General features: G+C 49.4%; 1 protein-coding gene across 8 annotated transcripts; it reads right to left on the bottom strand.

Annotated features, from left to right (window-relative positions):
• Window positions 1-43,546: 43,546 nt before the first annotated feature.
• On the bottom strand, window positions 43,547-119,385 carry LOC141982068 (uncharacterized). Of its 8 annotated transcripts, none has more exons than XM_074943777.1 (28): window positions 119,083-119,384; window positions 116,654-116,755; window positions 106,273-106,371; window positions 94,834-94,947; window positions 94,495-94,599; window positions 92,778-92,876; window positions 87,676-87,777; window positions 86,522-86,623; window positions 84,959-85,057; window positions 83,221-83,421; window positions 79,727-79,828; window positions 79,536-79,634; window positions 77,566-77,694; window positions 76,345-76,473; window positions 75,505-75,621; window positions 74,206-74,304; window positions 69,172-69,372; window positions 67,010-67,108; window positions 60,874-61,080; window positions 58,594-58,695; window positions 57,372-57,470; window positions 56,261-56,407; window positions 54,831-55,025; window positions 53,858-54,055; window positions 53,244-53,450; window positions 50,460-51,825; window positions 46,018-46,170; window positions 43,547-43,868 (listed from the first exon to the last, which is right to left on the bottom strand). In XM_074943777.1, the coding sequence occupies exons 1-28, from the start codon at window positions 119,233-119,235 to the stop codon at window positions 43,678-43,680; spliced, it is 5,016 nt and encodes a 1,671-aa protein (XP_074799878.1). In that variant the 5' UTR covers window positions 119,236-119,384; the 3' UTR covers window positions 43,547-43,677. The 8 variants fall into 8 exon arrangements, with proteins under 8 accessions (XP_074799878.1, XP_074799879.1, XP_074799880.1 ...); XM_074943778.1 differs by having other exon boundaries at window positions 54,831-54,998; XM_074943779.1 differs by having other exon boundaries at window positions 54,831-54,938.
• Window positions 119,386-132,335: the final 12,950 nt, after the last annotated feature.

Raw genomic sequence — 132,335 nt, 5'->3', positions numbered from 1 at the left:
GGCCCCAGGGAACGGGTGATGACTGGCAGTGGCCATAGTCTGAGGTGAGGTGGGGGTAGAAGGTTGGGGGTTCCCCAGGGAGGGGAGACCCAGATCTGTGTGGGGTACTGCAGGTGGCAGCACCCTGGTGTGAAAGGGGGCACTGGGGTCCAGGAGGGACTTGGGACCCAGTGGCAAGGGGGACAGCGGCCTGCAGAGGGCACTCCGGAGGCTGGAATGCTAATTCCCTGGACGACCAGCATGAGGCGCTGCAGGGGTGAGTCCCGCACCTCTACAGCCTCCTATTATCTGAGTACTATCTATCTAGATTATTCTGAGTATCTATCTAGCTTACTAACATACTATTAAGGCCCCCTGAAGTATCTGAGCACCTCAAAATCTTTAATGTATTTGTCCTCACAACACCCCTGTGAGGTAGGGAAGTGCTATTTTCCCCATCTTACAGATGGGTAATGAAGGCACTTAGTGATTTGCCCAAGGCACGTAGGAAATTGAACCCAGGTCGCCCAAGGCAGTGCCCTAGCCATTAGACCATCTTTCCTCTCTGATGGGAGATCAGCTCCTATTTCACGCCTTTAACTTTGTTAAAAATTTGAAAAGCAGCTTGTTTGTGTCACAGATGCTACAAGAGAGAAGGAGAGTTTGAGTACCTGGTGGTTACTGTGGTTCTTCAGCTACGGGGACCCCAAGATTCTCAGTGAAAAAGAACGAAACGCTTACAAGTGTGGAGGAATCCAACTGTGAGGAAATCTGCTTGTGAAGACATTTTGACACTATCCACCCAGCTGTACTAGGTGAAGAGCAGACGGACTCCCTGAACATACTCATGGTGTAATTACTACACATCCCTTTATTTCTTTGTTGTTTAATGTGTGTTTTCCCTTTACTTTTTAAAAGTAGTTTGTTAAATTAAGGACATATCAGATATTAAACTGATAAGAACAGATATAACTTAGAATGTTTGTACTTCATGGTCCAAGAGATACAGACAAGGTTTTCATTTTGGGGCCAAAAGACCAAAAACATCAAGACACTTGATCACATCCTTTGCTAGGCTGAGAGACTACTTACACTTGATCTTAGATCTCAGAGCCTGGACCTATCAGTAAGGTAAGCAGTTGATCTCATAATGGATGGAAATTATGTGTAATGCTGTTTTGGCCCCGATGAGTTGTCCTGGGATTATCCTTGCTTCCAGTTTATATGAACTTGAAAGTAATGTTATGTGTTGAGCATTTGTGTGGCTTTCCCTAGGTGGCCACATCTACCTTATGGATTTGATTCTCTGATGCTTTGCCCCTAATGGAACCAATCCTGTGCAAAGTCAGTGAGGGGTAGGCATAAAAGGCTACCAAGTCAGATATCGGCACTTAGGTACATCGACAGTAACCCTGTGCACCCATTTTCCATAGGTATAACTTGTGACAGACTGACAATATCCTGGACAAACCTTATGGAGTTAAAATAAATGTAAACCTTATTGAATGAGGTTGAATCCCTTTTGGGTCCATTGTTTTTAAAATGCAATTGGGTATGTGTCGCTGTGCAATTGTATGTAAATCTTCTGTGAGGAGGGGGATGCTTCCTCCATAATCAGCCTTTTGAGACCACACCCCTGGAGAGGTTCGCATATACTAGTTCAAGCTGCATTTTCCGGGGACCAACAGGCAAAGACAAGAGTTTTGGATAAATAGACTGGACCTACTGAGGCCCCACAAGACTGTGTACTTGTTCTGAGCTGAAGCCGTGATGCCCTTGAAACCACAAGGAAATCCTTGGCTGGGGTGTTGAAGGACTGTTCCTGCCAGAGCCCAAGGCAGGGTTGGGGTGATCTCAGGGATGCTTAGTAGCATGCCTGTAGGTTCTTGGGGTGGTTTTGATATGTTTTCTCTGTAGTGCTTTCACCTTCCGAATAAAATGGGCTTGAGTCAAGAGAGCCGTGTGGTAACTCTGTAACTGCTGGCGGTCACGTTGTTAACCGACTCTCACGAGAAAGCAAGCAGGCCGGTTGCGCAGCCTGTCTGGACTGGGAATAACACAGTGAAAGCAGGGAACGGTGGAGCCTGGAAATACCCCGGTCAGAAGTTGGCTGACCAGACAGCAAATGTGAAAAATCAGGACAGCGGGTGGAGGGTAATAGGAGCCTATATAAGCAAAATACCCAAAAATCAGGACATCTGGTCACCCTAGTCAGAAGTGAGTCAGATGCAAGGCTCCACCCAAGAAAGGCAATGGCCAGGGGAGATGAAAACCTGAGAGTGGGAGGCCCTTGCTGGACCACTGAGGGGGAAATATTGGTGCAATTCCCTGAACTGTGACTTATTTTCAGAGGTGTAAGTGATAACACAAGGTGCAGGGCAGTGGAGAATCGAGCCCTAACAGTCTGCCTACAAAATTAAGGGAAGTCAGCAGCCATCTTTAATTTCTTTACTGTGAATAAGCAACAGCCCTCTCTTGTCCAAACTTGGCAACTAATTCAAGACCAGATCCAAAGACCACTGAGCCTGTTTTAAGCCAGGCTTTTTATCCAGTGGGAGTCAATTATAGTCTATAAGTACCTACCTGGGGAACAAATATATGATAAATGGCTCTTCAGTCAAGCAGAGAAAAGTATAACACGATCTAATGGCTGGAAGTCAAAGCTAGACAAATTCAGACTGTAAATAAGGCATACATTTTTAACAGTGAGGGTAATTAACCACTGGAAGAACTCATGGCGGATTCTCCAACACTGGCAATTTTAAAATCAAGATTGGATGTTTTTCTAAAGGATCTGCCATAGGAATTGTTTTGGGGAAGTTCTACGGCCTCTGTGGTACAGGAGGTCAGACTAGATCATCCCACTGGTCCCTTCTGGCCTTGGAAATATGACTGGCCTTTAGACCTGTGCACCTTTAGTCATAGGTATGTAAGGTCAAGCAGTGACAGTACACTTCATGGATTGCTGGGCCAGGTCTGATCAAGCATCATGCATCTCTCCATATTTCCATCTCTAGTTCTCTCACACTTTCTCTTCTTTGCTTGTCTTGGCAAACAGAACCCTGCGACATCACCTTCATTACACCAATAAAGCACTTTTTTTTTTTAAAGGATCCCATTTTGGAGCTATTTCTGGGAGCTCTGTGCTATAAAACCTCAGGCCCATTTCCAGTATTATTGCTACATTTCCCCATCCCTTCACCTCTTTCATGCCAGCTACAATTTTTAAAAAAATTCCCCCATGTTTGTACTGCACCAAAGCCAAGCAGTTTTAAGGGCTCTCCATTAGTCCATGGGCCAGCTCCCATGGGCCCCAGTTCAACAAGGCACTTAAGCTCATGCTTAATTTAGGTATGTGAATAGCCCCTTCGAAGTCAATGGGATTTAATTACTTTGCTCAAGCTGGGGCTGTAAACAAGGACTGTTCAGATGAGTAAGGGCTGGAGAGGCCGCAAGCCTAAGGTTCACACTAGTGCTGTGTGTAAACATGAGCTTGTCTCTACTTTACTTCCATGACCTTTCTGCTCAGAGCTTCTTTGCCTTTTCTACCTTCTCCTCCTTTTCTCAACCCAAGGTGGGAATTCACGGTACTCTCAGCCTGGTACAGCAGAAAAGAAGTTCCCAGATGTTTCCATTAACTCAGGCCCAAGGCCTCTCCAAACGTTATACTCATAAAAAGGTATCTTGCTGTCACTCGCCTAACTAGGTATCTTGCAGGGTGACCTGAATGCCGATGCTTTGCAGCTGGAAGGAGATGCATTGTTTGAAAAGAAAAGAGCATGTTTGTTTCATGTGAAGTGATGGAGTCCTCAGAGGAGTAGGTGGGGCTTTATTCAGGCAAACCGAGTGAGGTAAGGGTCCATTGCTTTGTGGCAGAGCGCGGCCAGTATAAATCTCACCTTGCTGAGGAGCAGGAATGTAAACACTGTCAATGTGAATGATGTAACTGGAGAAGTAAATTTTTCAGGCCTAATCTTGTGCTCATTGATGTTGGTGGTAATTTTGCCATTGACTTCCATGGCTGTTAGACAGGGGCTTTAATGACATGCATAGAAAGCATTCTATATCATATTGAGACCTGGTTATGGGAGCCATCATGAGACTTTCCGTGGGTTTGCATAAGAGAGAATGGCTTTTCGTTGGCTAGCATAGTACAGCCTCCTTGGGTAAAATACAGCCTATGAAGCACCTTGTGTTATCAGACCTAAAAACCAGAACCAAAACTATTTCCATCACTCTTGTCTTCCAGTAGATCCCCATGAACTGTGAATTCACGCCCACCACACCTCCTCGGACTGCTTTTTTCTGACTCAGCCTGAGGTTGTCAAGGGAAAACTAGTAATTACAAGGAAGCGCGGACCTCCGACTAAACCAGACAGTCTCAATGAGAAAGACCAGCTCCATCATAGCAAGAATTATCGTCTTCAGCACCTGAGCAGATATGAGGGTGTATAAGAGGCTACATCATATAGGTCCCCTGAGTGATCAAAGTGGGGAAGAGGAGCAAATTCTGTAGCTCGCCACAGAACCAAAATAATGTGTGTAATTCTGACCTTTAAGGGTGCGCCCACACTTGGGGAATGAGATGGTGTCCCTCCTGGCCATCCCGCAACTAGGGTGGAAATGGTTTAGCATCTAGCATAGATAGACCCAAAGTGTTTTTGACACCTGTTACAGAAAGCATAATATACATCTTGGGTCAAAGCCACCACTGGGGCCTGATTCCACTGCATTTCCATTACTCTAAGTCCACTTTTCACTGCTCCGGGACCTCAAGGGAGGTGCAAATGTAATTTGTGTTCACCCTAAGGCCTCACAGTATGAAGTGGCCTGAGTGTAACTGGGAATTAGTGTTACTCCACTAAAGGTCAGTGCCCAATAAAAAAGTCACCCCTCCCTCTCCCCCTATATAGGGTTCTGGCCAATATGCTCTGGAAGACCATTCCTTTATGACTCCAGATCTGTCGACTACCTTAACCCTACCCAATGAGCAATGCCAACACCCAAAACAGCTAGTCAGAGTAAAAGAGCTGCCGCATGCACTGGATAGGGAAAGCCAAAGAGCAGGAGAGGGAGTTCAAATCATTCCACTAGCCTTGTTTAATTGGTAAAGGGGCAGGCCATCAATGGGACATGCTTTGCCAGTCTGTACCAAAGCCCTTGTAATTCCAGCAGCAGGGAAGAAGCCCTTTGAAAGGAAGATGCTGAGAATGCCTCATTGTACATCAGTGATTCCCAGCATCTATCTTCACCCCCAGCCTATAAAGCAGATCTATGAACTCACAGGGAGGCAGTAAATCACCTACAAAATAGCCGCTTTGTTGATATATTTTACAGCTTGTAAATTTACACTCTATAAGGCTTTTCTCTGTGCTTCAACCGCTTGGCCAGCACGTTCTCCAGGAGTTTACTAGAAACGGACACATATCGTTCCAGGAAGAGACTACAGACCTGCTGTTGGCACATTCCTATTGATCACTGGGAGAACTGTTTTGTAAATTACATTGGACGCAAAAAAACAACCACCAAACCCGTGGCACTTTGTTGCTTTGCTCCCACGTACACTGATATCTACACAAGCTGCTGCCTAACTGGAGCGTGATGTTGTAATTAATTATCTTCGGCTGGCAGCATCTCTCTAAGGCAAAGGCATATCGAGCCGTGATGGGCAAATGTCCAACCATTTGGTGGTTCGCTGCAGTGCTGATAAGGCTTATTCAAGGTCATTCCCAATTTCTTTGGTCTGGAAAAATATATAAGCATGGACCAGCTTCTCTCCTCTACTTCCTAGTTCAGACAAGGTTTTTCCCACTGTAAGAATAGCCTGATTGCATCCCATGTAGATTAATTTCCCCTGTGCTCATTTTTATGTCTCCCACAATCCAGTCAATCAGTTGTATCTTATAGCTAGAGTGGCACAGAACAGTGTCACCTTCCCCACCACCATGAGGTTAGTAGAACAAGGAGGACCATTATTTGCAAGAGACATTCAGCTCCGCATCATTCTTTGATGCAGACTTTAACTTCAAATTCCAAATGCAACTGCTTCCAACTCCTAAATTGGCATCCAGCGTGTTCCAGGTCTGAAAGGTGCAGTTGCAGGTTCTTAACGTTACAGAAGCCATACACAATCCCCACAAAAAAGTAAAGGAGTACTTGTGGCACCTTAGAGACTAACAAATTGATTTGAGCATAAGCTTTCGTGGGTTAAAACCCACTTCATCGTACGCATGCAGTGGAAAATACAGTAGGAAGATATATATACACACACAGAGAACATGAAACAATGGGTGTTATCATACACACTATAACGAGAGTGATCAGTTAAGGTGAGCTATTACCAGCAGGAGAGAAAAAAAAACCTTTTGTAGTGATAATCAAGATGGGCCATTTCCAGCAGTTGACAAGAACGTGTGAGGAACAGTGAGGGGGAAAAATAAACAAGGGGAAAGAGTTTTACTTTGTGTAATGACACATCCACTCCCAGTCTTTATTCAAGCCTAATTTAATGGTGTCCAGTTTGCAAATTAATTCCAATTCAGCAGTCTCTCGCTGGAGTCTGTGAAACAATCCCCACGGTTGTCTGTCTACAATATCGCTAATGCTTCTGTCAGGAAAACTTTCAAGTGCCATTCCCAGTTGGACAGAGTGGTACTTTGGTATGGTCGCTGTGAATGACTGATGTGAAATCAGATCACGTCTCTCTCCTTACCAACCATGCCAGCTTCAGAAACAGGCAGCTGGCCTTTGGGCTCCTAAAAGAAGTTTAGCTTCAGGTCCGGGAGCTCTGTGTGTGTGGAGGGAAAGGGAACAAGGATGCATGAGCGCCTGACAGAGTGAACCACTTCTCAGCGTGCTCCGCAGAGTGACAGCCCTCACTTGAGCTTCCCAAAGGGCAAGGCAGGTTTCCTTCTGGTTATGTCTCTGGCTGGAAAGAAATGCAGATGATGCTAAAATGCACCTGCTCAGCTCTTTGTTGTACATAGAAGCTACAAAGGCTATTTTTAAGTTGATTTTGCAGAAATCAGAGTAGCCTGTTTTCTACATACGTGAGAGTGAGGAAGATGGAGAGCAACGATGAGGGAGATGAAGCGAGTCGGGGCAGAGCGTGGGAAGAGAGACACACAGAAAACAAGAGATTGGACTCAGTCAGTTACACCAGTGTAAATCCGGAATAACTCCATAGGTTCCAATAGGGTCATTCCGTATGACTCAGCTGAGCGGTGATGGGTCAGTCAGCAGGACGCATGTGATGAATCTGCTTTGGGAGAATCAGCTGCTGACCCTTTCTGTCCAGCTCAGGAGGGATATTGCTCTCCAGCTGGCTGGGGACAGAGGGAGGGTGTCTGGGTTACTGTGGAAGGAGTGTGGTGGTGGTAGGCAGGGAGACTAATTGGGACCTACCAGGTGCTAGAGCCAGTGTGGATGGAATGCCTACAGTGCTTGCTTAGGAGTGGTGCCACTGGTACACTAGTGAGGATTGGTGCAACATGGTGCTCCAGGGCCCTAGATTCATAGGCTCATAGATCCCAAGGCCAGAAGGGACCATTCATAATCATCTGGCCTTGGAATCTTGGGTCCTGAGCTCTCAAACAATGGGACGGTCATTAAAGATGGACCTAAGCACACTTCATCATCCCATTCAGTACAAAGCCATGTAGATGCAGATGAGATGAATTAGAAAACATTCATCCCCCACAGAGTGGAAATTACCGTTCCCCTCCCCAGTGCTGGAGTGGGCTGGGGAGCTAGCAGAGGGCATCAGGTCTCTCCAGAGGATGCCAAAATGACAGCCCTAAACCCACGAAGAGTGCCAGGTCTTGGTAGCAACAGCAACGGCCTTCCCAGAGCAGCTGGGACAGAACCATGGGGAGCCAGCAACATGGCACAGCACATAGGCTCCCATGCAGATGACAGAGTGACCATGATGAAGAAGGGACCACAGATGGGCAGCAAAGGGGGGAGGGATAGCTCAGTGGTTTGAGCATTAGCCTGCTAAACCCAGGGTTGTGAGTTCAATCCTTGAGCGGGCCATTTAGAGATCTGGGGCAAAAATTGGGGATTGGTCCTGCTTTGAGCAGGGGGTTGGACTAGATGACCTCTTGAGGTCCCTTCCAACCTTGATATTCTATGATTCTATGAAAGCCAACCCAGCCCAGCCTCTTGGAACGTGGATTACAAACGGACGGGTGAAGCACACCCCTTGTGCGGAGAGGGGGTCCGGGGCAGGAAGCTGCATTGCTATGCCATGGCCAGGCCCCGTCAGCTCCTGTGGGCACTGCGCAGCGTACGGAGCTGTACACAGATTTCTGCATTCAGACTGTGCTGCTGCCATTTTCTGGGATTTCTCTCAGTGCCCCGTCCCAGCCGAGATGTGAAATGAAAACAAGATGATGCTTCTCAGCACTGTAGGCCCCCACAAGCATAATATTTTATAGGGTTCATGTAAATGGTTGGTATACTCTCGCTGATCGGCCCCGGAATACGTCGTCTTGGGGCTGGGCTGGAATGGTAACGACCAAGCACTTGATGGAGAACTGTTGAGAAAGCTGCTGGAACTATTTCAGAACAGTGGCAGCCGAGAAGAAAGGGAATGATTCAGACTTCTCCGGGCTCCAGGAGCTCAGGCAAGGGCTCAGCTAACAAGGTGAGCCCGATATGGCCAGTTTCCAGGGAGCAGTATCAGTGGAGTCTACAAGTTGCCAATAATCCACCGAGTTGCAACACGGTGGTGTGGGGGGTGGGGTGGGGGGGCAGGGAGACAGGTCACATTGGGTCACTGATTGTTGCATCAATGGATTGATTTCTTCCCTTCCTCATTTTAAGCAATCACACTCGGCCCCTACACATGTGCCAAGAGCTGGCCTGGCCACTGTGTTATTCCAGTTTTATGCCAATGTCCAAATGCCTTCATGTCATAGAATCATAGAAGATGAGGGCTGGAAGAGCTCTCAGGAGATCATCCAGTCCAACCCCCTGCTCAAAGCAGGACCAACCCCAACTAAATCATCCCAGCCAGGGCTTTGTCAAGCCGGGCCTTAAAAACCTCTAAAGATGGAGATTCCACCACCTCCCTAGGTAACCCATTCCAGTGCTTCACCACCCTCCTAGTGAAAGAGTGTTTCCTAATATCCAACCTAGACCTCCCCCACTGCAACTTGAAACCATTGCTCCTTTTTCTGTCATCTGCCACCACTGAGAGCAGCCGAGCTCCATCCTCTTTGGAACCCCCCTTCAGGTAACTGAAGGCTGCTGTCAAATCCCCCCTCACTCTTCTCATCTGCAGACTAAATAACCCCAGTTCCCTCAGCCTCTCCTCCTAAGTCATGTGCCCCAGCCTCCTGATCATTTTTGTTGCCCTCCGCTGGACTCTCTCCAATTTGTCCACATCCCTCCTGTAGTGGGGGGACCAAAACTGGACACAATATTCCAGGTGTGGCCTCACCAGTGCCGAATAGAGGGGAATAATCACTTCCCTCAATCTGCTGGCAATGCTCCTACTAGCATGTTACACTAGCTAAAACTGGAACAATGCACTAGTGGGCAGGGGGCTCGCTTACGACTCAGGAGAGCCAGGTTGATTCCCCGTTCTGCCACTGACTTTCTGTGTGAGACCTTAGGCGAATCACATAGCCTCACTGGGTATATCTACACAGCAACAAGACACCCTCCCACCCTGCAGGGTCCTAGAGCCCGGGCTGCAGCCTGGAAGTCTATACTACAATGAAACAGCTCCACAGCCAGAGCCCTAGTCAGCTGGCACGAGCCAGCCATGGGTTTTACTTTGTTGTGTAGCCTGTTACAGGGTTACCTGTGAAGTGGGGACAATAGCATGTCTCTATCTTACAAGGCTGTTGTGTGTACATTAAGACTGGGAGGTGGTTCAGATGCTGTGCCAATGGGAGCTATACCAGCTCTGAAGGCAGTGGTGAATCAGACCATAGGTAATTCATCTGCACGGCAGCCCTGTTCAGCACACGAATCAGCCGTGATCTCCATGTTATCAAAGGGGAAACCAAGGCAGAGGGAGGGGAGTTGACTTGCCCATGGTCACACAGCACATGAGGGGCAGGAACTGGGATTAGAGTGCAGGGATCTGCCGTCTCCCACCCTGAGCTCGTTCTCCCAGGCCGGGCTGCTTTTCAGCACTTTGTCATGGCTTTAAAATAGAGGTCGTGGCCTGTGAATTTGTTGTACGTGAAAACACATCTCAGGGCCGGCCCCTCTCTGCACCTGCGGCAACAGCTAATAGTGAAGGGATAATTCAGGTGATAGACTCCCAGGGTGGAGCTAGCAACATCCCAGGGCAGAGCCATTTTCCTGGAGGGCACAATTCACTCCCCATAATGGCCACCTGAGCCTGAACCTCACTTAGGTTGGAGGGGATCCCGCAAGGCCCACCTCAGCCAACAGGCTCTGACCTACTGGTATTTGCAGAGCACCCCAGCCATTTCCCCCCTGCTTGGCCACCATCTGGCCCCGTTCCCAGTGGCTCTGGCTGAAGAAAGGGAGAAGTGGATGTGGCTCTCTGTCTTGGAATTAGATTTATTTCTAATGTCTGGTTAAATGCTGGGTACCCAAGAAGTGTGTGTGAGCTCTCCCTCAGGCACCCAGCTGCCCAAGGCTCTGCTCAAGGCACTGCAGGAAGAGAAGATGGGGATTCAGTCCCTGCCATCTTCCCTCTGAATCGCTATTGAGCCAACGTCCCAGCCAGATGGTAGCGGGCAGTATGATGTTGAAGGTACAAGTTTTCAATGAGATGGAAAACTGAGCACTTACCCTGATCATGGACTCCAGGACACCTTTCACTAGAGTAGAAGTGTTAGCCTCAATGCCCCAGACAAATTCCAGGCTGGACAATTGCCTTCCACCTTGCTTAAATTCCCTCTGCAGTTTCAACTCGATGGTATTCTTCAAGTCTTATTGTGTAGTGTTGTGATGCGCTATTAAACAGCTGCCACATTCCACCTCAGAGGTGGCTGCATTTCTGTGTTATTAATTACTTTAATCCATTGTTATTTATACAGTACTGCTCATGTGCAGGATGCTTCATAGACAAGTATGATGACAATGTCTCTGCTGCTCCAAAGAGTTTATAGACTACACAGTAACGATCATTACCTAGCTTGTAAAGCTGTTTGGAAAGGTCCCGTGTGAAAGGAGCTATGTCAGCATAAAGATATTATTTTACCACGGAGGGAAAATATTCTGATCCCATTCCATGATCTGTTTGTGCTCTGAAGTGTGAGATCTGATCGCATACGAACTTAGAGTCAGTTTCCACACTGAAAGGAAAATCTGACTCGGTTGCTGTGAGTCAGGTTTGAATAAACTCCCTGCGCTGTGCCCCCAATTAATCTGAACCACCCTGTAAAAGCATTAAGCAGCTAGAGTCTCTCTCATGTAGCTGACGAAAAGCTCCCTCCTGAAAAGCTCATGTCTTCAAAGATGAGGACTTTTTAAACAGGAAATATTTAAGGGGTTTGACTGCAATCATCACGTAGCCAGCTGAATTTGTATGCGTCAGGCACTTTGATTAATAGATGGGGTTCTGGGTACTTGAGAAAGATTAAGTCCAAGAGTGGCTATGCCAAATGCTGCTCCTCTCTTGTGAGCTTGGAGTAAGCAACTCCAGTCATTTGTCTTAGGTGCTCGTGACATCAGTGTTGAGGTCTTTCACAATTGTAAATTGAAGTGACTGATGATGCTGACCAGAGGTGGCTTCTCTTGTCTGGGAAAGGGAAATAACTCAGAAAACACAGCTGGATTTATATTAATGCCGACTCCAAGCATTGGGAAGTAGCCCAGGAACCCTAGCTCACACCACCAGGACACACGCCCCATGGATGCAGCACTGGAACCAAGATGTCTCGCAGGAGCAGAAAGCCCTACATCGGAGTTCTAAGTACCAGGAGTCTGAGTTACAGCTTTCCTCTGATTTATTCTCCTTTTTCGTCTGTGATGCTGCATTTTCCCTTCTCATCAGCTACCCAGGTGTTTGGAAATTCTGAAGGGGGATCCTGGTGGCCCCATTCTGCTTCTGTTGAAGACAATGGGCCTTCTGCTGTTGCCTTCAGTGGGAGAAAGGTCAGGCCTTGTATGCTCATAGAATCATAGAATACGACGGTTGGAAGGGACCTCAGGAGGTCATCTAGTCCAACCCCCTGCTCAGAGCAGGACGAATCCCCAGTTTTTGCCCCAGTTCCCAAATGGCCCCCTCAAGGATTGAACTCACAATCCTGGGTTTAGCAGGCCAAAGCTCAAACCACTGAGCTATCCCCCCATGCTGGAGCTTATACAGTAGCTTCCACCTGACGTGGGCACCATGTGCGGTTGCTGCTGAATCGGCAACATGGCTAGATACAGAGATGTTCGACTGGGAAGCAATCTGAATGGACCATGGACACCATGAGCTGGGACGTAACCAAGTGTGCTACAGCTGCTTGACAGGCAGAAAGAGTCAGCGGAGGTGAGTGAAAGGACACAACTGGGGTTTCCTACACCACGCCAGGGAGCTCTGGTATTTTTCACGGCAAGCAGTTTTTGCACATGTCAAAGTGCAGGGCGTAGGAGCCCTGGTGGATGCTGCACGGATACAAAGGCCCATCTTCTCAAAGACCCTGTGTGCTGTGGCTGTCACCCCAATGGGCTGCAGCCATTGTGAACACTGAATGGTTGTGCCATCCTCACATGGGACCTTGGAGACCCTGCCTGAGACCCACAGTGGCAGCAATTCATGGCAGTGATGGGAGGAATCTTCAAGGCAGACACTGGAGTAGGCAGACTAGCAGGGCAGGGAAAGTTCCCTGGATGCTGCCCACAATTCCATCATCCGCTGAGGCTCCTATGCAAAAGCATGATTGTGATGGGGAACCCAAGTTAGCCCTCACTCACTCCTACCATCCTACAAGATGTATTCAGATCACACCTGGAGATCAGAGGCATACAGCTCTGCACAGAGCTCATAAGAACGGCCATACTGGGTCAGACCAAAGGTCCTTCTATCCCAGTATCCTGTCTTCCGACAGTGGCCAATGTCAGGTGCCCCAGAGGGAATGAACAGAACAGGGAATCATCAAGTGATCCATCCCCTGTCGCTCATTCCCAGCTTCTGGCAAACAGAGGCTAGGGACACCATCCCTGCCTATCCTGGCTAATAGCCATTGATGGATCTACCCTCCATGAATTTATCTAGTTCTTTTTTGAACCCTGTTATAGTCTTGGCCTTCACAACATCCTCTGGCAAGGAGTTCCACAGGTTGACTGTGCATTTTGTGAAGAAATACTTCCTTTTGTTTGTTTTAAACTGGCTGCCTATTAATTTCATTTGGTGACCCCTAGTTCTTGGTTATAAGAAGGAGCAAATAACACGTCCTCATTTACTTTCTCCACACCGGTCATGATTTTATAGACCTCAATCATATCCCACCTTATTCGTCTCTTTTCCAAACTGAAAAGTCCCAGTCTTATTAATCTCTCCTCATATGGAAGCTGTTCCATATCCCTAATAATTTTCTTTTTTTTTTGCCCTTTTCTGAAGCTTTTCCAGTTCCAATATATCTTTTTTGAGACGGGGTCACCAGAACTGCATGCAGTATTCAAGGTGGGGGCATACTATGGATTTATATAGTGGCACTATGATATTTTCTCTGTTATTATCTATTCATTTCCAAATGGTACCTAATATCATTAGCTTTTTTGACTGCTGCTGCTACACACTGAGCAGATGTTTTCAGAGAACTATCCACAATGACTCCAAAGTCTCTTTCTTGAGTGGTAACAGCTAATCTAGACTCCATCACTGTATAGGTATAGTTGGGATTATGGTTTCCAATGTGCATTACTTTACATTTATCAACACTGAATTTCATCTGCCATTTTGTTGCCCATTGACCCAGTTTTGAGAGATCCTTTTGTAGCTCTTCGCAGTCTTCCTGGGACTTAACTATCTTGAGTAGTTTGTATCATCTGCAAATTTTGCCACCTCGCTCTTTACCCCTCAGTAGAACTGTTCAACAATCAAACATTATTGAGACTCCTATACACAGCTCTGACACCAGCCAGTCAATGGAGATAATCTCTATGCCCTTTGCTCTGATTCCTGTGCCCTGTGGCTCGCTGCCGTACCATGGTGGCTTATTCCTTCACCTCAGAGAAGTGACCAAGCCCTTCACCACTAATTCACTCTCCCCCTTTTTTTCCAGGTGTTGCTCAACCAGGGTTCATATTGGTGGAGAATTTCTGTATCTATCGCAGACCAGACCATAGAATCTTCCAGGTGAGATGAGATCTGAATTTCAAAAGGTAAAAAAACAGGCAGAATAAATCCCTTTCCTGCCTCTGACATCCATCACGAAGAAGCAAGAACTTGGCACAACCCGAACATTTTTTCCCCCTTGGCAGGTTCTCTTTAGCCCTATCTGCTGTATATTCTTCAGCAGGGCTATGCAACCCTGTTCGAACCCACTAACATCTCCAAAGGCAGCATGGCAACAAGGGAGAGACGCAAGGCGCATTCCTAATAGGACCAAGATAGCTTTTTCCCATAACTCTCGGGCAGTGGGAACATAGCAGCTTTGCAGAGTGGTGCTGTGTCCAAAGTTAAAATAACCAGAGGGACAGAGAGGGGCGTTTCAATGGGATTATTGTAATTGGTGCTTTTACTCCAAATTAAGAGGGCGGGGGAGGGAGGGGAGAGAGAAACCTTTTGGCGAGTTTCCAAAATGCTTAAATGAGCCACTTTGATATTTCTTGGCTTCTTAGTGTTTGACAGGAATAAAGTCCAACTTGTAAATACAATGTGAACCGAAGCTTTGTTTTCATTAACAGAGTTTATCGAGGGCTGGGGCTTTATTGTTATTCCTGAAAGTCCAAACAGTGGATTCCTCCTGCTGTTGCGGTTGCAGAGTCTCCCCCACCCGATGGAAAAATAATATTGATTTAAAGTCCCCAATGTTCTTAACTCACATGGGCCGAGTCCTGTTTTACAACGTCGAACCCCCATGCTCTCTTTGTCCTTATGCTGCTAAACCATGGAAAATCTCAGCTGTTTTCAACCTATAAATCTCCATCGACTACATAAATGTCTCTCATGAGGAAATAAATGGAGTATACTCTCGGGTTGCAATGGTGTTGAAGGTGCCAGTGTCTGATGCTTTCCCAACAAAAGCCATGCTGACTAGAGGAGGGGTGGAAAGAACTCTTTATTTTCATGATCTATCTTGAAAAATGGGGATTTGTGCCAGCCCAGTTTATTTTGGTTAAAATAGAGATTTGCTGCTGGTCCCCTGAGCCTAGAGATTGAATTCTCATGCACAAAGAGGTAAAAAAGCTCACTGAGAAGAGATAGAGGGGATAACTGATGACTAGCGATGGGCAAATCTCCAAAGCATTAGCAGCACTGTCCAGTTTTATCCCAGTATCTCCAGATGGCTTTGAACTGTGAATCAGGCTGGGGAAGCCATCAAATTGCCCTCCATTGTGAGACTGCCACTTTGGCTCACTCTGGACTAGCTGAACCACACCAGTCAAATCTCCTGGTGTCTGAAACAAGGCAATGTTCTCCATGATAGCGCTCTGAGCATGAGCATGACAGAGAGTGGAAGGGATGAGGATTAGAAATGGGGGCTTGGAACATCCAGGGTTACAATAGCAAGAATAAAAAAGGCAACAACATTGTGGGGGAAAAAAAAAACCATGAGAGGTTTGCCAGGGATACAAAGTCTCAGGCTTCAGGGATAAGTCAACTCTTGGGGGTCAGGAGGAAATTTCCCCGTGGGCAGGTTATTCCTTATGTCTTCATCACCTTTCTTGGGTGCAAGTGGCACCAGGCATTGCTGGTGACAGGACAGTGGGCTGGCTTCTTCAAGGCCAGCTGGCTAAGCAGGACAGCGAACATTAGATAAAGTGGTCTAATCTCCACAGAGCCGATGGGGCAGTGTAAAGATGAGTTGGCCAACAATTGCTGAATGAGGAGCCTGGGGTCAGCTCAACTCCCCTGCCTCCACTGGAGTTTCATGACGGGATGACTCTGGCCCCAAATGTCATGCTTCAAATGCAGCCGCTGGTCCCTTGACAACTGCGACTCTTTCGGAGTTCCCCAAGGAGTGCAGGGTAAATCACTACCGTCTGCTTACAGTGTCGGGGAGCCTTGTCTGTGCCCACCATGGGGGAACTCGCCCAAAATTGTCAGCTGCTGGCAACACAAGCGCCCCACTCCAGGGTCCCCAGTCTCTGCTCTTCCCCTCTGCAGGCTAGCAATTTGCACACCCCAGCCCTTAGGCTCCCTAAGTAAGTCTTTGGGGCAGAGCAGAGAACTGTGGGTAAATCTATAGAGATTGCCAGCCCCCAGAGTTCTGTTCTGGCCCAGGGGTGCAGGTCCTGCCAACCTGTCTGTACACCCCACTTTATTATACTCAAATGCCCACTCCCTTGAACTCTGGACACCGCAATGCACATATGTTCTCTGCCTCTGTGGAAGCAATGCCCCCAGTTCACTAGCTTCACCTCAGTTCAACACTCTCCTTAGCACACGGCATGTAGTCGTGTCTATAGTAAAACCAAATAGATGCCTACCTGACAAAGCTCAAGATAAAGAGTCAAATAGAAGCCAGGATGAGGATCGGAAACATGGCTACAGATAAAAGAAAAATATAAAATGCCATTTGAGCCCTGGACTTATTAACAAAATCCTTTCCTGTCTAACAAGGTATTTCTCACCCAAAGGTCCGTCTGTCCAGCCCTTGGTCCAGCATGAGACGTTCACACTGGCAGTGTCGCCCCCATAATGGTTCTCATATTGTAACCTTCTTTCTCCTATTTTACAGTTCCAGACGTTTTGTCTCGTTTCATAACCAGAGCATTCCAGGAACTTCATTTCACCCATCACAGTCTGGTCTTTTTCTTGGGCTTCTTTGTAAAGCCTGCACCTTGTCTAGACTGTCAACACTTGGCTGGGCTGGGCCGAAAGATGTCAACTGTTCTCACTCTGGACCGCCTTAGCTCGGAGAACCACCCTGCCCCCAGTGACCAGTTTCACCCCCAGCAACTTTGCAACGCTCCATTCTACATGTTACACAACCCTTCAGATATTTTCCATACGTATCTCCTGCAATAACCATGACAACCAGTGAGTTCTTAGCTTTCGGCAGACACCACATGGCCCCCTTCGGGGAAATATTGTGAAGATGGTGATCACAGGGGAAATGTGCCCAGCTGGGTATGTCACACCAGAGCGGGAATGGAGACTTAGGTAGCTGTGATTATTTAATCAGAGTGATTGGTTTCCCCTTCATTCTTCCTGGTTGTTATTGGAGGAGGCTACTTTTGAATTTAAAAAAACCACGGTGTGAATTAATGTTAGTAAAAGGAGAAGGAATAACGGGCCTAGAGCATGGTGTTTGTCACGTATTCACCTTACACAGGTAGCATGGCTAGGGGCTGTGCGAGCTTCCCCGTGCTCTTACACAATGGCGTCTGGATCCTGCCCTGCCTCTCGGTGCTGGAGAGTTCAATTTCCGTAGGCATCGGCGCTGACTCCGTGGGTGCTCCGGGGCTGGAGCACCCACAGGAAAAAAATAGTGGGTGCTCAGCACCCACCAGTGGGCCCCACCGATCAGCTCCTTCCCCGCCCACCCCCCAGCACCTCCCAACCACCAGTGATCAGCTGTTCAGCGGTGTGCAGGAGGTGCTGGGGGGAGAGGGAGGAGGCGGAGCGAGGGTGGGGCGCACTTAAGGGAGGGGGCGGAACGGGGCAGGAAGAGGCAGGGTGGGGGTGGAGCAGGGGCGGGGCGGGATCTTGGGGGAAAGGGTGGGGCTGGGGTCGAGCACGCTTGGGGAAACTGGAAAGTTTGGCACCTCTGTATAACGCATTCAGTGCTTGCTCTCCCAGGTGTGTCTGCCCACAAGGCTTCCAGTTGTGGTGATCTTGAGATGTGACCACTGGGAACCAGAGTGAGGCTACCACACTTATGTCTCACAGGCCATTGAACAGCCGCGTGGTAACAACTTTCAATCCGTACCAGCCTAGGCTTCATTTGAGAGGTGAAAGGCTCTCTGACCCTTCAACAAGCCTCTGAGCAATCCAGGCTGCTTTTAACCCATGTTTTGAGGAATAATTCAGGATATTTGGCTCCATCCCATGTGGAAACAGCAGCACAGTTTGCTGCTTATGGAACCCTAGCTTTCTATACACAGAGGAGTGTGATTATTTTATGAAGTGATTACAGTCCCTTTCAAAAATCTGAAAAAACAGTCAAGAGGGACTATGTATCTGGTAAAATGTGAAAGGCAAAAAGATCCTTTCATCCTCAGGATTACTGGCATTACGTCCCACTGTCACACACATCTGCTGGCGACTTGGAATATAAAGAGCAGGAAAGCGTCATCAAATAGCCTGGGTCATGTTATGTTCATGGCAAACAAACAGAGGCTTTAGATCAAAACATAAAATACTCTTTCTGGAATGTTGCAACGTAACACGACTTCATTTCTTAAAATCCAGAACCTTAACACACAAGAACCAAAACCAGGGAGAGACAAAGCAGACTGCTCCCTAAGGTGGAGGGGCAATCCCCCTTTGCTGTAGGCTGGCTCTTTGCAGACTGACTGATGAATGACCCAGATCACGAGCTTCCCTACAGAGCCCCTTAGCCTGCAAGCAGGTCCAGGAACCCTCCGGAGAAAGTAAAGTGACCTCTCATCATTTTAACAGCTTTCAATACACCACCAGTCTCTGGGCTAACAAGCCCTTTCCCAAGTTTCAGAGACAACGGTAATGGACCAAATCCCAAGGGTTTTACGTGGGGCCCAGCCATGTGCCACAGATTCATGCTCAGAGGGGATTGTCCATGCATGGGTATCCCCCCATCTCATGCAGAAATGTGTGTGCTGGGGGAGAGGGGTGATCTGCCTCTGCAGCATCATCCCTCCCTTTCCAGGACCCCACCTGGGGAGTGAGTTCTTGACAGGTGGGATCCATGCAGAGGGAGGGGAGAGGACTGGGGATGCTGTGGGCATGGTATGGATGGGATGCCCAGAATGCAGAGTGCCTGGCTTATCCGCCTTGAAAGCATGCAGGGCTAACTGAGCTCAAACCTCCTAGCAGAGGCATGGAGGGACATGCCCGAGGCGGAAAGGGGAAGAAATCTCTCCGGCCGAGCAAAGAAGAAAAAGTTTTAAATTATATATTTTCATCTCGGCTTGTTTCACTCATTGGATCGGAAAACACCAGTGTCAATTTTGCTGTCAGCCTGGCCTGTTCTTTATCTTCCCATCTTTCCGCAGATTCTATTAACGGCTCATCAGGGGCCTGATCCTGCCACAAGCCGAGCACCTCTGTTGGCTTGAATGGAAGGCAAGGGTGCTCATCCCCTGCCAGAATCAGGCCCATATCTCCCTGACTTGTTACTCTGATGTACCTAATCCTGTTTCCTGCTTACATAGGTTGTCACACAGACACAGAACAGAAAGGAGAAGGCATTCGGGGTCAGACAAAACATGAGTTACTGACACGCCAGCCCCACCGAACGAGGCTTGGTGCTTAGCCCAAGAAGGGACGTTTTGGGTGGAACAGCTGGGTATGTTGCAGAAGCACATTTTCCTTTCCTACTTATCGCCCCCCGCTCCCCGCCTCGCAATCTGTCTTGAGCCCTTTGTGAGGTGTGGGGAACCTGCGCTGGGAACTGGGGGCGGAAAGTTACTCACTGAATTTAATATGGCGGGTTGGCCTCCTTTCCTGCAGGGGCTGGTTTGTTGGATCTTCATCACCCATCCAGTATGTTTGTAAAGGACGATTTTCCTGTTTCCTCTTCCTGAATCTTTTGCCAGGCCAGCTTTTTCCAACCCTTCTTTCTCCCTGCATTTTACTGAGTTATTCTGGGGAATGTAAATTGTTTTGGGCAAGCTGGAAAGTCTGACACCCGTCGAGATCCTTCCCATACACAGCAGGTGAGGAGAAACCTTGGCAAGTGTCTTGCAACCTGTCCAGCCAGAGAGTTATTGCATCCCCTCTTTCATTCTTCAGTCTCTTCTCCCTCTCGGGGTTCTTCTCTTTCACACTTTCCCCTCTGGGTGGAAAGATGGCCCGGTGGTTAAAACACAAGACTCAGAGGAAATCTGTGCTCCCTTCCCTCGAATCTCCCAGGCTCCCGGAGTGACCTTGGATTTATCACTTAATCGTGCCATGCCTCAATTTCTCCATCTGCAAAATGGGGATTCTACCAACCTCCCAACTCTTGTCCAGATGTTGGTGTTTGTAAAGCACTGAGCTCCTTGCACAGAAGGTGCTATAGGGAAGGCATGTTGCTATTATGTGCCATAGTCATTGAGTGCAAGACACGGGGGGCCTTAGGTAGTTCCTGCATAGGCCAGTTTGCGGGTGACTCTGCTGTTTCTCTCCTTTCTGTATTTTAAATTTTTTTTTAAATTTACTTTTTTAAAAATTTACTTTACTAAGCTTGAAACAAAACAACAACCCCAAACTCCATGTGCAAGAAGATGGTAAAAAAACCCTCCAAAGCCAGAAAGCACAGGGGAAAAAAATCCTGACTTCACTGCAATTTTACTGTGTATAGCATGTTTCCTAATCTGAATTAAACACCACAGCTGCAGGGGATGAATAATCCATAACAGTTTAGAGGGAGGGAATGTCAGAGTTAAAGACAAAGGAGCAAATGTTTATTTTCATGTGAGATTTTAAATCAGACTGGGGGTCAGTTAGCTGGACAGATCCAGGAAGGCCATTCCTAATAGCAGGAGCTGCAGAGGAGAAGGCTCTTGCTTCCATAGTTGACTGTGGGAAGAGACCACGAAGAGATCAGTGTGGTCACCCAGTATTATGTTCATGGCCTACACACAGTTAGAAACAAAATCTAAAAACTCTTCCTGGAAGGGGGTAACACTACTTTATGTCTTAGAATCCAGAACCCTAATACACACCAGCCAAAACCAGAGAAAAAAAAAGCAGGCTGCTCCCTAAGGCAGCAAGAGGCCCAACTCCCCCCACCTTGTATCAGACTGGCTCTTTTTACAGACTGACTGCTGAGGACCCAGTTTGCAGTCTTCCCTCAGAGCCCTCTACCCTGCAAGCAGACATAGGAAATCCCTTAGAATTTAAAACGATAGCTTGTAATTTTAACAGAGTTTTCAGTACACTGCACCCAGGAAATGGCTGTTAGTCCTAGCTAGGCAATATTGTGTATCACAGCGGAGTGAGGAGAAGATGTGTCTGCAACATACTCCAGTACCTTCAACAGCATGATGAGTAGCAGGCAAAATGTCCTCGGCCTGACATTCCCCATGATCGGTTTACTCTGTGAAGGACGAGGTTCCAGCTCAGGATTGGCTGAGAGCAATTCAAAATTTAAAAAAATGTAAAGGAAGAGCTCCCCCACAAAAACCCATCGAACCCCATCTCCAGTCCAACCCATCCTTCACACTCATTTCTGCCCCCAGGCCTACAAGACACTGGCAGCTGACAAGTGGTGAGCCATAACTAATGCTCACTGTGTAAGGTAGGCTTGTTTTACTGTGACCTTGTCCTCCACTACTTCTTAGTATTTATTTGTATTACTGTAGTGCCTAGGAGCCCTCGTCATGGACCAGGACCCCACGGCGCTAGGGGCTGTACAAACACAGAATAAAAAGGTAGTTCTTGCCCCAAAGTGCTTGCAATCTACATACAAATGACAACACATGGTGGAGTACAATGAGACAATATTGATCAGCATGATAGGCAATGGTCTCAGGACATCAGAAGTTTTCCCTCTGCCTCCCCCCACCCCAACATTATCTTGTCCTCCACCTTTCCCCTACTTCTGTTACCTTGTCCTTCAATTCTTCCCTCCCATTGGATTATTTCATCCACCTGTTGGGCACTGTTGTAATCTACATTGTAAAATCTGTGGGGCCTGGCCTGTCTTTTTAATAAGTGTCCATACAGTGCTTAGCACGGTGGAGCCCTGATTCTTGACTGGCCACCTTGGGCACTAAGTACTGGACTAACGTGTCTTTACATGTCATTTTCATGCCAGCTCAGCTGGAGGTGTAAGCCGCTGAGTGAGGCTTGCAGAAGCTGGAGTCCTGGAATCCCCATGCCAGCGGCTGGAGGGACAAAGCTGTAGATTGTCACAGACCCAGAAGAGGTTCATCACTTAGAGGAGGATGGAGAGAGACCCCGAGTGTTAATCCCACCTGTTGGTGGCCTGACATCCATTTCCAAGGAGGCTAGACATACTGGATGAGATTGTCCAAAGACTCAGCATTAGTCTAACTCCCGGAGTGGGAGCAGAGCTAGGCCAGAGCTTAGTGCGTTCCATTAGTGTGCACAGGTGCACACCATTGAATTTTAATGGGTTTCCTCTGCTTATCCGAGGGGGAGAACCATACAGTCCAAGGCCAGAGGGGACCTCTGGGATCATCTAGTCTGACTTTCTATTCAGCCCTATGCTTGATAAGATCACCAGCGTTACTGGGTGTTTGCCAAAAATAAAGAGCAGAAAGTAAGTTGAGTGCTATCTACTGTTGGAGGGGAAAGGAGGAGTTAGCCGGGTGTTTCTCATCATACAAAGGCGGCTTCCAGTGAAATTAAGGGAGACAAATGAAGAAATCGGCCACAAAGTCAAGAGGAAAAATATATAAGCCACTGAGCTCAGGGTGTCTGCTGGGCTTGGTGTGTCTGTTGCTGAGTGTGTGTTTTGCAACAACGTTTATCTATGTGCAAGTGTGTGTGTGTGTTGGACCATTTGTGTATTTGGAAATGAGAGCAGAGAGAAAGACAGGGCCTGGGGCACGTGACAACGTGCGTGAGCGTGCGCATGTATATATGCATGCATTCAATCACACGTCCTTGCACGAGTGTGTGCTTACGTAGGTATGAGTGTACGCATGGGAGCATGTGGGAGTGTGCAGGAGACCTATGGAGCTAACAAGCCACTGTTAAACTTTTGCTTTTCCCAGGACAGGAAATCGAAGGTTCCCATATATGGAAGAGCAGGGAGAGAGAAGCAGTGAATCATGGCAGAGAAAAAGCTGCAGGGAGCTGTTCCCAGAGACTCCGGGTACAGCAGGGAAGCTCTTCTAGGTTTGTAAGAAGTACGTGGGCTTCCATCTCTAAGTATCCACAAGGTGTATCTCTGGCTTCCTCTGCCCAAAGAAGGGGAGCAAGGAGGAGTTGAATGATGAGGTGCAGGGGGGAAGGAGAGTCCCCTGCATCTTTTCTGGGCTGAGTCCCTCCCGAGCAGTGATTCATGCTGGCTGCGGGGGGAGAGGTCATCACGGGAGCCTGCATGGCTGCTGCTGCCCACGTTCTCCCTGTTTCAGGTATGAATCAAAGAATCCCGGGGCTGCCACCCTGACACTGTATTTCAATGAAGAAACAGCAAAGGACAAGCCCTGAGAAGGACCAGTCCTTAGTCTTGGTATATTTGTGGTAATTGGCTGCATTCTGCACTGCCCTGCCCCTCCAGTGCCACTTACATCTGTACAAAGTAGGTGTCTGATGCTACCTGACCCGGTGACTGCTCTCAGGGTTCCCAGGACGCTGACTCATCTTATTACCCCCTGCCTTCAGTGTGAGGGAGTCTGGCTTGTGGCAACTGGATGTTAGGTCGCGAACACCACCAGTCCGTCTGCTACTCCAGCACTCTCCTCAGGGCTCTGTCAGTCCTGTCTTCACCTTGCTGGTTAACAAGAAGTGCACCCCAATCCCCAAATCCCCTTGCACAGCCCCCTGTGAGATCCAGCCGCTGACACTGGCTACTCACAGAAACCCCAGATCCTCTGCCCCCAGTTTTACCTCAGATCACTGCTCCTGGAAATCACACAGCACTTATAATAAAACAAAAGTAGGTTTATTTAGGAAAGAATGGAGAGGAAACTAGAAAGAAGAGAGAGCGGTGGAAACAACTGGTTACAATTCCAAACAATATCATCAGATTTGAACATGGGTCTACACTTGAGAACAATTTCCTTTCCTAGCTAATAAAGTAGGTTGTACCCCCAGAGTTCAATCTGATGCAGAGCTGGCTGGCTTCGCTGGAACCAAGCTCCAATCTTGAATGAGAACATCCCTGTTTCTTAAGATGTCTCCTCAGTGAAAGTATACTGAGTGCTTTTCCTCACCCTCTGTTATTATTCTGAAATAGTCCTTTGTAATCACTCATAGGCAGGGTGATTCCTTGTCTGTTGGAATATTCCTTTTTTATCTCCAAGCTGTTTCAGTGGTTTGCAGTTGTCTCTGATGGTTTTCCATCAAAAATCTTGGGATGGTACAAGGCTAGACAATCGAACCCTGCATTTCATCACCAACTGACCAGGGCAGGGTGACAACTCCCACCTGCTTGAATAGGCCATCATCGAGATATATTCCTCCTCTCCCCTGCAGCCCCATGACTAACTTTTACTCCAAATCCATAAAGCAGGGTTTCAGTACAATACATTATTCCTTATATTTTACCCATGTAACCCTTCTGCCAGGCCAAGTAGATAGCAGCAAGGGCCGGGTTCAGTACACAGGGGTTCCCTCTCATCAAAGCAAATGAAAACTGGCTCGAGCCCCTACCCAGTGACCTGGGAAAATCTTACGCACACCCCTGGGCGCCTCAAAGAGGCAATACTTCCCCTCTCGCAAGCACAGAGTCTCGGTGTAGCAGAGAATCTTTAATAACATGAGGTAAACGACATCAGCATTAAATTGGGAAAACACCACAACTAGGGTTCATCAACCAAACCATGAGCAAAGACCCACCCCAGCAAATTGGGCCATGTCCTTTCCCTCGGGTTCTTGAGTCCCACAACCCAAATGTCTCTTGAGTCCAGCAATCCAAAAATCACCCAAAGTCCAAAAAGTCCAAAAACCCAAAAGTCCAGCCCCAGAGTTCAAAAGGTCATCTGCAGAGTGTTACTCCCCAGTCTGGGGAAAAATGTGCATGTGTGAGGGGGAAGAGGTAAGGGGCACCTTACGTGACCTGCAGCTGACTGCCCCACAGGGCTTCACTCTGATCCACTCCACAAGCCGCTCCGCACCTGCAGCTAGACTCTTAATAGACCCAAAATTAGCTCTGACATTCCACAGCGGAGAGATACAGAGGTGCAATTGATGTTTCAGGCCCTCACAAGGGGGGCCCACACCCCCAGGTACTAATACCTGTCTCCAGCCTCTCTCAATTCACAGAGTTTTGGAACCCATGTCCCTTGCCTAGTGAGAGCTACTTAGTTGATGGCAAGTCCCTCCATCATAACAAAAGGCCAAGTACAGTTCCACTATCCTTGATTCCCATAATCAGGGTAATAACAATTTGTTCTTCCTGCCCCAATAACAGAAACACTGGGGATCCCACAGCAGCCAAAGTGACCATTTGGGCAGCTATGGCCTCATTCTAGGCGGGGTGGGTGTGCCTATGCACATGAGATCGGCTCCTGAAGTTCTTTTCCACAACTTGCCACACCTCACCACCAGATGTCAGGGTGGAGCTCATCCTGACTCTGTTTACACCCATACATGCCTCTCAGAATAATTATGCATCCTGACAAGTTACATGCCTTCGGTAGATACCTTATATGTTACTCTGTATAGATAAATATCCTGTAAGATGTATGTTAGGTGTAGTGAGTTTGTCAGGCCTGAGGTGAGAGTTGTTTGCAAAAGAACAGTGGACCCTTTGCCTAGGAGCCTCTGCATCATGGAGCCTTTGACACCCACTTTGCAGAAGTAAATGACTACCCAAAGTGCAAGGCAATGGAGAATCAGGCCACTGGGCTTTCTGACCCCCTTTCCCCCATAGAATTTTTTCCCCAAAGAGATCTGATTTGGCAGACTCAGCTTCTAAGTCTAAATGAAACCCTTCCCTCTCTCCTGGAGAATGCTGTTTCTCCATGCGGTCTCAGTTAAGCCCAATGGTGATTGTAGGTGGCACGCTGTACGTTCATAAATATGTATGCTAAATCTCACCTAGCACGCTGAGATGCTTGGGCAGGAGAGGTTCTCGCTGTAGGAATGTAAGCCATGGCCAGGAGCGGAGGATTTTAGAAACCAGCACTTTGCAGTTCACAGCGAGTGTCAGGGAAGGTTTGTAGTGAAGCTGTGAATGAAATGCCTGATCCAAAGCCCACTGAAGTCTGTAGGCAGCTTCCCAGGGAGTTCAATGGGCTTTAGAGTAGGCTCTTCATGGATATTTGGGGGTAGACTGTGGGTGCTGCTCAGCTGGGTAAGCCCGCATGTCACTGGTGGGGTAGTTCAAATGAGCCAGCAGGAATCAGCAGCCCAAGATGTGGGGTTTGCCATGGACGCGGCTTTAGTGCTCACCTGCCCCACAGCCAGGTCTTTTTCCACCCTGTTCTTTATGCAGGAAATGCCTTCTGCACTCTGCTCTGCCAACCCCGTCCTCTAGCCATTCAATCCCTCCCTAAACCAGCTATTCCAACAGCTGCAAGACACAAGGCAGTAATACTACTTACGACCAACGTTAGCCAAGGCACCACGGTGTACCCATCATTCCTAATGTGAGCGAGCACAGGGCCTGACCACTACAGCACGTCTCTCTCGCCCCAGGCCCTCTCTACTGTTTGCTCTCCCCTCAGCGGAGCCAGGGGTGAAATCCAGGCTCTGCTGAAGTCACTGACAAAACTCCCATTGACTTCCGTGCAGTCAGGATTTTGCCCACTTGCTCTGTAAAGCACTTTTGGAAGAATGCCATAAAGGGCTCACCACCAGTTAGCGACTCTGCATATATTCACAACGACATATATCTGAACAAGAGAAACGAGACATACAAGGAAGTAAACTTAAGAATCAGATGCAAGATCAGTAAAGAGAAGAAATCCACAGTTAAATTTCCCACAGTTTACAACCTCCCCCCCCCCCGCCCCTTTCTGGGCAGTAATTTCACGTGCTATTCACTTGACATTCTCATTGAAAGAGACACTGTATATAAATTTAACCTTCAGAAACGTGGCATGAGTTTGTCTCTATGGCACATATTAGCATTTCTTTCCCAAGCTTTTCTGCTCCACTGCACAGCTGTCTGGGAAGCCACATGCATTTTTGGGGGGGTGGAAAGAAACAGAGAGAAATGTGCATCAGCAGTGCCATTCGAGGGCAATGAAATGTGTGAGAGAACCTTTAGATGTGGAAATAGCATACCCGGCTGCACAGTGCTCTGGTCTACGTGAATGTACTGGAATCCTAGAACACCAGGGTTGGAAGGACCTCAGGAGGTCATCTAGTCCAACCCCCTGCTCAAAGCAGGGCCACTCCCCAACTAAATCATCCCAGCCAGGGCTTTGTCAAGCCTGACCTTAAAAACTTCTAAGTGTAACCCTTCTGCCAGGCCAAGTTGATAGCAGCAAGGGTCGGGTTCAGTACACAGGGGTTCCCTCTCATCAAAGCAAATGCAAAAGTGGCTCAAGCCCCCACCCAGTGACCTGGGAAAATCTTACACACCCCCTGGGCACCTCAAAGAGGCAATACTTTCCCTCTCACAAGCACAGAGTCTCGGTGTAGCAGAGAATCTTTAATAACATGAGGTAAACGACATCAGCATTAAATTGGGGAAACACCACAACTAGTGTTCATTAACCAAACCAGGAGCAAAGACCCACCCCAGCAAATTGGGCCACGTCCTTTCCCTCGGGTTCTTGAGTCCCACAACCCAAACGTCTCTTGAGTCCAGCAATCCACAAATCACGCAAAGTCCAAAAAGTCCAGCCCCAGAGTTCAAAAGTTCATCTGCATAGTGTTAGTCCCCAGTCTGGCTAAAATGTGCCTGTGTGTGGGGGAAAGAGGTAAGGGGCACTTTACGTGTCCTGAAGCTGACTGCCCCACAGGGCTCTGCTCTGCTCCGCTGTCTCACAATTGGCTCCGCTCTGCACAGCTCGCCGTCTCACAAACACTCCACTCCGCCGTCTCACGAACGGCTCCGCTCTGCACAGCTCGCCCCGCCGTCTCACGAACACTCCACCAGCCTATCCACGAACAGCACCACCGCACTCTAGATCTTCCAGCTCCCCACTACTTGACACAGTGCTCAGTGATTCCAGCTCATAGTAGTGGGACCCTTAGTGCTGGTGCACCATAAGGCCAAAGTGAATTCAGCACAGTACCTGTAGCAAGACTCTTAATAGACCCAAAATTAGCTCTGACATTCCACAGTGGAGAGAAACAGAGGTGCAATTGATGTTTCAGGCCCTCACAAAGGGGCCCACACCCCCAGGTACTAATACCTGTCTCCAGCCTCTCTCAATTCACAGAGTTTTGGAACCCATGTCCCTTGCCTAGCGAGAGCTACTTAGTTGATGGTGAGTCCCTCCATCATAACAAAAGGCCAAGTACAGTTCCAAGCACAGTTCCCATAATCAGGGTAATAACAATTTATTCTTCCCGCCCCAATAACAGAGACACTGGGGATCCCACAACAGCCAAAGTGACCATTTGGGCAGTTATGGCCTCATTCTAGGTGGGGTGGGTGTGCCTACGCAAATGAGATCAGCCCCTGAAGTTCTTTTCCACAACTTGCCACACCTCACCACCAGATGTCAGGGTGGAGCTCATCCTGACTCTGCTTACATAAGGAAGGAGATTCCACCACCTCCCTAGGTAATGCATTCCACTGCTTCACCACCCTCCTAGTGAAAAAGTTTTTCCTAATACCCAACCTAAACCTCCCCCACTGCAACTTGAGACCATTACTCCTGGTTCTGTCATCTGCTACCACTGAGAACAGTCTAGATCCATCCTCTTTGGAACCCCCTTTCAGGTAGTTGAAAGCAGCTATCAAATCCCCCCTCATTCTTCTCTTCCGCAGACTAAACAATCCCAGTTCCCTCAGCCTCTCCTCATAACTCATGTGTTCCATCAGCACAGGGCCCGAGCCTGGATGCTTAGCCAACTGGAATGCCTCATGCAAAAGGTCTATAGAGTGTACAGGATCGGTCCTGTACACTGTATATTTCCTATTGAGGTACCACGCCTGATCTGCACCTTGTGCTGTCATGTATACATATGCAAGATGAGTTTAAAAAAAACCAACACCACACAACTGTTCTGATGGGGTAGAATTGTACACACACCATGCACAAATGCCTAGGCAAGGCAGTGGAGAACCAGGTTGACAGAGAGAGAGTCTTCAGTGAAAGCGAGGGCACACTAAAACAGGACTTGGAGGAGTCATGTTAATGGACACCTCTTTGCAGCCGTGCAGATAAGGACAGGCTGAAATCAACATCAGTTCAGCTGGTCAGCATTACACCTGTGCTCGCAGTAGGGCATCCCCTTTCCCAGCTGACACCACGAGAAACATTAAAATTCAGGTCTTTACTGCCATGTTAGTTATTCTGACCCCGAGATGTTCAAACACAATCTCATTTTCAGTCGAGGGGGCTGTGACCATAGCAGGTGTATCTATCTCAGGTAGTCGGTGTTTGGTTTCATAGGTTCTGAAGAGGGTCAGATGATTTGCAGAAGCCGGATTCAGAGTAAATGCCCTTGGATTTAAGCCCCCTAATTATCTGTGGTTTCATAGCTCTCTTCATTGGAAGCTCGCAGAATGCTTTGCAGATACTGATGACCTAAGCCCGGGGGGCGGGTGGGGAGGTTGTTGTATTATTGTAACTGAAACACAAGGGGGGTAAGGACCCTGGCTGCTGAGAGTCAGCATCTGTATTTAGTCGGAGTGACCTGATGTTTAGAGGCACTGAGTGCTCACAACTCATGACACTGGTGGGTGCTCAGCACCTCTAAAAGACAGGGCACTTGTGTAGATACCTAAATATGGATTTTGTTGTCCTGCTCTGCCTCCAACACAGCAGACCCCACAGTAACTCCTCACCGGGCTTTTCCCCCACCCACACCGGGCTCAGTTCTGGGGCAGGAGAAACAGCCCTTTGAGTGTCTGTGGAGCAGGCTTTGCTGTTCCTTGGAATAGTACATCCCCAGCTTTGGATTTAAGCAGCCAATGGGTGGGACAAAGGAGAACAAGGGGCCCAATCACTCAGCAGAATCAGCCCCCTGCTCCCCACCCGTGCCCCACCTCTATTTGACCTGGCACCCACAAAATGGTGGAGAATTCATCCTGGGACCTAACCCCCTCCCCGCACCCCACTGTGAGATGGCTGGACATAGGAAGATCTCATCAGCCATTTTGTAGGTCATAGACCAAGACAGGTTCAGAATCCGTGCCCTGAATCACAAGGCATTGATCATACCTGAGACCTTGAAATCTGGGGCTTGCTTGGATTGAGACAGCTGTGCGTCTTCTCCCCAGGGTGTGGATGACTCTCCGTAACTGACCTTTTCCATCGGGGAGCTGGATGGGGAGACATTTACAAAGACAGTGAAACTTCACTCGGTTCTTCCCCCGCCCCTGGCTGCACTCATGTTCATCCGGTGCCAAACTCCCATTGTCTTTCCCTGTTATCTGACCTTTCTGCTGTGATGCAAACGCCTTTGTTCCTGATGTCGAGCTGAGCCCCATAACGTATTTTCATGTTTGAATCACAAAGTAACAGACGACTCAGGCACCAGGAAGGAATTTTTTATTTTGAAATCACAAAGGCTAATCACCACATACTGTCCATCTCATACCTACCTTAGGTACTTATATGGCCCCACTGACATAGTATCTAAGCACATCACAACGTATTGTTACCTCTTATGACACAAGTGCTTAGCCAAAATTGGGGCTGTTTCTGGCAGGAGGAGACGTTAATGCTGGCGTCAGGTATTTCTTTGATGCAGTCTTGTTTATTTACAGAGACTGTACGAAGTCCTGTTTCCTTGAACGCATGAGGAATCAAACAGCAGGAGACAGTTCCTTTGCTTACAGTTCCAAGCCACTTTTCCAGCCAGACCTTTTCCCCAAAATCTCACTCTCTTCACTTTTCCTCAGGCTCATGCTGCCAGTTCTTCTGTGGCTGTGCCTGGTGTTTCCTTCCTACTTCTCAGATGTTCCTGGCTCTGTCTTCACACACACACACACACAACTCCATCAGACAACACCCGGCAAAACCCCTCTGCCACATATACTCCTGGGGAAATTCTACACCACTGCATGTGTGCAGAATTCATGTCCCCTGCAGATTTCTTTGCTTCCCCGCAGAACAATGACTTTCTGACAGGGAAGCAAAGGGAAACTGCAAGAGCAGTCATGTACCACTTCCTAGATGCGCAGGTACGTCGTTTCAGGGCACTCGGAGCAGGTGGTGGAGAGGGAAATCACCACAGAGCTGGGGACACCCCAGTCAGTGGCTGCTACCCAGAGCCTGGATCAGCTGCTAGTTCCAGCTGGGCTGGAGGCAGGAGAGGATGGGACTTCCTCTTCCCCTGCATGGAGTGGCTGGGTCTGGGTCAGACCCACCCTCATAAACCTCCCCCCAGCAGCAGGAAGCTCAGCATCCTCCCCTGCTTCCTGCCCTCATTGCTCCTCAGCTGTGGGGGGAGGGGTCACTGTACTGGGAACTGCTCCCCCATCTGCCTAACCCCTGTGCATCTGGACTTCCCATACCCAGACACCCCCACCAAGCCTCACGCCGTGCACCCAGAACCCCCTAGCCCTAACCCCAACCCATTGACCCTCAACCCCTGCATCTGGAGTCTCCTGAACCCAGACTCCCTGCCTTCAGACCCCCACCCCTGCACCCAGACCACCTCCCACTGAGCTCCCTGTACTCAACCCCCCACCCTGATGAGCCCCCCTCTCCCCCCGCACCACCCTGAGATCGCTGAGTCCCAACCACCTTCACCTGGAAGCCCTTGCAGAATCCCATTGCCCCTTCACCTGGAACCCCCACAACAAGTCTCTCTGCACCCAGATCCCACCACACCTAGATCCCCCACTGAGCTGCCTGCACCCAGATTGTCTCACACAGAATCCTCTCACCCCACACCTGGATCCCCCCACACTGAGCCCATCCACACTTGGATCCTGCCTGGTTGAGCCTGCCTGCCCCACACCTGGTGCAGAGGGGCAGGGTCCCAGGGTGTTTCCGGGGCAGGCCCAGGCCTTGTGCTGTGTCAGGGTCGGGTGCAGCCTCATCACTGAGTCCATGTCCCAGGGGTGGAGAGGAGGGGAGGCTGCAGGGTGATTTCTCTCCTTCGTGCAGCCAGTGGCCTGTGTTCCCTACTGCTGGAGCCTGTGCATTTGTTTATTGACAAATAAAACTTGCAGAATTTTAAAATATTGTGCACAGAATTTTAATTTTTTGGCAGAGAATGCCCTCAGGAGTACACATAGCCCAGTTTCTGGCCAGCCCAGCACGATCTGCATTTTGGGTGGTGGCTCCTATTGTTTGAGCTATCTGGTTCCATAAAGGAGCTTGATTGTGGCTTACATTTATCCTGAATGAGGGGTGACTGTTACAACCCACCAGCTTCAACCCAACCCCAACCATAAGAGTATTTATCCTCACAACACCCCTGTGAGGTAAGGAACAGCTAACGCTCCCATTTCACAGCCCAGAGACTGAGGCCCAAGGTCACACAGGGAATCTTCTCTAGAGCAGGAAATTGAACCCACGTCTCCCAGGTCCTAGGTTAGTGCCTGTGATGGGGTGCTCCACTCACCGCAGGGATGGCGCCTCCTTCTGGTCACTCTGGGGAATAGCTCATGAGCTCAATGCCCCTTTCTGTGGTTGCATGCTCTCTCTCCGCCTTTTTCTCTCTGGGTCTGCGGCTCCATGAGCGGCTGCTGCCTCTTGGTGACTCAGCCCTCCGGCTAGGATATCAAATAGTTTTCCCTTCTGGGGCTGGAAAGCCTCTTCCCACAAACAGGCTCAAGCAGTCTTCCCATTCACTGCCTCATAGTGCTGATCCCTCAGCAGCTGGCAGGGGAACCCAGGACCACCTTCTGCTCTGGGTTCTGGCTCAGGGACCCTCTAGCCAGCAGTCCCTCTTAAAGCTCACTGCCTTTTCCTGAGCCCTGTCCCACCACCTGGCACTCCCTCCCTCTGGGTTTGTCACACCTGCTGCACCTCCCTTCTCCCAGGGAGTGACTGCAGACTTTCCCAGCAGCCCTTTCTGCTGCCAATTTCCTGCCTTTATAGTCCCATCTCAGCTTCTTCCTCCTCAGCTGGGCTCCCACCCTCAGTCAGGGGATTGCTTGGCCACCTGATTCCTCTCCCCTGCGGCCAGTCGGGTTAATTAGCCCCCTTAACAATCTGCACTAACCCTTTCAGGGCAAGTGTGGCACGAACACCTCGTCCCAGTGCCCTAACCACTGGACAACGCTTCCTCTCTACATCACGGAACCCCACCACATGTCTCTGCTCACAAGGGCTGGCAAAGCTGGGAGTGCTGCAGGTCAGGGTGCTGGAGCAGTGGCCCAGATGCTTGGGGAAAGTTGACGCAGTTCCTTCCTGCAATGTGGCTTGCCTCAGATTTCTGAGCACCATACTGGCTTTGGAGCAACTCCCCTGCCGACACAGCATCACCCGCAGTTGCACCAGCAGAGACTTTGAGCCTTTATATCATTTCTTCCCAGGTTGTTGTGAAAGATGAGCTGCCTTTGGGGTAAGTACAGGTTGGAGCCTGATCCATGTGGCAGTCGCTCTATCTTGTACCAAAAGACACATGGGGGGGACGGGACATGTACCCATTACTACGTCACCATTCTGACCCGATCCTTCTCCCACTGAAATCGACAGGCGTTATTCCACAGACACGAATGGGAGCAGGAACAGGCACTGTATTGAACGGTTGTCAGATCTCAACTGCATTTCTTTTTATTACTTGCCTGCAGCCAATTACAAGGGCCCGGTTCTGACCTCCCACGCGTTTTACTCTGGTGTTACTCCATTAATGTCAGCGAAGTTACTCCCACTTTACACTCGCGTCAATGAGAGCAGCGTCAGGCCCTTAGTCTGTCTTCGTGCTGGCTGAGAGGAATCTCACGTCACTGCTCTGATTCTGTAACGCCCTTTGGAGACCCTCTGGAAACCTTGGCGTAATTCAGGGCTCAGCACGATGGCTCTGCCACTGTAGTCAGCTTTTCTGGACCCCCGTGCCTAGACCGCAGTGTGCGCACAGTCAGGAGAGCTGACTACACAGGAGCTGGGGAGACGGGTGTCTGGCTTCCCCAAGGCCATCCAGGAGCCAGCCCATCATGAATTAGGAGGTGGGGTATGTTCGTGTATTTGTCTCTCTCTCTCTCACACACACACACGGGCGGTTGTAGATTCCTAGAACCCAGGACTTTGGGGTGTAAAGAGTGCTGGAGACGACATCATTTGGCTCCTATCTCAGGCTCTTGGGATCATCCTCACACAAGTTTCTGTTCTCCTGGATTCACCCTGCTGATTCCTGTCCACTCACCTGGCAACCTCAAGTATCTGGATCACTTTATAAATATGCCTTGTTAGTTGAGTCAGGGCCAGATTGCTGCTAAAAATCAGGGGCAGGACCCTGTTCCATGTTTTTTTGGCTCAGGGACAATCCTGGTTGTGCTATGTTAAGATCCTGTTTGCATTAGCACCCTTCATTAATCCTTTTTACTGCAGCCTTTACCCCCGGGAATTGCACTATGCATTTTTCTTCAGCAGCAGCAGCTGCCAGAAGGCAAGGTGGTGCCAAGGAATAAAAGAAATCACACAGATCGTTTTCTTAGGGCGATAGCTTTCTGCCCTTTACAGGGCAGTGGTAAACGGCCACCCCAGGGCAGTGCAGGAGATCTAGGGACCCGGCAAACGCCGCCTCCTTCCCGGCTTTGGAAGAACACATGGGTTGCATCTGGATAGTTTATACCACGCCCACTCCTGTCTAAACACTCCTGAGCCCCAGTCTGCGTCTTCAGCTGCGCCGGACTCACACTGCGAGGCTGCGAGGGCTCGTTTGAAAGTGAATTTGTAAAGACGTTAACTTGATTTAAACAGGGTAGCCACAGAACTAGCCAGTGGTGGAATCCAGCTGCCAGAACTGGCAGTGAGGCTGCTTTCCTTTTGGCATCAGACTCAACTCAGCCAAGGTCTACATCCTTTAGGGAATGCTAGGGCCACGGATGAGCCAGTGACATTACTAATGATTATTATTTGTGTATAATAGTGCCGAGAGGCCCCGAGTGAAACCAGAGCACCATTGCTCTAGGCATTGTGTAAACACAGCGAGAGGAGTCTTTGCCCTGGGAAGCCTCCAATCCAAATAGACAAGACAGGAGAAAGGGATACAAACAGAAGAGAAGGGTCTGAGGCTAGGAGAGGTTGTGTCTCTTGCCCAAAGGCACAAGGGAGTTTGCAGATGAGGCCAGACAGAGCCCAGTTCTCCAGAATCCCCGTCCAGTGCCTTAATCACAATGGGGGCTACCTAACTCCCATGTCACAGCTAGAAGAAAGTATAAAAGAGGGACAGTGACATCATCTCTAGGCCTCTCTCCTCCCCCATCTAGAAGTTCGTCTGGAAGACAAAGACTTTGAACTGGGGAGATGCGTCTCAGACTGAGAAGGAAATTCCGCCTGCGTAATAAGAACTGTAAACTGCCTGAAACATCCAGTGGGGGTGAGAAATTGCTTGATTCAAATCTTGCTTAGTCTTTAGAATTTAGACTGTGATTTTATTTTTATTTCTTATGTAACCAACTTTGATCTCTATGCCTGCCACTTAAAATCTCTCTCTCTCTGAGGTTAATAAATCTGTTTTATCGAACACAGTGTTTTTTTGGTTGAAGTGCTTGGAGAATCTCAGCTCCGGTTAACAAGAGCTATTGCATGTCCACTACCCTTTGTTGGAGTGGCGAACTAATTAATGAGCTTGCACTGTCCAAGGAAGTCTTGGGCCATGTAAGATGGTATATTTCTGGGGTGCAAGGCTATGGGCTGGTGGGATTTGCTGGTGTGTCTCTCTGTATAATTCATGAGTGGCTTAGAGCACCTTGGTGCAATGTAGCTGGGTGTGCATTTCCACATACTGATGGCTGAGTGATCACAGCGCCTGGAGGGGTTTGCGGCTTGTCACTGGCAAAGCATTGTGAGGGACAGCCCAGGCTGGAGAGTTAAGGGGGCATAACAGTCTCACAGTTTCAGAGTGTACCCCGGGGATCCTGTCACAATTACCCACATCAGGTCTGATTTCAGTGGCAGCTTTTCTTGCATACAGGATTGGGCCTTTAAAGCAATTCTGTTTTTAATTTAATCCTTCAGATCCCTTTTAAGTGCACATATGAGTCAACAGTGTAACATTGTTGCCAAAAAATGCAAACCTCATTCTGGCCTGTATTAGCAGGAGTCTTGTAAGCTGATATGGCCTCAACTGGAGTACTGTGTCCAGTTCTGCAGGCCACATTTCAGGAAAGATGTGGACAAATTGGAGAAAGTCCAGAGGAGAGCAACAATAATGATGAAAGGTCTAGAAAACATGACCTCTGAGGAACGACTGAAAAAATTGGGTTTGTTTAGTCTGGAGAAGAGAACACTGAGAGGGCACAAGAAGGAGGGTGAAAAATTGGTCTCGTTAACCTTTGACGATAGGACAAGAAGCAATGGGCTTAAATTTCAGCAAGGGAGGTTTAGGTTGGATATTAGGAAAAGCTTCCTGTCAGCGTGGTTAAGTGCTGGTATGAATTGCCTAGGGAGGTTGTAGAATCTCTGTCACTGGAAGGTTTTCAAGCACAGGTTAGACAAACACCCATCAGGGGTGGTTTGTTATTACGTTGTCCTGCCTTGAGTGCAGGGGACTGGACTAGATGACCGATGGAGGTCCCTTCCCGTCCTACACTTCTATGATTCCTTCCATGAAGGCTTTAAAAATGGTTCTTGCCAGAGCCCCACAAGCAAACTCATACTGGCCCTGTTGTACTCAGGCTCCGTCTACACTACGAGCTCGAGGTGCGAGTTCCCTGCTCAAGTACACGCACTCAGGCCAGCTCTCACCCAGCTAGTGCGTGTACGAATAGTAATATCACCATAGCAGCAGTAACAGCATGGCCGAGCCCTGCTGAATACAAACCCGCCTGAAACCTGTTGGTACGTCCTCACCGTGGCTCAGCTACCACTCCCCAGGCTACCATGGCTACACCGCTATTTAGACCCACGCCCCATATTCATGGTATAGCTGTGGCTTTAGATAACATGGTGACGGGTAACTTGTAAAAGAACTAGCTAGATCGATCTGCATTGTTGTGTGACCGTTTGTGCTAGACTGTGATCTAGGAAAGGCCCTAACACCTGCATTAGGTCAGGATAAAGCACATCATCACCTCCCGAACAACTACAGATGTTGTTATACCCCTGAAGTGAATTGCCTTAATTGGTGGCTTTATTATATGCCATTAAAGCCCAAGGACACGAGCAGCAGGGATGAGCAACTGGTGATTGGGAGTGTTACACATTTAACATGAATGTGAGACGCTGACAGATGCACAGAGACGTGTGTGCATGTTTGCTGTTGGCGGGATTCAACCTCGGAGCACCCTCTACTGACCCTCCAAAGGGGGAATATCTCTGCCAGCTTATTTGAGCCAGGAGAAATCATCAGGCTGCCCAGGAAAGGAGCTGGCAGATACCACCCAGCAGGGCTGAATTCGGGGCTGTTTGCAAATTGACGTGATTTACACAGTTTGAAATAAAATGAGCACAGAGGTTTAACTCTGCAGCAAGTGGGGGTCAGGGGAAAGGAAACTATTTTCATAAGTTAACTGTGTTCACCAAAAGGCTTGAGTGCACAGAAATACAGCCATGGCCAATGGTGCTGATGTCATACGTGGTGAGCGTCCGCAGGAACACAAGCACCGAGCACGAAACTCTGCAGAGAACGAGTTAAACGCAGAGGGTGGGACCCCATGCAGTGGCTGCACCCAGCCAGCTGTTCAGGGAACTGTGTGGGTCAAAATGCTCCCCTTGGTCTGGATGGGCAGTCAGACCTTTGAGAGGGTTCCTTGAGTGGTCCAGCAGCTACACAAAGGCAAGGTTAATGTTCACCGGGCAAGACCATGCAGCCCTGGGGGAGCAGTGCTGGACTAGAGGGAGCCTGGTGAAAAGCCCGAGGGCTTGAGGCAGGAAAAGCTCCGTGTGTGTTAAGCAGACAGAGGCCGAGAACAGCTCATGCATGGCAATCCACCTGGAGCACTCAGCTGGCTAGTTCGCGTCACCTCTGTTACTGCTTTGGGACCCAAGCGAGCTAGATTAAAGCTACCTCAGTGTGGCCACAAAGCTGCAGCCAAACCCTGTGACCGCAATGTAAACTTACCCGTCACAGTTTAGGGCACCTGCATCTGTATTTACCCTCCATGGTCCAGCGACTGAACTCACTCTCTGATCCCAGCTTGGACAGAGACTTGCATTTCTCACCCTGCTGATCAGGGTTTTTTCAAGCCTGCACCATTCCCTGCAAGTCAGATGACCAACATGGCCAGCCTCTGTGCTTTGCAGAGGCTATGAACAACATAATTGCCCACAGTTATAGGTTAGCGCACAGCACTTTCTGAGCAAGCACAGAGGGGTAGCTGGGTTAGTCTGGATCTGTGAAAGCGGCAAGCACATTTATTCTTAAGAGGAAAGCATTAGAGAGAAAACATTGAAAGCAATAAAAGAACCTACACACATGCTAACAAGCTTACTAGAGATCACCCCAACTCCAACAAGGGCTCCGGTAGGTGCCAGTCCTTCAAATCCCACCATGGGGATTTTCCCTGGTTACCAGTTCATAATAGCTTTTGCTCAGAACAAGCACCCTCATGAATAGTTCAGTCTTTCCTTTGTACTGCTTGGTCCTTTGACCTTGTCCTCATGAAACAGGTAATCAGCAGACAAAGGGCCCACTCCTAAGTGTATAACTTCAAAAGGCTGGGTTTTTGCATAGCTAGACAGGGATACCTTTGTGTTCATCTTCCCCTTGAGATTCCCACTTAACTTTGTTTGTCTCATTGTTCAATATAGTCCTTTGATGGTAAGAACAGTCCCCAAGGTTTACATTGGCCACGTCTCCCCGTAGAGATATTAATAGAATCCCACAATAATACATAACCTTTGCATTTTTAATACAATGGACTCAAAAGATACTGAAACTTAATTTAATAAGGTTTTTTCCAAGGATATTGCAGGAAATTGCCCTGTTACAATACCCTCATAGAACTTCTTGGTGACTGGGTAGTGGTGCCTTCACTGAGGTTACTGCTAAATGAAATCGCTCTCCCGTGGGCAGTTTGTGTCCACCTCTATTCCAGGTAAATAGGACTTGGGCACATGTTGTAAGCAAACATCACACTAAGAAATACCTTGACGGTGCATCACCAATTTCTTCTCCAATAGGAAACTGCCTGGCTACAAGGACCCAATGTCTGCTGCAGCTCAGCAAAAGGGGCAACAATACAAACCACATTAAAAAAACCAAACACATTAAAATGGCATAGATTCATAGATAGTAAGGTCAGAAGGGACCATTATGATCATCTAGTCTGACCTCCTGCACAACGCAGGCCACAGAATCTCACCCACCCACTCCTGCGAAAAACCTCTCACCTATGTCTGAGCTATTGAGGGTACCCGCTCCTTTTTGGTGAGCACAACAGGATCATCTGGCTACTTGTTAACAGACTCCTGCTGGCGATTAGACAGAGTAGGAGACGATGCATTTTACCACGTGGAGGCAGCTTTTGCAGCCTATTGTGGACTGACACAGACTGTCCCTCTGGCCCATTTGAGACCATGATTGTCACAGACTGAGTCATGGCAGTGAGTAGCAGAGAGCAAAAAAGGGACTGATGATAAGACCACTGACATTTCATCCCTAAGGATTTCAGGAAGGCAACATACAGTACAGTTATCAGGGGGCAGCGGTGTTAGTCTGCATCCACAGAAACAACAAGGAGTCTGGTGGCACCTTAAAGACTAACAGATGTTATTTCAGTACAATTGCCATCTGTCTTCCAATATTAAAAATAGGCTGGCTCCTTGGCCCCGACTAAGTGCCCTTTGTGCCACTCCAATGCCAACTGATCCCATTTCCACCCCAACCCCCCACAGGGAAGTGTTGTGGAAGGGAGAGGGCAGGCCCATTTCAACATCATTCAAGTTAATGGTGTTACACTGGGGTAAACGTGGCATGAGAGGGTAACAGGATTGTTACTAAAACACGTCCCCTTTCAGAACAGAAATCAGCATCAACGCATACGGCTCAACCTAAGTGTGGCAGGACCTGACCCTATATGGAATAATACCAAAAGAATTGCTTAGCTTATCTGCTCCTAGCGTTAGCAGGGATGCTGGCCTGAAATAAGACGTTAACACTGAGGCTAGGCTGCTCTTCAGAAACAATTTAGCCTCTGGTGGGGAAAAAAAAAGGGCAGTTTTCTTAACCTTTCAAACGTCTAGTTATTCAAGAGGCTTCTTGATTAATGCTAGAGATTTAACTGGGCACTAATGCTTCCGTCAACTGCCAGCAATCACAGGGGAATGGCTCTTCAAACTGATGGTGGATTTTCTATTGGTCAGCTTCTGCTGGCCATGAATACATTGTGGCTGGAAATTAAAAGACGGTTTCTAATCATCAGAGGTGGGAGGGTCTGTGACAGCCTCCCAACAGGAGTGGGGATGGGCGTGGGGGCAACAACCTAACCAGTTTGACGGTGGAGCTGGATATATTTATGAATGGGGTTATATGACGGGGTAGCCTGTGATAGCAGGGGATGGACTCGATGAGCCAGGAGGTCATTGCCCGTTCTACATCCCTAAGTTCTCCCTCTTTCAGCTCAGAAGATAACGTTTCTCCCCAGAAAGTTAAAGCACCCCAGAAAAATGGGCTTGGAACGAAAATGTCTCCTCATTGATCATAGTTGTGTGTGCCCCCATAATGGGGTGGGTGCTGCTGCTTTGTATTATAGCAACACTTAGGGAACCAGGTAGTGTTGCCGACTTTCCATTTTTTCATAACCAAACCCTACAGGCCCTCGTCACTTACTCCCCCCTCTCCCGGGACTCACCTGCCACCTGAAGACCTGGGTGGGAGGCGCTGACATGGAGCCTGCCTGCCTGTCCAACTGGGGCACGGGGAGGTGTGTCTGTCCCCTGGAGCGAGGGGCCGGAGAAAGCCAGGGACCTGGGAGGCTGAGAAGGTGGACAGCGCACCTGGCCTCACTCCTCAAGTGCACTGCACTGTCAGGATCCCTCCTCCTCCAGCAGCAGCTGCTCTTCCCGCCCTCCCGGTGGCAGAGGCCAATCAGGGTTACTTCGGTAACGGGACGTTTGGGGTCCAGTCAGCAGTGCTGACCGGACAGTGCACAGGTCCCCTTTCGAGTGAGCCTTCCAGTTGAAAACTGGACACCTGGCAACCCTAGAACCAGCTCAGCATGTTCGGCACGGTCTGGGTATATAGCAACAGGTCACCCCGCTTGATGGGTACGTCTACACTGCAAAAACTCCCCAAACAAAACCTGCAGCAGCAAGTCTCAGATCCCAGCTCAACTGACCTGGGCTTGCTCGATGGGGCTAAAAATAGCAGTGCCAACGTTCCCACTCAGGCTGGAGCCAGGCTCTGAGACCCTCCCCGCGGCTGGGTTTGAAAGACAGGGCTCCAGCCCAAGTGCGAACACTGACATTGCTATTTTTGGCATCGTAGCGTGAGCCCGAGTCCGCTGCCATAGGCGCTGAGACTCGCTGCCACAGGGCTGTTGTTTTTCTGCAGTGCACACATACCATATGCGGACAAGCCAGTTAAACGCAGCAGTATTATCCCCATGCTGCTGATGGGAAATGCAGGGAGTAAGTGAGTTGCCCAGGTTCACAGAGGAAGTCTGTTGCAGAGCCAGGAATTAAACCCAGGGCTCTTGAGTCCCCCTGCTGTGCCTCAACCACTCAACCATCCCAGCTACTGGGGCACTCCTGCAGTGCTGTATTACTGTGTTCCTGAAATCCCTGCGGGCTGTGAAGTGCAGACCCACAACACACCCAGATACTCACCAGGAGCACTGCGGGGAGGTGGCAGGCCTAAGCACACTTTCCTGCTTCTGCTCCAACTCCTGAATACTTCCAATACCTCGGTTCTGAGCAAGCCACGCGCTGCCCCCGCAGCGTTGCCTCAGCCCGGAGACTTCAGCACACTGGAACTCCTCCTTCTGCACAGCACGGCGATCTCGCACACCGAGTGTCTCCTCAGCATCCATTCTCGGTGGTATGCAGGCGCTGTCCCGACCACACACAGATAGGCAGCCTGGCTGCTTGTGGGGATGGGAGAGGAGGTTAGCTCACAAAAGAGCCTGTTCAGACAGACCACCAACGAAAGAACGCAGATTTATGGAAGCCAAAAACTCGCAACCTTTATTTGCCCTTATATAAGGCTTAGCCCTGCTGCCGCTGAAATCAACGGATTTTTGGCCATTGATTTCAGCGAGAGCACAGATCTGTCCCAAAGTGCCAGCTCTCTCAGGACATCAGCGCTCTGCAGCATTCCCATGCGGGAGGTGTGATTCTTATCTCTATTTACAGACAGGGAAACTGAAGCATAGAGCTATTAACTGACCAGCCTAAGAGCAGGGATTAAGTGTCAAGATTCTGGACCAGAGCACAGGAGTCCTGATTCCCTGCCCCCTTGTGCTAACCAGTAGTCCCTACTAGCCTCAGGGCCCCTATTTTACCAGCTAAATTCATGTCACTTCTCCCCGTGGTAGCTGCTCACACTGGTAAGCCCCAGTCACTGAATGGATTTTGATGAAATGCAGGTTCCAGGTGGCACAACCCCTGGGCAGCCGGTCTCCATCTCTGATTGGTGAGGGGGAGTCTTGAAGGACGTGGGTCTGCACCTTCCCTTTCTCTTCACTGTACTATTGTCTCTTCTCTTTGGGCTACACTGCAACCATGAAGCCAGAGCCCCGTGGCAGCAAGGCTGCAGAGAAGCACGGCTGCACAGGAAGCTGACTTGGGTCCCATGCCTTTGGGAGCACCAGGGGAGAGCAGGCCAGGGCTACACCCTTTCCAAGGCCGAGTTGTGTGGACCATCCTCCTAGATGGCCTAGCTCTTCTGTTGCCATTCGCCTCCAATTGTCCTTGCCCTCAGGAATGACCATGGCTTGCTGCTGTGCCTAACCCCTGAGCAAAGGTGTCGAGGGTGGAGGTGGGGATTTATAGCCCTCACACCTCTGCCCACCGGGGGTGTGTGTGAAAGCAGTTTAGCCCATTGCATCATGGGAGGACAATGCAATTCTTCACTATGCGGCAGCTGGCAGCGAAACTAGGACTGGTTTTACACAGGAGAGCGTTTCTCTAGCCTAAGCTGTCCTGCCAGTCCGACTGCTGTCTCCACAGCCCAGTGATTCCCTCCACCACCTGTGGAATAGGCACAGTAAAACTGACACAACCTCTGAGACAGGGAGAAACCAAAAGCCAAATCCGAACCTTCAGGGGAAACGCCCTTCTCGAGGGCATGTAGCATGACCAGCACCTCCTATGGGTGCTGGAGGAGGTCGTGCCTGACCAGCCAGAATTCCCATATTAGGTTCCAATCCTCTGAAGTGCTGAGTCCCTCGGTGCTGGGCTCCAGCCAGATGTATCTTGGTGGAGACGCTCAGCACCTCTCAGGAGCAGGCCCCAGAGGGAGGATCCATGAGTACAAAAAACCCAACGGACTTGGACACGGAGGGAACACAGAAAATTATCTTTATTGCATTCCGTTTGGCCATACAACACGTCGCCGTTCACGCCCTACTGCATTCAGGCAGCCCAAAGGGGACCCACGTCACGGCAATTGCTGGTACTGGGGAGCTGGGTGCAAACAGGCTAGACCCTGCACACATCCTAGCCGTTCATGAGCAGATGGATGGGCTGCACACCTCTCTTCTCCTCATGGTGCATGGACAATTCCCTCTCGAACAGTGCTCTGTCCATCCGCCCTTTCAAGGAGTAATAGCGGAGAGCCACACTGTGCCAGTCTATTGCCCCCTCAATGTGCAGCGGCCTTGCTGGCAGCGTGCTTCGAATGTGCCCACCTAAGGAGAGAACAAGAGATGGCTAAGAAGGCAAGAGGAGAAAGTCCCCATCCATGCACCAAGGCTCCTTTTTTTGGAGTCCCTCTAACAGGCAGAGTTGGTTCAGTGTAAGTGTCAGACCCCATTGCCCTCTCCTGGATGAAATCAGACCTGCTCAAGCGTTTGCGATTATATTGCCTCCTGGTGGTTGGAGGACTAAAAAGAGTCTATCTCACAATACTGCTGTAAAGGTAATGGGAATTCCCATTTTGTTCAGGTAGTGGAGGTCTGCTTTTGGAGCAAAGATGTGGAGTTCGAGCCTGGGGCTGTGCAGATTAGTTGGCAATTGTGGTGTCTGCATGTGTTTGTTTACGGACCCGCACAAACGCAGTGTCTTAAAATATATTGTCTGATATTATTTGGAGCTGCTGAGATTACTGAGTTCTTAAACTCTTAGTTTCTCCTGATTAAGGAAAGAAACTTATATAAATTACTAAATTACCCAATGAAATATGTTACTTAGGGTTAGTTGTGTGATGTGTTGTATTATAGATTTGATATTAATTTTCTGTAATTAATGCAATGATTGCATCTGATTTAATGGGATTGCTTACGGAAAAGATTCTGCCTTCAGACGTGCACTATTGAGGGAGCAGTGGCTTGGTAAAGGGAGACAGAGCCTTTCATCACTAGTTGATGGGTTCAAATCCAGCTTGTATCAGAATGAAAGCTTCTGTATGAAAGCTGTCAGTGGCTATGCAAATTAAGTTGGTCTCAGTCCAGTCTGGTGAGGCAGAGGCAGCAGCTCATAGGAAACAAATATGAATCAAGAATAAATGAGTTTCTAATCTTCCTCTGTGAAGCATGCTCTTGCTGCAATGCAGAATCCGTCCCATCCCACCTCTGGCTCGGTGACTGAGCAGGCTCAGAGTGGCCCTGCAGCTGAGGTAGGAGGCACTCGCTCATACTGAACCGATTCCTGGTGAGTGCACATTGAGAGAGGCAGGAGGGAGTGATGGAACCACCCCATCCTCTACTCTTCTACTGCTAAGGCAATGAAAGAGGAGGCGGCTCCCTTTCACCAACGATGCGCCCCTTCTGCCCCCCAGAATTCATTCTGACTGTGCCAGGGAATTCCACTGCGTTTATCCGATTTGCCAGTATCTGGTTTCCTCTCTTCAAACTCACAGGGCCGGCCTAACCTACCAAAAAGGAACCTCCCTTCCAGCTGCCTCCAACAGCACCGTAAGTTCCAAGCAAGCTAGATAACAGCGGAGCGGGAGGAGGAATCTTCGTGGAGAGTCGTGTTAGTGGAATGTTGTGTTACACTGATGTACAATTTGGCCTCTCCAGACAAAACATAACCAGCGCTGGCTGAAGCCCCCCTCCCTCCCACTGCTTTGAAAACTGACTCCTAAGTGTCTGAACCAACAGCATTAAAGCAAAGACAGGCAGAGTAATGACTCCATCCCTCGTGCGCTCTGTTGTGCCTAGATATGGTAGCACATGCAGAAGTTCATTCTGCAGAGCACCTTTCAGCCACAATATTTCCCAAAATGGATAATACTCTTAGGAAGTGGAACAACAAAGGACAGCAAAGGGGGACAAAAAAATTCAGATGTGTAGATAAGGGAGGAAGAAAGACTCTTCCAGCTACAAGAACCAATACCGAGAATCAGTGTGGTGGAGAGATATAGGAAGGCAATTGCAGGATACCAGAAGGCAAGAGCTGCAGAGGAAAAGGCTATTTGCACCGACAGTACTGACTCTGTACAGAAATAACAGAAGTGAGGCATATGGCAACAGCCCAACCACACAGTCTGAGGATCCCAGCAGTACAGAGAAAAAACAACAGCTACATTAAAGATCAACTCTTCACCTTTCCTAGGGAAAGATTTAGAATCAAGGAGATGGAAAAGACCCATTAGGGTGTCTAAATCACCCAGTGGAGGATTGTTCCCTGCATTGTACCCTCCAGCAATGGGGTCTTCGTTCCATTCCATTATCAAATAGCTCTCCTGATTAGGACTCCCCTTCCCCTGATATTCATCCTATGTTTTCCTTTGCTCAGTCTCAGAGGTGCACCCTACTGGGGCACCCTATGTAATTTGGTCCCCTTCTGACGGTCTATTGTGGATTTCCAGCGTATGGCTCAGCAAAGGGTCAGTACCTTCTGGTGATACTTGTGTCATCCTCTTGGCAGCAACCCTAATCCAACCCATGGACGTGTGAGCCAGCATATTAATGGATCGTGTGTCGGAAGTGCTGTCCAGGTCTTCCTCTTCGTTTATCAGGTCCCTCCGTTCAGTGGAGCACAGCTTACCTTGGAGGAGCACAGAAGCTCAGATGAGTAGGATTGTGTACAAACATGACCTTAACCTCTACAATGGGGATTTATCTTCACATTTTCCCATGCTTGTCTTATTATTCTGTTTTTGACACAATTGTGCTAGCTGGTGCATGAGATACAGATAGTTTATACCAATAAACCCCCCCTCCCATCTTCACACAGGAAATTAGTGACAGACAACCCTTGGACATATCAGAGGTTCAGGTAAGAGTCCGAAAGTTTGGATATTCATTCAAGGCTTACATGAGTTTTCTGAGTGTGGACATCTCCAAAGACTAGGGTCACCAATGAGATTTCTGTGCTGCTTGGTTTAGATGAGATTGGAAATATCTCAGCAATGGCAGGGCCTCAGGTCAATTTGGGCAGAGGGTTGTTCAAGTTATCTTGAGTAATATTAATTATTGGATCCAAATAGTTATTACTGATTATTTCCAACTTATTTTTTCACTGTATGTCCCCAGCTGCGGCGTTGGCATACTGGGGCATATTGGAAAGATCGCCAACACTCAGGAGTAGAATGATTGGTTTACCCCTCTCCTTGACCCCAGAACAGAAAATCATTATGCATCTTTAATTTTTGGCCCTGAAAAACAGTCAGATAACACCTGAGGATTACCGTAATCATTGGACAACATTTTCACGCCATAGTGCCAACAGTTCAGCTCATGAATACGCATTTAGGCTCCTAAAGAGAAGCTTATATTTGGGTCTCTAAATGTGGATTTTTAGGAGGCCATCTTTAGGGATCCAAGTTTGTAAATTTCACAGAGCTTTTTGGGAAATGCCCCCTCAGAAAAAAAAATTGTTTTGGATGAAATTTAAAGAAAAAACAATCTTTGTCAGTGTTTTGGGTTGGTTGGGCTTTTTTGTTTGTTAAAACTCCTCAACATTTACAGTTTTCAAAAACTGAAAAATTTCAGGGAGGCAGGGAAAAATAGTTGGTTTTACTGAAAATTTTCATCTGACTGACTTGAAATTTTTTTGGTTCTCAGTTACCAAATCCCTCGATTTTTTTAAATTTGGGGGATTTTGGCTTTTCGTTAAAAAAAAACCTGTCTTGTTTTGTTTTTTGTCAAAATTTTTTTTTTTTTGCTTTGAGCAGGGGCTTGGACTAGATGACCTCCTGAGGTCCCTTCCAACCCTGATACTCTAGGATTCTCTGATTTGTCATAGAAATTTCCAGATTGACAAAAAAGCCATTTTTAATGAAAAAATAAAAAAATTGTCCAACATCTTTCCCAATTTAGCAAGCCCTGTGCTAACACCCCGAAGTAAGAGCTGACAAATGCATAGCAAATAATACATTCACTGATTTTAGCCTCCTTTTCCATTTGCAAGTTGCCCACTAGCAGCTTACAATTTTCTTGAATTAAATCATTATTAGATATTATTTGTTAATTAGTTTTGGTGAATAATTCTTGGCCTGCAGCAGTTTGATATCTGGTTAGCTTAGATAGGTCACACAGCAATGCTTCTGATCTCTGGCAGGATGAGTGTAACACAGAATTGTGGTTGCAAAATTCACTCTCCAAAAATATTTTCTCATATTCACTTAACATTTGTTGTCACACCACCTTTCCCGCCATGAATACACTCTCTGGGTACACTCACTCAGTTTAAACATAGCGAGCGAGTGAACACAAAGAAGTTTGATTTTCATTTGAGCAGAATATTTTTTCAGATGTTTGCTCCTCTCTGTAGGACATTGCTCCTCCGCCAGCCCCGAAGTACTACGCATTGAGCCACATATCTGAACCAGACAACTGGGGAAACCATGGAAGGGAACGCAATCCATAATTCGCTGGAAAATCACAACTTCAAATGCCAAGAGGGTCTGAAATGACTCAGAACAGAGCCAATGCCAGTAAACGGCCCTGACACAAACCTATTTATAGTAGGTCTGCCTAGGGTGAAGTCTTGTCCATTGACTTCACTTCTCAGGATCAGGCCCTCAGTCTCCTGGGATTACATTTCTCATAGAACCACAGAAATTGGAGATGGGAAAGATTTATTAGCTCATTTTATTCACGTACCTCTGCAGGAGCAGTGCAGGATTGTCTCTAACTGTTCATTTTCAAGTGCCTAGTCCAGTTTTGATTAAATGTGTCAAGCAATATAACTTCTTACTGCAAAACAAATCCACAGCCTACATGTTCTTTTTCTAAGGCTTTTTTGTTTGTATTTACTATAGCTGTTAGTTTCTTAGTTCTGCCTTCTAGTGGCATCATGAGGAAAAAATGGGGAAGAGTCCAATGTAGCCTTAGAAATCAGTTTAATTTGTTCTATGACACTATTATGCACTAATCCTAATTGTAGGGTTATTCCACCGTGTCACTACAGGGCAGAGTTAACATTGTCTGGGTGCCTTAACTGTGCATTGGCATTCCTTAACATGACTGGATTTCTTTTAAATTTAACCTTAACTGAATTTCCTGGATCGGTAATGCTTGGTTTTTCCCCCTGTAATTACCCTTAAATTACTAACACGTGCTCAACCTTAACTCCAATTTGATATCCTTTTTATCTGGGATTACAGTTATATATCCTGTTTCCAGAGCAACTTGGGAAATAAAATACTATTATGTTTATTAGCTACTTGTTAAATGATGCATGCTTGGTTCTGGTTTGGGGATAAGGGGGAGTTGCAGCTGTCCGTGTAACATTCATGTAGGAAAGGGCTATGTATATGAAAAACCCACCACTGTAATTACGCCATGTTTTCTGAAACATTCCCAATGTAATGGGCGTCAGTGGAATAAAAACGTATAACCCCCCCCAAACCTTTATTTTAAAATAAATTAAAACTGATCTCTCTGGAGACGTAATATAGCAGCTTCAGGTCATGTGAGGGCACTTATACCCCATTCTCTTGTATGTCTGTGAGAAGGAATGGAGCTGTGTCTCTTTAAGAGGACATACTTCAGAAAACTCTTAGGCCCCAAGTTTCATCCTCCTTTCCTGGAAAGTAACAGTTTCCATTTGACTTGGAGACATTCTTCCTGCACTTACCCTACCACCCATCTAGCCCCGCTGATGTCCAGGGCAGGGGTGTCTTTTCAGAAAAATTTGGGGGCGGAGGGCAAAGTTGTGTCAGCATATAGAACATTATCTATGATAATATGGGCTGGGCGAGTGGAGCAGATAGACCTGTGAATTTGGGAGGAGAGGCGAACCAAGGTCTGAGGGACTAACTGCCCACCTTGCCACCTTGAAAATGATATGCCTGGACCAGGGGTTGCCTGGGTCTAACAGAGAGAGCCATCTGTCTTCATTGGCAAGATCTTTTTGTTGGAGGCGATCATTGCCTATGTACCCAAAACCTCTATATTGCACACTACTAGCCCACATTTAGGTGCAGATGAGTGGAAAGTGCTTTGATGCATTGCTTGGAATGTAGTACAATGGTGTAACATTACTATGCACTGTAGTAACATGCACAATACTGTGAGCTGGATCAGAAATATCGAGGTTCTGTGGCCTCCAGCCTAGATGTCCACTGTTGGTTCATATGGAGGGTATTTGGTCTGTAATAAACTGGTTGGAAATTTTCTGATGCAACCTTTTTCGGCTGGAAAATATCGATTTGTTGAAAGTGAAATATTTCGCCCTAAGCGTATCAATTTTGATGCAGTTTAGTTTTGGGGAAGAAAAAAAAAGGATTTGGATTTAGGTTGAAATATTCCATTCTGACACTGCTTAATGGAACATTTACATTTTTTGTTTTGAAATGACTTTTCATTTAGAAATTTATTTTATAGTGTAAGAAATGTCAAAATTGGAATGGAACGCTTTGATTCACCTGAAATGAATTTCTTTTTCCAGAATTTTGTTTTCCGGAAAATTTTGAATTATTTCGTTTTTGTTCCCATTTTGGAATGGAATTTTTTTTCAAACTCACAGAATTTCCCACATATTGAAAAATCGAGTTCCCTCCCAACTCTAGTCTGTAATGTAAGCAACAGAGAGAACCATGGGCTCATGTTCTACTTTCTGCCTCAATAGAGTTGCTTGACTGTAAGTGAGTGCAGAATGAAGCCATGAGTGTGGTGCCTGATGCAGCACATACTGCCCCCTGGTGAGGACCTTAAATAAATCCAGGCATCTGACAACCTCCCACTTTCCAAGGTCTCCCTAAAAACTCTTACAGCTGCCGACATTCAACCATTTCATTTCATTTCTTCAATCGGCTTTGGGAACATTTCCAGGACTGCAAAATAAAAACATTCTGACACACAAATCTACATATAAATTAGCAGTTGTACCTTTGTGTTTGCAAAGTATTTTGATGTAATAGAGAAGATTTGTGAAGAGGTTAAAGGGGGAAGGTGTTCCAGACTTCCTAGTCATGTCCCTAATGAGCATGGCCCTGCCAAACTTCCACTCTGTGTCAGACTGGGCTTGTATCCTCTGGTAGGTGTCACTCATCATGGCGATCAGCAGGTTGATCAGCACAATCAAGGTCACGATCAGGTAGACCCCAAACACAAAGCGGATGATGACGAAAGTGAACTGGGGAGTTCTGGTGAGTGAGGGCAGGGACTCGGGGTCAACGAGGCCAAACACGGAGAAGAATAATGTGACCATAATGACAACGGGGTCCTGGATAACGGTGCTCACAGTCGCGTTCCCACCAGCAGCTGACAGGTTGGTCTTTGGTTCAGGGTAGACTGGCTGGTAGACAGATGACAGCTGCATGGTGAAGGCTATGTGAAACAAGCCCAGGATGACCGCGAACCTGGTGAGATCCTTCATGAGGTTCCTGATTATGACGGCCCAAGGGCCAAAGAGGTGGTGGAAGGTGAGGAACTCCAGGAACTGCACAAAGGAGAGCGTCATGGCCACCCCTAGGAAGATGTTCCTGGCAAACAGGCAGTGCAAGCGATCGGTGCCAGCAAACATCAAGGCCAGCAAATGGCAAAGGAAAGCAATGGCAGAGAAGCCCAAGACGAACACTCTGATCCAAGCCAGGCCAGCCCTTTCTCCAGAATGGGTGAGCTCGGTGACCAGTGTCCCCAGCAGCCAAGCTAAGAGCAACCACTCGTTCCAGTATGGCACCATGTGACCTTCATAGATGGGGCTAATGGGGGGATACACTATGGTTAGGATGAACAGGATGAGCAGGAAGATATGAGATGCCAAGTGGCTCATGAACTTCATAATAGGAATTTTATTGAACCTATGTTTCAGGGGTAGGGAGAAAACCAGCCACATGGGGGGGCACGCTAGGAAGCAGACGAACAAGAGGGCAATCTTCCATGGAGCCCACTTCAGGCTGCCATACCAGACTTCTGTCAGGTATTTTTGCACTGCTGGATGCGCTACTACGTCCTTCTGTTCACACTCAATTAGCGAGTCCAGCATGGTAGTGCCTCTGTGATCCACTGCGCGGAGAAGGTGGCCAGCACTTCTACCTCCAGAAGCCAGCGTCAGGAGCTCAGTGGCCATGCTCTCAGTGTACTTGGCAGCAGTCAGCAAGTCTTTGGCACGTTCCTTCTCCTTCAGGGCAGCGATGTTGAAGGCCCGGGAAAGCTTGACAGCAGTGTCCAGGGGAGCAGAAGAGTGAAGGACAAATTCCTCAATTGCCTTGTTGTTGTTCAGCTTCCCACAGACCATAAGGTCAAAGATAAACTGGGAAAAACAAACACCCTTAGTTAATATCAGAAAGAGGAAGGATAGTCTTGTGCTTAAGGCATTGGACAGTACTCAGGAGATCGGGTTCAATTCTCACTTCTGCTACAAGCTTGCTGTACAACCTTGGTCAAATCATTGAATCTCTCTGGTGTCTCAAGCCTTCTGTAAAATGGGTATAACAATATGGTCTTTTCCCCACTCTTTGTTTTGTCTGTTTACAATGTAAGCTCTTCGGTGCAGGGACCATCTTTTCCTATATGTGTGTTCAGCACCTGGCATGAGGAACCTCTAGGTGCTACTGTAGTGCAAGTAATAACAACAATGCATAATGCTTTACAAACACTGACTGTCCACAACACATCCATGGGTAGGGCAGAATTATCACCACCGCTTTACATATGGTGAAACTGAGGCAGAGATCAGGTGACCTCCTAAGGTCACAAAAGGATTCATAATCTCAGCTGCGATTAGAACTCCAAATTCTGTGCTCAGAGGCCACACCTTTAAACTCTGGATTTAGTAAATAGCAACGTGGAAAAAAACAATCCAATTTGAGAGAAATATTTCCAAAATGCCAGGGACATTCACATATCTTCACTGGGGCTGGAGAAGGCTCATCATATAAATGCTAGATGTGTAGAACTAATGTTCAGTGATGTTTTTTTTAGCTTCTAGAAACAGAGGAGAGGTGTCTCTGACCAAATCAACCCCCTGGTCAAGCTCGTTCTATTACAGCTGGGTGAATAATAGATTTTTAGGTTTGTTGGCAATTTTGACAAAGTTAAAAAAACAAATAGTTTCAGGTCAGACCAAAAAAGACAATTTTTGCACATTGAGACGTCCACAACATTTTCATTTTGGGTTGAACAAAATGTTTCATTCCAACAAAATCAAAATGTTTCATTTCAATTTTGACTGGTTTTTTTTAACACTTCTGAATGTTTTAAAATAAAATGGAAGGAAATTTTGAAACAAAAAGTCATTTCCAACTGAAAAATTGAAATGTTTCATTTTGAACACGAAACATTTTGATATTTTCGGAATCCGCCCCCCTCCCCCCCAAAAACCAAACAATTAGGTGAAACAGTCACCAATTCATGAAACAGTTTGGTATTGCCAAATCTGCATTTTTCACCAAAAAAAAAAAATTTTGGCTGAAAATTTTTTTCTAGCTCTAGTCTCCAGCAACATATGGCTCTGAGCTCCAGGAACCCCATAGCCATTGCTACCACTGATGTGACCAATAACTATAACGACCAATGACCTAAATTACTGGGATCCTAGTCACGCTATTGCACCATAAGGGCATAATGTAGGTGCTGGGGGTAGGATTTTGCAAACAGGAGTAGGACATATGGCTCAGGGCTTGCCCACGTCACCTCCCCTACCTCACCTTGGCTCAGGGTCTCCCCTACCTTCCTGTCCTCAATCAGTTTCAAGGTGGTTGAGTTCCTTTTCATCAGGAAGCTCACTACTTCTTGGTGGTTCTCAGCAGCTGCATACTGGATAGGTATCCTCCCCTCTTTGGACTCGAGAGTGGGTGTGGCACCGCTTTCCACTAGCAGCCGGACACTATCCAGGAAACCCGATTTGGCAGCAAAGTGCAATGGACCCCAGCCTTGCTGTGGAATTAAAGGACGTACAGTGAAAACGCAGCATTCATTGACCGCAGGCATCAGGCAGTCACATAATAGGGAATGGTGCAGGAGGGGATGGAATCACCTTTAACCAGAATTGCATGAAACTTTGATAACTTTCAGGTGATGGGCAAACTGGAAATGCATGGGCAGCTGACTTGGCTGGCAGCTTTTGTCAAGAGACAGCCATGCTGCTGTTCGGAACCATGGAATTCAGGACGTAGGGTTTGGAGATATTGTGTAGCACCTTCTATGGCATCATATATTGTTCATGGCACAGGCCCACGATCAAGACTTGGTGAGAGACTCTCCATGAAGAGGTTGCACAGAAAGTGTGACCGCCCCTCACTGTTCCAGCAGGCTAACACCAACCGTGCGAGCTGCTGCTGTACCTTGTCGGTGACGTTGATCTCCGCTCCCTGGCCCAGCAATGCCCGCACCATCTCAACGTGGCCATTGGCTGCAGCCAGGTGGAGGCATGTCCGCCCTCTCTTGTCTCGAAGATGCAGCTGGGAGGTGGATTTGCTCAGAAGAAGCCCAACGACGGCGGTGTGACCATGCTGGGCCGCCAGGTGGAGAGGGGTGGAGCCCTAAGCACAAGTGGGCTGGTTAGCATTGTACAGCATTTGGCACAGGGACGGGATGGCTCCAAGGTCACTAATGGGACCTAAAAATGTCACCTAAAGACACTGTCAGACTTGGCACGAGAGGCATCACTCTTACAGCAAGGAGAGAGGCTGAGGACCGAGGGTCAGGGAGATTGAACTATCCTCCACAGCTAGAGATGACCCCTCCAGAAGAGGGCTGGGGTCCACTGTCCGAGGGCTACGTGGACGAAGCTTGCATTGCAGCAGCCTCTTCTGCAGAGGGAAGAGCTGTCTCTACGGTTGTCAGCCCGGCACTGGTCAGTAGTAGCACTAAATTCATGCAGAAACAACCAAGGTGGGCCATGACGTGGCCGGATGGTTTGGACTGGCCTGAGCTGGAGAGCAGCCCAAATGTTAGGTCGTGGAATTGGCCTTGGACAGTCCCAAGAGGCTGATGCTTCATGGTGGCCTTGCTGTGTTGTCATCATACACATCAGTGCAGAGTGGTGGTACAATGCTAGCCAGAACGGCCACTCGAGGCCCCCGGAGTGCTGGCCTCAGAGAAGCTAGGCCCTGAGAGTTGCCCAAAAGGGCTTGGCTAGTGTCAGTTTTGGGGGAGGTGGAAGCTTCCCAGAGAGCCTGTTACCCCAGATATGACGCTGCAAAATCAAAGCTGCCCGCCCCCATGACAGGCTGCAGCCTTCTCCTGGGCTGAGCCAGCTCAGAGCACGGTGGCCCCCATGTGAGTAGAACACGCAGAGCATGGCTGGCCTCTTACCTGCAGGCTGGTCTGACAATCCACCTGTACGCCGGGGTAGTTGAGCAGCAGCCGGACCAGGCTCTCGTGTCCCGACTGGGCAGCCAGGTGCAGTGGCGTGAATCCTGACTGCGATAAATCACACAGACGGCAGCAGGGCCCCTCTGATGCCTCAGACTCCTGGGCATACTGCGAGGGCAATACAGTTCCCAGACACTTCCCCCCACAGTGCGTACAAGTCAGAAGCCAGAGCAGCTGTTCCCCCATTTTCTGCGACTCATGCCTGTGGGCGGGCCATAATGATCTACCTTCCTCCCTCCCTGAGGCCCTGGAGAGTCAGCAACCTGGCTGAAGCCTCCCCAACATGCACCATCACGCTGGGTTACGCATTGGAACAACTCCAAAACCTTTCAAAGGTTTTCATGAGACTGTGAGTCACTCTATAGCCCGGTGGCTGGGACACTGCCGTGGGAGACCCAGGCACCACCCCTGCTGTGCCTGATTCCGAGCAGAGAATTTCATCCCAGGTAACACCGAATCAGACAGAGCGGGGTCTTGAATCTGGATCTCCCAAATTCCAGGCCCGTGATCTGGCCTCCAGCCCAAAACCCTCCTGGTGAAAATGGGTGGAAACCAAAATGTTTCAGTTTCCCCGAAACAGCATATTTCGGCAAGAACGTTCCAACCAGATCTACCCGCCCCCCCAGTTCTGGAACAAGTGGTGCCGTGGGACCGAGGGCTGCAGTGTCAGGGTCTCTACGCCGCGCAAGTTCCACGCACAGCCCATCCCTTTCAATCAGGGCCTCGGAGCCATTTGTCATCCAGGCCTCCCGTTTCTGACCCTTTGAAAAGCCTCCCTCTGGAGCCAAATCCTAACCAAGGAGAGCAGAGATGGGACGAGGCAAAGGCAGATTTCCCAGGGTGAATACAGGGGTAAAGCCTTCTCCCCGCTCCACAGGCCCAAGGGAGAGAAGAACCAGGGCAGCTGTGTTACACAGAGTGCAGTGACATGACGCAGGGAGTTGGGGGCAGGGAGGGGGGCTCTCCCCAGCCTGTCTGTCCCAGAGCTGGGGTCCATCCAGAGTAACATGGAAGAGAGGTGCATGGCCACCCAGGAGTGCATGCAGGGCGCAAGGATCTGCGACTAAGAAGGTTCACTGGCTAGAGCCACAGCACAGAAGGGAGTAAGAGTCCAGTTGATATGGAAACTACTCGGGCAGTTCTGAGATACAGCGGCAGCAGCCGGGAGGGGGACTCAGTCTGCAGCAGAGCACTCCTCTGCCAAGCTTGTTTACAGAGGAGAGGACTTGGGCCTACCACACAGTGAAATCAAATGGCTCAGTAACACGAGCCCCCATGTTATTTGGCTCCATGGAAATAGACAAGTGGGTTCGGGATGCCATGTGTCAGCTTGTCCCTTATCCCTCCCTGGGGCTGGCTGCTGGTATTACCTCACTGCCTTGCTCCTTGACCTGCTGTCCTTCGGAGGTGAATTTGGGAGGCTCGCTGTGCATGGTGGCCAATCCCCTGGCGAGCATGTCTCGGACGAAGTCCAGCTGGCCATAATGAGCTGCCACATGAAGGGCAGTAAATCCTGTCTTGGAAGGGAAAGAAAAACACATCCACAGTTCAGGGAAAACAAACGAGGTTTGCTCTTTTAAATGAACCAGAGCACTCTCATTTAGCATCCGATCAAAGCACAGTACATGCCTGACAGCTGGAAGGAAGAAGGTTAAAAGGGAGAGGTCACAGAAGACATGAGAATGACAGGAACGAAAACAAAGAAAGGGGTGAAAGAATGAGAGTTGGAAGAGGAGAAGGAGCTTTTGGGGATACATGTTTCAGGAAGCATCCTCTGCATTTGGCATCCACAGTTGACGCCGCAAGGCTCTGGGCAGCGTCAGGAAAAGACGACTCCTGACAAAGCAATAGAAGGCAGGGTCTGTGTTAAGGGATGTGACTGGGTGCCAGGAGCATGGGGTTCTAGTCCCTTCTCTGCCATTGGCCGAGGTTTCAAAAAGGACTAACAATTTTGGGTCACTCTATTAGTGGGTGCTCAACTTGAGAGCCCTAAAACAAGCCTGATTTTGTGGAAGTGCTGAGCACCCACCCTCTGAAAATTAGGCCCCTGTAAGGCATCCAAAAATGGAGGCCCTCAGAATCACTAGTCACCTTTGGAAACCTCGACTCGCACTCGCTGGGCCTCAGTTTCCCATCTGTACAATGGGGATACCAATTCTTCCTTTCTCCCACCTTCTGTCTGCCTGGGCTCTCTGCAAGATCGTTGGGGCAGGGACTGTCTCTCACTAGGTGTACACACAGTGCCCATCACAGTGGGGACTAACCATTACCAATAACTATGTGTCCCATGCACTTCCCTGCTTTGCTGTGTAGCCCTGTCTCCGCTGGACACGCAACTAGGTCCTGACCCTCACCTCTGACCCAGTTACAACAAACACCACCTGAGTTGTGTCCAAACAGCGGCTGTTTTCACAACATAGCCACACCCATGCCATAGGCAACAAGGCCCCTGTTGTGCAAAGCCAACAGCCATGCACTCACCTTGGTGCTGGTGATTCTCAAGGAGATGCTGCCCTTTAAGGCCTCCAGGACACTGATGTGCCCATGTTTGGCCGCCAGGTGAATTGCCGTCATTCCTTCCTAATAAGGAGCAGAGGAAAAGCATCAGAAGGCAAGGCCGGGTGCAAATCCCAGAGTGTTATCACAGCAATGGAGGAAGTCTGGGTGAGGGACAGAGCCTTTGAAAGGCCTCCTGGGGTCTACTCGTATTCTTTGAGGTTCTGACACTCCCAGCACGGCCTAGCTCCATGATATGATGGTATAATTCAGGGGTTCTCAAACTTCACAACCTGCTTCTGACAACAAAAATTACTTCACGATCCCAGGAAGGGGGACCAAAACCTGAGCCTGCCCACCACCCCACTGCCCCAACTTGATCCCCGCCACCCAGGGCTGAAGCCCTCAGGCTTTGGCTTCGGCACTGGGCAGTGGGACTCAGGCTTCAGCCCGGGGCCCAAGAAAGTCTAAGCCAGCCCTGCTGACCCCACTCAAAGGGGATCGCGACCCACAGTTTGAGAACCGCTGGTATAATTCAAGGTGTCACAGGCTGGCTGGGCATTCAGGACAACGGGCCACCGAATGGAGAGCTACCTTAGCCTGGAACTGTTCGAGGAGTCATGAAGAAAGAGGAGGCTGGTTCTTTATAAATGAAACATCACTGCCCTTTTGCTGCGAGGGGCAGAGAAATTTAACCCTTCATCCCTGAATTAAACAACTCACCACACTACAATCACAGCATGGCACCATCCTGGGACTAGTCTACAAGAGACAAACTGGGGGGCATGGGGGGAGATGGAAAGAACAATAGGGATGCTTTTACTTCAGCATCTCAGCGAAATGTTAGTGCCTTTCCCAAAGGGGAAAGGGCTCAGACTCCTGCCCCCATTCACAGAGGTGCACATCAAGGAGAGGCACAAGGATGTGAATGTAAATTTTGTAGATGCGCCTTTCCCTGCCAAAGAGAGATGCCCTTCTGAGCATGCAGCCTGAAATGAAGGAGGGGCATTTGCACTCGGGGGCAAGTGGGTGTTACCAGTCCCCTCTGTGCTGATTACGGAGGATGGGTTGTTACAGCCCCCAGCAGCTCATGCTTTTGACTCTAGAGGGCCCAAGCTGTTGGCCAAAGAGGGCAGCCAGCACCCGTTGCGTTCACACCATCTGCATTTTGAACTGGGAGCCGCCCAGCCGAGCCCTTGGTACGTACGCCATCCTCATCCGCTGCCGAGGCTCCCGTCTGCAGCAAGACCTTCACCACCTCACGGTGCCCCCCAGCAGCTGCCAGGTGCAGAGGAGTGGAGTAGTTTGTCTGCAACACAAAGACAGACCGGGTGGGTAACTAACCATGTGCAGTGTCTGAGCTTCAGAGCAAGCTGGCAGTGGGCTCGCCTTGCAGGGATCACAGCATGTAAGATTGTGAGGCAAGGGCCAAGGGAGGTACCAGAGCTCCCTGCCTATAACACCACAACGGCACAGAGCATCAGGACGGTGTGGGACTCTCTCACAGGCTTCTCCTCCAAATGCCTCAAGCCTGGGTCTTCTCAGCGCTAACTTGCCCTAAGGATGCAACCTACGATTCTTCGTGCAGGCCACAGAGAGAGTGTAGAGGGGCAGACAGGTGTGTTTAAACTGGGGGAGTGGGGAAGTTCTTGGGAACTGTGACTGAAATCTCAGCACTCTCCTGTTTGGCGTGACAAACAGGGCTCAAAGAGATCTGCCGGCGACCTCACTGCAAAGGACACACTGCAAATTCCCTCCCATGCAAGCAAAGCCCTATGTACATTAGCTACATACTAAATAAATAAAAGGGGGCAGATGCAACTAATGCATTACTGAAAACCAGCTGACAGTTGTAGCAATGCCAGCAGACAGGGGAAGGGGAAACCGTGCTTACTAAAACCTGCAGGCACATTCCCTTTAGGATCTTGTCTAGGCCCCCATGTCTCCTGGAGGCTGGCAGGAAGTCAGAGGGGTTCCCCTATTTATGCTTTTGGGGATGCTGGATCTGAACTTCTCAGCTGGTTCCTATCTCCGTAATGGGCCAAACCAAAAAGCCAGGCCCCAATGCTCATGAAGTTTGGGGAAGGTTAGATTTGGATCCAAAATTTATGGTTCAGGCCCGTGTTATCAAAGCAAAGTGGTGAAGTATCACGTTGTGCGTAGTGACTGGGGTTATTCACCTCCTTCGTGTCTGGATGGTGACGTTGGAAGAGGCAACTAATGCAACGTCTGCCTCTTTGCACCCGCCCTAGGGGAGAGCTGATTCCAGAAGCTGCCAGCTATCCTCCATTTCCTTTGGCGGATACAAGCTCTCTGCGTTTCGGAGGCAGCACAGTTAGTAAGGTAATGGTGTTCTCATATTTTGCTGCCATCCCATATTTTGGGATGACTATTCCTGGGATGCCCGCTGTCCGTGGAGCAAAGACTCTGATAGCATGGCCATGCAGCAGGCGTAAGGCTAGGATTTAGTCACGGAGGTCACGGCAGACGTGGATTCCGTCACTTTAACAGACCTCCGTGACTTCTAGGACTTCAGGAGGAGGAGGAGACGGGACTGTGTGTCCCTGCCCTGCAACTGGGGCTGGCTGGAACCAGGACCCCGCAGCCGCAGCCCCAGCCCTGTGGCTTCTGCCGGGGGCTGTAGCCAGGGCCGCACACCCCAGCCCCACGGTGTCCCGGGCTCGCCGGAGGCTGCAGCTGGGGCTGCGCGCCCCAGGCCTGCAGCATCCCGGGCTTGGCGGAGGCTGCAGCGGGGGCTGCGTGCCCTAGCCCTGCAGTGTCCCAGACTCGGCAGGAGCTACAGGCGGGTCTGTGTGCCCCCCTTGCGGCTTCCCAGGGCTGTGTGCCTCCCCTCCGGGGCTTGGCAGGGGCTGCAGTCAGGGCTGCACACCCCTGTCCCACAGCTGCGGCCAGCTCCAGAACGGGGGCTGTGTGCCCCCTATGGCTGTGCCCTCTCCCCCCTGCTGTGGCCGCTGGAGCTGGGGCTGTTCTCCCAACCATGGCAAGCGCTCGGCTTGTCGGGCCCCCCTCCCCATAGGACTTCCTTCCTCCCCCCATCTAGCCCTGCCCCCTCCCCCCGTCACAGGCTCCGTTAATTTTTGTTTATTGCCTGTGACCTGTTCCTGACTTTTACTAAAAATAACTGCGATACAATCTTAGCCTTAAGCATGCGTAATTGGGGCACTGAGAATGATCCTCTGGGTCCCAGCTGGGCACTGCTTGAGCTCTCATACACAGAGGAGAGAGGAGGTGCAATCCTCTCTCTCTATACAGGTCCAGCACCAGCTTCACAATCACCCCACAGACCGCCCGTGGAGAGTTCTCCCTTTTCCACTCTCACTCCTGCATTAACATTTAACTCCCAGCTTCCTAATCCCTCAGGGATAGCAAAACAGGCACAGATCTAGACTCTTAGGTCAGCTCTGTGCGTGTGACACTGCCCCACTGGACAGGACCATAGCAAGGGGACACCGCCGCAGGGACTCACCTTGTTGCGGGCCGTGGTCGCCCCCACCTTGTTGAACTTCAGCAGCTCCTTGATCACAGCGACACTGCCTTTGGAGGCAGCTATGTGGGCACAGGTCGAACCTTCCACGTTGGCAGAAGTCACCAGTTCCGGCTTGTGCTTCAGAAAGAACTGAACCACCTCCGAATGGTCGTTTTCAGCGGCCAGGTGCAATGGTGTCTGTCCTTGCTGAGGGGAAAACAGAGCCAGGCTCCGTGAGACCCCAGCCTGTCAGCGAACCGCTTTGGGGCTTAGTTGTGTCTCGATTCCTCTGGGGTGGGCCTGGTCAGAGGTTAGAGGCCAGGGCGAAAGGGGGGACATTTTTCAAATTCACAAGTTCAGATCTGAAGGGCAAAAATTTCCCCAAATTAAAGCTTCTCTAAGAAAGACTGGAAATTCAGCCCTGGGCCACCTGGACTGTACCTAAAGGGTCATGTTTTTTCGGGGGTAGAGCTGCTATTTTTTGGTCAGGCAGCTGGAGACTGAAAACAAAATCAATCACACAGCTGTGAGGGTTGAATGGAAAAGCATTTTCACCTGCCAAGACTCTTGTCCAAGATCCTGTGTACCTGCTGCATCATCTGATGGCAGCATTCATTCAGCGGCCAAAGCAGGGCATGGGGCTATGGGGCACAAAGTCCCTTCTCTGCTTTTGGCATTAGCAAAATCAAAAACATGAGGGGAATTTTACCTGTGTTCTCTGGCTCCTGACACTGCTCCCTAAGATACCTGTGAACCTGCAGCCAGGGCCAGATTAAACTTTTGTGGGCCCAGCGCCGAACATATTTGTGGGCCCCCATGGGGGCAGTGGGGCACAGTGCAGGGGAATGGGGGAGTTGGTCCCCGGAGCGAGGGACTGGCCAGGGGCAATGGGGCATGGTGCGCCAGGGGTGGCCCTGCTCCGCCCAGAGCGAGGGGACGGTTTACAAACCGGCAATCGCCAGACGCACACTGGTCCACCCAGCCCTGCGCTGCCAGTGTGCCCCTTTCCCTCAGGGGCAGGCCCACGCTGAAGCACACCACCCCTTTGTACAGTGCCCCCCTTTTATGCCCAGCGCCCCCTTGCCCAGAGACCTCTCCTACAGATCCCTATGTCCAGCGCCGCCCTGGACTCGCTATCCCCAGTGCGCCCCCCCCCAGAGGCCCCCATACTGGCCTCCCACCACAACTACACAGCTCCCTGCACACCACACTGCCTGACCAACGCCCCCCCACAGCCAAGCACCCTCCTCACAGTCCCACCATCACAGTCGCACACCACTCCATATTCCTGAGGGAATTGTGCCTCAAAAATTTTGAAATTCTGTGCACAATATATTAAACATCAGCCAATGGGAGCGGCGGAGACCGTGCCTGCAGGCGAGAGCAGCGCATAGAGCCTCCTGGCCCCTCTGCCTAGGAGCCGGACCCGCTGGCTGCTTCCAGGGTGCAGTGCGGAGCCAGGACAGGCAGGGAACCTGCCTTAGCCCCCTGCCCCAGCCCACTGAAAGTGAGTGAGGGTGGGGGAGAGTGAGCCACCAAGGGAGGGGGAATGTAATGAGTGCGGGGCAGGGCCTCGGAGAAGGGGCGTGGCAGGGGGCATGGTCTTGGGGAAGGGGCAGGGCTAGGGTGTTTGGTTTTGTGTGATTAAAAAGTTGGCAACCCTACTCAGAAGCGGCGCAATCAGCCAGGCCAGAGCAGGAGCGGGGCCTGCGTGCCAGGCTCCCGCAGGACCCACCTGCCTCCCTGGAGGGGCCCAGCCAAGCCCCCCGCACTTTCCCCCCACACCTGTCCAAGACTGGCCCGGCCCCTGTGGTGGTGGTGGGGGGCCCACAGGTGGCTCGGCTGGGGTGGTGTGAGGGGCCCCATAGGTGGCAGGAATCAGAGACTGCCCAGAGCTGGAGCTGCGCTGGGGAGTGGGGCAGACCCTGGTGGCCCCAGAGAGTCTGCCCAGCCAAGCCCCTGGCCACAGGGGCAGGGTTCAGGCAGCAGGGAGGGGGTGAAGAGGAGAGAGCGAGCAGTGGGTGGGGCCTTGGGGCAGAGCGCAGGTAGTGCAGGGAGGGGAGGCAGGGCCACTGTCCGGACACCTGGGCCCTTTCTGAGTGTGGGCCTGCTGCCATGGAGCCACAGGCACATAGAACTACAGTACCATAGAAGCTGCCTGGCCTGACTCCCCTGTGGGCCGTCTCTAGGCTGCTAGCCGACAGCAGGACTTGCTGGTGAAGATGGAGTAGGGGCAGGGGTTTAGAAAGCAGTTAAAACACCGGCCGCTCAGTGAGAGGCACGGGTGGCCTTGTGTGTGCACGAAGGCGGAGAAGGAAGCCTGCACTGCCACAGGTATAACCCAGGCCGTGGCAGTGCCCGTGTGAGTTTCTGCAATCAGTGCATCTTCACTAGACAGGCTACGCTCCAGCCTTTGCTAATTACCAAGCAGGACGGTGGCTAACAGAGTGCTAATGAGCCTTGCCAGGGCATCTATTCCCAACCTTGCATGGAATCCTACCTGACATTCCTGGAGATGGGTCGGGTTCTGCATAGCCCAGAACACTGGGTGAGTTTAGAGCTAGATTTGAATGGGAATAACTGGGTCGGCCAGCGCTTAAAGAGGTCTGAAGAAAGTGTGTGTGTGTGTGTGGGTGTGTGCGGGGGGGGGGGGGGAAGGGGGGGTCTGTCAAGGTTTGGGAGCAGCAACTTTGGTAAAACAGTGCCTAATGTGCACCCTTCCGTGTTCCAGGTCGACTTAAATATATATCGTTTGCTGGTTCTGTGACCCCTTGTGACCTCCCCTCCCCTTGACTTTAAGCAAGGGGGCTGCTGCTTCTTTAAAATGGGGTGTCCGCCTCTTCCAACTTCGCGCCAACACACAGTGATGGGGCTCAGCACGGCAATGTCATGGTGCACAGTGGTGCTGCGCTCAGTGGACTGAGGGGTTTCCTTTGGTTGCGAATGCTGGGGCTAGGATATTGGTCGTGTAAGCACTCGTCAGGGCATGTCAGGGTTCGGTGCATCTGCGCCCTGTCCCTTTAAGGACCGAAGGTCTGCTGAGGAGGTCAAAGGGGCCCGCCTAGATGACAGCAGGAGAGTTTTTGGTGTGCTCCAGGAGGACTCAGCAGCGCTGGGGATTCGTCGAAGTGTGCGTGTTTGTTTTTTGATACTAAATTTAATAAAACTCCAGTTTTAAAACAGTCCCGGATCTGGGAGGGTAACAGCTGCAGGCTGTTTTTGTGGGAGGCGGGAAGCAGCTCTGAGTGGGGCCCTGAGAGGAAGGGGAGGTAGAGTTTCTTGGGCACAGAGCTTGCTGGAGAGGCAGGCTGGGGGATTTCAGAGCAAGGAAGCTGCCTGCTGTTTGTTTCCACTGCATGCAGGGAAACGGGACGTTGGTGGACGTTCCGTGTACATGAACCTGATTATTTCTCATCCTAACAGCAGCAGTCGGGTAAGGCCCTGAATTCTGGCTAACTGCTTGGGCCAAAGGGGCAACGCATGTAATACCAACGCATCACGAGGCTGTGCTGCGAAACTCAGTATCAGTGCAGGCCCCTCTAAGTGTCCTGCAAGCTGGGCTGCTGTTGGATAATCTCTTATATTTCTTACACACAGACTCCCAGGGTACTTCACAGTGGGGGCCCTCAGGATCTCAGCACTAGCAGCGGGTCAGCAGTTACCATTCCTATATGATTAGCGCTGACTGGCCTTTTTTTTTTGAGGGTCTCCGCAGAGGCTTCACGGACTAAATGGGCCATGGAGAGCAATGTAACCTCTCCCCAATGGAGGAAGTTCCTCCAGGTTACAGTCAAGGCACAGTGGTATGGGGCAGTGTGCATGCTGGCTGACCCTGCTGTACCAGTTCTGCATCAATACCCGGGAGTTGAGTCTCCAGGGCTCTCCAGACAGCCTCTTTCGATAACAGTCTCCAAATTCTGGCCAGAATTCCTCCAGCAGGAGAGAGGTCTCAGCTGGCAGAACCAGTTCCACTCCAGTATCACCCGCCCCCACCCCCAGCTAAGAGGTTATGCTGAGGAACAAAGTGGGCATGTCAGGTGAGGGCAGGGCAGAGCACTATGCCATTCCCCCATCCTCAGCTAGCAGGTGATCCCTTAAGAATTTTGTGCCATTGGTATAAGCCCGTGCAGCCCCCAGTCTGCTCTAATTCATGCCAGGGCAGGCACAGACCAGGCCATTGAATCAGAGAACTGGAATCAGCTCCCAAAAATTCCCCCAATTTCCCTATGCCAAGAAGATCTCTGTGAAGGACAAAACAATCTCTTTTTAAAAGATAAAGTAACAATTGAACATGCTCTTAAGCTAAGGCGCTATTAACAACAGCAGTTTATACCAATTGGTGGCCTTTGTCTTTTACGTTTTATTTTTCCCCCTTGTTTTCCACATGGTCCCCCTGGTCGTTCCTGCTCCCCAACAGGTAAAAGAGCTCCTCCAGCATGCTCCTGATCTTTATTTTTAGCGGAGGAACTGATAGCGAGAATGACAAGAATCAGCAATGGAAAGAGGCCAGCAAGTGAAGTATCCGGTCGTAAAAGCCAGCACAGAATGTTTGCAATAAAATATCTGTATGCAGGGGGAAAAGCAGCCTGGGACACAAAGCAGAGCAGTGAGTGATGAAAAGTGACGTCTGGCGTGGGGAGGTGTAAGCACTCCCCCCAGTTCAATAACAAGCCGTGGCATCTCTAGCTCATCTTCCACTGAAGGAGCTCACACACTCCAATGAATTAAGCCCCATAGGAGCCCTTTGAATGATCCCTGACCCCAGTTTACAGATGATCCCTGACCCCAGTTTATGGAGGAGATGATATGATGGGATAACATGATTTTGGCAATTAATTGATCTTTAACTATTCATGGTAAATAGGCCCAATGGCCTGTGATGGGATGTTAGATGGGGTGGGATCTGAGTTACTACAGAGAATTCTTTCCTGGGTATCTGGCTGGTGAATCTTGCCCACATGCTCAGGGTTTAGCTGATTGCCATATTTGGGGTCGGGAAGGAATTTTCCTCCAGGGCAGATTGGAAGAGGCCCTGGAGGTTTTTCGCCTTCCTCTGTAGCATGGGGCACGGGTCACTTGCTGGAGGATTCTCTGCTCCTTGAAGTCTTTAAATCATGATTTGAGGACTTCAATAGCTCAGACATAGGTGAGAGGTTTATCGCAGGAGTGGGTGAGTGAGATTCTGTGGCCTGCATTGTGCAGGAGGTCAGACTAGACGATCATAATGGTCCCTTCTGACCTTAATGTCTATGAAAACTGAGGCACAGAGCAGTCAAGTGACTTGCCCAAGGTCACAAAGCGAGTCAGTGGCAGAAACAACTCCACTCTCCCCCAGAGGGGTCAGAAGGTGGCTCTTGTGGCAGAGTGGTTCACGGGGTACTTCTGCCATCTGACAGTTGCAAGCGGCTGATCAAATTCAATTCAGCAATAGATTAGAAACAGAGCAGGGTTCCTGAAAGTTACAACCCATGGGATACCCTGCCCTTTATACACCTACGGAGAGCTAGCTGGATGGCAGTATGCAGTGCCCAGTGGTGAGGCTTCCTTTGGGGAGGAAGGACAATCTAATGACTACGGCACAGAGTGGAGATTCAGGAGACATGGGCTATAATCCCAATCCTTAGACAACTTTCATCTCATTGCTTCCAAATGGGGATAATACCACCTCAACTCAATGCCTGTAAATCCTTGGAAGGCACAAGCTATAGGAGAGCAAAGTGTAATGATCTGGGGGAGTTAAAAGATTTCTAGGCCCAGGGGCTAGGAGCTTTGGAGCTGGTGTTCTGCTGACGGACTAGCAGTAACTGGTGAAGGGGCATCAAGCACCCAGCCACCATTGCATGGGGTCCCCCTACCTTAACGGCATCAGCAAAGGAAAACAGCAATCAAACAGGGATGGGGAGAGAAGGCTTGTGAGTAATGATGAGACACTGGGTCCTATCCAGACAGAAAGAGCCTGAGGAGCTCAAGGAGAAAGGAAACTATTTTGTCTTTGGCGGCAGCAGCTGCAGGATGTTTTGCTCCGAGATATGTGCTTGTTTCAACAGAGCTCGTGAAACACGATTCCCGGTGCAGGCTGCAGTGCCTCGCTGCGGGGCCAGGACAGCGCGCTGGCATCCACACGCGAGAGACTTACCATGTCGGTGGCATTGACGTCCGCGCTCATGCTCAGCAGGCTGGTGCACACGTCCAGCTGGCCGGTCAGCGCAGCGAGGTGCAGAGGGGTTCGCTTGGTCTGCCCCAGAAGAAAAGCCAAACACACTTCAGCACGTGGCGCTGCCCCGCCGGCTTCCCACAAGGAGGCAACACAAGACCAGGAGAGAGGGCAGGCCTGTAGGTATCCGAGTGCACGTGGACGCCTGCTCTGGGGCAGAGACTGCTTTTGGCCTTTTAAAGCCTACAAGGTGTGTCTTCACTAGGGAAAGAGGTGTTTTCGTACCACGTGTTAACTGACACGCGGTAAGGTCCTACTGAAGGCAAGGCAGTTTGTAGCTTCCATCCATTAGCAAACTGAGGTGAAGGCTCTGGAGGAGCCTAGGGTTTGTACCTCAACCAGCTAACACATGTGAAAGCTACACACTGCCTTGTGTGTAGGTAAATCCACTAGGATTTACCTTGTGTCCGTTACCTCGTGTTGCCTAACAATACACCTCTTTCCCCAGTGAAGACGAGGTCTAGGATTTAAAGGGGGGATGTTAGCACGTGCTAACAAACACCTTCGAAAAACCTGGTGTATTCAAGGCCCCCTGCCTTTAACACGTGCTAACTCAGTCAGATTCAAGCCAGGGCCGACCTTATGGGTGGGTGACATGGGCGACCGCCTGGGGCTCCGTGGTCAGGGGTTGTCATGGTCAAGAGGCAAGGAGCAGGGCAGGCCTGGGGTGCGAGGCTGCAGAAGGGAGCTTGGGGCAAAGGTGGGAGAGGCAGCAGGACCCGGGGGCATTGGGACCAGGGGGGCTGGGTGGAGAGCCCAGGGAAGCAGTGGGGGCACTGTGTACTGTGGGCCCACCCTTGACACATCCCTCTGGCTCCCAGACCTGCCTCTTGCACACCTCCTACAGCAGGGTTTGCAAAGGGGGGGTCCTCCTCGGAAGGCAGCCTTACAACCATCTTCCACAGTGCCTGCACCAGGGGACTGCTCCCCCAGCCATATAAGGGACTTTACCATGTATGAACTTCACACCATGTATCAGCCCTGAATAAACAGCACAGTGCAGTGGTAGAAAGGACACAGTTGGAGGTTAAATGAAGGGTGGGATGGGGTCAGAAACCACATCTTCGCAGACTTAATTTTGGTAGCTGCAGGGAGCCTTGACGGAGGTTCACATTATTGCAGTTCTAAACTTATCCCAAGCACTCCAGTGATTGTCCTTTGGAAGGAAGCAGGCTTGGCTGATGGTATGATCAAGGCCCTTTTTGCTGTTTTTACATAGCTCTGTGCCTCCTCACCTCTGGGCCTGGAGCCATTTATTTACTAGCTGAAAACTTGAACAAATATTCTTAATGAGATGTAAGCTCTGATTGAAGTAGGGTCGGCAATGGGCACAAGGAGAGAATTTGGGCCGTTAGTATCTAACTGAACCCCTCTGAGGATAGCTTTTACTGGACTCCCTCAGAGGCTCACAAGTGGGTTTATTTTTGTCCTTACAACGTAAGTCTTACAGAAGGGTTTCATGTCCATCCATGCATCTTTTGTACCCAAAACCTGTTTCGGTCAGACTGAGAACGTCTGTTTCTGAATCAGCATTAGCAGCCCTTTGGGTTTCTACTGCTTAAGAATTTGTCTTTTTCTTTTAAAAGTGCCCTGACATCTGGCAGTTTTTTGTCTGGGTTCAGCCAGTCACAGAGTTTGGACCTAGAAAGCTGGTCCCTTATGACTTTCTTTGCCACTATTGTTATTTATTAATAGTATAGTATGGTGACACCTAAAGGCCTCCATCAAAGATCGGTGTCCCGTTGTGCTAGGCGCTGTACGCACATATCAAAGAGATGCTCCATGCCCCAAAGAGCTTAACAGTCTATGCACGTGGCATGACACAACAGGGAATAAACCAAATAAAGGAGCAGAGAACAGGGTGAACAGCAAGTCAGTAACAGTTAGCATAAGTAGCTACAATCTAATACAACCTAATCTGATACAGCCTAAACCCTGTCTGCATACTGATCCGACCCCTCTGACTCTGAAGGCTGCTCACTGTGCGACATTTCAATCGGCAATCACCTCCACTCAGAGAGCCACCTTAGTAGCCAAGCTCCTACCCATGTGCAGGTTGGTTGCGCCTATAAGCCACTCCTTACCAGGGTCATAGCATCAATGCTGGCCAGGTGAGTCTCCACGAGGAGCTTGACTAAATGGTTGTAGCCGTTCTGAGCGCTGAGGTGAAGAGGTGTCAGGCCCAGCTTGGTCTTAGCATTGACAAAGGCCTTGTGCCACAGCAGGACGTCTGCAATCTGGTCATGGCCGTTCTCTGCGGCCAGGTGCAAAGCTGCTTTCCCGTGCTGCAAACAAAACCACAAAGCTAGCTGCTGCGGTTACACAGTGAACCAGAAAATCAGAGAGATGGGCCACTGGAACCATGGATTTTAATAACCTCCCATCCACAGGACCTTCCTGTGTGCTCCAGACACTTTATATACTCTGCCATGAAACCATTGCTGCGTGACCATTTTTGGCCATAGTCAAAGCAGTCAAGCAAGTGTTGTGTGTGTCTGTGTAAAGGCATGAATGATAAGAAGAATAGTCCAGTGGTTAGGGTGACAGACTAGTACTCAGGAGACCTTGGTTCAAGACCCTGCTCCACTAATAACTTCCTGTGTGATATTAGGCAAATTGCTTACCCTCTCTGGATATGTCTACACAGCAATGAGTCTCAGAGCCTGGGTCAGTGGATTTGGGCTCATGCTGTGGAGCTAAAAATAGCAGTGCAGAGCTTTGAGCTCAGGCTGACACCTGGGGAGGGTCTCTAAGCCTGGGCCTGAACATCTCCATTGCTATTTTTAGCCTGAGAGTGAGCCAGCTGATCCAGACTGAGTCTTGCTCCCATGGGTTTGTTTTGCAGTGTAGACATACCCTTTGCATCTCAGTTCCCCACCTTTAAAATGGGGATAATAGCAGTGCCCCACTTCAGAGGGGGTTGTGATGTGCTCAGATACGAGTGTGATGGGAACCACATACGTATCTAAGGCCTAGTCTACGCTGGGGGTGGGGGAATCGATCTAAGTTGACGTACTTAGATCTACTTACCGTGGTGTCTTCACTGCAGTAAGTCGATGGCTGACGCTCTCCCGTTGACTCCGCCTGTGCCTCTCGCCCTGGTGGAGTACCGGAGTCGATGGGAGAGTGCTCGGCAGTCGATTTATCGTGTCTAGACTAGACGCGATAAATTGGCCCCCGCTGGATCGATCGCTGCCCGTCGATCCAGCGGCTAATGTAGACAAGCCCTTAGATAGATACTGCCCTCCAATGGCTGGACCCCAGAGAGCACATAGAACTTACTACCACTAGCAGCCAAAGGAACTTTCTTTTAGATCAAATGCTAGAGGCCTGTGCTTCTGGAGCTTCAGGATATGGGTTCTAGTCCCCGCTATCCAGGGGTGGGAGTTTGTGTGGTCACTGTGTGGTGTCTGCAGCACATGAATTATTGTAGTAGCTTTACTGCACCAAGAAAGTTTTAATACCCTCTCTGGCCAGAACAGCATGAAGCCAAATATGTAACAGAGATTTGCCTGCAGAGTAACAATCCCTATATATTGTGGCAAAGTTCCTCCTCTACCTTGGTGGGTCCTGCGCTTATCGGCGGACTTTGCTCGCCTCAGAGATTCACAATAGCCCTCAGTTTAGCCACTTTCGTGGCTGAGATCTGCCGTTCACTCAGCTAACCTCATCACTGGCCAGCATGGGGAAAAGGAAGGAGAACAATTCCCACAGTCTCTGCTGGTCCACCTAGTGGGTCGGGGGATAGGCCAGGGACCTTCCCCTCTGGTGGGACCCACAGTCCAAGTCAACTCCTCCTGTATCCAATAGGGAGTTGGGGGGATGGGTGGGAACCCGGGCCCGCCCTCTACTCTGGGTTCCAGCCCAGGGCCCTGGGGATCACAGCTGTCTATAGTGTTTTGTGTAACACCTGTGTGACAGCTACAACTCCCTGGGCTACTTCCCCGTGGCCTCCTCCCAACACCTGTATCCTCACCACAGGACCTTCCTCCTGATGCCAGATAGCGTTTTTACTCCTCAGTCCTCCAGCAGCATGCCCTCTCACTCTCAGCTCCTTGCGCGCACCTCACTAACTGGAGTGAGAGCCTTTTTAAACCAGGTTTCCTGATTAGCCTTAATTAATTCTAGCAGCTTCCCAATTGGCTACAGGTGTCCTAATTAGCCTGCCTGCCTTAATTAGTTCTAGAAAGTTCCTGAGTGTTCTGGAATAGTCCTTGTTATTTTACCCAGGGAAAAGGGACCTGCTTAACCTGGAACTAATGTGTCTACCTTCGACCACTCTTTTGTAGCCATCTGGCCTGACCCTGTCACAATATGTACATAGTATCATAGTATCATAGGTATCCCGTGTGTTACAAACCATGTCCCTGCCCCAAGTTGCTTACAAACTAACTAATCTGAAAGCACAGCTAGCTGGTAAGGGGTAGAGAAGATAGTGGCCGGGAAAGATGGCACATAGTTTTTCCAGGCGGAGCAAATCATCTATGGCATTTGCTTCACATGTTTCTTGTTCATTGCATTTGAATAAAGTTTATTTCATGACTGGTTTGAGATTTAGATTTCTCCCCTTGGTGGGCTACTCTGGAAAGGCTTCTTGGGAGAAAGGAGTTCTAAGGCGATGGAGGTTATGAACAAGTCAACAAGCTATGTGTATTTGACCTCAGAGATACCCCCATGCTCCTCCAGTCACTTTATGCTCGGTAAAAGGACTGGCTGGACATTAGCAAGGACAAAGAATAAAGTATCTGCATGTGAACACTGCATAACTAACAACCAAACACAACACATGGAACCTTTAACAAGAACACCCCTGCCAGGGAGACCTTGGAAGAGACTAGCTGCAGATGTATGTGAATTACCTAGTAGTTGTAGACAATTTTTCCCGGTATGTAGAAATAATGTAGTTGGAAGACATAACATGTTGCGGAGTTATTGAGAAAATGAGGTTCATTTTTGCTCATTTTGGTATTCCAGAACAACTAGTGACAGACAACGAACCACAATTCACTGCACAGAACATAAGTCGTTCCCAATGAAATATGATTTTGATCCTATTACTGGCAGTCCACATTACTCACAGGCGAAGAAGAGGCTGAGAGAGCAGTACAGACAGCCAAGAAAATCCTACAGCAGGAAGATCCATTCCTTGCTCTTCTGACTTACAGATCAACATCAGTAGGAACTACTGGATATAGTCCAGCACAGCTCTTGGTGGGAAGACAACTCAGAACTGCTGCTCCAACTTTGGAAAAAAATCTGTCTCCAAAGTGGCAAGACATGAAGAGAGTAGCCAAATCAGATAAAAAGGCTAAAAGGAAACAGTCATGGGATAAGAGGGAAGGTCCTCTCATGGATCAGTAACTGGTTAAAAGACAGGAAACAAAAGGAGAGTGATAAATAGCTGTGTTCCCCAAGGATCTGTACTGGGACCTGTACTCTTCAATGTATTCATAAATGATCTGGAAAAAGGGGTAAACATTGAGGTGGCAAAATTTGCAGATGACAACAAAATTACTCAAAATAGTTAAGTCCAAAGCTGACTGCAAAGATTTACAAAAGGATCTCACAAAAATGGGTGACTGGGCAACAAAACAGCAGATGAAATTCAATGTTGGTAAATGCAAAATAATGCATGTTGGAAAACATTAAATCCCAACTATACCAACACAATAATGGGGTCTGAATTAGCTGTTACCACTCAAGAAAGAGACTTTGGGGTCATTGTGGATCATTCTCTGAAAACATCTGTTCAGCGTGCTGCAGCAGCAGTCAAAAAAGCTAACGAAGTTAGGTGCCATTAGGAAATGGATAGATAATAACAGAGAAAATATAATGGTGCCACTATATAAATCCATAGTATGCCCCCACTTTGAATACTGCATGCAGTTCTGGTGACCCTGTCTCAAAAATACATATATTAGAATTTTAAAAAGTATAGAGAAAGGCAAGAAAAATGATGAGGGGTATGAAACAGCTTCCATAGGAGTAGAAAGACTGGGACTGTTCAACTTGGAAAAGAAACAACCAAGGGCGGATATGACCGAGGTCTATAATGTCATGACGGGTGGGGAGAAAGTGAATAAGGACGTGTCATTTATCCCTTTACGTAACACAAGAACCAGGGGTCACCTGATGAAAATAAGTAGCAGGTTTCAAACAAAAGGAAGTATTTCTTCACACAACACACAGCCAACCTGTGGAGTTTGTTGCCAGGGGATGTTGTGAAGGCCAACAGTATAACTGGGTTCAAAAAAGAATCAGATAAGTTCATGGAGGATAGGGTCCATCTATGGCTATTAGCCAAGATGATCAAGGATACAACCCCATGCTCTGGGTGTCTCTAAGTCTCTGACTGTCAGATACTGGGACTGGATGACAGTGGATGGATCACTTGATAATTGCCCTGTTCTGTTCATTTCCTCTCAAGCTATTGGCTACTGTTGGAAGACAGGATACTGGGTTAGATGGGCCACTGGTCTGCCTATTCATATATTCTTATGTTCTAAGAGCTTGTGAACACTTTTACAACAGACATCATTCAGTTTACAGAACTGCTGGTCTAGAGCCTGGTGACTGTGTTCGTGTCACACTGGATGGAGAGAAAGGATGGACAACTCCAGCTGCCGTGAAGAAAAATAAATTGAGCACCCAGATCGTATGTGCTTGAGACCAAGACTGGAGAGCTCAATGGAAACCACGAACAGCTACAGTTTGTTTCTCAGAAAGAACAATCAACAGAGCAAACTCTACACAGGGAGGATGAAGAACAAGAAGACAACGACTCAAGGATTCTAGACTGACCACAGCCAGTCATTGCAACTACAGGGTTCGAGTTCTGTAGTTAGAAAGCCAGTACATTTCAGAGAAACGTAACAGACTGATACGTCCCAAACTTCAAAGACAGCGTGATAGTGTAAATATTGTAAGGGGTAGGAATGTACAACTTAAAGGGGGAGATGTAATAGAATGCTAAACTGTATTATACTGTATGTAAAATACCTTATTTAAGCTCACCTCAGCCGTACCTCCTTCTCCCACAGCCCCTGCACGCACTCAGACCGCCACACCCCTTTGAGAACTAGGGTTGTGGTGACACCAAGGAGGCGCCTGTCCCCTACCTCATCGAAGACATCGACACGAGCGTGGTGCTGGAGCAGGATCTTCACTATCGCGGTGTGTCCTCGCTCTGCTGCCACCAGCAACGGGGACCAGTCATTCTAGAGAAGGGAGGGAGCGACGGGGCCTGCTTAGCTCTTTGTCCCTTCCCCGCTATTGTCACAGCCCTCGAGAGTCAACGCTCTCTGAGGTTCAGAAATGCTGTTAATTCAGTGGTGGTGAAAGGTGCTGGACTAGCAGCCCCAGTGACGGAAGCTCCGTGTAGCCACAAGACGATGGCAGCACCAGTTTCCGCACGCGCCTTCCTTGCCAATGCGTTCTGGAGGGACCCACCTCTGGCACTCATATGGTACCTCAGTAAGTCCCCCCTTCTCTTCTGGGGTGGTTGTCAGTTAACACCTGCTGTGCCGGTGGCTCTGTGACGTGGCCACCCATCTCCTCAGAAAGGGACTGAGGCCATGAGCTCACTCCATGTCGGCCAAAGAGCCGGCAGAGGGCAATGACTCTTCACCACTACCCACCCAGCCTAGGGGCAAATGACCCGTCACCATCCTCCTGGGACAACTGCCCCCCTAGAGCTTTCCAAGCCAATACACCACCAGAGACTGCTTTATTTCAGTGGTTAAAGGTAAAACTGGTGAACTGGGGCACATGGCTCCTTTGCGTGAAGAGGATCTGGGATTTCTGAGTAGCCAGTGTTAGGAGCTGAGTCTCACAGGGGAATGCTCCAAGGGGACTCAGGGACTGGGGTTCACCTCTTGTTAACCTGCCAGGCAAAAACAGAACTGGCATAGCCTGGAGGAGAGTGCTTGGGTGGCTGACAGGCCAGTGTTGTCAGGGAGCTTACAAGCCAGACTCCTGCATGCTGCAAGTAGGGGGTAAGCAGGGGACTCAATGCTCTGGGTACCCCAAGAACCATCCCATGGAACTATAGTGTAAAGAGTTGAGTCAAGGCACCCTGCGGTTATCTATGGTTAGTGGGTATTCTCTCTGCTGACAACTGAATATAGCCTGCCACTTGCCTAGTTGGGAAGGATTTTTCTTCAGCATCCATGTCAGTTTAGCAGCATCAAGACATGCTGGCTATTTACCATTTCCCTGGCTATTCAAAGTCAAAGATGATGAAGGGTACAAGGTCTAGATTTTTGCACAGTTTGCTCAGTGTGGAGCAGAACTCCCTCACCTCGCTTACATTGCAATGGAACTCTCCTGAGCTAAACTTTATTCTGGTGATTGCTCCTGCTGGGGAAATGCTCCCCTCAGAGATGCAGGGGTGAGGTCCCAGCCCAGAACAGAAATACCTTGGCTTGCTTGTTAATGGACTGCTGCATTCGGCTGGTGCTAATGTGCTTAAGCATCTCCAGCAGGACGTCCGCATTGCCCACACGGGCGCAGTAATGCAGAGGGGTCTCAAGGGACTGCAACACAGAAATAACCAAAGGGACTCTGAGAAACCTCTCTCCGTGCACCCAGTTAGCCTGAACAACTTTGCCACCCACCCAGGCAAGAGTGGGGGACAGCTTAAAAACAAATGTCCTGCCTGTTATGCATAGACCATGAAGGGAAGGGTTTGCTCTGGGGTCCTGAACCAAAACTCTTTCCTCTCCTCTATGGTGCAACATGCTTTGCACTGGTTGTTTCTCCAGGTGATGGGCTCCACCTCAGAGGGGGTTGTGCTTTGCTGGTGTGGTGCATCTAGAATGGGGGAAGTGCTTTGGGATCCATCAGGATGCATAGAAATATCAATGTGCGTCATAAACATACAGTTTTGTTTGTAATTATTTTCTAAAGTCTGTATCCAAGTGACTGCGTATCCAAGTGACTGCGTGGGGGCTTGTTTTCAAAAGAGCTAAGCACATAAGCTGCTTTAACAAGGACAATGGCACTTTTGCCAATAACTCCCTATGTGGCCCACTGAGTAAACGACCCTTCTGCCAGGAGTCTTCAGGACAAACAGGACACAGAATAAACTCCAGCTTCATAGGTCTGGGAAAACCCATGCCCCCAACTTTGCTAACTTTGAAGTTCCGTTCAGTCTGTTGGAAGGAGCTCGGCAGACGGCCCACATGCTGATAACAAAAACAGTGATGGCATACATCCACTGAGCCTTTTTCCCCCAGGGGCCCCAGGCTCGTACGTACCACTCTCGTGGTACGGGAGATGTCGGCATCGTACTCCATGAGCATGGCAATGATCTTGGTCTCCTCCCCCTCAAAGTGGACCATGTCCTTCTTCACTGCGGCAGCCAGGTGGAGGGGTGTCTCCCCTGCCTGCGAAAGGGTACAAGCCAAAACACAACAAGCAAAACAGCACATGCACCCAGCACCTCTGATTGTGCTATCACGCAGCACTGTTCTGTAACCACTTGGGGTTAGCACAGAGCCTGGGCAAGCACAGGAAACCACGTCCTGCAAACAAGGGAATCTGGCCAGCTTCCTCCAATTCTTCCCTATTCATCTACAGCTCCCCTGCATGGAGGCTACTCTCAGTTTATCCTACCCTGTGTTCAAGGCTCTCCCATGCTCATGAGTGGTAGCCAAAAACGGCCTTTTCCCTTGCTAGGTCATTGATCTCGCCATAGAGGGGCTACAACTCAGCAGGAGTTTGCCCTTCTGCCTCAAGTCTTCCAACGAACTCAGTATGAATGTGGAGATTGAACAACAGCCCATCCGCTGTTGTAGGGTCTGATCCAAAGCCCACGGATGTCAGTGAGAGTCTTTCCGTTGACTTAGGATCAGGGCCATAGAGAGGAACCCAGAGCAGAGTGAGGTGGGGAGAGGGGACAAGAAAGGGTGGGAGGATTTCTGGGCAGAAAGTGGCAGTTTGGGCAGACCCAGACCCTAGAAGTGGTTTCTAGTACCACCACTGAAAAGCAGGTTTCTGTGCCACACCTTCCAGCCTTGGAAGGGACTGGACATCCCAGTGGAGGGTAGCGGTGGGAAGGGAGCCTTCAGAGGAAGTGGAGGGTCCTACAAATAAAGCCATCTTACAATGCCACGTGCTAATTGAGTTGATGCCCAGTGTATCAGCCTAGTCCCGTGGCCTTATCTATCATGCTGGGGGTGGGCCTGGGGTGCTTGTTGCCATCCTCACCCGGTGCCCATCAGACAAATAGGGACTCTGCCACATAGTCCTCCTCCTCGCCATAGGAGTGGGTTACTGATAGAATGTGAGCACCTCTGGCTGTCCCCATGAGAGGGTGACAAGTTTGAGAGGTGTTTCTGTGACTTGGCTAGGAGGGGTTCATTCCCCATGCCATGTCACCCCTCCCCCCCCCACACATGTACATAGCATGCTCTGTTTCACATGCCCAGACATTGGGCCCGTCTCATGTACAGGCCCCTCCCTCTCCCCCTGGTCACCTTGTTTTCCTGGTTGACGCAGGCGGAGGCCTCCGCGTGGCTCTTCTCCGTGGCCAGGTAGTTGAGGATCTCCTCCACCACGGGCAGGTGGCAGTGCTGCACGGCGATGTGTAGGGGGCACTCTCCAGCCTGCCGGCAGGAAAGGGGCATTCAGATGGGCGGCTGCCTCGCTTACAGGGCTGTCTCTGGTACTGCACGCGCCATCTCCCAATCTCCTCCCATCTCATCCTCATTCCCTCTCTCCTCCCAGAAATGAATGACCTTGCCAGGCATGGTGGCAGCTGACCCAGCCACATGCGGAGAACCATCCCTTAAGCCTGGCTCTAAACTCCTCCCTCTTCAGCCTCCGCACTTCTAGGTCTGTAACCCGAATAAGGCTAAAGGGGGATAAACCACCCCATTCCTTTAGGCTCTCAGTTCCCTTCAGACATCCACTGACAGCGCAGAGAGTCACATGCCTCGAGTGTGTATCATAGAGGTTGTTCTGTGGATGGTGTCCTGCATGCTACAGAAGTGCCAAGGGCTCTGCCTGAAATTTAAGGTCCTTTGAGTTTCAGGATCATTGTCTATGACTCTCCCCTACCGGGCTGACCAACCATTAGTATGAACACGGTTACTGAGTCTATACAAGGGATTTCCTATTGGCTCCACACCCAAGCGCTAAGCAGGATTGATCCCTGCTACATCAGCCTTTCTAGCTGTGAGACAGTAAAAGTAACCCGTAAAAACAAACAAACTCAAAATATTGGGCCAATGCCCCCTTTAAAAAACACACACAAAACTTTGTGATGGAAAAAGGAATCCTGAATAGTCCCCCAAGTTCCCTTCTTTATTTTTTCCACAGGTTTTGTCTGCCCCTCAATACTCTGTGGTAACTGGACAGCGACAGAAATGATCCCGTCACAAGAGTCAAGAGAGTAAAGTTGAGCAATCAAGAGTGGAAGAGACCATTTCAAAGTCTTTTCTGGCTTGTTTTTGACAGCAGCTCTTTCTAGTCAATAGCTAATTACTAGTCTGGAGAAAGGAAGTCTTCGTTAACTATCCACCTCCCCCCACCTGTTCAGTGGCACATGCTCTGAAACGCTGAAGAGATTTTCCAGCAAAATCAAGGAGCAGCAGCACCGACACTCATATTTCTAAGGTAAAAAACAGACACTAAAAAGCAAAAGCCCAACGCTCTCAGGCTGCCTTTCTAACCAGAGAGAAGCCAAAAGGGCACAAACCCAAGGGCTACAAGCCTTTTTAGGTCGGCTTTCTCCACGAACCAGAAAGCAGTTGTGTGCATTTGGTTTTGGGGTGAATTGTAATGCTCCTGCGAATGTGGACGCTGGCAAAAGCTGAGCCTAGCAGTGCAAGCAGCACCAAGCTTCCTGCCCACCCAGCTTTGCATTTCCATCATCCAGCCCTGGGGTCTCCCCAGATCGGACACTGCTCATCGAAACAAGGCCGACCCAGCTGCGCGGAGGGGGGCTACAGAGCTGACTGGGAGACCGGCGAGCTCATTGAAACACTTAAAACCTAATTCCTGTGTGAGCCCAGCTGTCCAGAAGAGACAGGCCAATGTATTCACAGCTCACTCCATCACCTGGTTATTTTACTTGGCCTCATAACTGCTAAATAATGAGCAATCCGGGTTTGTTTGACAGATCGGTCTAACCCTTTGTGCATGTTAATGTTAAGACATATTTTAGTTCTGACATAAATCCCAATGGGATAAGACTGAGGTTGAAGAAATGATCATCACTGGCCCACCGTGGGCTGGATGGTCCCAGCTGCTGGGGGTGCGCTGGAACCAGTGCTCAGTACACACGCAAGTACTGGCTACTCCTGACGGGGCAACATATGGGACTTGGTGGGCCAATGGTCTGATCTGCTCTGGCAAGTCTTGTGTTCCTGGTCTCTCCCACAGAAGGTTCCTGGGACATGTGGCAGAGACTGAGTGGGTCTCGGCTGCCTTGGGGGCCACCTACCTTGGACTGTGAGGTGAGCTCCCCTCCTTCCTCGATCAGGGCCTTGATCATCCTCAGGTTGCCGTGGCGAGCTGCGACGTGCATGGCCGTCTCACCGTTCTGCAGCCAGAGCGCAGCACTGAAATGAGTGACATGCCAGCAGGATCCAGCCCCTCCCTCTTTGCCCCCAGGAACGTGGCTGCGTGCTTTACCTCTTGTTCCACATTGACGTCGGCGCCGCTCTTCAGCAGCATCTCTGCCACCTTCTCCCCCTCGTGGATGCAGGCTGCGATGTGCAGAGGCGTCTCCTGGGCCTGGGGGAGACACAGAAGAAGACTCAGAGCCCTGTGGAACAGCGTTGTCTTCTCTTATTACATCCACTCAACCTGAGCCTCCTTGGTGTCTGGCACCCTGCGTCATCACTTACCCCTGTGCAAGGGGGAGCAGCATGGGGGCCTTCTGATTGGGTAGGTTTCACAACCACCTAGCACACAGGGTGTAAAGCAGGGGGGAATCAGGCCTGGTATATTTCATACACTTCTCAGAACCCATGATTGTCAATCTCAGTCTCCCTGGGACACCTGGAGTCTTCTTAGCCTCCCCGAGCTCCAGTGTCCAGAATGAGTGGCATGAACGCCTTCTGCCTGACAGCCAGTCCTGCCCCTGATCTAGGGCTGCCACCTTCAAACCTTATCCCATGGCACAAGGTCATTGAGCCATGGGCAGAAATTTTCTGAATTTTGATTTTGTTTTGAGAAAATGTTCACGTTCCTTTCCCCCCTCATTTTTTATCCAGCTCTTGTTGTGATGATGTCACTGAAGAATTAAAGCATCATCACCACACCATGGTAGGACCTGTCACATCATGACACTGTATCAGTTCGGGAGGTGTTTTGGTGCAGAGTTCACAGTCAATTGCAGGGCATGGGACTGCCATGTTGAAATCCAAACTGGTCCACAATAATCAGTCAACCCTTTCTTACCCTCCCCTCAAGACTAGTGGGAGAGTCATCATCAAGGTAGGAGAAGGAGCTCTCCCTTTTCCCTTCTAAAACCCCAGATCTGGTGGCTTTGGTCATATTTATATGATTTCATTTATCCAGAAGTCAAAGGTGAATGTATAAAGCTATGACACCACCTGGAACCAAACCCAGTTAGCACTTTCTTTCCAAGATAAAACCTCATAACTATTAAATAAATTGCAATTCTATTGTGTCGGACAGGCTCTCAAACCACCAGGGATTTCTGTCATTGTGAGGATCAGACTGAGGTAGGTTAGCTCCATCTCCCTACCTACAAGATCCCCATGGCTACCTTGCTAGCACACCATGCTGCTCGTTTCAGCCTGCTTTTTATAGCTTGGTTTCTGAGAGCTGCAGGGATTAAACCAAGGAGAATCACAACAAAACAGAGGTTAGAGCTGGGCAAAATTTTTCAAAGAAATTTTTTTTTTTAAGTGAAATAATGTAGATTTGGGTCAACTGAAACCTTTTGCAAATTTGTGTTGAATTTGCCTAATTGTTTTGGTCGCAAAAAACAACGACGACAAAAATTTTCTGAAAAAGTTGAAATGTTTCATTGGGTTGTTTTTGAAATGAAACGTTCTAACTTTTCAATTCAGAACAACTTTCCCTTTTGAATTTTACTTCAATGGAATGTAAAGACATATTTTAAAAGGTAAAAAACTGGAAAACAAAACCAGATGGAATCGTTTTTGATTTTTCGGTTTGGCGACTGAACCAAAAAATCAGTCCCAGCTCTGGCAGAGATGGCAAAGCTCTGTGTGGGCCATTGCAGGATGGCTGCCTACACCACGTGTGGACTAGATGACCCAAGAGATCCTTCCATCTCAAACTTGTAGGATTCCACATTCTTCAATGCTTTGCAGAAGCTACTTCTAAATGTCTCCCATGTTGATTATTCCCAGTATCGTCAGAATGAGACACCCCGGGAGCACACGGAGGCCAGTGACACCCAGAAACTTCACAAGTAATTACATCGCCGTTATCAACAATTCTGTTATGCAGATAAACAATGGCACAAAACACTGAAATCCAGTAGCAGATAGAGAGGGGGCATAAAGTTTTTAGCCTTATGACTGATCACTCACATCTCCTGCTGAAGAACCCCGGAGTGCCAGTCATTATCTTTCCCATCATCATCATCATTTGTGGCTGTCCTCCTGGCAGTGCCGGTGCTACCCCTTTGGGGGCCCTAAGCAGGAATATTTTGCTCTGCCCCCAACACATACTAATAATTAATAGGGGGCCCTGTTGAGCTGCTTGGGGCCCTGAGCAATTGCTCAGTCTGTTTATGCCTAGTGCAGGCTCTGTGTCCTGGCATCTCCTCGTGTGTCTTCCCCCATCCCCATCCCTGCCAGCACACAGGCCTGACAACACCTTTTATCCTGTGTCATGCTTACACATGCTAAGGCTCATACATATGCATAAGGGTTCCATACTTATCCGTATCCACATTCCACTGATTTAGGGGTGTCCCATTTCTCAGTGGCTACCCCCTTATTGTCAGTAACATCTACATCAATGAGTTACCATAGAAACTAGAGGCTATTACAGAATTCCCCAAAATGTTAGTTTCAGGTATCCTGCGGTATTAACTGGAACATTGTGGCATATTTTCCAGTCTATTGCTGTATGGTTTCCCGAACATCGGCACTTAACATATCTTTTACTGTGATCTTACACTTTATCGGCACCAGGTTATCTTTCAGTATAGTCATGCTAACCTGTTTCAGGCCTAAGCCTTGTGTGGCTCAGCTGAATATTTTACAGGCCTCTAGGCCCTGGGTCACAATACTCATGAATACGTATATTTCACCTCTATATCCCAAATATACTTACTGTCTTTTATACTTGGCTACAAAGCCTCTGCCACTTCCCTTGGGAGAATATTCCACTGCCTTTAGATCTCGCTCTTAGGGGCTTTGCCGTCACTGCTTGTTATAAATCCCTAACAACCTCCATCCCTCAGAAGCATTTACACCATGGCTAGCGGCTCGTGTCCCACGGAAGTGGTGCTTAACCGATCTGTACAATGTCTTTCTATTTGTTCCAGCATCATACAAATGAAGAGGAATATTTCCAGCCCAGAGGAGCTGTCTGTACAGGTCCCATTAGCTTTATTGGGGGTACACACTGATAACTCCCCCACCCCAGCCAGCAACAATCCATCCCAGGGTGTCCCATTTCAGATGGGTTTCCCTGAGTGTGCTCAGGGCTCTCACACCCCAGCTGGCGAGAGACCGTGTTAGCCAGTCCCCACAGTTCAGGCACATGGCTAGCTGTTCTTCCCTGGTGCAGAAAACGCTGCTGGCGGGTGGTGCTGTGGCGCCACCTGATGTACGTTTGCAACAACACTACAACCGGGTTCAGAGGGAGCCTGGAGTAGCCTTCTGGCTTTTTAAAACCGATCGGGGCAAATTCGAATTGGAATTGGATGCAGCAGAGCTCTGTGTCAGTGAATGAAATCCCAGCAGAGCCCACAAAGATCCCGATCACTTGGCAGTCTGTACCCCTCTGATATAGGGAGGGCATCGAAAACACAACCCACTTGGGTGCCAGGGGGGATTGGGAATAACACGGTATTGTTACAGCAGAGGAAGTAAGAAAGAAGCACTGATTATGAAAGCAGGAACTAAGGTTACACAGCCTGCAAGGAAGAGTCACACCCCAAGTTTCGCCCCTACCTTGCCTCCCTTGAGTTGGACCCGGGCCCCAAAGCCCAGAAGAGTCTGTACCACCAGTGGCTTGCAGTGCTGGGCAGCAATGTGCAGGGCCGTGTAGTTTTCTTTGGTTCGAGCGTCCACCTCTGCCCCCCTTTGCAGCAGGGCCTTCACCACGGCAGCATGACCGCGCTTGGCTGCCGCGTGCAAGCAGACCGCCCCATTCTGAAAGAGAGGCAATTGGTTCCCCTGGTGCTTGGATTTTCAACACTCACTTCCTCCATCCACTCTGACACCTTAACGTGTGCGGGGCGGATCAATTTGCCAGAGGGCTGGGGCATCACTTGTGCCGGAGGAGCTGGTACGGCCACTCTGTGTAGCTGGGGCTGTGGCAGACTCACATCCACCGTGGATCAGGCATGAGATGGGGGACACAACACGCATGGATCAGGGGGTTACACTGGCTCTTTGTGGCTAAGAAAAGCGGAAATATAGAAAGCTAGGTGGGGAAACAAGTGGGGGGGGGATTATGAAAGTAATTTGGGGGTAACCGTCATCGAAATTTGGATGAAAGTTTGTGTTGAAATGAGAAAGACTTCTACCAGTTCCATAAATCAAGTCATGGTGATACCGAAATATTGCTCCTGGCACCCTTCTTATGCATGTGAGACACCTGGCAGCTTCCAGAGCTCGTCAGAAAAAGGTACGGAAAATGTACAAAGAAGTGAACATTTTTCACTGGGTTTGAAATGTTCAGTGAAATTTTCTCCCCTCCCCAAAAATATCACTTTGTTTTGGGGAGGGGCGGGCGGCAGGGGGTGGACAGCCAGAGGTGAATATATTTCCCCAACATTAGTCTGTTCTATGCAAGGTTTACTGGGACTGGAAATGCAGTTTCAGTAAAGCAGATGCAACTCCAGGCTAAGATGACAGCTGGGAAGGAAAGATGCAGCAGTAAAGGGCAGCAGTATGGCTAATGGAAACAGTTTAATAAACAAGTTGGACTCCTATAGCATCTTAGCACTCAGGATCTTGGTGTGTTTTGGAAACAGTCTTATACCATTCGCTAGGAGAAAGGTAGAAATCCCCATTTCACAGATAGGGAAACCGAAGCAGAACGTTATTAAAATGACTTACGTGATGCCACATAATTAAATCAGTGACAGCTGAGTGGAGCCCTGCCACACAGTTCACATATCTGATATATGGTGTCTATCCCAGGCATGCTACTGTCTGGGATGGTTTATAAGATCATAAGTTGCTAGGGTGGTGGGAAATAAACCTCTCTTGTCTCAATTTTTACTTTTCCAGTAAAAAAATGAAGGGGAGAAAGTAAGCTTTTAAAAAATCTTTTGATAAATTTCAAACAATGTGACATTTTTTCACAAGGTAATGTCTTTTATTGGACAGCTTCTGTTGGGGAGAGAGACCAGCTTTCGAGCCACACACAGCTCTTCTTCAGGACCTGTTGGTCCGAGGATATTCAAGAGACGAGGACCCGAAGAAGAGCTCTGTGTGGCTTGAAAGTGTGTCTCTTTGCCCAGCAGAAGTTGGTCCAGTAAAAGCTATGACCTCGCCCGCCTTGTCTCTCTAAGATCCTGGGACCGACACGGCTACAACACCACTCCATCTTCTTCGTGAACATTTTTGTTTTGGCTGAAAAGGCGTTTTCCGTCCCCCCCGAACCCAAGTGTTGGCCGGATGTTTTGGAGCAGCTCTAGCAACCGACATTGGCCCTGCCTGACTCTCCGTGCTGGGTTACCTTATCGGGCATGTGCAGCAGGACTCCTTTCTTCAGGAAAGCCAGAGCGGTGTCAGGGTGCCCATGCTCAGAGGCAACATGCATGAGGGTGCTACCGTCCTGCAGGGAGCAAGGATGGGCAGCAAGTAAGGATGACAAGAATCTCTGGGCTAGGCAAGAAGCTGGGCAAAGGTTCCACAGGTGGAGTGGGTCAGATAAGGACCCTGCCTCCTAATGTCCCAGCCCCATCTCCCTCTGTCCCTCCAATTTCATCAGTATAGTATTCCTTTACCACAACTGTCTCCTGCTTTCACCTGTGCACCGGAAATAGGCTCTTTTTGGTGTGCAGGCCCTTCTGGGCAGCTGTCACAATGCACCGGCACTTGTGCTGCTTGTGACTGACATTACAATGAGGGCTGGGCGCCTACAGGCAACATGCTCCTCACAGCTACAGTGGACACAGGCAATGTTGGGGATAAAACAGAAAATCAGCCCAAACACTGGCCTCTCCCACATGACACAACAGTGAATCCTCATCAGCTGGCACTAGGGTAGGGGTGGGCTAACTACGGAGCAGGGACCACATCCGGACCTCTAGACATTTTAATCCGGCCCTCGAGCTCCCGCCGGGGAGTGGAGACAGGGGCTTGACCCACTCCGCGCGGCTCCTGGAAGCAGCGGCATGTCCCCCCTCTGGCTCCTATGCGTAGGGGCAGCCAGGGGGGCTCCGCACCCAGGAACTGCGGCCAATGGGAGCTGCAGGGTGGCACCTGCGGACAGGGCAGTGTGCAGAGCAGCCTGGCTGTGCCTCCACATAGGAGCCGGAGAAGGGACATGCTGCTGCTTCTGGGAGCTGCTTGAGGTAAGCGCCGCCCGGAGCCTGCACCCCTGAGCCACCTCCGCACCCCAACCCCCTGCCCCAGCCCTGATCCCCCTCCCACCCTCTGAACCCCTCAGTCCCAGCCTGGAGCACTGTCCTGCACCCCCAAACCCTCATCCCCAGCCCCACCCCAGAGCCCGCACCCCCAGCCAGGACCCGCACCCCCTCCCTCACCCGAACCCCCAATTTTGTGAGCATTCACGGCCTGCAATACAATTTCCATACCCAGATGTGGCCCTCGGGCCAAAAAAGTTGCCCAACCCTGCACTAGGGCTTTTATCCTCTCAATGGGCCACCACCATATGGCAACATGCACAGCCAGTGTATTACAGTGGAAGTGTCCCCACATCACATTTCCGTGTGGATTCCAGTTAGATCCTTGCGACCTTTGTGCCCACAACCCAAACATCTTTGAACAAACCAGTTCCCTGACAAAGAAAGGCACTTGAACTGCCCTGACTGAGAAAGCTGGCTAATTCCCGCCTGTTCCTTGGCTTTACACTTCATTTCCCAGCACTGTGTGTGAATAGACATGCTGAGGGTGTGGCGCCAAGCTAAGGCAACAAGGACCTAATTTCCAAGCCAGTTTTGTCTAGCTCAAGATTGTGAGCAGCAACCAAACAGTCGGTACAAGTCGTGGTCCTCTCTGGCCTGTATGCCAAGCTGCTACTCAGAGGAACGTAGACACACCCACACACACTCACCTTAGTGCGAGCTAGCACATTGGAGTGGAACTTCTCCGTCAGCAACTCCACCACATTGGTGTGGCCTCTTTCTGCAGCGATGTGCAAGGGGGACCTGTCCATCTGCAACCATCAAAGAGAGCAGCTTTTCCAGGGAAGCAACTGGAGCTGCTGGCATTTATATGCAAGTGTAATATGTGCTTGGGAGGGAGAGAGCCTGTGTGCAAACCTAAGCGGAACATACCCTCAGCTGGAACAGATCAACACCTGCCTCTACTACACTTTGTATAGCCAGGGTAAGCCTGGATCTGAAGCTGTGGAAGTTGTGGGGAAGCTGGCATGGCTGCTGTTCTTGGGGTACTTGCTCATTGGCTAGATGACTTCAACCTGCCAAGGGTGTCAACCTATTACCAGCACTACCGCCCACCCAAACATTTGTTTAAACCACCACAACACACAGCACTGCTAAACCAAGCAACGTTGGCAGAGTCAACTGCATGAATGATCAACCAGTTCATTCAACAGCTCGGGCCTCTTTGTCTTCATTGAATTGAATCAGTTAAAAGACAGATCCTTACTGAAGAGGGGAAAGGCTGTTACCCCAGGCTGACTGGAATGGGCCCTTGAAAGACTTTTCTCCCTTACCTTGCCTAGGGCTGCTGCCTGCCTGGATGGATGGGGAAGGGGAGGAGGTCGAACCACTTTCACCAGCACCATGAAGTTTAATGAAGGGAGGGAAGTTCCTGGTTTGGACTGTCTGCCTGCTGAGGCAGATGAAGGTTTGAGGGCTTCCAGGCCATTAACACTAGAAGCCCTGTAATCAAAGGCGCCCCTCAAGGAATTGTGTAGTGTCCGCCAGTTTCACAGGTATATCACTCCACTAGCTGCCCCAAAATGACTCAAACAGGACTCTCGGGATGCTCTGTAAAGAGTTAATCAGCTCTCTGGCATGTTTAAGTAACCGTGTCTCCGTCTCAGGATGAGCCAATGGCAGTTGACTCTGATGGTGCAGAGCTGCACGTTGTATGTTCTGTTGGTTGAAGGTATTGACCCATCCACCCACCCATCTATTACACCTCTCCGTTTGGTATTGAAGTGCAGAAGAAAAGGACTCGAGATCCCATTAAGCAGTCCCTAAGTCAGCCAGTTCCCACTCCCCGCCCCCTTTTACACACCTTGTCTGCTACGTTAGGATTGGCCTTGCAGTGATGGAAGAACTTCAACAGGGCTTCATCGCCTTCCCACGCAGCGACATGTAGAGGAGTCTGACCTTCATCCTAAAACAAAGAGCGTTAGAACGTCCTGGCTGTAGTGTAACCGAGCTGCCCAGCGGCTCCACCATTAGTCCAAGCAAACAACCTACTGGGCAGGAGAATTTGGGTACCTGAGATGGCCACCTTGTGTTGCACTAAAGCATCACTCCTCTGCCCTGAAAGCTTCACCTCCTGAAATGACATCACCTGGTTAACCAATGTCACTGTTCCATGCCTGGAGATAGTGAGGGTGCAGCTTCCTGTAGCGTTGGGGCTGCTGCTGTCTGGAGAGCAGGGTCTGGCCTAAACAAAGCCAGATCAGCTTTCAGAGATGCAGCACTGCTCCAGAACTGGGTAGGCCCAGCTCCTGCAGTTTGCAAACAGAGAACAGGTTTCTAGCAAATGGGAGGTATTTGCAGCTCAGGCAGGACAATCTCTCAGCCCGACATGAGTCTCTTGTGGGGGTCTCTCACCCAAGGCCTACTGAAGCCTATGGAAAGACTCATTGGTTTCAATGAGCTTTGGATCAGGCTTTCAATGAGGGACAGATCAACTCTGAATTATTACTCATCATTTGTATTACTGGAACACCTAGGAGCCCTAGTCATGGACCAGGACCTCACTATGCTACACACTGTACAAACACAGAACAAGAAGATGGTCCCTGAATAAACCCAACCTACCATGCACCCCAACTCCCATGGTTTCCCTTGGGCAATTTCCCATGTTCTCAATGCCCCGAAAGCCAGTACACTGTGACACTGACAAGAGACCAGCTCCTATTAATTCCTTCCATTGTTTTCCTTTTATTGTATTATGTAAAGAATCTATGAATCTCTGCTGAGGACTTCCTGGGTCATAATTACAGACAGAACTTGGAGCCTTCTGCTCCAAAAGCCCAGATCCCACCACTCCAGCTAAAGCAGACTCTCCTTGGGCAGTAGGCATGCTAGAGCTTCCAGCATACACTTCCGTGGACCTCTCCACTCAGTTACATCTATTCAGAAGCCACCCCAATGAAGTGTGTTTAATTAGGTCACAAGTCCTCAGCTCGGTGGGGAGGTATGTGAACAAGTCTCAGTGGGTCTTGTCCATCCTCCCTTTCTCTATGGCTAGATAAAAGGCGGTCCCCACAACTATTCTGCTGTAACCTGGGGTCTTCTTAGTGTATGTGCCATGTGCCTCAGGTGGCACGTGGCCAGGACTCATCACCGAATTTGGTCCCCTCTCTTTCTTAGCTAACCTGGGGTGCTGGCATGGAACAGTTGAGAACCACCGAACCACGTAACTCTTGTGAAAGTTGTTAGCGCCAACTATTGGGGAAAATATAGAACTGAAAATGGTGCTTGCATTCCTGCCAAAGAGAAACATAACCAGAGAACATGATCAATGGGAGTTGTTCGCCTGGTCGTTGGAACCATTTCTGATTAGTACATTTGTAAACGTGTGCTTGCACATTGGAACCTGTCCTTCGAATCAACGTGTTCCTTTTAAAACCAGCCTCCATACTCTGCCAAACGCTGGAAGGAGAAGGCGGATTTGAACCCGCATGGGCCTTTCAATATATTTCAGCACAAAGCTGACAAGTGCTAGTGCTAAGTCTGCCCTGGTTCTGGAATGCTAGCAGACTAGATTTATCTTGGCATTTTGCCTAATTCACTTAAGGGACTTTTATAAATAACCCAGGACCTTTTGGCCTTGCAGTTCTACAAAACTGCTTTGTTTATTTGACTGTTTAAGTTGGTCCTGAAAGTTTTAATGAAAATAAACTTCTTGTCAGAGACCATTTTCTTCTGGGATCCCTGAAAGGACCTCACAAAGGATTGCGCAGCTCTTTGTAACAGGTGTTTTCCTTATTTTTTGCACCTTTGGGTTTATTAGAGAAGAAGACAAGGAAGAGAACAAATAATTTGGGGAAAGGTTATTGGCCCCCCAGCTGGTTACACGCTTCCTTTACCCACAGAGCCTGCCTCAATCCCTGACTTTTGTGAACCTGACTAGAGCGATGGACCTCTTTCATTTGTGCTCAGTGACTCTAAGCCCCGCTATGAGAAACTACACTGGTAACAACCATAGTTAGACCCTTTTCACAACGGTGGTGCTAGAAGGATTCAATCCATAGCGTAGCTAGAGAGAGAGACACACACAAAGATTGTACAGCGGAAGAACAACAACCCCACCTCTTCAATCATCCCCATTTGCTTACAGACCCTGGAAGCCATATGAAACAGGGGTCCCACAGCTTTGAAACCAGGGTCAAAAACTCCAGAGTCCTGTCTACCTTAGTGCTGATGTAACCCTCTGGTGAGGAGAGCTGGTCAGGAATTTTTCATCTAAAAATGCTGATTTGTCAAAACCGAAACTGTTTGTGAAACAGGGTCGGGTTCAACAAATTTCCTGACTTGGAAAAATGTCAAGAAAAATGTTTCTGAGTTGTTGAAATGTTTCATTTTGACATTTTTCTAAATGGAAAATTCTGTTTCAAAATGACTTTTGGAGAGAAAACGACTTTTTGATTTCTAGTTTAAGCTAATTAGACTGGAGAAAAAGGTGAAAAAAGTCAAAATTGAAATGTTTTGAAATGAAGTGTTTTGAATAACCCAAAATGGAAATAAAAAAAGCAAGTTTTTTGGTTCATGAACATTTTTGAGATTTTGACTTTTCATCCCAATTCGAGACAGGACAAATTTTGAACTCTCGAAAATATTTGCAGGACGGGAAAACCATGTCCTACCCCTCTGTGCCCGATCCAGAGGATAAGAGTCTTTTACAGCCCCCACTATGTAGCCTTGCCTCTTCAGCTCAAGCTACAGCTACTCAGGCTTTTAACTCCGGAGGTCACTGGTTCAACCAACCAGTATATCTGCCAACATGGCGGGCATCACACCTACACTGTTGGTAAGCGATGCTGCAACTGCTCTGTTGCTAATTAACTTGCACCAATGTTCCTAGTGCAGCCATGGCCAGGGAGACTTGAAAATAAGCGTGAAGAAAATTAGTTGAGTATTTAAAGCTGCAAACATTTAACGTCACTAATTTTATGTAGGCACATGATCTCTATCATCGTTATTAAATTCATTTTCAGCATGCATGCAGTTAAAGGGTGGATTTTTAAAGGATAATGTAGTGTATCAATGAGCTGGTAAACTCGGCTAGCTGAATACTTCCATGTAGAGGAACTTTTGATTTAAGAAACCTCAAGTTTAAGCTGCAAGTCCAGGAGCCTTCACTGTTTAACAGCTCCTCAGGAGAGAAGGCCAAAAAACTGAAGAACCTTTGGCTTATGCCTTGGATTCAGGAATTTAAACTCCACTGGTGAAGCTACATAGAGCTTGTGAAATCCCCCACCAAACGCAATAGCTCTGGATTGCTTTGGATTCAGAGAATTATATATAAACCACTGCCGTCTAGTGCTAGTGCAACATGAAGGTTGAAATATCTAGCAACCACACTGCCGAATAGTATTTTCTATTCCAGTTTTCTTTTTGGAAGGTAAATTTTAGAGTATTATTGACTGTGTTCAATCGAAAGGAAGTGCACAGTGACCAAGATGATGTTGCCGGAGCGCACACAGCCTTGGGAATGCCCTGCCTTGGAACATATTTCTACCTTAATATCAAAGAACATAATTTTGAATTGAATGTAATCTTACAACTTGGACAGCATGTGGTGGGGGGAGGTATGGTGAGGACTGACTATTCAGTGTATCATACTCAGCATATCGTTTTGATCTTGACCTTTCATTAGATAACTACCAATCTTTCGCCAAAGTCTTCAGTTATCCAAGGTTGTAGGCTATAGAACTGAGCAAATAATTCATAAGTAATGATTTAATCTCAGTGGTAGCTGATACAGAACAAGGAGTAATGGTCTCAAGTTGCAGTGGGGGAGGTTTAGGTTGGATATTAGGAAAAACTTTTTCACTAGGAGGGTGGTGAAATGCTGGAATGCGTTACCTAGGGAGGTGGTGGAATCTCCTTCCTTAGATATTTTTAAGGTCAGGCTTGACAAAGCCCTGGCTGGGACGATTTAGTTGGGGATTGGTCCTGCTTTGAGCAGGGGGTTGGACTAGATGACCTCTTGAGGTCCCTTCCAACCCTGATATTCTATGATTGACTTCTTGAGCTTTCATTAGCAGATCACAACCTTGAATTTATCCTTTGACTTCCCCCATAGGAATCATTCACAATATTAAACTCTGAAATTCACACACTGTTGGTTTGTTACATAAATCACATGACATTCTTTCTGTTCTGTGATTGGATGACTTATGTAACCAACCAATACTACACAGATTTTGGATATTACAACTAGAGCTGGGCAAACAATTTTTTTTGCCTGCAACCTCTTTTCAGTGAAAAATGTGGATTTGGCAACATTGAAACATTTTGTGAATTCGTATTGATTTTACTGAATTGTTTCGGTCAAGAATATTCTAAAAAAATTAATTTAGACATTTTCAAAATGAAACTTCCATTCTGAGGTTTGAAATTACTTTGTGTTTAAAAATTTCCTTTAATGTTCTTAAAGAATCAAAAAAAATGTAAAATGGTTGAACTGGAAACTAAATGTTTCCATTTTGTCCAAATGAAATGTTTTGTTTGACCTGAAACAAACTTTTTTTGTTTTGTCTTTTCCATTTGCTGAAACATTTTATTAAAATAGTTTTTGGGTTGACCCAAAATGTTTTCCTCCCCTGATTTTTCGGAATGGCCTGTGAACTGAAAAATTGGTTATTCTCACAGCTGTAATTAAAACCAGTCTTAGTTTGAAATTCATTTTTAGCAAATATTCAGGAACTGAGCATAAAACTTGCTTCTTGTGAGGATTCATGCTCGTGAAACCTAATCATTCCAGTATTTGTACAAAGCAAACATGAAGGAGTCACAAAGAGAGAGAAGCAACATTTGTTTTTACAACTGATCGACTATCAGGAGACTTTTTCCAGCTGTCTGCTCAGCTCTAATGATAGCAAAGGCCAAACTTGTGCTCACAATACCAAGCTCTGCGTATGTTATACTCACATTCTGGCAATCCACCCCAGCTCCATACTCCACTAGGATTTTGGCAACTTCCACATCTCTTTTCCTGCAGCTTGCATGCAGCACAGTGTCGCCATATCTCTGTAATGAACCAGCACCACTTTGCCTATCAATCAATCTTCAATCATGCAGAAAATGGCGGCTGATTTCTGTACTGTCACTATCCCCAATAACACAGATATCTCGGGAGCTGTAGAACATATTACTCTGGCTCATTGAATACCAGCATTGTCGTTTGTATTTTCTGTTGTTAGTCACCCATTATCTGTGCCTAACATTGCTCCCGCCACCCAGGGACAGATTAAGATTTCCTGGGGCCCTGAGCACAAAGAACATATGGCTCGCCACACCTCCCCTGGGGCCCTGGCCTCTGCTCCTCCAATTCCCCCCAAGGGCCCCCCCCCTCTGGCCAGGCTGGAAGCCAGAGCTGGGCCATGGTAAGAGAAGCCCAGAGAGCCTGGGCCACTGTGGGGAGCCCCCTCCACCTGCCCGGGGGGCGGGGGAGGGCATGGGCTGCGGCCTGCTCTCGGGCACCCCACCCAGGGAAGTTCTGGGGATCCCAACGGCAGCCCAAGCTCCCTGGGTGGCTCTTACCACAGCCCAGCTCTGGCTTCCAGCCTGGCCAGAGAGTGGGGCCTCGGGAGGAAGAGGAGGAGCACGGGTGGGGCCACAGTCCCAGTGATGGTGGCCCTCCCCCCTTGTACACACGTTCTGGCACTCCTGGGGCCCCAAAATTGGCTGGAGCCCCTGGGCACAGGCCTATTCATCCGCCACTGCTGCCACCACTGCACAGATGTTCAGGGTTTCCCTTTGGAGAATTGCTTAGTACCCGTTGCAGAATACTGAAGGGTTACCTTGTTCTGGGCGTTCGAAGGGCCCAGCTCTGACTCAGAGGACAGGCATTGTGCAAGCTTCATGTACACACAGCTCTACCAATGCATCTCATTCCTAGCTTGCAACATCCCCACCTCCAGCTACTCCAGAGGGCCCCCTCACACAGCCCTGCCTGACCGCAAGTCATCTGCTGTTCCATTTCCATCCCCCCATCACAGCTCTACCCAGGCGGATCAACCCCGGCCTACAATGCCAGACCTGGGCTACTCTGACACCAAGGCAGCTAATGGTGGTGCTACATTGGGAGACTTTTCCGAACGGTTTTCTTTCTGCTCTTCATTGTATTGTTTTAACGCACAGTAGAAAAGAACATTTATTTTTTTCCCTATTAACCCCCTACATTTTCTATTCGGCAAACACCAATTTCCTCCCCTCCCCTCCGCCCACCTGAATGGGGCCTGAAATGGACACAAGCTATTTTCCCTGTCTGCTCGCCTGTCTGCCCACAGCATAGATGTTAACGGATTCTTCAGAACCAGCAGAGGAGGCCCTAGAGCAGGAAACAAACAGGCACCAAATCTGCAGAGGGGTTTAATTCCTCTGACGGAGTGTAAGCGCCAACTGGTGTAAATCAGCATAGCTCTATTGATGTCAATGGAGCGACATCGATTTCCACCAGCTGAGGCTCTGTGTGTCCATCGGAAGGCTGGAGGGGGGCATATGGGGAGTGAGTGGGTAGGACTCAGGCTAGCTTTTAGATAGAGTTTGGTCTCTCCAGCCCCTGGTGATGCAGCAGTGGGGAAGACACAAAACCAATGGAGGATGTGCTGCGGTGTCAGCGGTGGGGTGGGCGTGTGTCCCGTACCTTTTCCCGTGCGCTCAGCTGGGCCTCGGCGTGCGTGGAAAGCAGTTCCTTACAGACTCCCAGCTTCCCAGCTTCCACGGCAAGAAAGAGAGGAGAGCGGCCGTCCTGCGGAGAGGGCAGAAGGAAACCAAAGCCTGGGCGGGGCTGGTGACGCCTTTCATGCGGCGCCCCCGGGGAATGTGGGCCTCAGGCATGGAGATGGAGACACACGTTTCAGGCTGCCCCAGTCCAGCCCTGTAGCCCATGGCGTGCACTTAGTGCCACGTCTGGCCTCCAAGCTGGGCCCGTGTTGCAAGAATTCCCTACCCCCGTCACATATAGGGAAAGGGCCCTGCTCACCTGGTCTTGGCTCAGTCTAGCATCTTTGTGAGAAGCCTTCAGCAGCATCTGCATCACACCGACAGCCCCAGTGGGACGGAGGGCTGCGTAATGAAGTGGCAACTGCTCCTTGGGCTGCAATGGGGAAGGAAGGCAAGGGGCAGATTTAGACTAACACCCTTAGGGGGCAGAGGCTGCGGATTTCTCCTTTAATCTCTTCTTCACCTGAAAAGCCTGACGCATGCCTCTGGGGCCACAGAAATAACAACGGATGCTGGTGCTGAAAGGGGCTGAGGGGCAGCTCTCTTATTGCAGAACAAAGCTGCCTCTCCCTAGGGACGGCACTCCAGTTACGCAGTCTGCCTCGGGTGCAGCTGAGCAATTCACTCACCGAGCAAGAGACCGCACCAGGGAATGAATCATCGGGGTAACAGTGAACAGCCAGAGCCACTTTCCAGGGGAGCTGCTAAGGTGTTCTCACAAGGGGCTTCAGATCCCTAGCGACTGTTGTAAAGGACGCTTGGCCGGCTACGATCCTAGCATGGCATTAGGCTATGGAGGGAGGCGAGTGCTAGATATGGAGTCGTTCCCCCTCCCCTACTGCTCTGGCTTTCTTGGGTTGTTTGAGGTGTAGAGCAAGGATACGGACATGCCCCGCTCAGGGTAGCGAGGTAGCACAGTGCGTTGTAGTGAGGGGCAGTTGGATGTAAGAAAACCACTTTGCCTTCTATAGCATCCCTGGATGTCAAAGTGCTTAAGCCACACAACCACCTCGGGAGATAGGCCAGAGATCATGATTCACATGATTGGTGATTCACATGGAGCCTGATCCACAGCCAGACATCTTCCCATTGATTCCAATGGGCTTTGGAGTAGTGCCTTCCAGACAAAGGGTCTCAAAGCACTCTAAACACTGATCAGAGCCCGTGTATGAGTATATATGGGCTAGACAGCTGCCTGTGGGCTGGAACCACCCAGTATCGCTAATCTGGAGCTGTGGAGGGGAAGAGAAGATACATGCAGAGTGGAAACTACAGGGGAGTTGTAGGCAGCATGAATACCATGCTTGAGTTGGATACTGGAGCTAACAACTCTACACAAAGCACAAGGGGACCCCTTGATGGCCAGGGGGCAGGACCTCTGTGTTAGGTCTCACCCACAAGATGCAGGTGCTTTATACGGAGAAGCACACGCTCCAGCATGCTTCCAACATGCACAGCCGCTCTGCAAGCTGCAGGCAGGGCGTCTGGCTTTCTGCAGTCGCAAAGTCGGCTCACTGCTGCAAAATCTAAGCTTTCAGTTACAACACAACCCCATTTCTAGCCCTTCGGGCTCCGAATTAACCCTTCATGTGTCAGCTGATGCAGTGCCCTCTCCCAAGCCTGCAAATGTGCATGAAGCAATAGCTCGGAGGGGTGTGAATTGCGACCCTTCATCTGACATGATTGACACTGAAGCCTACCAGTGACAATTCAAATAGCAACATGATTAAACTAGTTTTATTTACGCACCGGTATTGGATGCAGGACCAAAGGCTGGGTTGAATACTGGAGTGGGGCAGACGGCTGAGGTCGAGGTTGGAAATTCGAAATTCAAGCCCTAGTCCACAAAAATCTGAGACACCTCCAACTCTCCACACGAGGGGGAGGGAAAAAAGAGCTGTGTCATCTCCAGAGTGCCAAAGCCCTCCGCTGCATCTAGGTGCCAAGTAACCTCCCATGCCGTCCCAGCTGCCACCCTGCCAGCTAGACCCCAGGTGGTCGTCATCTTCTTCCTTGCCACTTCCCTGTTCGAGGTCGGTGACTTTTATTGCCTTCTTTCAATACTCATGATCATACACCAGGCTGCTGTGTCGATTGATCTCTTGGAGGTCCGCTGATATCTGATCCATGTACCGAGTCTTTGGTTTCCCCCCCTTGGTCACCTTCTGAACACAATCATTGCAAGAGCCATCCTACCAATACAGCTCTCTGGTCTCTGCTAGATATGCCCACAGCAGTGTAGCCTAGCCTCCCTCCACTTGTCTGCAACTGGAGCAACCCACATTAGGCCCCTTACAACCTACCAAGGAGTGTCCAACTACTTTACCACCTCAACATCTTCATTTCCATGGTGGCGACCATACCGATTTGCTTCCCTGTGGCTGGCCATCATTCTGTCCCATACATTAAGATGGGTTGAATTACAGTTTTAGACACTCTACCTTTTACCTTTATTGGCATCTTTTTGTCCCAGACAACCGGGGTCATGCTCCCGCCATTTGCACCTGGCAAGGTTAGTACAATACCGGACATCACTCAAAATGGCACCATCATCAGCAACCACTGAGCCTCTGTATTTATGTTCCTCTAAGCCCAGACCACTCCAATCGATGTTGCCGCAGTTTAAAGTCAGCTTGCAGGGTCTCACGATCTACTGCACAGATCACTAAATCATCAGCCAACCGTGTGTTCCAAGGCAACTCCCCCCATGCACTCTCACTTATCACAGCCACGACAACTGCAAACAAAAAGGGGCTCAATGCCGAACCCGGATGTAGGCCGACATCGACTGGAAATTCTCGACTGGAGCCCCAGGTAGTTTTGACGACAGTAGTCACTCCATCATACGTATCCTGGAGAAGATGGACATATCCTTCTGGCACACCTCTCTGCCACAGACACCTTGGGACGTAAGCCTGCGTCTTCTCCAGGTCCACAAAGACCATGTTCAGTTGCCATCTTTTTTTCACTGAACTTCTCCATGAGGATTCAACGCATCAGTGGCGTCAGTCGTGCTCCTTCCCAGCATGAATCCATACTGGCCCTGCCAAATTCCAACCATTTAACAGAGACACTTTTCGTAATCATCTCCCTTACTTTCATAGCACGTGACTTCAGCTTAATTGGGCCATAATTAGCACTCAGTGTAACATTGCCTTTATGTTTAACTATAGGCACCACAAAGCTTTTATGCCATTCATCCGGCATTTTTCCTTTCTTCAGAATAACATTAAACAAACCTGTAAGATCCCTGATACCTTCCCACTGATGACACTGCATATCCCCGGTACTTTGTCTGGCTCATGTACCTTCTCCCTCTGCAATCTCTTCCTCTCGCATGCAATCTATCATGCCCCAGAGTTTAGTGGACATGTCTTAATTCCTCCACTGAGTTCTCCTCATCCATCATTCTTTCAAAATGATCACTGCAAACTTCATTGATGGAGCCACCGTTCATTTGCAATAGACCATGTTCATTTCTAACAGAACGCAGCCAGCTAGAACGCGGGCAACCCAGTGATATCATTTGCTTTCGCAGCGCATAGGACAGAAGATGCCCATGCAAATGTCTTGGCCCAAGGTTTTTCACTTAACTCATTCAGTTACCACTACAGCCCTCTCTCAGGCATGGCTTGCTGGGCCCTGCTTTATGCATTAGCATTTCCCAAGGAGATATCCTAAATGGAACAAAGGTGAACACTCAAACTGAATCTTAAAGGCACCCCTGCATTCCCTGGGAATTTGAACGCTGTTTCCCCACTTCCCTTTGTTGCTGCTCCAAGTGTGGGGTAAGGGCAGAGGGCCCAACAACAATGGCTCAGAAAGGCAGTGGGGGGTGACCTCCATAGAACAGGATTAGCGCTGTGTGGGTAGCCTGCCTTCCTCCTGTCATTCACAGCCACCATTCAGATGTGCCAGCTGGCAGGTACCAACACACAGCACAGCCCTTTATCATGCTGGGCTGCTTTCCCTGCTCCCCTCGCCGGCTCTTGTCCATGGAAAGGGCCCAGAATTTAACCCCTGCGTGAGGAGAGGTCCCTACTGAAGAGCCGCCTGGATCTCTGCTGGAGTCCTGAATGGAGGCCTCTTTCCCAGCGAGCCCCTCACTCTCACACAGTGTCCTGGGCTCAGCACAAGAACAGGTGATGCCCTCCAAAACTTTCCAGTGGATTTAACCAAATGGGACCCAGTGCACAATAAATACCCCTGGAAGTGCTGCACCACACCACCGGCACCTGCTTCTCAGGTAGCCTGCTCACTAAGGGCTCTAGGTGTGGGAGGCAGGACCAGTGGGGCCCATTACTCCTGCCGCCCATAAGGAGGGCAGTACTAAAGCCACTGATGAGCATCCTTTAGGCCAGATCCTCCCACCCATCCAGCTGTTGGAAAAGAAGATAGAAAAATGAAGGAAAACCCAGACCTCAGCCAAGGATCAACATCACACTGAGATGTTGTTTAAGGTACAGTCATGCTTTGCCCCGATGATTTCTTTAAGCCAAGTTGCTAACTCTCACTCCGTTTGGTGCCCCGTAAACACACTTCGATTCAGACCTGGGATTGGGAAGGGTCAGACAATGCACCCTTAGGGAGTGTTCTGTTCATTATCTTTATCTAACAAGAGCGAAGCTAGATTGCTAAGGCTTCGTCTACACACACAAGTTTTCCCAGTATAGTTCTGTTGGTTAGAGGTGTGATATCTTACTGATAGATTTATGCAGGTAAAAGCTGTAGTATAGACCAGGTTATACCAGTATAAAGGTGACAGTGATTTCCCTTCCTGTATGGGAACAGCTATATATCTAAGCAGTTTTATCCTGATAACTGTCCACACTGGGGTATGGTGTTTGTGCATCTTTAATGGTACCGCTATAGTTAAAGCAATAGGACTTTCTAGTGTAGACAAGCCCGAAGGCACCTGTCTGGTATTTAAGCTCCTTCCCCTCACAAAGCCCTTGCCAAATCCATCCCTCATTTCTTTTCAGTCCTTCAGGGGACAAAGAGCACGGCTGAATTCAGCTCAGCGAGGGCAGGCTGCCTGTGTGAAGTGGCTGAGCAAGGCCTGCTGCTGGCACCCTTCCAGAACCAGGGTATTGACGCAAGGACTCCCTGGGAGTGGGGAGAAGAATCCCGCCTGTTACCGCCACAACTCCTGCTCCCACTCACTGCCCAGTTCATCGGGAGCCCATTCTTTGCTTATGCCCAGCGTTAACCTCAGACGCTGGCCCTGGGACGAGGGACACAAGGTTCCAAACAGTAGCCCCTTGCTCCAGACCTGCTGCTGTCTTTTCACAGGGCTGCCACAGGCCACCGCGCTGCCGAACATCAGTGGCAATGCCCGATTAACTAGGCATGGGAGAAAGCAGCTGGGGAGTTCTTTCTCCTGAGGTAGGATGGGAAATCTGCCCAAACAATGGCTCCGTTATGCATAGTTGTCTACCCCTCTGAATGGGCAGCTTGGGGACAAAGGCGCTGTTAATAAGAGAAAGAGGAGTTTTGTTTCCCTAAAGACACATTTGGATGTGGGGGGAAGGGTACCTGTGCGGTGGCCCATGAGAAATGAAAGTTGGTCTCAGTCCCTGAGGGGGAAAGGTCTTGGTCCCAACTGGCACTGCCAGCAGGCAGCCGGAGCCAAGCACTGAAAGGAAATGAGCCTGAACGGCTCTCGAACGCTGCCTGTGGATCAAGGCAGGACAGAGCTGGGGAAGCCGGCCTTGCTGCTGCCCCTGTCCTGTTGATAAATGATGTCAGCTGGCAGTATTACCAACCCAGCACCTATTTCACTCACAAAGATCCACACCGGGGGCTATTCAGAGACCATGTTGAAGCAGGGTTGTCCCAGGGATTACCTGGCCCTACACAAAATGGCACATGGTGTTCCATTGAGATCCCTCCTTGCCCATGACCACAACACATGCATGTGTCTGCGTCCCCCACTGCAACCATCGTGGCTGCCTGGGATTCACCTTCCCCATTCTCTCCTCTGCTGACACCATCCCAGGCACCCACAGAGTAAGAACTTAGGACCTTAGGCTGAAGTGAACAGCAGCACTCAATGGAAGAGGAATTCAGTTTCTCCCATCTCACTGGCGCCGGGTTGGAGGTGACCCTGGATGGGGTCTCTCTCTTCAGAATAGGCACAACATGGGTTTGATCCTGTGCAGATTCTCTAAGCCAAGATACCTCAGCCCTGGCCTGGAGGGCAGGGTAGGTCAGCCTCCATGGTCTTTGCTAAGAGCACCAACAAGGGAACCAGTGGTGGTAGCTTGGAAGAGGACTAAAGCCTCCATGAAGTCCACTAGGGACATGGCTATTGCTATGGATTTTACATGGAAGATGCTTGGATACTGTGGTGATGGGCAGCAGTATAAAACACTGCGACACACGAATGAATAGACAGATTGACGGACCTCCCAGGTCAATTAACACAAGTGAGAGGACAAACAGCAGCTGGTTACAACTTTTGGTCCCCACAGGCTTAGTGATCTGGATTCAGGTCTCTGAGCTCTGCAAGGCTGTTGTTTGTAAATGTAAGGGACGTAGCCCAGCACAACAGAGTGAGGCGCGGCTCAAGGCTGGGCTGGACGCTTATCTCCCCCTCCTTCTTTCCCACTCCCTTCCCTAAAAGTAAGGGTCACAAATAAATGGAGGGAGAGGCAGAGACCCCAGTCACATTTCCCCCCTTCCCACCTCCAGTGGCAGTAACCCAATGCCACAATGGATCCTCGGCTCAGGGAAAAGCACCTCCTTCTGGATCACCAGCCCCACTTCCTGCAGTGCCTGGAAGGTCCTCCATCTGCATACTGACCAGGGCTAACAGTGCTCAGCACGAGATGTCAGGAATAAGCTAACTGTTACTCACCCGGGGGGCATAAAAGCATATTATATTGAGGTGTTCATTGACTTTTTTTATGCACCCAGCACCAAGGCACACGAATGCCTAACCGCTTGTAGACATCAATGAACTAATGCAAACTGCCTGTACCAGGTAACCCACCCAGCCTACAGCTCTCTCTGTGCTGTGAATAAATAACTCAGCAATGGTCCACCCCTGGTGTCTCTCGGGCTGCACCGCTGAAGGTCAGGAAAGTTGTTTCCTTTTCATTATTGTCATCCTCGCTGGCTGGCTAAGCTCACAAAACCGAGCAGGGGAATGCAGGTTCAGGGTAAGAACAGACTTCACGTAGGAAACCAGAGGAGCTCTCTCAGGAATGCAGGCAAGTGGCCAGCTCTGGGATCTGGGCTGCACAAAGCAGGCTGCAGCTCATTTTGTGCTTTACAGAGAAGGGAGGAACCCTCATGAAAAGGCACTAGGTATCTCTCACTCTCTCTCCAGAGTTAGGAACTGGGTCCTCCTCCCCCGTCCCACTTGAGAGAAGCATCCTGGGACCCTCTGTGTTATTGAGCTAATCACTGTTCTAATCGCAGACAGCTGGGATGTGTAGGCTTTGAACTCACTCCCGTTCAGCAAAGGCAACAGAGCAGGGGGCCGTCGGCCATGTGTCGGCTGGAGAGCAGGAAGAAAGTCCTCTGCTCCACTGGGAGTTACAGGGCTTCAAGAAGAATAACAAATGTGGCTCTTGGCCTTCTAGCCTCAACCAGAGAGTCCCAGCTGAGCATCCTAAACAAACCAAAAGCATGGCTCCCTTCTCCCCTTATGTATCAACTCTCCCCCTCCAAGTGAGCCCAAGGAAGAGAAGAGCTCTTGTTGTTTACAATTAAAGGGAGTGATAAGAAAGAAGGATCCATGTGTGGCCAGGAAAGATGCAGAATTCAGCCCACAGGTTATGCTGTTTTATGAATTCCTTTAAGGACACATGCTCGAGGGAGGTTTGAAACCTATTCGTCTGGTGTTGCAGTGTCCAAGAGACAGCCTTTGTCCTTACCCTTTGTGGTAGACTCACTAGCAATCCAATCTATGCATTAGATATTTACAGAGAGCCAATCACTGTCATAATCTACACAGAGCTGGGATACCACAAGGTGGAAAGAGAAAGCAAAATCCATCCTAGTTTGTATATGAAGCCTTAGGGAAGGCTGGGAAAGGAAGAGCTGGCTGGAAAGCAGAATTTCTGTCCCACAAAAAATTCCAACATTAAAAAAAAATCATCTGGAATGGGGATGAAAAGTCAAAATTCCAAATATTTTGAAGAAAAAAAAATTTCAGTTCACAAACATCAAAACATTTCATCTCAATAATGTCAAAACAATACAAAATATTATACATGTAACATTGAAATATAACGTAATATAGAAGTCTACATAAAATGTTTTGACATTATCAAAATGAAACAAAGTTCAAATGAATCATTTCCAATTTTTCAGTCATAGTGGAAATTGATACCTTCCCATGAAAAGTTGAGATTTTGACAAAATTACATTTTCTGACAGAAAATTCTTCCATCAAAAATGTTTCAACCAGCTCTAGACGAGGGTTCTGGAGGTTTCAGAAGTTCTCTTTGTTCATGTCCAGCCCACTGATGAGTCCTCAAAAGAGAGAATAGTTCTTTCCACGGTGCGTGAACCCCAGGCTACCATCGACTCGGGGATAGGCCCACTCTGCAGTCTGAGGTGTGATAGCAGCATGGAGAGACACAGGGCCGGATTTAGGGGCAGATGACCCAGGTGACCGCCTGGGGTGCCAGACTTGGGGGGCCTGGGCTCAGGGTGCTGTAAGATGTTCAGAAGTTTCACAAATGGAGGAGGGGTGCCGGAGACACTCCTTGCCTCAGGTGCCATTTGGTCTAGGGCCGGCCCTGGATAGACATACCCACTCTAGCAGCGTGGTGACGTGGGATCCAGCGTGGGCTGTACAAGCCTTTTGGGGACCCTCAGACACAGATTCGAGTGGCTAACCTGTGCTGAAGCCCAGGGCCTGTGTTTTAACTGCTATTACTAGCCCAGGGGAAGCTAATGCCAGTGCATCTATCTGTGCTGCACTCACACTTCAGTTTGCCGTGTAGACAAACCTTGGAACATATCCGCAGGGACAGCCCTAAGCACAGGACTAACATGAAAGGGAGAACACTAGGAACCATTGAACAGAGCCAACAGAAGTGTCCAGTCTCCTGGAGAAAACTGAACTAGCCAGAGCGCTGCAGGTGGATTGTAACATGGAGGAGAGAAGAGGCGGGACAGACTAGGTGGGCCAGAGAAAGGAAACTTGGAAATGAGGCAGATGGCTCAGAAATCAGCGGGCAGAAAAGAAGTGGCTGAAGTCAATGTTCACCACTGGATGAGGATCGGGATTATCAGGACTGATGGAAGAGTAAACGTCAGCGGGCAGCCACCATCTCAGTGAGTAGAAGAGCGGCTGGTGGCAGTTCCTGAAGCAGTTTCATGAAGGACGGAAGCTGATAACTGTGGGGTTGGCACAATGTTCTTCCATCTATTGGACACTGAAAACACTCACCGAGATAGCTATAGCCAGTGGCCAGCATGTGCCAAGAGTGCCTGATAAATAGCTCAGTGCTCCGGGGCTAGGACTTGTTGTCCATTGAAGAAATGGGGGAACTTCTGTCTCTTTAAGGAGAGCACAGGTGCTAGAGAGGGACTTCTGGCTGACCTCCCTCTGGGACCCTTCTGCATGCATTGGGTCTGGCTTTATGCATGTATTATGGAAACTCCCATAGGTCTCCTGGTTGCATGAATTCTAAAGCACTTCAGCTCGCTGCAGGTAGACATGGCAAATACAGAGACACAAACTGGGCCAGAGGGAGGTCTGACAGGAGATGCGGGAGTGGTGCTTGAGTTTATTTTGTCTGTAGGCCAGTTACCAAGAGACGTGGAGTCTGTCTTCCCAGTACACCTCTTGATTTCCACTTGCATTTTTTTCTCTATGTACTCCCCATGCTTCCTGTTTCCCCATTGCCCGAACCCCTGGCATGCAGACCCCAGGCAAATCCCATTCCCCACGGCTGGAACTGCCTCCCAGCCCAGTAACTGCAATGTACTCCTGTGTCTTTTGCCTAGTCTGCAACTAGGAGGAGGGGCAGCAAGTGAAGCACCAGGAAGCCAGAGCAGACAGAAGGGTGAGATAAGCAGGCTGGGAGAAGGAGTGAATGAGTGCTGAGGAGGGAAAGGCAGTCTTCAGAGGAGGGAAGGAGGGCCGGCCAGTTCTCTTGCCTCTGCGCTCAGGGCTTAAAGAGCCATGATATCAGATTAATTCCCAGTACAGCAGTCAGTGCTAGGGCAACAAAAATGATTAGGGGTCTGTAACACATGACTTATGAGGAGAGGCTGAGGGAACTGGGATTGTTTAGTCTGCAGAAGAGAAGAATGAGGGGGGATTTGATAGCTGCTTTCAACTACCTGAGAGGTGGTTCCAGAGAGGATGGTTCTAGACTATTCTCAGTGGTAGAAGAGGACAGGACAAGGAGTAATGGTCTTAAGTTGCAGTGGGGGAGGTTTAGGTTGGATATTAGGAAAAACTTTTTCACTAGGAGGGTGGTGAAACACTGGAATGCGTTACCTAGGGAGGTGGTAGAATCTCCTTCCTTAGAAGTTTTTAAGGTCAGGCTTGACAAAGCCCTGGCTGGGATGATTTAATTGGGGATTGGTCCTGCTCTGAGCAGGGGGTTGGACTAGATGACCTCCTGAGGTCCCTTCCAACCCTGATAATCTATGATTCTATGAGAGGCCCTGGCTATTATCTAATAGGTGTATTTTTCTCTGAGTCATCCCACGCTCACCCAGAGACAGGGCAAGAGAGACCTTGTAAATCAGAGGTTGAGCAGAACATCCCTGGGCTGTTTAAGATCTGAGCCAATTTTACAGGTTTCTTTTTTAATGTATATAGTACCACAGAGCTTTACGGGGGCCAACGAAATGATTGCCTGGAAACAGCACAGTGCACAAAGGAATGGTAGAAAAGAACATCTCTGGGCTGCATCTGGAACACCTCTGACCGCGCTGCCAGAGGGAAGGTAACAGAGCAGAAAAGCGTTTCCCTCCCTTCATAGCTGACAGCAGACGCAATCGAGGAGGAAAGCACACGTCATCTGGAAGCTGGAATCCTGTCCATGCAAACAGCCGCCTGCACACAAGAGTCATTTTTCTTAGATGTGTTTCCCCCCTTGTTGGAGTGGAAAAAATTCCCTTGCATTCAGGTGGACAGATGCTCGGCCCACCAGTCCAGCCCTGAGCGAAAGGAGAGCACTAATGGGTTCCAACTGAGCAATGGCTGAATGCTTGGGGATGGGAGGAGACTGAATACTGGGGGGGGAAAGGGGTGGGCAAGAAGTTCTCAATCTTGAGGTCTATTTGGCTGTGAAATGGTCCCCGCTAGGGAAGCGACAGGAACCCCATTGCTTGGGACAGTTGAAACAGCCTGGAGAATACCCAGTAGGGAAGAAGCCTGGACGGAAGGGAATGTGGACTAAAGCAGGAATTCCCCATGTATTTCACAGAGTGGATCACAGCTTCTCTGGGATCCACAGTGGGAGATGCTATAGAAGGGCAAAGTGGTTCCAGTGTATTAACAGCGAGCAGCATAGTAGCAATGCAGCAGACTCGCTCCAAGTCTAACGTGCCATGGGTACTTTGTTTTGCCAATATCAGCTTTAAATGAATGGTGGCAGTGGGGCAAGAGCCAGTCTCAGGCGCGGCCCTGTTCGGAATTACCATTCGGCTGAAGAAAGGGAAGAGGAGACTTCAAGGGCAATGACGCTCCCCCCTACCGTGCCCCCATACGTGCACATACCCCTCCGGGGACATTGGGATCTGCCTTTCCAGCCAGCAGCAGTCGGATGATCTCCTCCTTCGAGTGGGCAGCAGCCACATGTAAAGCATTTCGGCCATTCTGGAAGGGGTCAGAGAAAGAGCAGTTAGCAACACGCCTTCAAAACCTCAGCAGCAGCTATAGCCAGCATAGTTTCAACTACTCAGTCCTGCAGGGATGGGTTTCCTCTCTCAACCAGATGGGCAGCCCACCAGCATGAAGAGCTCTGTTTAGCCATGGAGAAGGCCCAGGATAGAGACATCTTTCCTACCCAGCTCTGCTAACCTGCCTCAGCACTGGCCCGGAAGGACCATCTGTCAGGCTGTGAATGGTCTCTTGCAACGTATGTTAACTCCTTATGCTTAAGTCTGTTCCACCTTGCGTTTAGCTGTGAAACCTTCCCCAGACCTGAAGAAGAGCTCTGTGTAGCTTGAAAGCTCGTCCCTCTCACCAACCGAAGTTGGTCCAATCACAGATATTCCCTCACCCACCTTGACTGTCTCTCTAGGCATTTATGCCATAGTAATCACTGTGCTATCTGAGCACCTGACATTGTACCTAAGGAAGGAAGGGTAGTTTAGTCTCCACCCCTGTGCCGGGAGGACAAGTATTGATGTCTCTAACAATTAGGGGGCCAGTGGAGGATCACAAATTGTGCGGTGGGGACACAGATCAACAGGGAATAAGACAGAGAGCTCCAAGCTCAAACCGTTGGCAGATGGAAACTACTTTGGGTCAGTTCTGACCTGGGACAGATTTCAACCACCTAGAGGCTGAAGCCCTGAGCCCTGCTTACAAAACAGCAACCTGCCGTGCATGCTTACTGAGAGCCTTCCAGTTTTCATAGCCATCACTAGAACTGCATTAAAACCCTACGTTACAGGTCTGGGAACTCTCTACAGTGGTTTAGCCAGCCAAGCATCTCAGTTGTTAACACTGATATCAGACTCCCAGATATATTAGTTCCACAACTGGCAATTCTACCAATAGAGTTGATGCCAATCAATGTCCTGAATACAATGCCCTCCCCCCACAACAAAACAGCGAAGACCCAGTAAGTAGGCGATCCAACCCACAATCTCTCCACATGGGATGATTTAGTAATCACCAATCACAGCTATTGCTACTAAAAATAATCAGCTGGTGGTCAACCAGCTAACAGAGGGGAAAATCTCTCTGGTGGAAAACTATATCAGGAACTGAGCTGCTAAACAAAGATCATCCAGGCAAATCTCCACACTGCAATAAATAAATAATAAAAACATGTCACCCTTTTATAGCCCGTCACCCAAGCACCTCCAGGGCCCCTGAATTTAGCAAATCACTTAACATTAAGACCCATTGAAGGCAGCGAGATTGAAGCACACGCTTGAGTGCTTTGCTGAATTAGGGCCTATGCACTCAAACATTCACTGACTTAAGCCTATGAGAACAATGAATACAAAGATTGCAAGTATAAAAGATGATTTGTTCTGTTCTAACCTACCCAAGATTCTAGGTAGTCCGATAGCCCCTCCTTGTCGTTTAGCTAAAGAAAATGGATTTGAAACCACTTTTCTAATGTATGGGCTTTATTAACTACCTCCAATAGATAATAACTAATACGATCACAAAACACATAATCAGATAACTACTGCTAAACTTACTGTAACATTCCCTGTCTAACGCACAACAGAAAAATCAAAGAGAAAATAAATTCATCAGACAATCATCACATGAATATCAAATAAATCAATGCTCCTCTTCCCAAATCTACCTAACATCCTGAGATGATGGTCTTTTTTATTTATTGCCGTTGCCAACCCCTAAATTAAAATACCTTATTAAGGTCACTAAATTACTTACAAAGTAAAGGGTCTGGGCCAACAGTCTACATAAGCTCAAGGGTTTCAGATCTCATCATCCAACTGGAGCATCTCCTAGATCCTCAAACCACGGGAGCCATCCAATCCCTGTGTGTGCCAAAACATAGGGCATGTCTTCACTATGGGCTAAATTGGCGCCTCTGAGATTCATACAGCGGCATCATAGAATCATAGAATCTCAGGGTTGGAAGGGACCTCAGGAGGTCATCTAGTCCAACCTCCTGCTCAAAGCAGGACCAATCCTCCAATTTTTGCCCCAGATCCCTAAATGGCCCCCTCAAGGATTGAACTCACAACCCCGGGTTTAGCAGGCCAATGCTCAAACCACCGAGCTATCCCTCCCCCCAAAATCATAGAATATCAGGGTTGGAAGGGACCTCAGGAGGTCATCCAATCCAACACCCTGCTCAAAGCAGGACCAATCCCCAATTTTTTTGCCCCAGGTCCCTAAATGGCCCCCTCAAGGATTGAGCTCACAACCCTGGGTTTAGGCCAAGGCTGAAACCACTGAGCTATAGCTTCTTCATCGATTCAACAAGTCTGGTGAAGATGCAATAAGTAGATGGGAGAGTCTCTCCCACTGACTTAATCAATCCACCTCAATGAGAGGCAGAGGCTATGTCAATGGGAAAGCGCCTCCCGTCAACAAAGCACGGTGTAGGTACCGCTTTAAGTCGACGTAAGCTACATCGACGTAAGTTATCTAGTTTACGTACCTTAACTAGCATAACTGACATCGATTTACAGGATTAGTGTAGACAAGGCCTCGGTACTAAGCGTTTTGTCCCTCCGCTGGCCATCTGGCTGTCTGGAGCTTGACTCTTCTCTCCTTAATATAGTAATGTTTTGTAATTGCAGCTGCAATACGAGAGCCAGGGATGTCAGGATCTCTCTCAGCTTGAGGGACCATGGAACCATTAGGTCTCCTCAATGGAAAGGACAACTTTGCTGCATTAGATTTGCAGGGCAAGCGCAGGCCCTTGGGATGATCTGTACTGAATAACAACTTCATCATCTAACTCTTACACAGGGCGTTTCATCCCTAGATCTCAAAGCGCTATGCTAAAGAGGTCAGTATCATTACCCCCATTTACAGATGGGGAAACGGAGGCCCAGAAGACCAGTGGCAGAACTGGGATTAGAACCTAGGTCTGGCTCCCAGTTCAGTGCTCTGAGCAATATCCCAGGCACGAGAAGACGTTTTCTATATACTCAAAGACAGAGTATGGCAGAAAAATGGGCTATTAACTCTCACCCTGTGCTTTTCCCCCGTGCCAGCATGCACTGGAAAAAGCCCATCTTCCCTGAGGGAGCTTCACATTTCTTCTAGCCTCCTCCTCTGCCACCAGTCCCTTTGCCTGCTCCCACCATCAAACCCATCCCTCAGGAGCTATGCCCTGCCTGCATGTTGCTGCTCCCAGACCCAGGGGAAGGTTAGGACCCGGCCCTGAGACAGGACGTTCAATCTAGACAAATGCAAAGTTCTATATAAGGCAGGAAACATCGACTTCAGAACTGCAGCACAGGGTATATCTGGCTGGGCGGTAGTACTCTTGAAAAGGCTCCGGGGGTTACAGTGGATCACAAATTGAACATGAGCCAAGAATGCGATCCAATTGCAGAAAAGGTGACTATCACTCCGGGAATGTATCAGCGGGAGTTTCCCTTGTGTAAGACAGCGGCCGTAGCTGCCTCGCTCCACTCTGCACTGATAAGGTCTCAGCTGGAGTACGGTGCCCAGTTCTGGGTGTCACGTTTTAGAAAAGATGTGGACAAAGTGGAGAGCCCAGAGGAAAACAACACAAAAGATAAAAAGTTTATAAAACCTGACCTCTGAGAAAAGAAGAGTGAGGGGGGACCTGATAACAGTCTTCAAATATGTTAAGGGCTGTTATAAAGAGGACGGTGATCAGTTGCTCTCCATTGAAGGTAGGACAAGAAGTAATGGGCTTAGGCTACAGCAAGGGAGATTTAGGTTAAATATGAAGAAAAACTTTCCACCTATAAAAGGAGTTCAGCTCTGGAAGAGGCTTCCAAGGGAGGCTGTGGAATCCCCGTCATTGGAGGGTTTTAAGAACATGTTGGACAGACCCCAGTCGGGGACGGTCTAGGTTTCCTTGGTCCTGCCTCAGTGCAGGAGGCTGGACTGGATGACTTATTGAGGTCTCTTCCAGCTTGACATTTCTCTGATTCTATGTCAGGAATAGGACAATGGGAAGTTGGGTGGTTCTGGGTGGGAGAGAGCAAAGGTGGTCTGTAGGCCTTCAGCACTAAGGCTGTTGGTGAGGGGTAGCAGTTCAGTGCCCCACCGTAGTACAGCTGCTAAGGTTGTTGCCTAAGGACCTGGCAGAGCTGGGCTCAGTAACGAGGCCCTCAGTAGGGGGAGCCCAGATCCTCAGGCTGGCCCAGGGGAACCTTGGCTCTGAAGTGAGCCTCTGCTTCCTACTCCACAGGGCTGGCTGCATTTTGTTGTTTCCTGGCGAGTAGTCAAGGACTAGTACATCTCTGGGCTGTAAAAACATGTTGGCTGCTATTATTTATTATGTATATTATGATCGCACCTAAGGACCAGCGCCCCCTTGCGCTAGGGGCTGCACAAACACAGAACAGATAGCTATTCCCCACCCAAGAGAGCTTACAATCTAAATGTACAACTATAGAGAACAGGTGGAGACAGGTGGACAGATGAGGGACACAGGGAGACCACAGTGGCTGGCATGATGGGCAGAGATCTCAGCACAGCAGCGGCCTAACTGTCAAGTGTTTTGTAGACCTCACAGGCTAAGGGGTAATATGGCCAAAGCAACAAGCCAGGAAAAGGATCTTTGCGACAGCCATTCGCGTGTTCTCAGGGTCAAGGCCCTGCCTGGGCTGTCCCCACCTTACCCATCATCTCCCATGAGCTTTGTGACAGCCAGAGGGGAGGATGTTGCCGTAGGCGAGTCGTAAGATGAGGAGGGCCTAGACAGTGGTTCTCGTCATGTGGACAGAGAGGAAAAGCTGGATCCTAGAGATGTGATGCAGAAAGAAGCATCAGGAATTGGACATGGCCTGGATGCAAGCCCACAGATAGAGAAGAGCTGAAGAGGACGTCCAGCTTACAGGCCTGAATGATGACGAGGATGGGGGTGTTTCTCACAGAGACTGAGAAAGGCTTCTGACCTGGACTGTATCCAAGACGACAGCTTCTGTAGCCCGTTACCACCAGCCCTCCCTTAGACCCCGCATCCTACAAGAAATGGCTCTCGCCGCCCCCCTTCCCCATCAAGGCTGTGCAAACCTCAAGAGAAATCTCCTTCCAAGGCAGCACTTAAGGCTGGACTGCAAGATTTACTGTTGCTATAAAAGCTCCCAGGCCCGTGGTGCCAATTGAAGGTCCTCGTGGCAGAAGAAATGCCTCCAATGCATCTTCCTGACCGACGACAGCTCCGTGCTGCTGCAGTAAGAAGCTCGTCGTTAGGCATGAAGGACTCTCGCAGGAGCAGCTTTGAAAGATCACTCAGGCTGATACTGACAAATGTCAGCTGAGAGGGGATTTGTCTAGCTGCTCTCTGCTCAACAGGCTGTGACGTTATTACACAGAGATCAAGCTTGGTAAACGCTTGCCGTTATTCTTAAACCTGGTGCTAGATCTGCCTGAGTGAGGCATAGCATGTCATTTCCCTGACATACACCTCGTCTCTCTGTCTCTGGGATAGCTCAGGGCAGGGAGCCTCCTATTTATTACGCACTCACATTTCTCTGACATTTTTATTTCTGAGCTTGTTTATTGGCGGCCGTGTAGTCCAGTGAATGGAGCACTGGTCTGGGAGTCAGGAGTTCTGATTCTCTAGTCCCCACTCTGCTACTGACCTGCTAGGCATTCCTCTGCAAGTCACTTCAGTTTCCCCTTCTCTCCCTTTGTCTGTCTTGTCAACACACAAACTTGCAGGAATTTTAGATTAAGAACACTGTATTTCAGTTTTGCTTAAACCTGTTCCTAATGGATTGTCATTGAACTCAGCTGATCCTGGTTGCACTGCTATAGGAATGCCCAGGAAACCTTTTGCACCTCACTTTAAAAATCACACTTAAGTTAATCTGGTGTAACTGTATGTGGACAAGCTCTTTAGTTATAAGCTTCTTGGGGCAGGAAATGGCTCAGACTTCATATGCTTGTACAGCCCCTAGCACACTGAGGTCCTAGTTGAGGTTGTGGTCATTAGGTAGCACCATGTTATAAAAGATAAATAATAATTTATGTTTGCCACAAGTATTCAAAAGTTACTCTGTGTTGCCAAGTTGCAATTGGTCAGATAAAGTCACATGATATTGTTTCTGCTCCATGACTGGAAGAATGCAAGAGTGCTTTTAGTGTGAATACTAGGGCGTATGAACTTAAATGACTCTTTCTGGGAACACTCAGAGGTGAAATCCACAGACATACACAATGCGGAGTTTAGCAGACGCAAATTCACTCAAAAGTCCCATTCAAATCTCCCCAGGTCCCCCAGCAAAGAGAGGTGAAGTGAGGACTCAAGATTCCTAATGTAAGAGACTAACGCTTGGAAAACCCACTTTCAGAAAAGTTTGTCTCCAGGAAAGAGCAAAATCAAAGCCATTGGGGCTGGAATATTCTTGGAGGTCTCTCCTCCCAGACTCACTTCCATGGGCTACTGGTGCAAACCAAACCCTTCAATCTCAGATCGAGTCCCAGGACAAAGTCAAAGGTGGTAGGGGGGGTATAATCCTACAAGAGAGATACCACCAAAGCCACTCAGATCTACCCCAAACCATGCTCCTCATCAGTTGAGCCTGGGTTGAAGGAGATTGTCTTAAACCGTGACAAAGGAAGGGTTAAAAAAGAGATTTTAAACCTCTCATTGAAACCCACATGGGAAAATCCTTCCTCACTAGTAAATGCTTTAAAACCCTGCCTTCACATGGATCCCCAAAGGAATCTTCACACCAAAGAGGAGAGGGGCTTGGCAGGTGGAGGAATTGCACTGTTCTTACTGGGGCTTCTCTGGAGGGTGTCTCTGGGGTGACCTAGTGGTGAGAGACCAGGACTAGGAGCCAGGACCTGTTTCTAATCCTCATTCTGAAACTGAGGGCCAGATTCTGATCTCAGTTAGACTGGTGGTGTCAATCCAGCTTAACTCCAGAGGAGTAACGTTAACGTCACAAGAACAGACTCGAGCCCCAACTCCTGTTGTGACCTGGGATAAGTCACTTAGCATCTCAGTTCTAGTGTGAAGATGAAGGTTAGCAATATTAGCCTCGCACACCCAGAGGGCTGGTCATTCCCGCAATGGCATTTCACCCGCTCCCAACTTGGCTTTAGAGCTCAGATGACTTGTGTACATGTTGCAGCTTCAGAATGCTCCCACTGCAGCAGCCCGCCCACCTCAAAGGGCTCTTCGTTTTTGGCCAGGTCTACAAGCACATGAGACAACCTACGCCAAGGATTAATTAGCTCTTTCCACCTCCCAGTGACAGCTGAGGAGCAGTAATCTTCATGAAAATCACCTCCTGGAGGGCAGCAGAGATGCTCACCAGCGACTTGTTTTTAATGCATGGAATTTCTGCAGTCCCTGCTCCAGCTGCACTGACTCTGAGCTTCCCCACGGGTCCTTTCCACAGCCGCTAACTGTACGGGGCACTGAAGCACCAAGCAGGTCTATAGGACTCCATTTGAATCAGAAGAAGCTCCCGGCTTTGCCTGGTGTCTGCAAGGCAGGGCAGACGCGCGTAGCTCCATCACGTGCAAGGTATGAACGTGCACTGCTGGAGGCAGCTCCCCTCTCCCCCGGCCACTGCAGAGAGGGCCTGGCACTGAAAGCCGTGCCCTGGAGGATGCTGCTCTTCGGAAGTCCTTGGAGTCCTTGCCAAGCAGCAGGAGGCATCTGAGTGGGGAGGCTTGGAAGGTCAGCAGCTGATGCAGGTGGCTGGCTTTGCCTGCCTCGCTTCTGGGGCCCCTTTCAGGGCTGAGGAGAGCCGCTGGGTTTGCATTCCCTGCATGGGTCCAGATTAGCTCCTCAAGGCATTTCAAGAGCACTTCCAGGAAAGCTCTCTCCTGGCCCAGGGTAGGGAAGGATGGGAAAGGGTGGCCTTGCAGTTACCTCACATGCAGACTGGTCCCCTGGCCAGTGGCTGTTGGGAGTGTGTGCTGACAAGGCCGTTTACAGGGGATCAGACCCCGTGTCCAGCAGGACACATACTAGGGCAAAATCTGCCATGACAATGGGCCTGGGCCAGAGTGGTAAAGCTATTTGGATGCCTACAGATGCCTAGCGGGAGATGCCTAGGCACTTTTGAAAATCTGTGACAATCAGGGTCCAGACACGCCAGGGGGAGAACGGGGGGCTGAACCCCAAAGAATATGCAATTGAATCAACTGACTGTACACACTATTCCTGTACTATGAAAGTGTATCGGGTAAGGTCTTTTAGGAAAGCTGGTGTTGCAGGGGTGATTAATGTAATTGGGAAGTGAGTGTATTTACGTTATATGAGGAACTCTGGACACTCACTGATATTATGCTTTAAAGTCTGGGACCAAATGATGGGAGGAACGGGTTTTCACCCAGAGACGAGGGAAGGCAGCCATCTGCCGGCCCCCAATGGAAATTAAGCATTATGGAATCAAAACAATGGAAGCCCAATTAACATACAAGTCAGCAGTGGGATGGGAAGGGAAGAACAGCAGATCAGCCTGACTCTAGGGACTAAACAATGAGTTTGGGGAAACATGAGCAGAAGCAAAAAGCCATTTCGGCCTCCATCACTGAGGAGACAATAGGCTACAGCACGCTTCGAGCCTGGGACAGTCGGGTGCCCCGGTTTGGGGACTAGGGATTGTGATCGATAAGGAAACTGCTTAGGCAATGGTTGCAACTTGCTAGAATTCAAGTTTGAGTCACAAGAAAGCACATTTTGTTGTTTTTATTTGTAACCTTTCCTCTCTGTTTCCCTCTTCTGTGGGAGCCCTTCAACCTATGTTCTGTGCTAATGAACGTAGGGTGGCTTTCTTACAAGCCCATCTCAGTGCTATGTATGAAAGTGAAGGGTAACATCCACAGCCGAACTATCAGGCTGGTGTGAGCTCTGGCTCTTTGGAGGCAGCGAACTGGGTAGCCTCTGTGAGGGCCCAGTGAGAGGGGCTGGACAATACAGAGGGGATGGCTTGACAGAGGCTCCAGACTGGAAGGGCTGTAGGCGTCACCCTACCAGGAGCCGCCAGGCTGGTGGAAGACAGGGTGAGGTCACTGTGCTTGTAGAGGGCTTCTGGTGGCAGTGCCCTGAGCCGAAACTTCCCAGCACAGAAGCACCCAGGGTCACAGGGCAGACGGAGACACAGCCCCTTACTGGTCTGGGTGAACCCCCACAGCGTCACACCACCCGTCCGCATCTTTAGGTGCCCAAATACCTTTGCAAGGCTGGCCCTTTGTTTCTCTGTCCCCCAGCCTTCCAGACCATAGCGCCCTCTCCCGCTGAGCAGGTGAACTGCGGCCCTTTCGCAAAAACATTTGAAAAACTAAATACCCAAAACATTACCAGACATGATCTGGGCTTAAAAAAGACACAGACACCCCACCGCTGTGGAGGGGCATCCCAAGTAACAAATTGCAGAGCCACACAATATTTATCATGGACCCTTACCTCCTCTCCTCCCCAGCATGTCTATAGATGTACACAGATGTTTATTTCTGTGCACCAATACATAACAAATAAAGGCCAGTGCCTTGGACCAGACGACCTCCAGCTGGCACAAGCTGCCAGACTCCTTTAACCATAGGCTTTAGAGATGAAAATGACCTATTGCTTACTCACATCTCTGCTACTACAGGATTATTCCCATCATAAACACTCCTCCCTGCTCAATTCAGTCCAGTCCTAGATGATTCATACCATGGAGTTTTCCTTAGGAGGCTCTTCCAATGTCTAATAGACCGTAATGCTAGGAAACATTTCCTGATATTCCTCATACGCTTTCCTAAGCTCAGGTTCAGTCCCTTGCTCTTTGCCATAAACAATTCCTCTCCCTCCTCCATGTCTATTTCATTCACATGCTGTCAGATGAAAGGCTGGGCTTGTTGTTAAGGCACTGGGGAGGTTCTCAGAGAACATGGGTTCAAATCCCAACTCCGCCACAAGCTCGCTGTGTGCCCTTGGGCAAGTCACTTCATCTCTCCATGTCTCAGTTCCTCACCTCTAAAATGGGGATCGCAATTCTTCCTTTGTCATGCCTATGTAGCTATTCAGCTCACTGAGCAGGGACTGTCTCTCACTAGGTGTTTGTACAGCGCCCAGCACGATGGAACCTTGACCTCACTTTGGTGCTACCGTAATACAAACAATGAATGAGAATACTATCAGCAAACAGTTATCAGATCCCCTCCAAGTGGTCACGTAGCCCATAACTCCATACTGTACGGAGTCCTTTAACATGAGTCTCTCTCTCCTTGCTCCACTTATTCCCATCAGGGCTATGGACAGCGAGATAGAGTGGTCTCTTACCTTAGTTTGGTCTGAAAGATTCACTCCCAGCTCCAGCAACCTCTCAACAATGGACAGCCTGTTCTCTCTCACCGCGATCATGAAGGGGGTCAGGCCTGACTCCTGGAGGACACAAGACAGGCATTGCTGACTGAGTACCTAGATGTCTGAGTCATCGCGGACTATTGCTGCTCATTTCTTCCTAGAAAGGTCACCTTTCAGGCAACCACCACTTCAGCACCTGACCCCAGCTGCCATGCTGGTGCATGGGGAGGAAGGCTAAAATCTTGGGTAGCAAGGGTCCCAGCCCACACTGTGCTGTCTAAACATGATCAATTACCCTCAAAACCCACCTTCCGAGATCTTTCCAAAGGTGAAAATGGAACTACTCAAGCACGATTCTATTCGGCCCAGTTTGAGATTAGAGCCGAGTCAATCAGGACTGTAAGAACTGCTGGGTTTGTCCTTACCCAGGCCTGGAGTTTCATTAGATTGCAGCTGTTTTAGGGCTGGAACAGCTTGGCATTCCTGTCCCCTCCTGAGGGAGCACTCTGCCTCAGGCATGCCTCAGGCGTGTCTCTGGGGGCTTTTCTTTTCTTAAGCCAGGTCTGTAAACCCTGTGCAACCCAGTGTGACCCAAAGCACCCCTCTATTCACACGCTGCACACTACTGTAATAATCTTTGTACAAAATATGCCTTGTGAGACGTCAACTGAAAACTAACAACACTCTAGGGAATAATATAGTGGTGAAAAGTAGGGAGCAACATTATACGTAAAGTTATGAATTCCCCCTGTATGATGATGTTAGCACATGTTCAAAACCAGACAGCCCTGCCTAGGCAAAAGATTTTAAAGCAGGTCTAGAATAAACAAAGGGATGCGTGTTTACCCCAATTTACATATAAGTAGCAAACGGGATCATCAAGGCAGCAGGGGGAGGAGATGGCAGGAAACAGAATAATTTGCATTTCAGCAAATATAAATGGGGGAAGAAAGGGTGCAGAGCCTCCTTCATCACCAGACTCCATGTTGCTTTCCTCACTGCTTGAATAAACTTTACTTTGAGGCGTAACCTTCAGAAGACTCCAAGGTTCACCAGACTGTCAAAGAAAGGGCCAGAGAACCCCATGTTTTCTCTTTCACCTAAAACGACAAAGGCACCTGTGCTGTTATGCCTCTGGAAGAGGAGGAGGGTCCATCACCCTCTTGCTGGCAGACTACAGGTGTCAAAGGCCATCTTGCCAAACCTTTGAACCAAAACTTGCTAGATTAAGTTTGAGACTTTTAGAGGCATGCTTTCACTTTCAGTTGCTGGTGACCATTTCTAATTTTCTCTCTCATACTTGAATTCACTTAAAACCCTATCTTCTTTTGTTCATAAACTTGTTTTTGCTGTTCATCTAAACCAACAGCATTGGGTTTGTACTCCAAGTAGCATCCAAGGCTGCTGGAAGCTGCAGACAGGCTGCTGGGGTCAGAACTGCTGTACCAGGGCTGTCTAGCACACAGGCCCCCCGGGTGTGACCTGCATGCTTGTAGGCTGGTTGTGAGTGGCCCATGTTGGGAGCTACAAGAGCAAAGCATTGTGAGGCACCCAGGGTTACAGGGCCCGCAGTGACACACAAAAAACCAGTTAGCAGCATGGGCTCAAGACTCCAGGACTGTTCCATGCTGGGTGGCTCAGACAGCGCTGCTCAGCACATGTGGAGCAGTCCAACAGACAGCCCCCTTTGGACGGGATGGTTCACAAATGCTATCCAATTAAATGATTCCTACTCCTCTGTCCGTACTGAAGGCTGGTTTTGTGGCTGAGGCTCTGGGTTAGGGCTCAGTAAATCCAAGTTCAATCCCTGGCTCTCCCTCAGACATTGTGTGCGACTTAGGGCAAGTCACCTAACCTCTCTTCACCTGCGCTCTCCATTTCTAAAACGGGGGCGGTAATGCTTCCTTTATCTGCCATGTCTATTGAGACGGGAATCTCTTCAAGGCAGGGGCCGCCTCACTATGTGTTTGCACAGCGCCTAGCACAATGGAGCCGGGACCTCAGTGGTGGTCCTGCATGCACACAATAATCGTGAAACCACTGGCTAAAATATCCCTGTTCTTAACAAGGAGAAGCCATTCAGCGTGAACCACAACTAGAAAGGAGAATGGGAGCAGAGTGGTCAGTTCATGCAGGTAAGAGAGGATTTACCCGCCTATTCCAGCTAGTGGAATACTCTGCCTCCAGCGGGGGTGAATACTAGATGACGCAGACAGAGCCAAACCCCTGGCTCCCAAGGCACTTGACCATTTACGCACTGGAAAGAACCATGATTAGCTCCGGTGACTCCAGCCCTTCCCCTTCCTCCCTCCGCCCCCCAAAATCATCATAGCATCATTTATTCTTTTGTATCTGTCATACCACAAGCCAACGCTGAAATAGCTTCTTGGCTGTTGGCTACTTACTTGGTCAGTTTGGGAGATGGCCGGGTCCCCCTTGTCCATGCCTCTCAGGGTCTGCTCCAGGGTGATCCACTCCCCTTTGGTGGCCAGCTGCAGCACCCTGCTGCCAGAGGTGAACGATCCTGGGAGGCTGAGAGACGAACTGTTCTCGGACATTTTCCTTCTCTTCCCCCAACTCAGATTCTTTTCAAGGTCAGTCCTTACACGGCTCCTTGTAGGGAATCATATTTCTGCTTTCCTCGGCTGTGCTCGGAGAAGGCGTCTTAGGCAGCAACTGATGTCAATCTCTCTTTCTTTTGCTCTCTCTTGGTAGGAGGTAATTGCCCCCCCCCTTCCTTTCCCCCCTATTCTCTATTGATTCAGACTCTTCCAATCAGAGGGACCTTTCAGCTCAGGCTCTGGTTAAACTTTTCTAACTCCTCCTTTGTGTCCCGGTTACCTTGACATCAGCCTCCTGCAGGGGGGTGAGGTGGGGGTTGGGTTTTCTGCCCGTTAAAAAGCTGCCTTTATCAATTTTCCTACAGGAGCTTAATTCAGTCAAGTTCACAGGCCTGGGGTAGGAAAAAAGCAAATCATTCTCATGAAGATTGCGTCTCATCACCATCCTACAGTGAGCTGGATTTGAAGAGTTACTGCTGCGGCTTGGCCTTTCTTGCTCAAGACAGGCCCAAGATGTCACCCTCCAAGAGCTGAATTTACCCACATGCACTTGGGTTCAGAGTCAAGGGTTTTAAGCCATTTCCCGCCAACCATTTTCTTGGGCATTTTTTGTTGAAAAAGCCACCAGGATCCCAAGTGATCTAACAGCAGCAGTCTCCCAGGGCTTATAATTTCAATGGGGAGGAAAGGTGGGAGGCAGGAATTCAGGCCATAGGACTGGAAAGGACATCCTGTGTCAGGCAACCCCATCATACAAACTTCTTAATCACTGTATCAAGTTCCGTTGTAAAACGAGTTAGAAAAGCGTATCCACATTCACAGCCGTTGCGGGCAGAAAGAGCCAAGTGCGGTTTGCATTTGATCAATATCTTTTTCACACCTCCCTTCTTTGCTTATGGCAAGTAGACCCGCTTCACCTCCCTCCAAAGGAGCAGACAGAGAGCCCTGCCGAGCGAGACGGGAGCTGCGGTCTGACCTGCCATGATGAGCAGCAGGGTTCTGGGCAGTTAGCCCAGGACACTCTGCATGTATCTATTAGTAGTTATCTGTCTGGCCACAATGTGCCAGGTGCTTTCCAGACATACAAGGGATGGTCCCTGCCTGGAGGAGCTTATGGTCTAAGGACGTGGAGATCTGGGAAGGGGAAGAGCAAAAAGAATTTTTCAGTACGAGTCAAGAGGCACCATGAGCTCTCTGGCCGCGTTACAGATAAACCAGGCATGGCAGCACAGTGAGCTTTAACAAATAAATCAATCTTGAGCTTCACGAGACATATCCAGCTCCCACCTTAATTTAAACTAGAGATGGGCCCAGCCCCAAACCCTAGAACTAACCCACCTTGAACTGCGGGAGGGTGTCAGGCGCTGAACCTCCATCCCCAATCCAATTTCACAGCTCACCCAAATTTCTGAGCAAACCCCTGGGCTCCCCACATCCTGAACTTTGGAGTCATTGGCGGGAAGGGAGGGGGTTGAACATTAGACCCAGATTCCAAATGGGCCTTAGAGCATTCTATAGCTACACACTTTTAGGGGGGCTTTCCAGACAAGCTGCACCCCCACGGTGATAGGTGCTGCCCACACAGACAAGATCCTGCCCCAAAGAGCTCAGTGTAAGATGAGAAGCCACACAGAAAGGCGGGAAGAGAGAGAGAGAAAAAAAACCAATCCAAATAGATACATAACAAATTAATATCAGGGATCCCCAAGTGAGCCTCAACCCAGAGGAAGCCTGGCCCAATGGTTAGGGCACAGGCTGGAGACTCGGGAGACTGGGATTCATGCCCCTGCTTTGCAACAGACTTCCTGTGTGACCCGAGGCAAGTCACTTGCTTCTTTGTGCCTCAGTTCCCGGTCTATAAAATGAGGATAATGGCACGGCCCTGCCTCACAGGGCCATTGTGAGGACAAATACAGCAGTGACTGGGAGGGGCTCAGACACTAATGTGACGAGGGCTAAGTACCTAAGTCAGATAAATAGAACCCAGACCAAATGAGCTGGCTGGGCTTCTTGTACGTGTCACAGCAAAGGTGGGGCTTGAGGAGGAGAGGGGTGCGGCCTTACAGGTCAGTTCAGGGAGGATGCTTTATGTAGGAGGAGAATGAACACAGCTGCAAGAAATGGGAAAACTAGGGATCAAGGCTGGCGTCTTGGGCAGAGGGCACCATGAGAAGAGCAGAGCTGTGGTAGTCTTTGAAATTGAGGGCAAGCAACCTGACCTTCATGTGCTGGGAAAGGGATTTGGGGAGGGATGGGTTAAACCCACGAGAACATTTGGCAAGGCAGGCAGATGGCATCCGGCCTGTGGCAGGGAGGATGCCAATAGTAACAGACAGAGTTGGTCAGAAATTTTCAGATGCAACATTTTTCCATCAGAGGGCATCCAGGAAGCGCGTCTGATTTTGGAAACACCAAACTATAGCTGGGGGACAGTTTTGGTGTTTCTGAAATGAAATGGGGCAGGATTTCACTTCCAAGAAAGATGCTGGGGCATCGGCTTTGCATCCTGACTGGGGAGGAAAATATTTCCAAAACATCGAAACAGTTTGCAGAAGTGAAACTTAGTTCCCCTGCCAGCTCTAGTCACAGACAGTGGCAGGAGCCAGGAGAGGGCTTCTGATACACCATGAGTTCAGTTTGAAGGCAAGTGATCAAGCAGGAGAGGTCAGAGAGACTGGCCCAAAAGGCGGGACTGATGGGGGGGGCTGATCAGGAGTGGAGCGCTAGCTTTACGTACATTCACCCCAATAATGGCACTCGCACCGAATGCGGAGGTGTCTCGCCCCTCACCTGCAGGGGAGGCCAGGTTAAATTTCCTGTAAACAGAGAGCCAGTGCAGGAACTAGGTTAGTGGGGTCTTACGTCTGGTGCACATATTTCTACGTCATCAGTCTATATCCTGATCCTACTTCTCTCCTAGCGGTGAGCCAAATTGCTGATTTTCTATACATCACACCTATCCAAAGGGTTTTTACTATCTTCTTTCCTGACCAGGCCCCAGGAGAGCTTAGTCACACATTGATTTCCCAAGTCGGTTCTCCTCCGCTGAAAACAATGATTTACAATAATTGCCTTAAAAAAGAAAATGTTCCAGTGACCTCTGGTGGCATCCCTGGGAATTAGTGGACAATACCATTGATTATTGAACTGTGCCGGCCAGGCCTCAGGCCCAGACTTGGACAGAGCAGAAGACTGGGCCAAGAGGACGTTCTGTTTAATTTCTTTGTTTGAAGAGATGTTCAGAACAGATGACTGTGATTATAGAGGAGGATTTTAAGGCTGATCCTTTTGTTGTTTTGGGTCCATGACACACAGCCTACGTCTACACGGGCACTTTTGTTGCTAAAACTTTTGTCACTCAGGGGTGTGACCCCCCCGCTTAACGACAAAAGTGCTGGTGTGGACAGAGCTTCATCGGCAGGAGTCGTGTTCTCGGTGACGAAGCTCCTGCCCCTCGTTTGAGGTGGTTTTAGTTTGTCACTGGGAGAGCTCTCTCCCGGCGATAAAGAGCAGCCACACAGCGCACCTTACGTGATATGGGGGCGATCGTATCAAAAGCTTTGCTACAGTCAAGGTATATCATGTCCACCGTTTTCCCCATATCCACAGAGCCAGTTATCTCATCGTAGAAGGCAATCAAGTTGGTCAGGCATGACTTGCCCTTGGTGAATCCATGTTGACTGTTCCTGATCACCTTCCTCTCCTCCAAGTGCTTCAAAATGGATTCCTTAAGGACCTGCTCCATGATTTTTCCAGGGCCTGAGGTGAGGCTGACAGGTCTGTAGTTCCCCAGATTCTCTTTCTTCCCTTTTTTAAATACGGACACTATAGGCACCACAGGTCGCCGTCCCATAATTGTGACTATGTAAATAGCAACTTTGTTAACTGTTTCAGTGCTGGGCCTTTTAGGAGAAACCTCCAGCTATAATGAGATGGCGGGCAGAACTTGAGCAGAGAACTGGAATAAGCATCTGATACACAGCTGTGTTTGCAGGAAACAGACTTTACTCCATGGTCACATGGCAGCGATCCGTGCACTAGCACCAAGGGAGCCCATTACAAGGGCAACCCCTTCCTTCACACGCCCAACTCCTGCTCCGGAGTTTTCCAAAGGGATGAAAGCATGGAGATTGCAAAACCCAATAGAACAGCAAAGTTACGATGATATTGCAAAAATTCAGCGAGACTCTTATTAGAGCTGGTCAGCAAACAGGAAACAATTTTATCAACATTTCCCCACCCGTTTTTCCATCAAAACATCAAAATAGTTCACCCAGCTCCAATCAGTATTTTAATGCTTCCCTGCAACTTTGGAGACCCAACAGGTGGGGTTGCAGGGTCTGGGAGGGTGTTTGGGTGCGGGAAGGGATTCTGACCTTGGGCAGGAGGTTCGGGGCACGGGCTCTGGACGGGCAGTGCTTACCGCAGGTGGCTCCTGGTCGGTGGTGCGGCGGGGCTAAGGCAGGCCCCTTGCCTGCTCTGGCTCCTTGCTGCTCCCGGAAGTGGATGGCATGTCTGGACCCTAGGGGGAGGCGCAGCCAGGTGGCTCTGCGCGGTGCCCGCACCCGCAGGCACCACCCCAGCAGCTCCCATTGGCCGCAGTTTCCAGCCAATGGGAGCTGCAGAGCCAGCACTGGGGGTGGGGGCAGCATGCGGAGCTTCCCTGATTGCCCCTGCACCTAGGGGCTGGACATTTCGGCCGCTTCCAGGGAGCTGCACAAAGCCAGGGCAGGCAGGGAGCCTGCCTTAGCCCTGCTGCACCACCGACCAGACTTTTAACAGCCCACAGTGCTGACTGGAGACGCCAGGGTCCCTTTGCGACCAGGTGTTCCGGTCGAAAACCGGACTCCTGGCATCCCTAATTGGAGGTTTACAGAAGGTGCTTAGGGTCTTCAGAAGGAAAACTCAAAGAGCAGATTCCATTTCCCACTCACGCTACACTTAAAACATGAGGCAAAACAGAACCCTCTGTTCTGTCAGAAGTGCCAGCTGAATTGCTTTTTCAATTGCAGTCAACAAAGCAGATTGCCATGAGCTGAACTTTAAGAACCTCACGTACACTGGACAAACTGGAGAAAAAGCATAGAAAAGTCTTGATTGTGTCTTTTTTTTTTTTTTAGTCTCCAACCCAGTGCCTTCAGTCCATGTGGCCTGCCAAGTTGTGACACCATCGCAGCTGAGAAAAGCTGAGATTTTCATAAGCTCCACACGCAATTTTCTTGCTTAGGAGAAGTGGAGTGGAAGCTCATTTGAGAAACACTCTGCACATTTCTGATGCTTTGTAGTCTAAGACTAGGCAAGGATTGCTGTATAGTTATGAGAGCATGGGGCTAAAACAAGCATTTATTGGGCTCTATTCCCAATTGCCACCAACTTGTGGCGGGATCTTGGGCAAATCCGTTAGCTTCTTTCTACCTCCGTTGATCCTTCTGTATAAATTGGCACAGCACCGGGACAAATTCCCGGCCACTGAGGACTTCATGACCATCCCCATGCTGCACACCATGGCCACTAGGAACTTCACAGTGCAGGGTAGAACTCAGATTGTTTTCTGCTCCCAAAGTGAGGCCCCTAACACGTTAGATATGGGGAGACTCATTGTTAGCAGTATATGGCCCATGTCACACTGTTGAGCACTCCTGATGTCATCTGTTAAAAGGCAGTGACACATACTGTCCAATATGTATGTGTCTAGAGGGGAAGGATGGTCCAGTGGTTAGAGCACTAGTCTAGGATGAGAGAGACCCTGGTTCAATTCCCTGCTGTGTCACAGACTTCCTGTGTTATGTTGTATCAACTTAGAATAGATGGGGTCAAAGGTTTAAGATAACCCAGTTACTGTCCAACATTAAAGAGTGTTAACAGGCTTTGGGGTTTTGCATACAGAGACCTCAGCCTGCTTAGCTCCATGGCAAACCCACCACTGAAAATCCTTTTCACCTTTTTGTAAAGATGCAGAAAAGAAGGAAAAACTGTTGAGGCATTCAAAATGTTTTCATTTTAACATCCCTTGCTCCCTTTCCTTTTAGCTGAAGGAAGTTTTTAGAAAGCAACTCCCTTGTTTGCCAGTCTTTTAGATGTAAATAATAGTCCTTGTGTGTGTGTAGGGAAGGGACAGGAGGGAGGGGACTGATAGTTGAGATGGGATGGAGCTGCTGTTGTTATAGTCTGATCCTGTTCCTTAAAAGACAAAACAAGTTGGACATACACAAAAGGGGGAGAGAAAAGAAGAACAAAGATAAAAAAAATAACCTGTGGAACTCCTTGCCAGAGGATGTTGTGAAGGCCAAGACTATAACAGGGTTCAAAAAATAACTAGATAAGTTCATGGAGGAAAGGTTCATCAATGGCTATTAGCCAGGATGGGCAGGGATACAACACCATGCTCTGAGCATCCCTAGCCTGTGTTTGCCAGAAGCTGGGAATGGATGACAAGGTGGATCTCTTGATGATTGCCAGTTCTGTTCATTGCCTCTGGGGTGCCTCGCATTGGCCACTGTCATCAGACAGGACACTGGGCTAGAGGGACCCTTGGTCTGACCCAGTGTGACCGTTCTTATGTTCTAAAATGCAGCTTCTGTCTCGGATGTTGACATTCATTTTCACCCTCACGGCTGGAGAAACACAGGCTGAGCTCAGAGCATCCTAGCTCAGCACAAGGAAAACTGCCAGAAAATTTGTGCTGGTTCCCATTTGGGGTGCAGGCTTTAGGGACTGACCCACTGAGTTTCCACTCCTGCCATGGGTATCTTCGTTGGTGACTGGTTTCAGAGTAGCAGCCGTGTTAGTCTGTATTCGCAAAAAGAAAAGGAGTACTTGTGGCACCTTAGAGACTAACCAATTTATTTGAGCATAAGCTTTCGTGACCTACAGCATCCGATGAAGTGAGCTGTAGCTCACGAAAGCTTATGCTCAAATAAATTGGTTAGTCTCTAAGGTGCCACAAGTCCTCCTTAATATCCATGTAATTCCCATGCAGTTCCTGAAGGTGGCATCCATGCACCATAATGCTCAGCATCACAGAGAGGGAAGGTAGGGTGAATGAGTGTGAGTGAGAGAGAGAGAGGCCTTGAACTTTTTCTTAACTTGCAAAAAGAAAAGGATGTGCCAGCAATGCCCCTCTGCCATGTACACTGGTCAAACTGGACAGTCTCTATGTAAAAGAATAAATGGACACAAATCAGATGTCAAGAATTATAACAGTCATAAACCAGTCGGAGAACACTTCAATCTCTCTGGTCACTCGATTTCTGATCTAAAAGTGACTATTCTTCAATAAAAAACTTCAAAAACAGACTCCAACAAGAGACTGCTGAATTAATTTGCAAATTGGATACAATTAACTTAGGCTTCAATAGAGACTGGGAGGGGTTGAGTCATTATACAAAGTAAAACTATTTCCCCTTGTTTATTCCTCCCCCCCCCCCCCCCCATTGTTCCTCACACGTTCTTGTTAACTCCTGGAAATGTGCTGGAAATGGCCCACCTTGATTATCACTTCAAAAGGTTTTCTCTCCCCCCACCCCACTCTCCTGCTCCTAATAGCTCATCTTAAGTGATCACTCTCCTTACAATGTGTATGATAAACACCCATTTTTTCATGGTCTGTGTGTATATAAATCTCCTCACTGTATTTTCCACTTTATGCATCCGATGAAGTGAGCTGTAGCTCACGAAAGCTTATGCTCAAATAAATTGGTTAGTCTCTAAGGTGCCACAAGTCCTCCTTTTCTTTTTGCGAATACAGACTAACACGGCTGCTACTCTGAAACCTTTCTTAACTTGGTTTTACATTCACTATTTAATTAGAGGGCAGTGATACAACCGTGGTGATGGGACTGTAACATCAGAAACACGGCAAGGAGCTTGCAGCTCTGGAAGAGAAGATCACTTTGTAGGGCTAGCCATGTATACAACAAACTTTCAGTTCCCCACACACCTTCCCATCCAGACTCAAGCATGTACCTGTCCGCTCCCTGATGGAAGCATCTGAGTCCCTCTCCCTTCCCTAAACTCCTTCCGCTTGTCTTGAAATCAGAGACCTCTCGCGTCAGTCACTTGTCTTGTCCCACAGGGAACATGGCCAGTGGCCAATGCCACACCATTACGCAGTGGTATGTGTTTGGATGAAATTCACCCTTAGCAAACAGTAAGCTTCACTAGCCAAGCTGCAATACAACAGAACCCCTGTTGTCATTTGGACACTGCACACAAGAGGGCAGAGCTGGGGTCCCTCTGAGAGCACTTAACAGGCCCCCCTTTTTGGGTGTTAAATCTCAGGTTCGCCATTCGGTTAACGTGGGTTTAACGCACCGGACAGGAATGGGGCAGGGTGTTTAGAGGCTCAGTCGCAAAGAGAAGCAGACTGAGGGGACCCCCCATTTTCCTTCAGCCTCATCTTGGTGGGGTAACCCCAACAGCATTCTGCCCCGGTAGTCACGGTCTCGTCCCAGGAGAGGGGTCTCGGGAAGCCGGGCGGCTGATGGGTCAAAGCGGTTGTGGTTGCAGCCTGGATTGAAGACTCGCAGTAATTACTGAGCAGATAATTGATAACTGAGCAGACACAGGGCAAGCAGTGGTTTAGAAAACTCATCTGGTGGAAATAGTCACATGCAGTTTTCCTGGATGGGAGCCGTGCTGCAAGGAAAGTTCACCGTGCCTTTACTTGCAACGCTACACGACTTTAACCTTACAGCGGTAAGCTGATGGCCCAAAGCCAACCTGTCAGGACCTGTAACATAAGCAGGCTCAAGGCAGAACAGGACTTGGATGGGAGACCCCGCAGGAAAGCCCAGGAGCTGCTGATACAGCAGGTGACGCTCTCCCCTGTGCGTCTGCATCTACCGGGCGATTGCTCCGTGTCCCAGTGCAGATGAAAGGGGTTGTATAACACATACATGTCCCTGGAAGACATGAGCTCAGCACTTGGGCCCAGATGAAGGTGTTTGCAATGGCTGGAGGCGGAGCCTTGCCTCCGTTACCAACTCGGCAGTGCAAGAAGCGGCAGGCCAAGCGTTCCCGGCCCCGCCCGGTCTGCGCTCCTCCTGGCTGGCTGAGTCAAGAGCTTTCCCTGCTGCCTGCTCTCGCTCTGCCCAACGCGGCCTTGTAACGCCAACCACAACGAGCCAGCCGCGCGGGGCTGCCCTTTGGCCTGGCCTGGGCTAGGGAGAGCAGTGTGGGTGCCAGCCGGTGGCAATGGCTTGGCAGCGGAGGAAAGCAGCAGCGGCCATCTGACAGCACAGCTGCTCCCTGTCTGCTCCTGCAGTGACTTGGCATCTCCCGCTCCCCTGGGGGGTGCAAGGGCATTCAGGCAGTTTGTGGCTGCCCCCGGAGAGCAAACGTGCCCAGAGCAGACAGCAGGCCTGCTGCCCCTCCCGTGGGACCAGAACCATGAACGTGACACACGGGCTAGGGAGGAGAGAACAGCACTGGGTCCAGCCTGGGGATTGCGGCTGGGAGCCTTGATGCTGTGGTGCAAGAGGGAGGGTATTTCAGGTGAAGCCAGGCAGCTGGCACAAGCCTGGTTCATAGGCGCAGTCGAAGGGTGGCACATAGCTGTGATCCTGCCCACAGACCCACCAGCAGCGGTGAGCGTCCCTGCATGAGCCGACCCCAGCACGATCAGCTGTCGCTCTGAATTCTTCACCTGCCCACCCCCTCTCCTTCGCACGGGCCGTCGGGTGGCTCAGCCTGGCCCCCGTTACGCTAGCTTTCCAGAGTAACCGGGCCTGTTCAGCTCAGAACGATCAGACACGGCAGAGGGGGAATGAGAGAGAGAGGTCCTGGCTTGGGGGCAGAGTAGAAGCCTCACGTGGTCCTGCTTCTGTTACTAATGCTGTAACGCACCCACAGGAGGATTGCGCGGCTCCTTGCGCCACCAGGACGACGGCAGGGACCGAACTGATTCTCCTGCTCTGGGAGCACAGACCTCCAGCACTGGAGCGAGATTGTCAGCTCTTTGGGCAGGAGCTGGCTTTTTGTTCTGTGTTTGTACAACGCCTAGCGCGATGAGGGCCTGGCTCCTGACGGAGGCTCCCAGGTGCTTCAGTAGTAGGGTGACCAGATACCAAATGTAAAAAATTGGGACAGGAGGTGGGGGGTAATCAGCGCCTGCAGAAGACAAAACCCTGAATATTGGGACTGTCCCTATAAAATCAGGACATCTGGTCACCCTATTCAGTAGAACAAGCAGTGACTAATAAAGGAGAAGCCCTGTTAGCAATGTGGGGCCTCTGATACACAGTTGAGCAGTTCTGATTCCATCCAGCAGAGGGCAGCAGCACTCAGGCACACCGGCCATCATATTGTAATGCTTTGCACTTATGTAGCACAGGTGAGCAGGACAAGCCTCTTCGCAAACCTTGGCTTATGGGGTGACCCTGAACTCAGGCATAAGGGACTGAGCAGAATGAAAGGGGAAGCGCAGAAGGTGAGGCGGAGCAGGGGGAGACACAGACAGCGCGGTTAGCTCTCCTACTGCAAGAATGATCGCAGCAAGTTTGGGCTCAGTTATTTATCACCTCCATCCATCTGTTGAAAGAAAAGGAGGACTTGTGGCACCTTAGAGACTAACAAATTTATTTGAGCATAAGCTTCCCTGAGCTACATTTCCACTGAATGCATCCGATGAAGTGAGCTGTAGCTCACAAAAGCTTATGCTCTAACAAATTGGTTAGTCTCTGCGGTGCCACAAGTCCTCCTTTTCTTTTTGCGAATACAGACTAACACGGCTGCTACTCTGAAACATCCATCTGTTGAGCATCCAGAGCCAAACAAAAGCCAGCTCAGCTTCATCTGGTGCGGAGATCTCCTGGCTGTGTCCTTGAAGACAGAAAGGGTACAGCCCGTGTTCTGTGCACAGCCATCCAGGAAAAGGGCTCTGGGGAATTCAAGTGCAGTTCCCATTCTCCTTTGCTGCTGGGTGTTAGAAGGGGGAAGGAGAAAACCCAACAGCAACAGGAGCGAGGCAGACAACAAAAACCGTAAACACAGCGCGGAGCCGAGCTTTCCATGTGGAAACGGATGACGGCACGCCAGACACTCTCCATTTTAAAGTGGCCCAACTGGCCTTGGGACAGGAATGACGAACCGGCCGTTTGCCCTCCTGACCTTTCCACGTGCGAGCTGGTATTAAAGCATTGCTCCTCATTTGATTGCCCAGAGCTGACAGTTCCCACCCTGTTTGATCGGGTGGATGGACCCCAGTCAGGATGGGAGTAACACACCTCTGCTATTGTTTCTGGCTGCCAGGAGCAGTGCTGAGTGTCACCGCATTGCCCCTTTCACGGCCAGGGAGAGCTAATGACACAGATGGAGCCGTAGCTGAATGAGATTCACCAGGGTTGGGAGCTCTCTGACTAAGCCAGAAAAGAATCTCTGATGAGCCACCCCTGATGTAATGAGTGGGAAGGAGCAGAGCCCAGAGTGCAATTTAGTTTGGCAGCTCTTTCTGGACAATCAAAGGTCAGACTGCGGTGTAATTTTTTTTGTTTTTTGGTCTGTTCCGTGGCTCTTGTTCAAGGCTGTGTCCTTGAGGACACAGATCCTCTGCCCCAGCGGAGAACAAGCAGCATGGGTGGGCAAGCAGCTCTTTGTTACAGCAGGACTTAGCATGCAAATCGCTTCGCTTTAACACAAGCTGCGGGGGGGGATCCAGGATGGACCCGGGGTGAAAACGGACAAAAGATGGAAGAGCTCTGATCCCAGCTCTGGTGCTGTGTGTGATGCCCCTTTGGAGCTTCATAGTTTTATTATTTATTGTATTTGTAGTGTTGTAGTTTGTAGATGCCCCAGTCACAGACCAGGGCCTCACCGTGGGAGGCTCTGTACAAACACAGAACAAAAAGACAGTCCCTGCCCCAAATGGCTTCCAAGCTAATGTAAAAGACAGCTGATGGATATAGCCAGACCGATGGGGGAATACAAGGAAACACAGAGACAATATTCATCAGCATGATAGGCAGTGGCCTCCGCACACCGGCAGCCTGTCATCACGTTTTTTGAGGTATTTAATATGTTAATAACTCAGTCATTTTAGCTGGTAGGGGCAGGGAGAGTTTCCTATGTTTGTGTATCAGGCCTAGCACAATGGGCCCCCGTCCTGGTTGCTGTCCTACCTGCTACTGTCTACATTTCCAGCTGTAATGCTGTGTGTATAAGAGAAGCAGCACCTGGCATGGCTGTCTAAGCCAGCCAGTGGTTAGTGGAATGGAGGCTGGGGGAAGATCCTCACCACAGAGGCAGACCAGCCTTAAGTTTGTAAATTTGAAACCAAAGCTGCCATAAAATTGATCATCCCCCATGCTCGTCGCATGCACAGCATCCCGGGGCTTTGCTGAGTTAACTAGAGCTAAACATGAAGTGAAGCAGGCAGGGATATTAAATGGCAAAAGGGCTGCACATTTATAGAGGAGATCTGAAAGGAGATGGAAAGCCAGGGTGGCGGAGGGACAGGGAGGCTGCTCCAGGTGGCAGGAGCCAACCAGTGGATGAGAGAGTGTGAATGGATGGAAAGGAACCCAAAGCTACACAAGGGGAGTGGAGGGAGATGAGGGCCTGGGGAGAGGCTGGAGCAAGTTTAAGGACCAGCTCAGAGAGGGCAGCTTGGAGAACTGGATGTCAAGATGAATGGGGAGCCAGGGAGCACTGGCTGAGGATGGGAACAGTGATGTCTGTGCTTCAGGACACACATTGTATCCTGACTTAACTCCTGGGCCATGCCACTAATGGTGATGAGGTTGCCCGATCAGTCAGCACGGCAGCTTCCCCCTTGCCTGCCTCTGACCACCCACCTGTGACTACTCCCTCTCTCTGTCTGGTCTCCCGGTTCCCCTTCCTCAGAGGGGCCCCTCCTCTTGTTTCCACATGCCCTGCTCCCACCATAGCATCTCTGGTCACTTTCATGGCAGCTGTACACGGTCCTGAGACAACCCTTTCACACAGTGTCAGCACTTCCAGGTGGGGCGAATCCCAGACACTGAAGGGCTCTTGGATCTAGCAAAGAAAAGCACAACAAGAACCAATGGCTGGATTTTACCACCAGAGGAATTCAAAATTAGAAACTTTAATGGAGGGCGTTTGGTTACCAAGCACCAGCC

This window comes from Natator depressus, chromosome 2, assembly GCF_965152275.1.
Source record: "Natator depressus isolate rNatDep1 chromosome 2, rNatDep2.hap1, whole genome shotgun sequence".
NCBI classification, from domain to species: Eukaryota; Metazoa; Chordata; order Testudines; family Cheloniidae; genus Natator; species Natator depressus.
This window is presented reverse-complemented; position numbering and strand designations above follow the sequence as displayed.

Excerpts from the sequence above, each read along its gene's own strand:
- LOC141982068 (XM_074943776.1), bottom strand. The coding sequence starts at position 119,235 with ATGTCCGAGAACAGTTCGTCTCTCAGCCTCCCAGGATCGTTCACCTCT. Across the intron at positions 94,948-106,272 it reads ATCCCAATGTCCCCGGAGGG|CCCAAGGAGCAGTTGCCACT; the intron begins GTATGTGCACGT and ends TCCCCATTGCAG. Across the intron at positions 76,474-77,565 it reads GCGTCAACCAGGAAAACAAG|GCAGGGGAGACACCCCTCCA; the intron begins GTGACCAGGGGG and ends ACCCTTTCGCAG.